General features: G+C 40.1%; 1 protein-coding gene across 1 annotated transcript; it reads right to left on the bottom strand.

The window, feature by feature from the left end:
* Positions 1-14,933: 14,933 nt before the first annotated feature.
* On the bottom strand, positions 14,934-122,958 carry CDH6 (cadherin 6). Its single transcript, XM_056333190.1, has 12 exons — positions 122,780-122,958; positions 70,119-70,475; positions 44,968-45,262; positions 43,330-43,449; positions 41,135-41,302; positions 39,442-39,629; positions 37,737-37,990; positions 31,827-31,963; positions 27,108-27,229; positions 26,184-26,301; positions 25,844-26,095; positions 14,934-22,218 (listed from the first exon to the last, which is right to left on the bottom strand). The coding sequence occupies exons 2-12, from the start codon at positions 70,344-70,346 to the stop codon at positions 21,728-21,730; spliced, it is 2,373 nt and encodes a 790-aa protein (XP_056189165.1). The 5' UTR covers positions 70,347-70,475; positions 122,780-122,958; the 3' UTR covers positions 14,934-21,727.
* Positions 122,959-125,020: the final 2,062 nt, after the last annotated feature.

Below are 125,020 nucleotides of genomic sequence, written 5' to 3'. Positions count from 1 at the left end.
CGTTAACCACTTGCAAACACATATTGAAAAATACGGGGTTTCATTGTAATGTAAATACAATTCTGTGCCATGTGCTTGGAATAATGATGGCTTTTTAAAAATGCATTAAAAGTGGAGTTTTATGCAAAGCCAGAGTGCAAATCTTAAGGATATGATACAGCAAATCAATACTTTTTCTTAGAAGTGAGGCAATAAACTTTTAATATCTTAAGATACAGAGGTGGGAAATAATCTAGCAAAGCTTTAATAGGCATCTAGATTTTAATTAGGAACATATTTGAATACATGTGTTTGGGGTAATTCATATATATATGTATTTATTTATTTATGAAACATCTGAAAAATTCACTCATTGCAACATGAAAATTTTTTACCAAGAAAAAAGGTCTCCTCTGTGTTATTGTTGGTTTCACAGGTATTTAAATATTGCTTGTATTGTAGTAGCATCCAGATTTATGCCAGCCACTATGAACACCAAATGAAAGGTGAGTCCCTGACCCAGAAAGAAATAGAAAGCAAACAACAAATTACTCAGTCACCAAACAGGTCAAGGGTAGAAATGAGAATAAAACCCGAATCTGTCAAATCCCAGCTAGGATTTATCCTCTCTTCATCCTGCATAGCATTTAGCTTTAGATATACTAGTTGTTTTATTTCTGCATTAATGTGGGCATTTTAAATTTCATGCCCAGCAGACTAGAATGCGGTTTTACGTAATTTCTTTCATACTGAAAGCTTGTAAAAGTAATTTTAAAAAGTGAAAGAAAAATCAAGTGGCTGGTGCTGCATGGTAGGAGTCTCTCTCTTCAGCCAGCATGTTCATGTTTGCCTGGCTTTGCTGTTGAGCTCCTGCTGTGGCAGCTCAGGCTCATAGCTCCAGGGTCTACCACTCGGCACATCACAACGGTGTGTGTGACAAGCGTCACTCGGGTTGTAACAATCCGCGTCGTTGTGCTGTGGCAGAGCTGGCATTGGCTCTGCTGTACACACACAGGACAAGGCAGGTCTCTGTTCTGGATGCACGGCCAAGCGTTAATGGCTGGGGTTTTTTTAAGTCCGATCATATCCTCAGTACATCCATTAGAGGTTAGTATGGCTCTAAGCACATATAATACACTTCCAGCATGGTTACAAAAGGAAGTAAGCACACAAACAGCTGTGCTGTCATTTGTGCAAAGTACTTGATTTTGAGGTTGCCTAAGCAATTTCCTTGGTTTCTATAAAATAAGTTGAGGAGACTCTGCCTTCCCATAATGGCCACAGATGGGCAGAGGGAGCTATGGGTTAAGGCCGCTAAAAGAGAAGAGCGGCCCCTCAGTCTCCTGCTGCCATGTGTACTTGCTCCTGCAGGAGGATTAGCAGCCGCCAGCCCCCATGGCAGTTACGGGAGGTGGAGGTAGGGCAAGAGCGCTCGCCATGTGCTGAGGCACAGCCCCCAGGCTGGGAGCGTTGGGTGCCGGTGCCGCGCCAAGCTAGCCGGCGTGCATCCAGTGTGTTTTCAGCTGGTAAGGAGGCGAGCGCAGGAATAAACATGGGGTTTAGCCCAGTCTTGACTGGCAGAAATCACTGAGATGGGAGTGAGGGCAGAAGGCAGAAGCAGCCCCTCTCTTCTCACAAATTGTCTTGTCACATGCTGTGGCTAATCTCTGACTGAAATAGTGTTTCCCGTGAGCCGGTGAGGAGGAAGACTAGAGGTCCAGAGGACAGTGCACGTGCAGAAGAGCTAAGTTCAATCAGCTGTTGCTTCCGTACTGTTCGGTAATGGCTTATCTCACAGCTTCTCGTGTCTTGAGGGGGTATTTGCCTGGTACCACACATTCATGCATTGTACAGACATACGTATGCATATGTGTGTGCGGAGTTAAACAGATAAGAATATGTGTGTGTGTGTGTGTAAAGAAGTTTGGGACTTTGCAAGTGTGGGAGTGAAGGCGGCCCAGAGAGACAGCTGCGTGACTCCTTTGGCTCCTAGGCAGGTCTGTCATTCCTGGCTATAGGATTGGTTTGTTTATACCGTTTAATGATACTGACCTTTGTGTTGAATAGGTTGGCCTGTTGAAAAGCTAGGATTTGTGGTCTTTTGGGACTTTAGTTGTTTGAAAGACAGGATAATTTTTACTACATCGGGTCCAAAGAGAACGACTTCTGATGACCCAGCTGCCCTTAACTCCTTTGCCCTTTACCTTTTGACAGACAAAGTGACTTCAGATTTAGTCACTTATTAAAGACTGTCTGAACTTGAAGAACATTCTGGTAATAAATAATGTCTTTTGGTAAAGGGAAATTGAAAGCTGTTTTGAAAATTCCTGGGTTTATTACGTATTGTATGTACTTTCTTGGGGGAAACTAACTCTGAATTTGTAGTGTGAATTTTTAGAAATTACTTACCTTGAAAGGTAGAAAAAAAGATACTAATTTGGATACACTGGAGGGAGTATTGCCTCAAACTGATTGTCTTCCACATGAGATCTTACACCAATGTTACTTTATCTGTCTCTGAAAGAGCAGCTTCTCTCTTACAGTGTAAGAAGTTGTCCCCAAATCTTATTTGATTTTAGACCCCCAGTCTGATTCCACAATCTGTTTTAGCTAAGTGAATCCCTCAGGATTCGTGCAGAAGGGTTGACACCTGAGCTGTTTTGCAGCAAATCAACAAATAGCCTCGCCTCATTTGTTCTTTAGTCCCTAGACTTGTAGTGGACCTGATCCTGCAATGCTTATGCCTAAGATTAGTTTTAAGCACATGACTGTTGAGTTGAGCATGTTAGAATTGGCAACTCACATTGTTTTGACTAGTGTGTTATCAGCACCACCAGCTTTGCAAGCTCTGCTTGTACATACAGCTCTCCTCTGCAAGCAGCAGGAGCGTGGTGGTGGTCGCAGTCCAGAGACACACAGGCTGCCCAGGTGACCCTGGGGTTTGGTTAATAGTCCCGTAAATACACACGCTCAAAATCCTGTCCTGTTTGCTTCCCCTCAGCTGTGTATTAGTTCTGCAGGGTGGAAAAATAAAGATTTTAGTACTTTCAGTGGTAAGTTAAGCAACACTCTTTCTGACTTCACACAGGAAAGGGTTCTGCTGAGTAAGAAAGTGCTAATTTCACATCGTTATTTTTCGCAGTAGAGCTACATTGTAAGTACCAAGCCCGAGAGGAACGAGAGCGTAGTCAAATTAATGAAAAATAGGTTATGATGATAAATTATTCAAGTGCATAAAATTACTTCGGCTTCAGATGATGCTGAAACTTAAGGGCCAGGTCCTTTTCTGGTTTAAAAAAGATTCAGCTTCATCACTTGCAGGGAAACAGTGGGAACTTATATAATTCAGTTGATAATCTGACTGATTGGCAGCATAAGCAATCATTTAAAACTTGGTGGCACATATTTCTTCTACTTTGGGTGAAACCATAAGGTGAATGTTTTAAATTCTGACATGGCATAGCCTTTCTTTTGAGATCTGTGGTGTGATTTGAAAGGAGATGAGATAAAAGCCGTGCCTCTCCAAAGGCACCTTTTCTCTGATGTTAAAGGAAACAATGTAAAAATATGCCCACTAAATAAATCATCAGGGACTTTCAGAATAGATCACATCCTTCTGTCTTAAAACTTGTAATACAACTCAAGATGTTCACCTTAACTCAGTTTCTTTTGTTCAGCAATTTTTCCGTACAAGTAGGCATATGTAGAGAAGGCAAGTCTGGAGGAGACACCCCATCAGAAGACGTTCCAGTGAACATAGATAAGAAGCTCCTTTTCTGGCACGGCACTTTCAGAAGTTTAATCCTCCTTGATCCCACTCACATTTCCAAGGAGGGGATAGTGAAGAAAAGACTAAAGGCTGTTGTTTTCCTGAAGGTGAATACCAGCAACCTGTGAACATACCTGCTCTGCAGAATAGCCTCTATTTCAATTACCTTAGCCAACATAGTGGAGGAAGCGTGCTGATTTGGCTTCTGCTAATCTAGGATGAATTTTCACTAACGTTTGTCTCCAGCTTGCTTGCATGTAAGCATGCAGAGTGGTGGAGGGAAGCATAGGCTGGCACAACAGGCTTTTAAGGACCATGTTTGAAATTAGAACTTGCAGCAAGTGTCAACTATGGAAAAATAAAATACCCCAAGCTCAAGAACACCTGGCAGTGTGCCGTACTAAACTCTTAAGGCTGAAACACATCCTACCAAATAGTAGACACTGAAGTCATAGCTATGGGTCCCTAGGCCCCTGCTGTGATAAGTCAAAAGAGAAATCAATGCCTCCAGAGACTAGTTCATGGCTTAGGCAGGATGAGTCACCCAGTCTTGCCTGAGAACTGAAGGGTGACACCTCTTTTATCTTTCTGATTAGTCTAATGCACATAGTTAGAGGAGTTGAATCTAGTCTTTAAACATTTGTGGCGTGTAGCTCTAATAAGATGTAAGTGCTGAAATTGAGCCAGCATGGCATAGCCTACTTAACACTTCACATGGCCATTGCTGTAAGGAGGATGCTTCTTTATCCCCAGATGACTCCTTCAACCATCGCCTTCAGTGCAAATGTGAGGAGTGACAGTTTTTCCAAAGTGAGAGTATTTTCAAATGTCAAGAAGCTTTATTTTTTAATGTGTTAAACCATATAAAATCCCCAGATAATATACCTCATAAATGAAATTAGTCTAATTAGTAGGAAGTAATGAGAGAGCATTTACAGAGGTTACATCCCAAGGTCCAGTCACTGCTATGGAAAACGTGAAGGAGGGGTAAAAACTGCAGTCTGCTTTGTTCCTCTAGCACTGGCATGCATAGCTGTTAATTAACACCAGCAAGGGCAAGTTTAGAATGGCAAAATGAGGAGAAAAATGTTAAGGGACTATGAACTTTGTCTTTGCTTTCTCTCCCTTTTGCCTCCTGTCATTGTCCCTGCGCTGGCGTGAGCTCCTTACTGCTACACCGCCCTGTCCTTGCATCTGTACTGGCTCCATCCAGCTTTCCCTGCATTACAGCCACACACTGGGAAGCTCAAGTTCAAGTGCTTTTTCCAGGAAAAGCTTAAGGGCTACTGGGACACTGCAGAAGTCCTTTTGGAATTGGTCATCAAGGTTATGTAGGTGCCCAACTCCTTTTTAACTGAGTGAGCTACCCACCTGCAAAAGCAGAAAATAGCACTTATATTATTGGAAATGTAAGTCAGTTCCAGGTCTTTGAGCACTTGCGTACAAAGTTATGGAGAGTTGTGTGAGGACTTAAACCAGACTGTTGAATTATCTGTGATAGCAGAAGTGGAAGCTATTGTACTGACTGCATGGTAAAGGATCCAAATGGCAAATTTATGTTCTGGGTTACTTAAGATTGAATAGAAGTATAAGGTCTCATTCAAAACTCATCTGTGTTGATAGGGTCCTTCCCTTTACTTTAATAAGTGTCTACATTGAGCTGAAAGCTGAACCTTGAAAAGAAACCTTTCAGAATGCGAGTAACTGAGACTTTGAAAGCATGGATTTACAGTTTGTCAAAATATCAAGGGCATACTGCTGATAAAACCACATCTATGCTGTGTACTAAATCATAATGCACTTAGTGAAACACAGATGTCTCTTGAAAGAAAAGACCCATTGAAAACCAGCTCCATGTTGAACAAGGGTCATCCATTTGCAGAGCTTTTAACAGTCGCCACTTCCACCTGAATGCCTACAGGCTTTCTTGGATCAAGAGAGAATTCAAAATGCTTGAGGCAAATGCAATTGAAGGAACATGCAGTCAAATCAGTGCTCATTGCAAAAGAAGCATCTGTATCTATATCCTGATTGAAGGAGCTGGATGGAAAGGGAACAAAATGATGAGCTGAGGAGATGTGGTGACTGAAGTATAACTGATGAGAAGCCAAATAAGATTTTAAAAAAAGAAAAGAACAGTACTGATGTCAGCTGTCATAAAAGAAAAAAAAATTATGAACAAGCAGGTGTAATGAGAAAACAGGTATGTTGCAAGCCATACAATTTGAACACTGTGCCAATCTGTAGTTGATCAGACCATTGTGGAGAAAAATCATAGACGGGGTACCAGGGGAGACTTTCTTCTTTGTTTCCTCTCAGAACTTAAATTTTACAGATCTGCTCTCTTCCCCATGTTATTCTTGGTCCATTGTTCTTAAATACATGGATTAATTGCACCTCAGCTACCTTTGAATTTTTCAGTAGCCTAATTACCTTTAGGTTTTTCCTCATGTTTAGCCTAAACTTTTCCTTCCTTTGTTTATGGACTTTACTTCTTTTTTCTGTTTTCTTCTAAGATGTGGCGTAATTTCCTTTCTTCGTTTATATGGTTGCTTTGAAGATGTTTACAGGCTATGCTCATTTTTCTGAGGTTTCTCTTTTCCCCTGTGTTTCTCTTTTCAGTTCCTTTCTTTTTTATTCTTTCACTCATTTTTATGCTCCCCATCTCTTTTATATTACCGGTACGGTTTTGCATTTTGACTAATTTTATGTGTGATCTTTTTCTCATGTGTTTAAGAGTAATAGTGAAGTAGCAGAACTGACCTGAAAATGCTGAGGAACATTTCCACAAAAATACTGCGTAATATTCTCTCTTTTATCACAGTATTTTGTGCTTTTAATGTCCGTCAGCAGCAAACTTATTGTATTGCTAAGCCAGCTGCTGCAGTTATGAAAAAGAAATAAATCTATAGCCCTCTTTTTTTTTTTTTTTAAGTAGGATTTTGTATTCCCATTTATTTAACTTCTTGTTGGTGCATATCTTATTTACAAACTGCCCAGACTTGCACGGGTTCTGCGTAATTTGTGGTAAATACCTGAATCTGGTGCGTGCATTTGAACAAGTAGCCAGTCTGTGCTCCGCAATGAAAACTCCAGAGTAGACTCGGCGTGCATGTCGTGTTTTGGATGTTTTCCATTTAAGAAAGGCCAGGCCAAATTTGCAGTTATATTTAAGCAGATAGACCTGCATGCAGATGTCTGATGGGATTTTTGGAAGTGATTAGGCAGGCCGAGTTCCTAATCCTTAATTTCCTGATTTTGCAGGTTTACCCATGAATACCTTCAGAAATCTGCTACCTCTTCTTGGTAAGTTTGCTGGGGAGAGAACTGCCACTTTCTCTGTGCAGCGCTGAAAGCAGCAGAGCTCTGCCCTTACCGGTAGTACCAACTTACCTCAGCAGTACCAACCTGAAAATGCCTAACAGCAGCAAAACAAAACCAGACTGATGTCGAGGGGCCATACAGCGGGAATTAATATGAAGTAGAAAGAGCCAAGCAAAAAGACACCATGGAATCAGTTAACCTGGTGATGAGAAAGTGAAGAAATAATGATCAAACACATCTTTCTTAGCAGTTCAAGATGAGGCATTGTCTTTCCATTCTTTGCAAACAGACTGATTAAAAATATCCACAAATAAACAAACAGGCTGGAAGTATATAAGGTGCAAGAATATACTTTTTGCAATCTCTGGCCCTGTATTTGTATACAAAGATTGCAGCTGTCCCTCTGTTAATCTGAGAATGCGTCTGCACTGGCATTGCAGTGCAAGGGAATGGGAATCTTCAGTCTGTCAGAAAAGGAAATGTGTATAGCAACCCACAGGCTCGAGAAGATGCAGCTCCTTTGCCCTGAACCCCCTATTGTCACTGGCTGCTGTCAAGTGGAGGGTTTGGTTTCAGTGTTGTGCAAAACCATAGGCAATCTCACACAATGCAAGTGAGAAAATGACAGCCCTCTGATGATGCAGCCGGTTTTCCTGATCAGCGTGATTGTATGAGAGCGCTGTACTTAGTTATATCGATTTGTCTCTGAGAGCTCTTTCTGCCACATAAATCTCATCAAAAATCTTTAAAGATCTTGCCCCAGAAGGCCACTATGTTTTCTTGCTCAGTAAAAAGAAGCAGAGCCAGGAATTAATTTCTCGAAGTTTTAACTAGAATGGTCCATTTATGAGGCAGGTCTGAATGCACCTCTATTTTACATTTTGAAACATTTAAAAACAGCACTGCACTTTATGATTAACCTGCACATCTAAGCAGTACTGCAAAGAGCTGTATCTGTCCCCTCACCTTTTTTTTTTTAGTTTGAGAGGCCTGAATGAAGAAAATAAAGTTTCTTTTAGATGGAAGAATTTGAAGGAACATTGTGTTTATTGTAACTCAAGCCTTAAGTACAATAGGCACCACATTATAACGATAATAGTTGTGCCATTCTAGTTAAAAAGACAGATAGTGCTCCCCTGATGAATTTTTTCTTTCAGAGTAACTAAAATTATTTTTAAAATAAATAAATATTGTAAATTAAGAATCAAGTCTTTCAACTCCGCCAGGGCCAAAGAAGCTCAAAATACAAATACATACTAATTCTCCATAGAATTATCAACAAATTTCAATCACAAAGTGTGTCTTTATGCCTGACAGACTCATTTCTTCTAGTATATATAGAAGTAAATAAGAGAAAACACAAGACATTTGACTTTTTTTTTTCCTTGACAAAAATACTTTTTTGAAAAAAGCGATTATTGAGTCTTTATTATCTGTAACGCAGAAAAAACCTGCTTGTGTAAACACACACATGTGTGTGAGTTTTAGGCTGTTCAGTTACAGAACAGCTTGTATGATGGAGCAATAAATGTTTCAGTAACATTCAATGTTTGGCAACATTATTATTTTTCCCTCTTTAATAGCCTGGTAAATTATTCCTTGGCTTGCTCTGTCACTCTGCACAGATGCAGCGGTCTATCCACATACTGTAAGAAGAGACTAGAGACCTCATTTTCTTCCCCTTTTTTTTTCTCTTCTAAACAAACTAACTCGAAGACCTTTTGCAACCAATATACGCCAAAGTGTCATTTATTCATTTAAATTGTGCAGCCCAGTGCAACTTAGCTTTGTTCTGCTGTGTGGTAATTATATTTAACTCCATAAAACCAGGACATGGCAAGCAACATCTGACTAGACAAGCATCCTTCTGCAGGTGCAAACCCATTAGCAGCGAAGGAGGGTATTGGAAATCAAACAGGCCATCCTTTTGTCATTTGCTGCAGAGGGATACACCAGTACTTTTGTATTGAGCCAATTTCAAGTGAATGAGCGCTGCAGCCATCCCCTCAAATGGAGCAACTTTTTGAATATGGCGTTAATTGTGCTAATGAACCCTGGCCTGGAGTATATTCATGTGCTTGAGAGCTCTCTCCAAAGCTGCTTTGCCTAAGTATTCTTATTCTGACTTTATGACAAATGACTTGATGTGGCTACAGCCAATGGATGAGAAGTCTAATGCAGTAAAGCAGCATTGGTTTTGAGGATTAGAACAGACAGCACCTAACAGTACATGTGATAATTTTGTCACAAGTATAAACTCTCATACCTGCAGCATATCAGCATGTCTTCACAAGTGTGAAAGTGTTTGTTTTTTTTTCAAATAGTACTTCAGACTGATTAGAGTTTCAATCCGTGTCCCAGACTTGAAGAAAATAAGACACCAATCTTGCCAGATTTATGCATATTTTTTCATTTTATGCACCGGTACCTTTAGTTTCAGTGAACTGACAGGCTGAATAATTTTATATATATATATATAAATTAAAGTCAGTTTTTGAGCCCCCATCAGGTTCTAGAAACCAGCTCCATATTTTTTGGAACAGTCTTTGTATTTCTGAGCTCCCTTTGACCAGCTCTTACGTGCCTGCGATATTAATGGTTTGGGTTTATGGGAGGTGTGTAAATGTGTCCACTAACCCTTTATGACAGTCCAAGTTATAGTTCTGTCAGGAACAACTTTTCTCCAGTTGACTCTCAGCACTTCTTTACATTTGCTGCAGTGTCAACCCCTTTTGTCCTTAAGTGAGACAAACACAGACAGACTCTTGTCTTTTCCACAGCTGGTGCTGAGGATGGAGGGGGAGGAAGAAAGCACTAGCTGGCCACTGTTTTAATTGGAAAAATTGCTTCTAAAACTACTTTCTGGGCCTTTCTTTCAGTGTTGGAGGAATGATATGTGTGTCTTCTTTTCCTGTACTCAACATGCCTCACACCAAATAAAAAATGTGCCTTATTTGCTAAGGAGCCTAAAAGAGTTCTGGTGGCCTCCAACTCACTGCTTGCTGTCCCAAAGAGATTGAGCAGTGGGAAGGTAGGCTAAGTGGAAAGTGTTTTACCTTGAGTAATCAAAATACCTTTTGGAGTTTGCATTTTCTCACTTCATTGAAGTACTAGCTCCAGCAATGACAGAAATAACTCATGTGCTGGCAGGACTGCACATACAGAAAAGGTCTTTTGGACTTTACCAACAAGTAAAAGGTATGTAGTGAGTGCCCAGAACCGTGTGCATCAGTGAAATGTGAATAGTCTATTCACACCTGTAGGTGTAAACCAGAGCGTGGGCTAAGTACCTGGCAGGATTTCAAAAGACAAGATGGATTAAGATGTTAAGACTGAGTAATCATTAGTGTAACAGCTTTATATGTATATAGTTACTAGATATTGTAAATGTTTATGAATGTGTGTAAGCTATCCAGAGGATAACAGAAAGAAGATGTGAGAACAAGAGCTGAATGAAATAAAAGTCTGCAGCTGAGCTTTGGTCCAGTTGGTCTAGAGGCTGGATACGCAGTAGGGGTGGCCAGAGCTGGCACAGAGCAAGCTCTGCTGGCATCAGGGACCTGGGCTTCCAGTGGAGAGGAATTGAGAGAGAGAGAAAGGAGACAGCTGAGAGGATTTGATGATGTCTCAGCTGACATGCAATGAGGAGGTTTTCTGGTTTCGCAAGGTAATTGTTAACGGGCAATAAAATGAAATGCTGAAGTCTCGGCACAATGTTTTATATATTATGATCTTCCTGCCAAAGATCTTTGTTCATGTGTAGTTGTTTTATTTCATAGTCCTCAGGAACAACATCTAAACTGAGTCTCTCTGTCCTCTGCTGTGCTTCATGCTGGTCATGAAACAGTTAACTTGTATTGTCTTTCAGGACTCCCATTTCACTCCTGCCAGAATCAATGATATAATTCTGACTGCTCAAGCTAGTGAGCCCATGGGCCAGATGGGTATTTGGTATCAAAACATTTGAAAGGCTCTTTCTGCAATAAAGAGCTATATGAAGTATTTGCTCTAAAGACAAGTACCTGTCTTCAGGGCATTTGTAATCAATATTATATTACAGGTTGATTAAAAACCGAGATATCAGAACAGTGAATCTCAAAGTGTAGTTTTGACTTTTCTTTGCTACTAAAAACAACTGTAAAAGTTGTATAGAAAAATATTGACAATACCAGAAAACAACAAAACCAAAAAACCAAAATACCATTGTAGTTACTATTTCTGAATGTGCAAACTTGGCAAGGGGGAAACACTCATAATTGGGTCAGTACCTGGTAGATGCTGCAGGTGAGCAGAATATAATAAACTTGCGGGCTAAATATTTTGCCCATCATGTGCTCTGTGCAGATAGTAGAATGTGTGGAATAATTTCTACACATAGCTCCTTAGACTAGTATCCAGTGTGCGCATAAAAGGTGGGTGCCTCTCAAAAAGTTGGTGGCATGCATGAGAAGCCAAATAGAAGAGCTGAAATCTATTGTCTTCACAGATAAGTCATAAGGGATGCCTGGTATGGGAAACTCTAGATTTAATGCATTTGACACTGTGACAGAAAATGGGTCAGTAAAAGAATGAAGGCTTTGTGAAGAGACATGGCTAAGCCAGCCATAATTTAGAGCAGTAACAGGTGGCTTGGCCCTCTTGTCACTGGATTCCTTTTAACCCTTTAGGCTTTCTGTCTTTGGCAATAGGTATTAGGTTCATGTCCATCTGAATATAAGTGATAAAGTCTGCGATTAGTGAGAGGAGGAGCCAGAGAAAACCTGGCTTTGGTTTTGCAAAGTAATTATTAATGGGCAATAAAATGAAATGCTGAATGTGTGTGTTTGGGGTTTTTTTTGGCATAGTGGGGTTTTTTGGCACAATATGGGGTTTTTTTATATTATAAGCCCAACTATAAATAAGTTGGGCCATCAAAATTCCCAGCAGTGGCAAAACAAAGGTGCACATAGCTCTGTTTTTTGGTTTTGAGGGAGAAAAGTATGTGAAATGAGTAACAGGGTGAAGAGCGCACCCTCTGCAAGCTGCCAGTAAGAAGACTTATGGGAATGCTGTGCCAGAGACTAAGCCAGTTAGACCCGCATGTTCTCCTTCTGTCCCTATACCAGCTTCCTCACCGTTTCACTTACCAGAGCTCTTTTATTCAGTCCTCTTGTCAATGTCTTGTTACCAGAGTTTAGGTTTGTTCTTTGGGGGCATTTTTGGCTTTATTTTATTTTATTAAAGGAGGTTTGAGAATTTGTTCTAATATGCTGGAGCTGTAATTGGTAAATGGGTTAAGCTTGCTTCTAATTAAGATAATTGACATGAAATACACAATTGCATCCTGACAGAGAAATAAGTTCCCTAGCTAAGTTGTAAAGACAGCAGCTTTGTCTGACAATGTAGGTAGAAGCAGATGTTTAGAAAAACATATGAAAGTAATCAGGAGGGGATTTATTCATTTGTTTATTAATTAAGATCATGCATGAGCAGCCAGCCAGCAAAGTTCCAGTAGAGGGTACAAGGAAAGCTGTATACAGGTCTTGGGGTTCAGGTGATTTTGCCCAGTTTGGGTTTTGTGGGGTTTTTGTGTGTGTGTGTGGGGAGTGGTTTATAAAGGAGGAAGAACCCCAAAGCTTTTTGGAAAATTCAGGTCAGTATGTCCCCCTGCGTACAGTCTTTCTGACTCTCTTCCCCTGATCCTGATAAGTTTTTTATCTTTTTATTAAATAAAGTAAGCTACATGATAAGGTCCTATCAGGCTACAGGTATCTCCATAATTAGTAAAAATATACATGGTTTTTTACATTCTATGGTTTGCCAAGGTTAAAAAATGCATAAAGAGTACTAGAGCAAGTCTGAAATAGTGAGTGACTGAGGGCTCTGACAATGCTCATGTTTGCTTTCTAATTTGTGGGGAATAAAGAAAGTGGAACTAGGTTTTCTGATTAGAGAGACAGAGATGCTATGCTTGGACATCTGATGTAGGCACAGGCAGCTGCTGAGAACCTGTTGGTGTGGTCAGTTTGGAGAAAAGAAAATGTAGGGGGTGGGTATTTGCTAGACAGCTGACTGTGCTAAAAACAGAGAAAGATGTACTAGTACTGGCAAGAAAGAGGAAAGGATTCAAAGGCTTTAGATAAGAATATGTACTATTTTAAAAAAATGTCTGTACCTTATCCAAAAAATTTGGGTTTCATTTACAGCATCAGAAGTAACATTATCTGCGATTAAAATTGGAAGGACTAACGCTGAATTCACTTGGCTGCTTGTGTGATTATTCCTGCAATTTTAATGCATTTATTAAAGCATCAGTTAAATGTATTGCTTTTTGCTTTGGTTCCCTTGTTTGAGCTGTCCTTGAAATTCAACAGACTGGTTAAATGCTTTAATGTCTTGTCTAGCTAACTTGTCTCTGTGATGACTTTGGTAGTTTTACTGAAAGATGAATATTGGGGGTTTTATGGTTTGTGAGTTGCTTGTTGGGGGGGAAGTTATTTTACATAGGTAAACCTGGTAAATTAATGTCTGAGAATCCAATATGTTTTCTGGCTGAAATGCTAGCCTTTGAGGTGTTCTTTGATATAGTAAATCCAATAAGAGGATAAGAAATGCGGCAGATTCTTCTTTCATGTAAATAAAAGTGGTAGAGTCCTTCTGCTTCTGGCACTCGGAGCCTCAGTACACATGGAGGGTTACAGAGCCTGGACCACCTCTCAGCAGGTGGACAGCCAGGATTCCTGCTGCTGCTTCTGTCTTTCGTTTAGAAGATGAAAAGCTCAAGCTGAGGTTTTGTGAAATCTTGTAGGGCTGCTCTAATGCAAGAAGTTAACAGAGCCAAGAGATGGGGTAACTGCAGCCCCTCTGTGGTGACACCTGCAAGGTGTGTGTCCTTACTGCAGGGTGGGGAGGGGAAGTAACTACGTCCTCCATGTACAGTGAAGTGCTGAGTTTCTGTGATTTGGTGTTGAGATAATAAGATTGTTAAACACTTATGTATTTATAGCCTTATGATCCACCATTGTCTAAAACACCTGATTTCTTAGGTTATTCATACAGATTTTTTCTTCTGAAGGTCTACCAAGGATTGCAGGTGGATGTTTAACCTAATTCCTTTCATCAGTTACAAAAGTTACACTGTTCTTTTACAAACCACACAATGTGTTTCAGTGTTAAACTGGTTGCTTTTTGTGGTTTATTCTAATGCTTTTCATGAAGTACAGCTTTGCTGTGACCTTTCCCACTCTTTTCTTTGTCTTTGTATTGAGGAAGAAATTTGACCATGATGGATTTTCTGGAGATTTAGACAGATCTTTTATTAAGGAAGTGCTAAAATGAATAATTTTCTCTGGAGGTTGTTCTCCTTATGTAGAAAAATAATGCAAATGACATTTTGCACTCTCCATAAGTGAACTGAGCCTTTAAGTCTTTTTTTTGGACCTCATATAATGAAAGGCAAATAACTGAACAGTGCTATTATAAATGATATGGTCTTTACATGCTTCAAGGAAGGTATTCCACATGATTCTTCAAGAAAGCTCCTGCTGAATTCCTGGGAAACCTTGGCTAGTCCAAATTTGGCTTGTGATTATAGACTAATATCCTCCCCATAGTAAGCATTACTAAATGATGCCTTCTGAAGTGATACCACTCTTCTGTGAGGCCTCGCTGATCACAGAGTAGTGATCCTACTGCTCTTACTGCACGTTGCAAGCCCGACACACAACCAATGGCATTTGAAAGACTGAGTCAGTTTAACCCTGTGTCTTAAAGTGATTGCAGAATCTTTTCAAAGGCTGATCTTTATGATAGTGTTATAAATACAAAACATAGAGAGAATTAGGAAAAAAAAAAGTTAGAAAAAACAATTTATTAAGTAGTATCATATAAATAACTTGTTACAAAAATCAATTTGCAAAAAGGCAAACTCACTGTCTGTGAGAAATTGTTGTTGAAATTGGTTTCTCATTATATCCTTAAATTTCATTTCTCCCTGCCCCCACCCCCAACAAAGAAGACAGTACAGTGAACAGGAGATGTAAGGGAAAGAGTGCGCGATTGCCATCTGACCACAACAGATTGCCCATCCACACTACAGAAGAGATAATCATTCCAGCATAGGTCCCTCTGCAACACAGGGAAGCTTCTAGGTGTAAATCTCTTGGGTGTCAAAAATTGTATCGCCTGCAATCGATCCTCTGTGCTGAGCCATGACCAGATCCATCCGATGCTGAGGCTCCCTTGGCACAACCAGGGGATGACATCGTGAGAGACTGTGTGGCTGGAGCATGCCAGCAAGTAAATCTTCCCAGGTGGTGGCATCAGTTTCAATTTATGTTTGGAAGTATTTTTAATTAAAAAAAAATCAATATTGAGAAGCATTTATTTTTAGGGTTTAAAAATCACAAATCGCAATAAGAGTTTGCCAGATTGATTTTGCTCAGTAACACAGTTAAGATGCACATAGCATTTATTGTAAGGCCTTTCTTTTAAGTTTAATTTTTCAAAGCAATGAAAGTAATCACAGAATTAAAACAGTACAGTGATTTTGAAGAGTTTTATGTGTCAAAATTCAGAACAATTTTGTGTTTGCAGTGTTGTTTCTTTGCTGTGTTCACCTGAATGATTAATAGTTCTATACATTTGTTTCTTTAATAAACACTAAAGTAATAGATCATAGAAAACTAAAAGCTCATAGAAAGTGTCTCCAGGTATATTTACATATATAGTGCAGTCTCATAGGAAAGGTCAAAAGCCCATGGGAGTGGAAAGGATTTCTCTATAGGCTGGACTTATGCCTTATCTGTTAAATCGACCTTGTGGAAGGAGAAATTTGAAGTTAGCAGCTCTTTTTTTTTTTTCCTTCCTTTTTTTTTTTTTTTTTTAAGAAAGCAAAAGACACATGCAGAAAAAAAAAAAGAGCAGGTTCTGTAAAAGCTCTTTGAAATTCAGTAACTCTATGCATAATATGATAGTTTTGTGGCTTCTAAGTGCCATGGGCCTGCTTTGCATATGACTGATTACCTAGCCCCCACCCCCATGCAATTCACTTTCTATCCTTTGAAAGTCCCAGTTCTCTAACTGTTGTACACCCTGTAATCCCAGCCATGGCTTTTAGATACCTCCTGCTGAATTTTATGAACTGTTTGGGTAAGTGTTTATTGTATGACAAATGCAGGTCTGAGCTGAAAAGTGTAATATTGCAAAGTGATGGGCAGGATCAAGATTGTTTCAGCTCTGTCTAAATAAAACTACTGAGAGGAGAGTCTGGCATTAAAACATTGCATTGGCTGCTGTGTTTTTTTCCCTCACTTCTGCAGCAATGCATGAAGCTGTAGACATTAAATATGATTTTGTTCCTCTTCTTTCAGTACAGAAACATTCTCTAAGAAAACAAGTCTTTCTGAAGACTAAACTGAAAATAAAAAATGTTGCATTTTTGACATTTATTAGAGGCAGCTGCTGTTTCACAGGTCTAGAAGGGTTGGAAAAAACCCCTGCCTTTCACAACTTACAACATCATTCACAGTCATTGGAAGTAGTGTAATGACTTAATTTGGTCAGCTCTCATTTGACAAGGGAGCTCTGACTGTCGTGTTAATTGAAACACAAATGGGCAGGGGATGGCAGCATCCAGCTGGGACAGTGGTCTTCTGAAACTACTTATAGCCAAAGGAACCATGGACAAATTTAAAACAGATGGCGACAGGAAGAGCTAACAATGTGGTGTTCAGAGTTACCTGTTCAGAATCGCTCTGTAATTCACCCTGCAGAAGGCCATCAAGATAGATCTGCTGCAGAAATTTAACACATTTTAGTAATAATCATGACAAAAGGACTTTCTTTCCTAGAAATCTGCATGGAAATGACCTGGGTTTAGTTTGCTTGCTCTGAAAAACGTGATTTCTGTCTTCCTAGTCATGCAAATCTCCCTCTGGCTGCTGTAGGAAACCTGGAAGTATTAGAAGTGACTGTGCAGCGTTGGCCCTGATCAACATGGAAAAGTCTGGTTTTCAAACATGGCCAACTTTCAATGTCCAGGATTTCCCTTTTTATTCATACTGTACATGTGCAGACAGACATTCCCAGAGCCATTTCTCCCTGCTCTACTTCTTTATGACCATTCTGCTTTTTATGGTACTGCAGATATTCAGTTAGTTGGGTTTTGTGTTTTTTTGTTGTTGTTTTGTTTTGTTTGTGTTTTCTTGTGACAGAGGAATGGAAATGTTGTGCCCTGTAATGTAGCCTGCTACTTCCAAAACTGAATCATTGTAAGGTTGCCTCTCCCATTCACATTTAACAGCTAGGAAATACCTGTCCATAAAATGCATTAAGACCTGACAACTAACAAAATAAAGAATGTCAGAAAAATATATCTGTTTCTTAGGATAAATTTAGAAAATAATAGTGTAGGTACAAGTGTAGTGTTGTTCTATGCAGAATCTTTCCCAGCAATTATTTTATCATAATAACTGGAAAACACAGACAACTTGTTTTTCTTATGGTTAGATATATCTCTGTCTAAGTCAGGTTTGGAAACAGATCCCAATCCTGTGGTACTGTCAGTGGAGCCCTGTGGAAACCCTTAAATTCTCTTGTTCAGAGCTCGCTGCAAATTTCTGCCTCAGCTCTTCCAAATGTTTGTCTACATAGCGAGTTGTCCTGGTGCAACTGCACTGGAGGCATCTGCTGCCATGTCTCCCCATACTGGTACTGCTGTTGGACAGAATTGATTTTAACCTGAAATAATCATTCTTCTGGAGTGAAAAAAAATAATCATTTTTCTAAAATAAAGTGGCCTGTTTTGGAACTGGGATGAAATAGCTGTACTAGAAGCTATTTCAAGTGTAGAGATGTTATTGTTTTGCAGTAGTAAGGCTGGAAAAATCTCTCATGTAAATAACGTCCTGGTTTAATGTTAACTCCACTGAATTCCTTGGTGTCTTTTAATAGATACCCTGCTGTTAGATCGGATGCTTTTCCAACTTTAAAGCCTACTGCATTGCTCATCTCTCTATCTGGCATAGCTAAACTTCCTAACAATATTTCTTTTTCTCAAATAGGTGTGGTTGTAAGAAAAGCAGGCTTAAAACAGCCCCACTTCAAAACCCATAGTCTAACATTTGTTTATCTATTCATGACAATTCTTGCATTGTGCGAAAGCATTGTTAAATACTGACTTCTATCATCTAGCACGCTGGCATGCAACAAAGTGCAAAGAAATACTACTGTAAAGTTTTGTATTCACTGCAATATGGCACTTTCAATATTTAATATGCAGTACTGATTTTATAAATTGCACTTTGCGGTACTGCCAAACAAGAAGAAAAGACAGAATTGAACACTTTTTGCTGTGAGAGATTTAAATCTGTCTAATTTTCAGGAAAAATAGAGCTTGCAACCTAGATGCATAAACAATAATTTGGATGCAAGTTTGCCTTGAATTTTCTTAGAAGAATCCATTCGCTATTCAGGCATCATATCTGTGGTGACATAACATAATTTTATATATAATATATTTACACAACAGGCACAAGTAGCCACTCTATTATTTACTGTGTCACTCAGTGGACAAGATAAAAACAACTTCCAATTAAAAGAAAAAAAAAAAAGGAAAAAAAAATCCCCAAACTTGTGCTTGGACTACTACTAGCAATCATTAAATCAGACAAAATCACTGTACAAATATAGGAAAGTAGTTACAAGGAGATAAGTGATCCTCCTGTCTTGTCATTCCACCCCAAGGAGCGGCTAACGCAAGCTGACCTGGGGGGTGGCCAGGACCTTTCAGGGTGCAAAGTCTGTTGGCGGTGGCTCCCTCTTCCCTGTGAGCTCGGGGTGGCTCGCAGGGCCCAAGGCATGTGTGGTTTGCAGCCACCTCTGCCATCCCCTCTGCACACAGATCTGTTTCCTCGGGGCTGAGGAGGGGAAGGGCCACTTCACTGGCTGGCTTTGGGCACCCAGCTGGGCTCGCTGAGCTTGAGGCGATTTGCCTGTGGCAGCCCCATGCAGTGAAGGGTGAGACACAGGCCAGTCTTAGGGAGCCGCTGGCGAGAGCCTCGCGAGGGGTACGCTGTCTCTGCCGGCTGTATGAGGAGAGCAGCCTCAAGTGAGGGGCCTGTGGCAGGTGGTGCTGAGCATCTGCTGCTCTCCACCTGTCTGAGACCCAGACGGTCCCTCCTGTGCTGCTACAGCCAGGATCTGTTGCCTCCTGGACACTCTGGTTTCAATGAAGCCATGAAGGGCAAGACTTTCAAAGACTTTTATCACTGTAAATTACTGAGGGGCCCTCAGGAGGGCACAGTAAGGGCCTAGTCGTGCCATTGCCGTTGTGCCAGGTGCAACAGCCTCAACTCCCCTCGACGATGGAGCTGGGCGCCTCACTGCTGGGCTGAAGCACTCTGAGAGGCCTCCATCAGGGAGACCAGGAGCTCTGCACCCTTTGAAACTCTGGGCTCCACTGCTCTGAAAACCCACCCAATCTATCATGCTGGGCACTGTGAGCCATCATGCCTTGCCCTAGAGCTGCAAATGTGCAGTGTCCTCCTCCGCATGGCACAGGGTCCTCCCCAGGTGCAGCCGGGCGCTGCAGCGTGGCTGGCTCACCCCCCGCGCCATCAGCCCATTCACCAAACCTGAAATTATGTCGTCGTGCTTGTAAAACTCTAATACTTACGAATCTTACTGCTCTCTTTATTTAACTCTCTAGGAGTAATGAATTCCAGGGATTAATTTTTAATCCCTTTTAATTTTCTGTTTATTAACTTTTTTCCCTTCTTTTTATTTTTAGAGTAAATCAGAGCTGTTGTTTGGTTTTCAAACTGATTCACTTAGGATGAGGGGGAGGGGGGAAATAGATCCATGCCTGTAATTCCAGTATTAAATACCGTTTCAAAATGAAATACATGAGATTAGTTATGTATGAGGTATATTAAAAATAAACTCCTTTCCTTGGCACAGTGCCATGGGCTGTGTCCCTACGTTGGGACACGGGGTAAGTTTTAGCTCCTGGAATTGGGTATGATCCGTGGCAGATCCTTAGGGTTTTCTCCAGATAGCCTCTCCTAGGAGGCTGGATTTGAAGAGCAGCAACTGCATGCATTTGACAAACCAACAGAAATACTGAGTGGTGTACAAGTTATAAAGAAAATAATTTTGGTCTGAGACTACGGTATCTTCCCCCACCCCTTAGCTTGGCAAAGCAGATAAACACACACACACAGACTTGTAATTAAAATTTTACCTTTTGGTGAAGTCTTTAACAAACCTGGCTGAGTAGTTTATTTTAAAAAATGAGTTATAGCTATAAAACCTAATTTTCAGGCCACTGGAATGACAATTGATTCTCGCTTACTTTGCATTCAGGGCTTGAATCTGGGAAGGAAAAAAAAAACCAACCCCAAAAAAAAGAAAACAACCACCCAAAAAGCATGAGAAATTACTTTCTCCAGCAGAATGCCAGCATTTTCCATTGCTAGAGCATTTTCCAAATGACTTATATAGTTTGACATCCTCATGAGGTAGGCATTATTTCCTCACTTTACAGATAGCAAAACTGGCCAGTCAGTGAGGAAGCCACCCTCGGCATCCAGGCAGGGAAGGTCAGGACAAAGAAAACACTGTTTCCTCCTTTGCAGTTGCTCCTGTTGCCCCAATGTGTGGCAGTCACCTTGGGGCTGCTACTAATCCCTTCCTTCGTGTGACAAGAGGCAGAAGTAGATGGATATGAAAAGCCTGACTCCCACCTCCCCAGTGCAGTGGCCACCACTGAACTGATGTGCAGGTGGAGGCTGACCGAAGATGTATGAAGAACAGTTATCTGCTCCTTCCTCTAAGTCATGATCTAATCTGGAGTTGGGTTAAATGACTTACCCTGTATCACAAGGCAGATCTGGGTTAGAACTGGGAAATCATCTAAGAATTAGGTATTGGAGCTGCTAACCACACACGCATGCACGCACACGTATCTCTCCAGCAATGGTGGGTCAGAAGAATATATACATAGTAGTCAATGAACTATATATATGTGTGTGTTAATATGATTCAGTGCACTGGGGGTAATGGCGAGTTCTAGAAAAACACTTAGGTTTAAAAAACCATTAGGCTTTTCTACCCTCCTCATGAGTAAAATGCATGTTTGATGTTTTTTCTCAACTTACTCTACTTGTATAATAAACCTTCATTCCATCACCACTACTTTTGACTATAATACATAGGGTAAACTAGGGTACCTCATTACATTGGGATGTGCAATACACAATCAACAGAGCAGTCATCTGAGCTGAATAGTCTGAATACAAGTAAAAAGAGCAAGTGAGCTTAAACAGTAATATACTCCAATTTACAATATAAGCAGAACAGGTAAAAATATTGCTCCCCATCTGATCTTTTTTCCCCCTCCACTACGGCTGTGCCTGTAAGATTGGCTTGGTAAACTGGATGCACTAAAAAATAAGAATTTTGCCCCTTGGAAGCTCATAAAATGATACTAGAAAAGGTTTTCTGATGGCTGATCCACACAGACTGCAGTCATTTTACAATTTAAATGGGTAGAACAGAGAACCCTTTCACACAGCTGTGGAAAAATAGAGATAAATAGCCACTTCACATATCTCAATGCTGTTTCCAAAAATGAGGAAGGGAAACAAAAAAGAAAAAAAAAAGAAAGGCAACATATTAAGAGTCTTTGTCACTGTCCATTGCGCCATACATATCTGCCAGCTTTTTAAACCGAGGCCCCCAGTCACTGAGGTAATCATAATCCTGATCTCCATCCGTAGTCACCGACTCCAAGGAGCTGAGGGACTCGGCCACGGAACCATTACCTTCATACGCGTAGGTTGCTAACGAGTCATACGGGGGTGCCGTTGGATCTGTATCATTTTCCTTTAACCTTTGGTTAATGAAATCTCTGACATCCGTGTTATCTCGTGCTGTTGCAGTCCGCCGTGGCATAAAAAGTGTTTCTGGCACAATGTCTCTGCGTAATTTGTTATCGTCTATGGCTTCGGGATTCCTCAGCGTGCCAATATCAAATGCCTGGGTGTCTTCCTCTCCGCCACCTTCATCATTATAACTGACAATGTTGTCTCTGATGTCTTCTTTGGAAATAATCAAAGGCTCTTTTTTCCGCTGCCGCCTCAGTGCTGCAAACAGCACCACTGTAACTGGAAACAAAAATAACAGGGGAAGAGAAAGGGAAAGGTTAATCCCTAACTCCATTAAACCCCCAAAGAAATGCTGTGCCTCTGCTTGAATTTGAAGTTTTAAAAGATGTTTTGCAAAACTGCAAATGTGCACGTCAGGTTTTCAGACTGTACTTGCTCTGCCTGTGAGTACCTTGGGAGATGAAATGACATGGATATACACTAGAAGAAAGGAGATGTCAAGCTTGTAAGAAGCCAAGTGAAGTGTCTTTTTGTCAGTAGGCACATTTTTACCCAGAGTCATACAGCAGTTCTGTTGCCTTGAGAACAGAACTAGTTTCATGAAAGCTGGGAAGGAAGAAACACTTTCTCCAAAATGAGTAGCAGATGTTATTTACCTTGAACCCCTGGGAAGAGACGCAACTTTACGCTGTGGACAAGGCTAGTATCTACTGGGCTACGATAAAAGGTTAGCAAAGCTGCATTTCAAGATAAGTAAATTAATTCTCCTCTGGAAAAATGCTTGGAACATGGAATGGATTTCCAGCCAGCACGAAGTCCAAGTTTTATTAACTTCCCTGGCATGTTTTTACAACGTACATCACCTTAAAAAACTACATGGCTTAAATCTTAGACTGATGAGATATGATGATGGTATATTTTTATTCTGCCAGAGGCATGAGACTTCTCAGATATTTAATGCCTTTCATTCTAAGATGTGTGTGTATATACATATATTTTTCATTTATTTGGAGGACAGGAACTCTTTCTAAGGCCCTGATCCAAATGGAAATATTTTTTTCTCAACATTGATCCCTGGTACTGTTGGAGAAGTGGGCACAGAGGGTGGGAGGGGATATGTTCAACACTATTTCCTTTAGAAGCTAATTTCAGATTTCTTAGCTGGATCCTACCTTAAGATGGTAAATGGCTGAATATTTACAAATGAACAGCAGCAAGAAGCAAGGATGTTTTACTACTATCATTGTTGCTTTGGTAATCTGAGGTCCACAGTGTCCAGTACTTCAGCTCTGCTGTGCAAACTCCAAGAAAAGACATGTCTTGCTGTCTTTACAGTTCTTTCATAGCAGAGCAAAGCAAATCAGAAAATGCCTAAACTCATTGATATAAGATGATAAGGTGGATCAAAATTATCTTTCATGTCAGATGTATTTATAAAATGATGTGTGAGTCAAAGCACAGTAACTATTAAAGATTTTTGTATTTTTTTCAGTCCCTTCCTCATTTGTATCCCTTTTAAGGGCAATGCCAAGGACTAAGGACATCCCCCAGACAAAATTTTAGCCCATTGAAACTTGTGTTTCTTAGCTTTGTTTGACAGAAAAAAAAGCTGATTATTTTTGTTTAAATGATGGGCTCCCCTGCAGGATTGCCTAGAGCAAGATGGTGTCTGTTCGTGTGCTCAAGCATGTTGTAGACGTCTTGTAATCTTTCTCTCCATTGACTATAGAGGGATCCAAGAAGACAGGACAAAGTAGGAAAATGTTGTAATTCCAGCTGTGTCTTTACTACAGGAATAGTCTAAGTAAGGGAGAACACCTGCTAATATGAGTTAAAAGGAAATAAGTGAGGTGGTGAAACTGAAGGAATTGGGAGGGCCGGTTCAGGTGGTGAAAGCTTCAAGCAAGTCACCCTAATGATGAGGATTTACTTACAATGTCATGTAAGGGTCCAAATCTGGGTGATGCTTCTTTGTGCTGCTGTGCAAAAATGCAGTAAGAGACAAGTCTCTTCCTTAAGAGCATAAGGCTCTGACACCACATGGGAGGACTGGGGAAAGATCCATGTGAGAGAACAGAGGTAGCTGGAGAGAATTTTGGAGAACTTGAAAAACACAGCATCAATTTTGAATAAGCTTCCAGAATAGCGACTTGTAGAATGATCTGAGAAAGCATAGGAATGTTTTTCACATTTTTACATTTACAATTTTTACATTGATGTGTCACTGAAGTACCTCATTAAAAAAAAGACGCTACACAGAATATTCAGGGACGAGATCTTGATAATTATGTCACATCTATGATACTTGGATTTTCTTATTTTGTGCTGAACTTGCAGACAAAAGCCCCCATTATAATTTATATGTTAAAGTACATCACCTTTATTTGCATGTCAGTGTTTAGCAGTATCTGAGGCCTCCTGATAAACCACTAGACTTGCTCAAACTGTAAATAAACCTAGGAATTTGTAGGCACTTTTTGTTGTTGCTAAACTTTAAGATGTGGTTCAGGTCTGCCCAGAGTATTGTTTTTCATTCTGTAGTCATTGCACATGCAAACCCTGCAACCATCTTGAAAACAAAAAATTATATAGCTGAGTTATTTGAAAATCTGCTTATGGTGCATGGTGGCATAAGCAGTAATTGACATAAAGTGCTGCTTAGCACACAGAATCAATTATTTTCGATTGATATAAACCAGGAAATCGTTTAATGTCAGATTGATATTAATGAGCACAGTTGTACTAACAAGTGCAAGACTACCTGCAGCATTAGATTTCTTTCTGGTAAAGAACTTGATACAAAGTAAGCTCAGCCCTTAGAGGCAATGATACCATGTTTTGAAAAATAAATTTAATGGCAAATTAAGAGTAGGATTGTTATTGTGGGAATCTTTTCTGAAAATGGGATAGTGCTTATTTGGGCAAGCCTTGACTATATTGTTAAAATCTAAGAATCACAATGTGGTCTTTGACTCACCACTGGAGAAGGAAATTTTCTTAATAGTAAGAATTAGGATGATTTGGCAGTGGTGAGGAGCAAATCCAAGGATGGGTATGGTAGAAAGAAGTGGTATCACTGAGGAAACATTTTCTCCTTTGCTTGAAACTACTGCCATAAAATTAGTCTGGCTTCCTTCTCTCCTAAAGGTGACTAAAAACATCTCCCTGAAAACTGCCTGTGTTGTATTGTACATTTCTGCCCAGATGAATAGACTATGGCTACTGACTGAGGGACCGATGGATCACCTGTTTGCTGTACGGTGGAATCTGAGTAAGAGGAATGTGAGAAATGTTTTATAAAAAAATAAATGTTGACCACCTGTAAGTGCTGTAGCCAGACATCTATTTGTACATTCTGCACACGCAGGATCCAACCTGTTCATATTCAGAGGTGGCTGAAAGGAAGGACCTGGCAGCTTTTGAGAGACAGCTTTATTAGCCACCCCATTTCAGCATCCTTTTCCAGCAGAACAGAAGCACGGACACTTCTTTCTCCTCAGTTTAGACACAGGAAGTTAGCTGTTTAAAACGAAGTTATCTGGTCTCCTTCTACAGTTAACAGAAAGAGACAGATTCTTGCAGAGGGTGCCTGGTCCACCTCAGATACCAATAAGGGGATGGGATGAATGTCTCTCTAGAGGTGCCTGTCTCTTTCCATTGACCCGAGGGTGGAGCCCAGCTGTCTTGTCTTCCTTGGACATCGCTAACTTTTAGATAACCAAGATTAGATAGGATGTTTTCTATACACTGTATCGGTAGGAGCCCTCAGAGGAGGAAATACAATAATATAAATGCAGGGCAAGACGAGGATGTCTTCATTTTGCTTTTGTCCTAGCCTTTGTATCATAACTTGCAGCAATGCAAAATAACCATGAAATGAACAAAATACCTCTGAGCTACTTACCAAGTAATATAATGATACAGAGAAGAATGGCAATAAGAGCCCCAGTGCTAAGACCAGTAGGGTGGATCAAGGCTTCTGCATTACAGGACAGCATCTTTCCTCGATGGTCACAAGCACATACTCGAATAGTCACTGTTTCAGTACTGCTCTGGATAGGGTAGTCATTGTCTGATATTACCACTGGCAAGAAATAGGTACTCATTTCATGCCGGTTATATCTGGTTTTTCGGGTGAAAATCCCTGCTGTGTTGTCTGCAAACACAAAGCACGCATTAAATTCTTCATCTGAAGACTGTAAGCAAGGATGAGATAATAAAGAAAAATCTTCCTAGAAATTCACCTCTGTTGTCTTGTAGTGTAAAGTTTGAGCTGCTGGCTGCCTCGGGAGCTAAGGAGAATGAAAACTGATGTCCACTGTAAGAGTCATCTTTATCAACAGCACTTAATGTTTGTATCAGCTGAAAGAATAAGAACAAAATTATCTTCAAAGTCAATGGACCTTACACTTATTTATATATCTAGGATTGTAAAGCAATCTTATTTTATTAATTTTTTTTTCCTCCTGCTTTAAGGCAGCTGATGCTGCTATGGAGAGCTTAAGAAAAGTGATCCATGTGCTGCTGATGCTGTTTAGGATGACCATGTTATTGTATTCCATATCATCAGCCAGTAACGTAATGAATTTAGAAGTTGGCAGGAAAATCATGCTGAATTCAAGAGCAAGCTTGGGTTGATGCAACTCCAGACAGGTAGGAAACCTCTGCATGTGACAAGCAATAGAGATGAAAGTTGAGACAGACCAAGCTGGCTGTGTATTTATCTACCCAGATCTCAAGTCACAGGAATGGTTTGGCTGAATCTTCCAAATTACCTGCTACTTTGAACCATTTAGTAATAGGACTGGTAGAGTGAGAGTTATCTGGCAGGAAATAATTATATCACAGACAGGACCTGTAAAAGTTACAGACCAGAAACTGTTTTTGAAGGATACAGTGGAGGTGCCTAAATAATGCAAAGAATCACAGAATGAAAATGAATCGGGGATAACAAGGTGCAGTACAGAAAACAACAGCCTAGAAGATACTGTCACATTGCTGCAAGAATGCCAAGTGTAATCAGATACTGTGCAGCCACTGTTTAGTTTAATTTTGCAAAACTGACAGTTTCATGCAATGCAAAGTACACCTCTTGATGAAGTGATGCAATAGTAGTAGCAAAACTCAGTTAATTTGGAATATTTTCTTAGCACAAGCAGAAAACACACCTGTTCTGCCTTTGCATTTTCACAGACGAAGGTCTCATAAAACATGGCAAACTCTGGAGCATTGTCATTTACATCCAAAACCTTAATGAACACTGGGACACGGCTGCTTTGTTTTGGGTTATCTGGAATGATAAAACCAGAAAGAATAGAGATTTTACTTAGCCCAGCTACTGACTTTATAGAAGAATAAAAATACAGACTTAGGGGCTCATTGTCTTAATTCTTCTCACTCACAACACTCTGCATATTCTGTTGATTTCTGGGGAATGCATGATAGGTAAATCCACAAAATTGTGCTGTGTTATCATTATTCCGATTCTGTGTAAACTATACAGTTAAGGTTGGGCAGGAGTCAAGGATTTACAAATTTTTTTGAACTGTGCAATAATGATTATGAAGGTATGTGTGAGATATATATATATATATGTAACATATATAATACTGGAGTTAAATCAAATCTATTTATTAGCCTAACTGATACAGTTTGGTGGCAAAAATTTTTCTAGAACATACTCCCTTCCTTAACTGTGAAGCAGAAAGACTGAAGAGTCATGAAGATGGGACTGAGTGGGGTTTTTTTCTCTCCACCTGTTATATATAATATTCTGCTCCCTATGAATCTTGTTGCAGTTCCTTAAGCTGCCATGATTTCCATTATGTTATATAAATATTAACTGTGGCTGTGATCACAGATATTTTCTAATCTGTTGTGAACTGATTTGGCTTCTTTTCTAAAACGTTAACTAAACTGTACCAGCTGAAGAACATAAGAACTATAAAGAATGTGCAGATCCCCATATATAATCACCTTTTTTTTTCCCTATAAGGACTGTATAGTGCCAAGAGATTGAACTTGACAGGAAAATTCCTGAGCATAAAATACTGATGAAAATAGTAGTCTTTCTAGATAAAAATGAAAACATTTGGGAAAGAACCACATTTTTTAGACTATTCCATTTCCTCTTGGACTATTGGTCCTGTTGGACCATTCCTTTTCCTATTGGGGGGAGACAGGCTTTAGTCATGAAGACAGAGAAAATAAGGAAGAAAGGCAACAGGTGGCAACCTTGCCTAGGAGCCATGAATGGTGAAATAGGCAAGATTCTGAGGCACAAGTCTATAACAACTATCGACTCTTAAAAGGTATCCGATCTGCCCCAAAATCAGTTTGTTATCACTAATCAAAAAGGAAACCAAGAGACATTGCCAGGACTTGACCTGTGTCCTTCATGCTCCATATCACACAAAGAATGATCTGGGCCACATCACCCAGACATACCCACCTCGGTGGGGCTGGGAATGTGAGAGAGTGAAATCTATGAGGGAATGAGTGTGATTGAAATTAGTTTCATTTAAAAAAAAAATACCTTCCCTCTCCCTTTCATGGGGTTCACAATGAGTCTGGCTACTTTAATTTCCTACCCATGTTAATATAGTTTATTAATGCGTTTTAACCTATGATTCAAATGAAAAAAAATGCAATTAAGTATAGCAGACCTAAGACTCTCTATGCTTCTACAAACATTCATTATAGTAGCTTGTTGAGTTAGGCTTTAATAAAAGTCCTATTACTGTGTTTATCATAGTTTTATAAATTCGAATATGCCTTCTCCAAAATTGGCACTGTATATTTGTATTAAAGAGCTCAGTCATTTGGACAAAATATTGTGCTTTAAAGCTCCACAGTACCATTGAAGTTAATATGATTCCATTAGGCATAAACCATTTTCTAATATGAACCATTGGGCTAAATTTATTCAATATATAAAATAACGGTTTATGTACAATATAGACTAGGCTGAATTCTATGCTAAAATACATCAATACAAATGTTGAATTTTTATAACAGGCAGAAATCAAAGGTACTTATTTGAAGTTGCAGGACTATTTTACAGGGGCATACCTTTCTAACAAATACTTTCAATATATTGACTAATGTGTTTCCTCTCCTCTCAAGGATTAGTTGTTTCCTTTCCTGCTTTTTGAACCATGAACTACATATTTTCATTTTACTTCTAGGTGCTTAAGATCATCACAATTTAAAATGATACTGTAATAAACAGAAGTTTCATAAAATCTGTATTCTCTAAGGACATGGGCCTTTTCTGTGATTTAATGGAAATCTAAGTTGAAATATATGTATACACCTCTAAGTCTTTTTTTGTTTTCTCTTTCAAATATAAAAACCCAAGTATTAATCAAATTATCCTTTCAATAATTTTTGTAAATTATTTGATTTATGTTAATTTGTTTGCATTATCCTTTAATTATCGCTGGACTCCATCTCCAAAATAAGCTCCACAGACTCAACAAACTGCTTAAATCTATTCATCCCTATAGCGGTATGTTTTCTGTTGAGCCAGCAAACAAACTATTAAAGATTTTTTTCTGAATACAGCCTCAAAGTCCAACCAACGTTTGATCTACCCTTAAGCATTAAGTAAAGGATACTTAAAAATACTATGGGAATTCTCTCTGGTAAATCAGCTGTAATTCTGCAGCTGTGAATCAGTAGCCCTATGTACTGAGTTTTATTGCCAGTTTGCCTTCTGACTATGGCGGATGTACTGACCGAGTGTGTCACCAGCTATTTGTTTGCAACATTCACAGCATGATTCTCCCGGCTGCTGAGCAACTGCAGCTCATACTGGTGAAAAAGAATAACACTTTAAAAATGGAGCTATTGACATATATTGGCAATTCTAGTCAATTAAAGGCAGAACAACTTCCATATTTTCCTTTTTTTTTTTTTTCCAGTTGTAAAATGTAATCGAGACCAGTCATCACTGAAAGGTGTTTCTCTTTAAGATGTCATCATTTTTTTAACTTTTTTTTAATCAAAGAGAGCACCCATCTATCTGAATCTACATTCTGCCTGTAACATGAATAGATATTTCTTTTAGGTTACTTCAGTGAAATATATCTGGAGGTCGATGCGATGGTATGCTACTGAGAGCAATCAGTGATTAGCTGGAATTTAGTGGAATGGGACTTGAGCTAGTCTTGCTAGAAATTACTGGTTTTAGCTAGGAATGTTAAGCAGTAGTGCTTTCCAGTCTAGTCTCTTGAGACTAAAATTAGTGAGATAGCCTGGATCAGACCAAGGCTTGTTTAAACAGTAGCTGTATTTCAACCAAGAAAATTGCCTTTGGAAGGCATTTACACCAGTTATGCCAAATTTGGTCTATGTTCAGTGAAACACAGCCTGGGAAGTAGGTTGTTGCAGCCTGGAAGGATTCAGACTAAAGAAGAATAATAATTAAGACAGAAGCCTGTGTCAGACACAAGAGGTTTAGCTGAGAGGGTTTGGCCCAGTAGAGAGTCTGTCCTTAGGGAAGGAGGCAAGGAAGTAATTGAGTATTTCATATAGGTGCTAAGTTGGTTTTCAGACAGCATACTGCTTTCTATACTGTATATTATTTCAGGTCTGCTAGGATCAATACAATTGTTCTTCCTAAATGTTCTTGCTATTCTTTCCTTTTTAGGTGTTTATTTTTCCCCTCCTCCTCTACCCAGGAGCTCAGTCTGCAACATACAACTCTCGACCTGAGATCACTCCTCCAAAGACTTAATAGAAACACAAACACATGACTAACAGTCAGCCAGAAGCAGTTTGGTATGCTGAAACCACATACCTAGCACTGAAAGATACAACTTTAAAGAAAGGGAGGAAACTATTCAGAAACATCATTCCTGTAGGCTCTAGCCCACCGCTCCTTTACATAACCCCACCTGCTTGCCTCAATAGGATCGTTTCACAACAATTTTCAGTTTTAAAAAGACCTACAGAATAAAGCTAGAGTCAAGTACTCCTTAATTACACCCTTCTCACCATTCAGCATCTGACTGAGCCATCTACACATACACACACCACAAGAAAGCTGAGCTTATATCGTCTCAGAATATGTTTAAAAAAAAAAAAAAAGCAGCCATTTAGCCTCCAAGCTGCACAAAGACTGTCATAGAACTGGTGTTTATATTAGATCTATCTACCATTCCACCATGCTTCGCAATCATATGTACTGTGACTCTGCAAAAGCAAATAGAATTGCATTCCCTAATATGCAAGCATGTCACATGCTTATAGTTAATGTAATAAATAAAGAGGATTGTTTATTAAGGCCACCTAGCATACATGTCCTTAGGTAGATCCCTGGAATTTCAGTTCCTAAAATCAACATGACTAGTAATATCACAAGATTCCTTCTTCTGAGCAATGCTAAACTGACAGACAGATTTGTAACTTTAGCTCCTATTTCAAAGGATATGAAAGAAGTTAAAAATGGAAATCCTTAAAACTGATTAAGATCTGGGCCCCTAACTCAGCTCAGCCACCTTAGTCTTATTTGAAAACATCCAGCCTGTGTTACATTCACTCTGACTGAATTCAGCCATGGAATGCAGTTTGGCTTTAAACCACCTTGCTTGCTGCATGCTAGAATTCTGCAACCATATTAAAAATTAAAAATGGCTATTACTGATTAGAAAACACAGGATTGTTACCTCTGCTCCCTGCTCAGCTAAGTTACCTCTTTATGAAGTGTGTTCCCAGTAAACACAACAGTGTGGACCACCTCTTGCAGAGTTACTGCTTCTTCATTAGTATTGAGTGGACTATCCATATAACGTGACATGTCTCCAGCCGTGCTTTCCACACACTCAGCTAGGAGGCTAAATTCATGACATGAGGGGCAGCAGTGCTATTTAGGTTCGACTTACTGATCTCTGCTGCTATTACTGTAATGTTGTGCCATAGCAGTGTTTCCCGGTCAAGGGGTTTTGAAGTAAATATGGAACCATTTCCTGAATTGATGTTGAATACTCTGTCCATATCAGTGTGTCGATCTACAGAGTACCTGCAAATACAGAGACAGGGGTTAGGAGAATGCTTTCCTTTTAATTTCTAATTCTTAAACCATTTTCTAAGACTAGACATCAAACAGCTAGCAAATGGGGTTGTCTTTTGTTTTCAGCGCAGGCTTCAGAGTCTTTATTTATTCACACAAAGAGCTAGTTCTGAGTTACTGGATAATGACATGTTGGAGGTTTGATTTAGAAGGTGGAGCATTGTCACTGAGTAAATGAATTACTGCAGAATTTACATACCTCTGAGAATCATCAAAGCTTTGTTTTTAGTGAGAAATGTTAAATCTGTGTCCTGAAAGATATGAAGTTTAGTTTAAGGCTGAGTTGGCTTTCCCTTTATAAAAAACCTCTTTTTATGGATATCTCAACTGTTCCAAATGATTTCTGATATAAAATCTGACAGCTGGGGTACATTTCTGCCTTTTACTTCCCAGCATTTAAAAAGACTGTCGTACCCCCCCCCCCCCTGCCCCCCGAAGTCAGCATGGAACAGAGAGTCATTATTCCGTGGTACATATCACATAAGGGTTTGCTGTAATTCATTAAAACTAACATGCTTAGCCCTGCTTGTTGGTACCTAGATGTGAAAATGAATGCTAACAAGCTCTGGAGGAGCTCAGAGTCTGAATATAGTTTCCAATTTTCAGTATGATCTTTGCTTTTTCTGCTGAGCTAAACCCAGCTTTAAAAGCATAACTATCCAGTTCACGGGAGAAGGTGATACCAACCTGATCCAAATGCTGTGACGTGGTTTCATCTCTCACAAAGAGAAAATTCTTGCACAAATTGCAGCGGTTTTGACGGAAATACATCCCTGGTATTGCTAAAGCAAGAATGCAGTTGCATTATTCTGCTCTTGTTTCAAGCCCATATGTGTCCTGATGTACAATCCAGGACAGAGCCTTAGGAAGCCCAGGGTGCTCCCTCGGTCTCCTTGCAGGTCATGACAATGGAGACAAGGCAGCTACTGCTGTCCCTTGTGTCCAGACAAGGAGAAAGATACGGCTGAGCTGGTATGCAGTCAGACAGAAACTGGGCCAGGACAATGACTACAGGATTGAGGGGAATGCAGAGGATGAAGAAAAAAATTCCACTCCCTGTTCTGCCCTAGGATAAGCTGTGTGACATGTCCCTTATTCTGAACAGATTTCCCAGTGCCTGTGCAGTGTCTCAACTTCTCAGAAAGATCTTGCATGGAAAGAGGAGGGAACAGAATAGTCCAGTTGAAACATGTGATTCTGACAAAGGTTTAAAATTACCTAACTTGATAATTATCTTGTAACTGCATTTTTTTTCTTCTTTGCAAGTAAAACAAATGGGATATAATATCCACAGCAAATTAGACTAGTCTTATTCTAAAATAAGAATTTTAGTGTAGCCTACCTTCCTAAACAAAACTATATCAAGTATTAATTATTTGCACTAGACTGGTTTTCTTTTTCCACATTAAATTCCCATGTCAACAGCCAAATGAGATTCAAAGGTACTTGCACAAAAAACTAACCTTTTTTAGTAGGACTTGCATAGGCAAACCTTGCTAGTTTTTCAGGAGTTGATTTAATTTTTATTCATTGCTGTGACTTACCTAAAAGTACTGCAATTTCAGCTGCAGGAAGTCAGCTGTGGTGTCACTAACCTAGTTCTTTTGTGCAGCATTGCAACATTACCATCAGCTTGAAAAGAGTATGTGAGAAGGTATGCAATAGGCAAGCGCTGACTGATGGGACAGCTGTGTTATTTTGTCCAAATCTAAACAGCACATGTGAATTTGTTTACTTAGCTGAAATGTTTAGTGGAAACAAGTTGCTACAAACCACTCTAACTCTCTTATATTTTGACAAAGTAAGTATTTGATATGGTAAACATTTCATTTCAACGTTCATTCATTCAGGCTTTTACATGATATTATGTTGGTATTTTGTGAATTCAATTATTTTTTTCAGATATTCTGTAGCTCTTTACCATATCTTTCAGCTGAAATACTTTGGTATTTCCATTTTGCAGTAAATCTAGATTTTGCATTTCTATTTGAAATGAAGTATCAGGATTTTCCATAGATTAGCTGTTCCAGCCAACTGTAATAGTATGTTTCAGGCTTATTCAGCAAGATATGTAAGTAAGCAACTGGCTTTAGGCATGAGTTGTCTGTTCATTGGGAGTTTTAATCTTCAATTATGCCTTCACTCATACTTCCTATTATAAATGGATTTAAAATATCTTACTGCCTTAGCACATTCTAATGCCTTGGCATATTGTAATCACTATGTTTACTTTGTAAGATTTTCTAAATTCAATCTGTGGTACAGTATCTGGAAGAAATGGAAAAAAATAAAATTGTTCTGGACTTTTTCTAAGGTTACCAGAGCTGTAACATTAAGGACTTCTTCAAGATATTGAGAATTTTAAAGTATAAGTCCCTGTAAAACCATATGTATATTCAGTCATTTGTACAGCGGAAAATTAAACTCACAAAAAAACAAAACGAACCAGATAAAAGCTTCTTAATGAAATGTTAATTTTATTTCTTCATATCCAAAAGAAAATACATACAAGGTCAATGCAATTAAAGTATATTCTAATTATACCATTAACCCTTGTCTAGAAGGATGATTTTAATAAGCTAGGCTGTCACTTCTGTTTCTCAGTTTCTTTTGATCAAGGACTGTTAATTATGTTAAATTGGTGGTGATTCTGACTTATGGATCATAACCTAGTGAGTATGAAGCAGACAACATCAAACTAATTTTTATATTTATTTAATGAAATTACTGGTGTGTATTTCTCTGATTTCAGGACTTCATCAGGAATTCAGGAATTCAGGAACTGACAAGCTAGGAAGTTAAAAGTATCTATGCAGATTCCAGTCTCTCCTTGTACATAACAGGAAGAAGGGGAGGGTGAAAGACAGAATCTAACACATGCAAATATGTTTTCAGTAAAAATACACAAACACAATTAAGCCTTACATTTGTTTGCAGATCATTTTCATCTGGGATACTTTAGTAAATCAAATCACAGCAGGGAGACAGTTCCAGTGACTGATGAACTTCATTATGCCTCTGAGGAGTTACTATAGCAAAAAAACTCAGCTAGCAATGTAAAAAGATCTGATGTACAATAGAGCAGTGCCAGTTGCAGCATTATTTTTTTTAAGTATGAAGCACTTCATAATATTTCTGTTTAGATCAAATACAATCAGGATGCAAACCTTCTTTTTATAACACAGCTGGAGAGTGGAGTGTTACTCAGGAATGTATTAAAGTTGCTAGGCTGGGATGCATATTCAAATACTGCCAAACATCTATTAGTGTATTTTTATATTTTCTCAATTTCATGGCCACAGTAAAGTTTATTTACAAGGTCTGGACTGATGAAATGTATGTAGCTCTACCATACACAGGTCATGAACGATTATGCAGTCTTACAATCAGGGCAGATGCCCACTTCATATTTTGCTATTGCTGCATTGTTCAGCTTGCTGTCTAATGTAACCACAAGTCAGGAAGATTTGTGGGTCAGGAAGGTAAGTGTGTGTGAATTTTTCATAATGCATTTTCATAATGATATTTTGAAGGTTTCCTTTAATGGAAGATCAAAGGGGCTTTCATCTAACAGAGTTAAGGCTCAGTTTGTTTAAAAAGAAGAAATCTTCACTCAAGTAGAGGAGAAAATGGAAGGTTTTCATTGTAATATCAAGTGTCTAAAGATTTTATTTTTAAGCGTCAAGAAAAATTGACAAGCAAGTGACAAGTCATATATATACAGTCTAATTGCATCTTCCCCGAAGCTCAGAGTGAAAATCGGATTTAGCATCTCTATTGCATGATGGAAAAAAAAAAAATCACCCTGTCAAAAAGATGCCAACTCAACCCATGCCCCTAAATTCTAGGCGATACCCAAGATATTAGCACCATAAAATTATATTTATTACGAGGTAACATCTCTCAGGCTACTGCTCTCTGCTGATTTCCTTCCCCTCTTACTGATTTTGATGTTTTTTCTTGCTGTGTTTATATCTATTACTCTAACCTCTTCCTCATTTTTCTTTTTCTTCTTCTTTCACCTTGCTGTTGCATGCTATTAAAGCATAAAGGAGACAAGTTTTCTGCTGCACTGCATCAGTTTTGTCACCTCTGCTAAATTTTGCTCAATTACTATCTGATATTTTAATATGCAAATTACCTATACTGTATTAAAGAACTGCTCTTCGAAAGATAGGTAAATTTTAGCACACACATTCAATTATCAGAAAAAAGCCAGTAGGTAGTACTCAACAATGAACAGCATAATCCCTATCCACAGTAAATCACTTTTAATTAGGAGCTGATGCTGGTGCAAAATGGAAATGGTTGTAGTTACCACCACAGGGAAGCAGGGAAGCACTCCCCTTACTCTCCAGTGTCATTAGATATAAAAAAAAGGCAGGTTCATATGAAGACTGCAAGGGGCCTGGGTGTCACCCCAACCAATTTTTCATCTTACTAGCATGCCCATGAAGACATGCTATAGAAGGTGTTCATTCTGTCCCAGGGCTTCACAAAGTCAGCAAAAAATTATGTTGCTCTTTAAGTTACTCTGCTCTGCTAGTCCAGAACTCCATATAATTGTTGCATGCCATCATATAAATGAAAGTAAGTCCTAGCAAGGATTAGTCTTGAACATGAATTCATATGCAGGTCATTGCATGTAAACAGAAGACAGAGAGGGTTTCTGACAGAAACATTTAAGATTTAGTTTCTTCATCTAGGAAATTAAGATGATAATATTTACCCCTCTCACAAGGTGAGCTGAGAGCTTAAAACTTACGCGTGACTCATAAACATTTTAAGATATCTTGAGGAAAGATAGTTGTTTGCAGAAGTGTAAATTATTGATGGATTGGATTTGTATTAGACCTGCATTATTTTATTTTGATCTTGAGACTACTATTGCATTTCCAAGGTGCTGAACCCAGAGACATGCTGAAAATTGACCTGAAATTAGTATTGCTGTTATTTTTCATTTCCTCCTCTTACTGCCTTGTCAGTAGCAATGAACTTTAATTAAAGCACACAACTATTTAAAAGGTCTATCATACTCTATCTAATATGACTTGAATACTCCAATATGTTTTCAGTTGTACTGAAATGGTGTACGTGTAAATTTACAAAAAAATGAAGGTTTAGGTTTAGTTACTCCAACCTTAACATTTCCTCCACTTCCTCTAAGAATAATTTATTGATTCATGGCAAGTGTACTTCATGAAGTCCATGAGACTGATTCTTATCTTACTAACCTTACACTGATACAAGTGAGATCAGAGTCTATGTATGCACATGATCTGCTTTTATGGTATTTCTACTTGCAGTTTAGAGGCGGTGAATGTGACCTCTGTCAAGCAGACCTGGACAGATGGGAAAAGAAAGGGCTGCTGAATCGCTCCCCTGTCATATAGCCAAGAGGATGAACCACACTGTAAAGGTGGAAGGCGAAGATGAACATCTTAGTGTTCTTTTGCAGTAAATTCTTCTAAGTTAGAAATAGCCACAAACATTAGTTGCTGAAGAGGATAGGGTGTAATTCAAGATGTAAGGGCCATGCAAACACAATCACACAGCTAGATACGCTCAAGTGTGAGAGATCATTTACCACCTAGCATACTCCCTATTTGAGCATACCTGAACAGTTTCATTGTTACAAGGGATATTTTTATGTGCTGACATGAAAAAAGAAAAATTAGAGCTATAAAAAATTTACTCACAAGATGAAACAGTCTATGCTTACTTGACAGGGTTCTTGGCAGCATCTGGATCCTGGGCAGTTACTGTTCCTACTACACTGTTTATTGGAACATCTTCTTTCACTTCCATGATGTATGCTGGTCTGCTGAACACAGGGGGTTCATCTACATCTTCCACCTGAATTCTGACTGTAGCTGAGTCCTTGAATGGCCCAAGGTAGAGGAATCGAGGGTCCACATGGGTGTTGGTAGCTTCCACTTTCAGAATATACAGGTTTTTATTTTCAAAGTCCAATGCCTGGGAAAAGAAAAAGAAAAAAGTCTGAGAGGTCTGTGGGGATTGCTGTGGCTTGTAGACAGATGAGTCAAATGAATGGGAGGATGTCACAGAGAGACCTGTGCTAGGTAACAGGAGCCTGATTTGAAATTAAAATGCCAGCACAAAAAAGAAAGTTAGGGTTCTATGCCACTGATGGCATGTTATAGGAAAAAAACCCCACTTTTTCAGGGAATTCTGTGCCTGCCTGGAACTCCTAAACACAAATTAATCTTTCTTTCTCAAATAGCCGTAACTCTTCATGCCTTTTATTCTGTCATTTTTGACATTTTGACATTTTGTTGTCTATTCCTTCGTGCTAAGCACCACACACTAAAGGGGGGAAGATTTTCTAGGAACTGCTTCTTTAAATATTGCCATTCCATCACTGAAATGAAACACTTTGACATCTAGTGTCTGGACATCCAGGACCACCCATTAAGGAAAAAAAATGGTTTTATGATAGGCTATGACTATATTACACTCTGTTAAAAGTATGAACAAGCAGCATTTAGTGACTCTGTTACAGTACTTAGAGAAATGTGGGGGGAGAGTAGTCACCCCATTTTTCCATTATGTTGTAGAAGATTCACAGCTTCTGTCAACAACAGACAGAAATGCAGACGGAGTTAGACTGATATCATAATCAGCCCCTGGAAGGCATCTCCTAAAAAACAAGTAATGACAGGTGTCATACTGATATCAACAAGCAAGTGCATGTTCGGAAAATCTACACAATGCCTATCTAGTGATGACTGAACTTGAACTGATGGAGGATGATATCTGTAACCTTATCAAGCTTGCCTGATAATGCACTGTAAAGAATATTTCTCAAAACTTCTGACAGCCAATGTGCAGCCTAGTAGATGATGTCTGCTGTGATCCAGCAAGGTGCTGTGATTATTATTTTTCTAAAGTAAAAGCATGCTGATGTATTTATTAATTACATTTTTACTAAATCAGAGTAAAGAAAAAAAATTGTCTATGTACTTTAATACATTATAGCTATAGAATTCAACACTTCCTGATACTGAAAAATAGGCATGTAATACTGATTATTTCTGTGGTCTTAACACAGCACCTTCTAGTAATTTAGCAAATCCTGTAAGCATCATAGGGAGAAAATCAGACAGATGGTGGTGTCTCCTTGAGTTATTCTGTGGATATGTTGTACAATTTTTTCTGAGTCCCGTCCCACTCCCTAAGTTATTTACTTTCTCAGATCCTTCAAAGTATGTGTATTGGTTTAGCAAAGGAGGGTATAAGAGGAAGTACCTCAATTAACTGTATAGAAATAAATTTACATAGGTCATGTAGAGATTCCTAATAGATAGCATTCAAATTAAGAAACAACACATGCTGCACTACAAATGGAAAACAAGTATAAGTAAACTTGTGACTGCTATTTCAGAGCATAACATTGTGTTGTGTACCTTTTTGACAGTTATAATTCCTTCCTGTGTGTCCTTGTCTGTGGTAATTCCAAACATGTCATATCCATCCCCCTCAGTGATGCTGTATTCAATCTCTGCATTTTCATCCACATCAGCATCATTAGCTTTTATCCTGCCGACTGGTGAATCAGGTGGCATAGATTCAGGAGCTCTAAATTGGTAGGTGCCTATAGCAGACAAAGAAGGAAATTTTGTCAGTCTTATGGTACTTTGGACACCATCTCTCAGCCCTCTGTCCATGCTGGGCATGCACAAATGAGTTAGCAAGTCACTGTGCCTTCAAGCCTTCCTGGGGCAACAGCCTTTAGCTTCTACCTTACTTTCGTGTGGATAAAAGTAACTTATTTTTCTATCTATTTTCAAGTATGAAGGATAAGCATTTTGTTTTCCTACAAATATGTGTCTTTAGCAGCATATTTCTAGACATTATCAGGGCCTCTGTTGGGCATATCAAAATTGTATATGAAAAATGTCTTGAGGCTAAAGGACAAATAGTAAGAACTGCCACAGGCCAATGCAGCTTAGTAACACTAAAACCAAATCCAGCCCAAATGCCTATTAATAATGTGCTACATTGAATTCTCCTCTGAAAAAAACTCTACTTGGGGTATGCTGGCATTATGAAGCTGTATCTTTGGCTTTTATACTGAAGACATTTATGTCCAGAGATGTATAATTAACTCATTGGGGGTAGAGTGCTGTATTTTCTCTTAAGTTGCTCTAATTTAAATGGAAACGCGTTGCCCACAGCTAAGAACAGACTTTGAACTTAAATGACAAGTTGCTTCCAATAACTTTCCCAGTGACTTAACCGCCAAAGCTTGCTGATTTGTCTGATAGTATCTGCAATTATTTTCTCTAACAGCTGCTTTTGACTTTGACACACACTGACACTGTGATATATACACATCACACACTGCAGTGGTTAGACAAAATAAAAAGAAGAAAAAAAGAGTGAGAAATAAGGAAGGAAAGAGAACAAGAGACAAAGAAGGAAAGAGGCAAGGAAGGAAGAGAGAGACAGAGAAGTGGATGAAAGATGAACTACTTATGGTCATGAATGGTCATTAATAGAAATTACTTTCCAACAGATCTTGCTCAACTGATTCCCTCAAATATCACACAGATATCTACCAAATGATCTGAAACAGGGGAAAGAAAATAGTCATAAATATCTGGTATATTTATGTACATGCCTTTGTTTCTGCATGCAAAGAATACAGGAAAAGCCACCGAGGCAAATGCTTCCTGGGTATAAATACTCATTTTGATAGAATTGCTCTTGGGATCATTTTACGCTTAAATAAATATGTTTCAAAGCTTAAATAGAACAGATATCTTAAAATGTAGTCAACCACAACATCTAATAGAAATGATAATGCACAAGAAAAGTTTATGTAAGTCGAAGCTATTTAATAGACAGGAAAAACAGAAGTTGTTTCTGTACATTAATTCACCTCTCAGACTGCCTACTGCAACTGTAGATTTGTTTCCCAGTTACTGCAATTAATCTGAACATGATGCCATTTCTTGATTCTGTGTTCTCTTTTTCTTTCTTAAGGGAAGTTTTATACTCACTAAGTACATGACAGCAGATATCTGAGTTAAAAAATAGACCAAATCAACTTTTGTCTGTTTTAAAGTAAAGACATAGAATGTAAATGTTCCATACTCTGGGGGAAGCGAGGTGGGTTGTCGTTTACATCGGTCAGTGTGATGTTCACAGTGGTGGTTCCTGATAATCCGCCCATCTGGCCTCCCATGTCCTTAGCCTGGATGACCACTTGGTATTGCTCCCTGTTTTCACGGTCCATGTTTAGCAAAGCAGTTTTAATAATGCCTGAAAATATGAAAATTAAAGAGGGGGAGTTCACAAGTAAGGTACTGACTTTGATGGTAATTCTTATTAAGAAAAACCCCACAGCCTAAAGAACAAAACAATCTCCGCGTAACAGGTAAACTTTGCCCAGTACAAATATTTACTTTTATAAGATGACTCATTAAATTATAGACTTGTCATATCATAGCTCAGGCTGCTGTCTATGTGACAGACAATATTAGTGGCATCCCAGAAAGATGTTCTACTTATTTGTGAGTGGTGTTATTTTACATAACTATTTATCCCCTTTCAGTTCCATGCTAAAGTCTCTCACTGAACTGCAAAAGGGCTCTTTGTTCATTATAATGTGCTCCATCTTTTCTCTCCTGTTCTGACAATATTTTTATTTTGACAGATGTGGTAAAAAAAAGAAGAAAGCTAACTTCAGCAAGACATCATTAAAGAGGCAGTACAACAACATTAAATGGGAGAAGAGAAATTAATTAAGAAAATTATGAGCATCCAAGCACGCCCAGGTAAATATATTTCTATTTATACATTGATTTGAATAATTATGCCAGTCACTTCCACCTTTAAAGGAACCAATATCAGTTATGAGGCCAACTCCTACTGAAATTCAGTCATTCAGATTTACCATGAAGCAAAATGTTTGCATTCTCACTGGGTCTCTTAAGGCTAAGAACTGACTCCTTTGTAGGCAAAAGGGGGAAAATCTGAGCACTGAAATCCATGGCAAAATTCACAGCAGCTTCAACAGACTTACTTCACTGTAGGAGTTTTGCAATTGATTTCCATGGCAGGAAGATCAAGCCTGTGGTTTACCTTGCTTCCCCTCTGTACCCCGCACAACCCTCTTGCTAAAAGATTACTGGTGAACTCCCAGCTACATTATCCTTATTATAACTCTAGATAAAGAGCACATAATGCACTGTCCAAGTCAGAATAAGTGCATCAGTGCAAAATCCTTGCTTTTATTATCTAATACCTTATGCTTGAAGGGAAGCTCCCTTTGATCTTGGCTCTCCCTCTTTTCACAATTATGTACCTTTTTTTGCCTCAGGTTTTTCTTTGAGATATCTAATCTGTCCCTCCTTTTCCCTGTCTGAGTGTCTAAGATTTATTTAAGAAACAATGCCAAAACCTGATTAATCATCTGGGATAATCCATTCCTTTCCTGTAAGGATGCTGAGGAGAACAAATTTCTCTAGCTTCCAGCAACCTATCACAGTGGATGTTCCCATTTAAGGAGTTTCTTGAGGTCCTTTGTTTCGTGTTGGATAATTTTGTTTGAAAACTTGGGAAGGGACTGTCTATGTAATCAGATAGTCAGTGGTACAGCAGATTCAGTCAGCCAGAATTCATGTTTTACACGCACAGCTTCCAAAGCTGTTATTCAGTCCATAAAAAAATCCAGTCACTGTGTATAATTTCAACATTTTCCAAAAACAGAACTCAGAAGTTTGGGATTCTATTTGTGATCTTCTAGTATAGCACAACAGCCAATTTTACCTCTTCTGTCATTATTCTTAATTAAGATTTCTTTCATAGAATTAGCATTAAAGTGATATGTTCCAGATGTACAGAAATTATAATTACTTCAAACAAGTTTTGAAGAAATAGGAGAAGAAAAACCCATGAACAAACCCTCAGTCTTAATTTAGCCATTGTGAAGATCTATGAAGATAAAGCACTTTTTTCCACATCCACCTGTTTCTCGTTTTCATATAAAAGCCAACATGTCTGGTTTAATTTCAGCATCCACAATAGTCTCTATACCCACTGCTTGTTAGAAATGACTGAAAACTGGTTCACATCCAGTACTAATTGTATTTATTAGACTTTACTGGTAAGATTAAAATAATGTAGGTGTCATGTTTACAGATGTATCGCTCTATTAAGTTTGTCAGATTTTGCACTGAGTAAGATGCAATCTCTTTGAAGTTTTTGCCTAGTATGTTCTAGCTTGGCTTAGCATGTCATTTTGAATTACAGACATTGTCACAGAATGACAGATAAGGTCCCCTAACCTGTCTCAGATTCGACAGAGAAATATGGTTGTCCCTGGAGAATACTGTAGACAACTTTAGCGCTGTTCCCATACGTAGGATCATCAGCATCAGTTGCGGTGACTTGCACAACAAAGGTACCTGCAATGATAAATGAAAGAAAATAAAAATCCACACTTTTTTTCATGGCCAAGACAGTTTATTATATAGAAAAAAAAATAGCTTAGGTTCAGGTCAAAAGGTTAGGTTTGTGGCAAAAAGTTAGAGATATTCTTATTTTGTAGAAGTTTCTCTGTTGATAAAGGACACGGATACAAAACCAAATAACAGTTGGCTTATTCTCAGTTCATTAAAAATCACATTTATCGATTAGATATGTAGATGCTTCATCATGTTTCTTACAAAGAAACCAGAAGTGCACCCTTCCTCAGATATTGAAGCCATTCAGAATTTTATCTAGGTCAAGGATATACTTTTGCAAATTTACTTATGCTTGTAAGGTATTTGCCCTAGGAATGTAAATCTGTTATTTCTTGTGTCTTCTAGAGAAACAAACGGTGTTAAATCCTAGGCAAAGTGTTAACAGACATAAAAAATGAGCTTAGGTTTTGGTATTTAAAACAGATTTGTGAATAAAATATTCACTTCACATATTAAAATGTGAATATTAGGTTCTCTCTTCTCTAGATGAGATTTCATCCATATGACAAGTCCCATGAATGAGAGGAGAGAGTATGCCCCAAAGTCTTTATTTTTATATTGCTTGAGCTTTATTTTAATCTCATTCTCGATCATGGTTAATTAATGCTTCTCTCCCTGGATATTAATTCAGATTAGAAGAGCGCTTCTTGCAGTTTAACCATCCATTGCTCTCTGACAAAGAAATCAAAATAACCTCCCTAAGAATCAGAGATAAAGAATCCAAACCTGTCAACTTCTCTGGAAAACATCCAATCTCAAAATCTTATTTCAAGGAAGTTGTTCTATTTTCTTTTATTGATTAATTCTTACAGCTTGATACATTTTAAATCAATATAAAGATTTCAATGAACTTCAATGGACTTTGGAGCTCTTTGTTTTTTGCATGAAAAGAGAAACATAGGTTACAGGAAGTTAATGGCATATCTCAGAATTAGTGATGAGTTGACTTGGGTGACAGTTTTCACTCCTGAAGTGTGTACAACCACTTCTGAACCTGTCCTTTTCTTTTTTTTTCTTTTTTCTTTTTTTTTTTACCTTCCTGAACCAAAGAAGGGTTGCTGAACAGATCTAGGGGTGGCATGGACATGCTTAGGTGACCATGGATTACCATATTATTACACTGCTACTAAATCACATTAACAAAGCATATTAAACTCTTTACAGGTGTCATGTAACACAGCTTAGCTCAGCTCACTTTCACTGTAGCTACATCAGATTGTATTTTATTTTTTGTAGTACAACAGAGAGGGTTTCACTTAGCTAACATCTCTGATTTCAGCAAACTGTTGTCCCTATTTTCCTGGAGTTAGTTGTGGTTTTTTAAATGGCTGAAGTACTTTTACTCTAGGCTCTAATAGCAGATGTCTGTATTCAATGCCTGTAAAGTTCGGGTTCTTCGTTAACTCCACAGAAAGAACCCAGACCAGACATTAAAATCAATTATTAGTTAGCACCTACCAACATCTGACATTTCGGGAATGCTGGCATTGTAAACATCCTTTGTAAACATTGGCTCATTGTCATTGATATCATGGATCTTAATGATGAACTCAGATTCTGGTTCCACTGGTCTTCCAGTCCTTCTGTTTATAGCCTGGGCACGGAGTATGTATACAGGCTTTTCTTCCCTGTCTAGTCTCTTTGTGGCCTGGATGTCACCAGTGTTTTCATTGATAATGAAGAGGTCTCCTGCTCCATCTCCAGAAAGGATGTACTTAAGTGATCCATCTCCTTTATCCTGGTCTGAATGCAGCTGGTGGTGAAATGGGAATTGAAACAAAAAAAAAAAGAAAAAGAAAGGAAAATCAATAATTGGGACACAGTTCTAGATACTTTAATTGACATCATGATACATGCTTTACTATTAGCAATAGCCACCCAAATCGCCGTACACTGCTTTTGGGAAATGATGATGATACCACAGTAGAAGCAGTAAACTGGTAGACTTGTATCTTGATGTTCAGAATTGAAATGGTCTGCAATATTATAAGAAATTGTCTGAGGAAACCCACAAACTGAAGTTGCAGATCGCTCTCCCAAGCGAAGCACACATCAAACAGATCTAGTGTCCTAGAACGCTAGTGGCTTAGGTGGAATCCTAAGAGTATGTAGGACAGTGAAATCCTGCAGTGGAAAAACAGTGGATTCAGGAATTTCAGTAAGCCAAGAATTAAAAAGTGGCCAGGTCAGCCAGTTCCTGAGTTTAAATTCTGGGTGCTGGGTTTCTATGCCCCATGGACATTATGTAATATATCACACAGTGCACAACACAAAAACATACTAAATACATAGAAGAATAGCAGATAAACACATGCATTCACAAATTTGGCAAATTAAGAGCAGAGACAGGCAGGCATACTAGACCATTACAGCACTGGCAGTGAAGAGGTCAGTTGCCTTATCCAAAGGGACATGGACCAAGATGAAACATGGTGGATGCAGGGGAAAGAAAAAATGATGGTAACTAGCATACAAAGCTTGAGCTGCCCAAACCATTATCTTTTTTTTCCCAGAGATATCCGTGTCTCTTGAAATGCTACTTAGCACACACACAAGGTATGACTGATTAAATCATACTCTCATGGCTGTTCTTTTGATAAAGGCTTATTTATCCCCCCTGGCCTTAAAATCAAGGCTAATCAACTACAATTTATTTTGTTGTTACTTTAGAGAAAATAAAAATTAAAAAAATGAAATAAAAAAAATAAAATGCTTTCTAAAGTCAGGGCATAGGTGATTAAATTCATAGGGAAAAAATGAATTTATTAGGTAGCAGATTCCTGGAAATTGTTGCTTTCATAGAAAAGACATGTTTCTGAGTCAGGAAAGTTGGATTTTCTCAACCAGTTCTTTGCTTCTCTTTTCCAACATAGAAGTTAAAAAAACCCAGAGAAACCTACTAGACTGTGTGGCAAAGTACTCAGCATTGCTGTATGGTATGCTTTGTAGAAGAGAAAGATTTGTAGGTTGGAAGAATGTAGAAATTTTCACATTGACATTACCAATACCTGGCTATGCCCCTACCATACTGGAAAGGCAGCTTCCAGCATGACCATATGGTCAATGTTTTGGGCTTCCTCCAACTTTCTCCCAGATCAGTGCTATGCTGATGACCTACTTGGTGGCACAGCGTCCCACTATGTGTGCTTATGCCTACGGTCCTCACAGAAGGCATGCTCCATGCAACAAGTCTGCCTTTAAAAGCAAAACTCTTTGTCACCACACATACCAGAAGTGTTCAATAATACAAAATATCATAACCGTAGCATGGTTAATTGTTAGCAGACGTGCTGAGGCACTCTTCTTAATTTTTCCTTCAGGGAGAAAATGGGCACTCTATGTAATTCCTGCACAGAGCCCTTTCTCTTGATAATAAGAATACAAATAAGTAGCTTGTATGCAGCATTTTTCATAAGCAGATTTCAAAACCCTTCACAAAAGTGTCAATATCATTTGCTCTGTTTTTTTTTAATAATAAAGCATAGAAACTTGAAGTTTCCCAGAAGGCTGGACTTAGAACCTGGAACAGAGCTTAGGTCTCCTGAGTCCCATTCAATTGGCCAATACACTTGGCCATAGGGCCCGAGGAATTATATGATTTACTAGATATAACCTCAGCTTCTGATGAGTATCTGTTAGACCTAAGAAGTCAAGACTATAAGTCTATTGTGGGAAGTAATTTCAATAGGTTTTTTGAGTATAATTTTCCTCAAAGGCAACCTGCAACAGAAAAGGCATGAAAAGAATGTTGTCTTTAAAACTGTCTATTTTTTATGACTCTTTCACACCAAATAATCAACTCTTGTTTGCCTTAAAAGCCTCTTTAACTTTGTCTGTATCATACTGGGACAGAAATATTCCTCGGTAACAGACTATCATTAATTCATATGAATAATGGAATAGTGCTGTTGTGAGACTTGTTATAGGCTGAACTCCCAATCTAATTTTTATCATAGTTTTAATTAAAACTGGTTTCAATGAACAAGTTAGCAAAAAAGGTCAAGCTAGAAAAGGTGTTGGAACCACTGGGAATTGTCTTCCACAATATTCTTTACCTAGCCCAGACCACCTAAAGAGCTAAAAATGGAAAGTCCTGTGATTTTTTTCAAGTCAATTGTTTCAGAAATTTCCACACCTCTTCTGCAAATAATCTACCTGTGAAAGATTGACTGTGACTTTGGTTATCAAGTCAAAGTATATCTTAGTGTAGTGACTCATCAATATAGAGAATGAGGTGTTCTTCACCAAAGGTTTAATCTCTAGCCCTTCAGCAAAAGTGCTAACTTTTGAAAATAAACTTTGACAAGATGTTTTTCAACTTCAGTACCTTCAGTTTTACAAATTTCCTAAGACATGACAGAACAAAGAAGTATTCAGTCGGCCAGGCTGTATGTGGATTATTTCCTGTGAGAGCAGGACCTGAGGGAGGTCACGTCATATGTACCAATGTATATTATGTACAGCTAAGGCTGGCTGAATGCCTACTCTTCAAACCCACAGCGAACTTACAGTGTGTCATCATGTGTGGCCTCAAGAACATGATTGTTCCCTTCTTTTTTGAAAATAATTGGTTTTATGTATTGGAAAAAACAAGCAGATCTCCAGAGAAGTTTCTCATAAATTGTAAATGTGTAACGTTCAGTTGTTAGGAAAATATACAAAAAACTTATTTATTATTTTAGATTACATTATCTGTCCTTGACTGTTTACTTGGTAGAAAAGTTTTGCCCAGGACAAGACAATCATCTGTTTTATCTTTTCTTAAGTGTCAGTTTATCTTGGAAGCAATATTTTGTCTGTGTGACCTATACGAAGGAGGAAATTGCTACTGTAACCAGGTTAAAAAAAAAATAAATTGGAAATAAAATTAAAGGAGAAAGAAGTGGTGCAAGCTGAGGTCAAAAGAAGAGCCTGGAGGGGAGATGCACTTAAAAATACAGTTGATGGTTTTGTAATATAAAACTTAACACTATTGTTAGGTTATGAAGATGAAATGAGTGGTAATAACCCTCCCTTTCCTTTTAAGCTGAAGTTATTTTTCACTCTCTAGACACCTCACTGCAAAGAAAGTTTGCTGTGATGAGATAGGTGTATAAATTATACTGCAGATGCTTTTAGCAGCACTGATCCTAGGCAATGCAAAATATTATAGTTTCACTCTAGTTTCACTCTGTGTGCTAACCTGTGTTGCAAGAGTGTCCATTATCTTCGGTGTAAAGTTGGTCAGATAAATGGGCCATGTCAGATAATCATGGGATAGAATAAAATGTTTGGGACGCAGTGCTCATGTCATCTGAGCTGTATCATATTAATATTCCTCAAGACAAAATTACTTCAGCCAAAGGTTTTTAGGACTCCACATAAAGGTAGATTTTTTATTTCCACAGGAACTCAGCATTACTCAATGGCATTCATTTCAATTGGTGACTGAACTGAGCAATACCCCAAGGGTAAGCTAAATTGTGAAGAAGTAAGTCTATGCAATAAAAAGTAAATGCATCAGCAATTGCACTGTATTAATATTATAGTAAATTGATTCATTCAGAATGTAATCTGAACACTTTTGTGAAATCATCCATCAATCACTGGCTAAGGCTGAGGATGAATGACAAATTATAGATTTTACTATGCCCTAGGCATACTTTTACTCATTTTACTTTAATACCACTGTTAAGTGAACCATCTGGTTTGCTTTTAATGACTTGCAGTCAGGTATAAACTGTCCAGCCTTTGTCTTTCTTCTGCCCCTCTCAAATGTCCTGTCTCCAAATGTTCAAATACATCTGCCTGAAAACAGGGAAGGCTTCACGCCTCCATCAAGAGGTGTTTAAAGTGCACACAGGACTGCAGCATTAGTTGCCTGTATTGGACATTCTGCGTATTGTCAAATTCATAATCATTTTAACAGGAGACTTGTTTTGTTTTTTGGGTTTCGTTGGTTGGTTGGTTGTTTTTTTCAAATTAGCCACAGTCTGAAGTAGCCTCTTCTCCAAAGTGTCTCTGGCAGAACCCTCTGAAAGCACCAAGGGCAGTAGCAACGGGGTATCTTCAGCACAACAAAAAGGAAAAGGCAAGTGAATGCTCTGCTCAAAGCACAGGTACTGTGAACATTTTTTTAATTATTATTGTTATTATTTCCAGAGTGAATATATTTACAGCTTTTGTGTTCATCTCCAATACACAGTATTGCTTCACTTTAAAACAACACTCCAGGAAAATTTTACCAGAGTTAAAAAATTGGGTTGGACCCATGCTACACACACAGGAATTACTTCAGCAAAGCATCTGAGAAGAATTTAAGTGCATCTTTCACGTGAATTTGCAGTAAGACTATAAGATGATGTGGCATGAAAACAGCAGATCCAATTGGCATTAAGTTGCACAATTCATTATTGCCCATCTCTGGTATTATAAAGTCACAAATCTACGCCAAAACATTGGCAGCACTTCCAAAAGAAGCAGCATGGGTGTGTTTGAAAAGAGGTGAGGGATAGCGGCTCCCTGGGTAGGTCACGCCAGGGCCTGGCAGCCAAGGCCTGTCCCACCGCCTCAGCCAGGAGCCAGGCAGCCAGGGGCACTGGGGCAGCCCCAGCCACAGGGCACCACCCTGGGGACAGGGACAGGCAAAGGCCAGGTCAGACATGAGCCCATAGGTGGGCCTGGCTTGGCAGGGCTGTGGGGAGCTGCAGATCAGCCCTGCTGCGGCATCCCTACAGCAGGGCCTGACAGCCCTGGAGGCTGACACGGGGTCCTGGGCCTTGGGCAGGGTTGGGGGAGCCCCAGGGGCCTGGCATGGGGTCCTGGGCCATGGAAAGATGTGGGGAACCCTGGCCTAGGCAGGGACAGTCAGGGTTGGCAGTGCCCCAGGGCCCCAGGGCCCTTTCCTAACCATGCTAAAATCACCTTAGTATGAAACTGTATGGAACAGCAGTGCCAAAACGGTAAAAAGCAAGTGAGATCCCATGTATTTTAACAGGTTAAAGCTAATCACTAACTTTTTTTTATTTGTTTAAGTGGAATACATCAGAGAGGAGCGGCTTTCTAGCACACGTATTTGTAATAAGGTTGTACTAAAAATGTACTTTTATAGTGGTGGTAATTAAATTCCAAATAATTGAAATTGTAGGAAGTAGATATTCTCCAGAATGAAATAACATCTCTCCTGTACCTCACTCTATAACACTGATTTAAACAGGACAGTTAATCTCATTTCTGAAGTAGCTTTAGATTATGCCAGAGAGCTGTAAATTGCAGTTTAGCTCCCGCTAATATCATATTGGTGGTTATGATGCCTGGCAGTTTGGTGGGTAAAATAGTTTTCCATTCATCCTACAGACCAAGTTCTCTTTCATATTGTGAATGTAACACCCTACTTGCTGAATTTCAGAGTGGTTACTGAACATCTGCAAAGATCAAACTCAATTGACCTTGGGATGTACACACTGAAAGATCAGCCTATAATTATCCAGAAATAAGCTGTCTGTTGCATCTTACTATTTGTTTGTATTTAGAAGATTCTGTATTTAGAAGCTATTCTGGGCTTGCTCTGTTCACCTTTTTTCTCCTGACACAATAATGAAATAGAGACCAATTATTAAAACAGTAAGCAAGCAGTTGGTAGGTAGCTAACAAAGAGAATCACAAGTTTACTCTTCGCAGTGTTCATAGCGCATGATTTCACTGCAAACTGAATAGGTCCAAACACCAGAGTCCTGTCTATGTAATGAACAAATTTAACCAAATGTATTGCTTGAGGTTACACAGTGCAATGCCAGAGCATTCAGAAAAAACTAAAGCACTCTAAATGAGACTGCTAATACTATAATATTAAGAATAATAACAATTTCGCACTCTTCCCTGTCTCTCCTGGTGCTCTATACCCCTATAGCATCACCAACCTCCTCAATTTATATCATAACACCATTAATATCACCAAATAATCAGCACCAAAGGTTTTGCTCCACTTGGTGACTCTGTGTTAAAGGGAAAATGGCATTGGTTTTGCACATTAGGTAATAAGTATTAATGTATATTTTGCTGAAGTTTAAGTATATTAAGCTTCTTGGTAATGTATAAAACTTACCACCAAACCATTGTATATGTGGTCCACATAAACACACACTATATCATGTATTATCAGATTAAATTCCTACACAAAGATTTCTTTTAAGCCATAAAAGAACCGTTCTTCTAAAAAGATATTCCACAGGATCCACAGGGAGATCCAGCATCACCAGAAATGACAGATCTCCAATGGACATGTGTGCCATGCTCTTATGGCCTCAATTATGCTAAGCTCTGGTTCCTTCCATGCTCCACATAATCTATCTGACTCAACCTAACGTAAAGCATCCTGCTCCCCCTCATATCACTTAGCCCACTGCATGCTACTGTAGGCCTCCTGCTCCTGCCCTTGCCTGCAAATCCTCTTGACTGCAAAATGCTGCTATTTCTTGTGTTCTGTACAAACTAGCTGGAGAAGAGACAGCATGGGCTGTGGTTGGTGGCAGTTCATATGTGTATTTATGGAAACAGCCAGCTGACCAAACAGTCAAGGCACAATGTAGATTTGTTTTATGCAGTTACTGGTTTTTTAAACTGCATATGAAATTAATGGTTATGACACCTTTATTACTCTGTAAAATTTAATTGAAAGCAGTTAATGAAATTAAGAATTATTTAGAGGACACCAACGGGCAGAAATAGAGACTAGACTGCTGAAGCTAGTTATCTGCTCAGGTCAGGTATCTGGAGGGTTATGTCAAGACTTAGGTACTTAAAACTTAGGGACTTATATTTTAAAAATGTATCTTAATTTTCTGGTAAAAATGGGAGGTTAGATGCTAAAAAAGAATTTGGAAGACAATGGGAGAAAGATGCTACAGTGCCTCCGACTCTCCTTGGCATTTATAGAAACAAGAAGAAATGATTCCTTCCCATTCTGATATAAAGCAATTTGAAGATTATATGAAGATTAATACTCTACAGCCTCAAAAGAGCTGGAGAGCTGGAGTTTGAAGTAAGATTCAAGCACTGTAATTTTCAAAGAAAATAACATAAAAAAATACATTTGACAAGGTTAAAAAAGAAATGCAAACAAACCCAGCCTTACTAGATCACAGCACCATGATTTAAATAGACAGGTTAGAGAGCTGAGCAGAGAAGAACCTATGAAGTTCAACAAAAGCAAGTGTGAGGTTCTGCCCCTGGGGAGGGACAGCTCCATGCACCAGCACAGGCTGGGGGCTGACCTGCTGGGAGGCAGCTCTGCAGAGAAGGACCTGGGAGTGCTGGAGGACAAGTTGCCCATGGGCCAGCAGTGTGCCCTGGTGGCCAAGAAGGCCAATGGGATCCTGGGAAGCATTAGGGGTAATGTGGCCAGCAGGTTGAAAGAGATGATCCTCCCCCTCGGCTTGGCCTTGATGAGGCCACATCTGGAGTGCTGTGTCCAGTGCTGGGCTCCCCAGTTCAAGGGAGACTGGGAACTACTGAAGAGGGGCCAGTGGAGGGCTGCGAAGATGACAAGGGGGCTGGAGCATCTCCCTGATGAGGAAAGGCTGGGAGAGCTGGGCCTGTTTAGCCTTGAGAAGACTGAGTGGGGACCTTATCAATGTCTACAAATATTTTAAGGGCAAATGTCAAGAGGATGGGGCCATGACCTTTTCAGTGGTGCCCAGTGACAGGGCAAGGGGCAACAGCCACAAACTGCAAGACAGGAACTTCCATCTCAATATGAGGAAGAACTTTTTTACTTTCAGAGTGACAGAGCAAGTAGAACAGGCTGCCAAGAGAGGCTGTGGGGTCTCCTTCTCTGGAGATATTAAATACCCACTTGGAAGCGATTCTGTGCAACCTGCTTTGTGTGAACCTGCTTTAGCAGGGGGTTGGAGTAGATGATCTTCACAGGTCCCTTCCAACCCTGATGATTCTGGGATTCTGTGAGTCCAGACATACAACTGTCAGCACTTCTACACAGGGGCTGTATTTAAACTGTTACAACAGGCACTTAAAAGATTGTGTGCTTAGATTCCCACTTTTTTGTCTCTCCTCACAAACCCAGGATCTGCTGTCCTAGAGCAATCGGCAGTCTTGAATGTTCATCACTTTCTTGACTGTACAGATATCATAATTTATAGAATATTTCAATTAGTTAATTATATATAAGTGATTAGTTTATTACAGTAAGTAGAGTTCCTATGCTATAGTTAATACAGTAAACCTGAATATGGCTCAGTGTGACTGATTCCCAAGTATTTGAGTTTCTTAATGTAGTTTTAATTTGCTTGGTTCCCACCATGCCTTGTGAAGATAAAGGTGCAACAGGTACACAGTTTCTATTTGAAGAAATTGCTTCTCTGGTGATTAGAAAGAACCTTGTTTCCTAGATTAGATGTGCTGGGTTTGGGCCAGCATTATTTTTCTGTTTTAAGAACTTCCTCCCACATATATAGATTCTTCCTCATGCAGCATTTATAGATAATAATTCCATATGCTCTCATTATTTTTCTTTGCTAGGCTACCAGCCTATATACAGTCTTTGCTTGCAAAATAGGCACTTCTGAGACCTCAGCTGGAATCCTGCTTATAGCCACAGTCGCTCATTTTCAAGTCAAGTGGATTCCAAAAAAAGCCAGTAAAGAAAAGGCCAGATATGAAGGGCTGATGATCCTAGCCATTTTTCTGTAATTAATTGCTGCATTTCAGTTGGCCTTTCTTCTGTGTGAATGGACATAGGTCTTTGAACAACAATGTTAATATTTTCATATCTGTATTAGAATTGAGTACAAACATTTACCATTTCCATTGCTATATCAAACTAGCTTCTTGCTGTCTAAACCACTTCCTGACTAAAACACTCAGGTTTTTCTCCTTCTCCTGCAGTTTCTAATTTATGACCATTCATTGTGTATTAGATTAATTTTTTTTTTAGTACCTCCTATTTCCTAAACATTGCATTTCTCTTCCTGATTCTATTCCTTTCATTTTTAAGATCACTCTTTTCTTCCTGTAGGATATTCCAATCAGCAATAAAGGATAAGATTCAGTACTGAAAACAAGAATGCAAACATTAAATCTGTAATAAATTAATGAAATAGAGCACTTAATAATTACTGAGGTTATACGAGGTTTCTGTATTTTGAGGTGTTGGTTTCTTTGGAGTTATTGCAATATATACTATGTCCTATTTGTATTGTGCTTACTTTTTTGGTCTATAAGACTTTGTATAGCAGAACCAGAAATACTCTAAACCCTGGCTCATTCAGCTGTGGAATCCTATTAACTTAATAATATATAACAGGCTGTGTTTTTATAGAAAGTTCCTATCTACAAGCTACTTTGTTTAAGGAAATCGTATCAGCCCTGATTGCATGGAATCAGGTAGATTAGAAGAAAACCTCAGTAAAAATTGAAAGAGTAATGTAAAAAAAAATTAAAGCATATAGGGATCCAATAGTTGGACTATTAAAATGTAAATAAAATGTTTTATTAAGACAGCCACCTCAGTGTATAACAGGCAAAGGGTTAAACAACAATACCCCTTAAGGGCCTCCTTCAACATAAGTACTATTTCTTAGCTCTAACCCTGCAGTTTTTACACACACACACACACCCTGATATTCAAGAAGGAAAAAAATGCTAGAATTGCACCCACTGAAAATGGGGACAAAAGCTAGATGTCAGATAGAAGTGTTCAGTAACTGCAGTATTATCTGCAAAAAAGATTGTCCTGATATCAAGAACTACCGGAGGAATAAAAAAGACATCTTGAAAAAAACACCAGGGTGATGCTATCTTTCTGTTTCTTGAGAGTATAAAAATGTCAGTGAACTTTCTCATTCATTCTCAAAAGTAGTGCCAATCTCTTCCCTGTAAATGAAGGACAGAAGAGAAGCTAAAACCAGTTTTGTGCTGCTGAACAACTTCAGAAAATACATGGACCAATAAGCACTAAGCATTTTTCAAGAGTCAGAAGCAACCAGGTACTGAAAAGGCAAACAGAATAAAAGATGGTGGCACCTGATTTCAAACCAACCAACCAACCACAACATAGAAAAGGCACTATAATAAGAACATAGGGCTCTGGAATGAAAAAAAAAAAAGAGAAAGGGCAATGGAATAAGAATTTTTCATTAGACCAGGGATGAGAGGCAAACTGCTCTCACTTTGGAGCCTCCAGGCTCACACCCCCCAGTCAGGCTGGAAGGCTCCTTTCATTCTCTTCTTGTGAGGGCTATATGTGAGGCCACATGGCCTGAGATAGACAGAGACAACAGTCTGGCTGATGTTACGATCCTTGGTTTCTGGAATAGGCTGCCCAAACTGTAGTCAGGAACCTGTTGTTCTAAATGTATGAAGCTAAGAATAAACATCCATTTGGTGACTCACATCTTTATTACACACCCTTCAAAATCACAAATGGTTTTTCTAACCTGAAATACAAACATGTGGCCACAGCTAATCAGCTTTGCAAGAAATCGATTGGAAAGTGTCAATGTTTTCAACATTGCCTAGGGCCTATGAACTTTTTTCCCTCCTGGGTTCCCCAACTGCTTCTGTTCTTCATTGTGATGAAACAGGGATGATGGCAGCATAGCTATCATCCCACTCTGCACTACCTCATATTTGAAAGGTCCCTTATTCTGTTGGCCCTTCTCTCTAGGGGCAACTTGTTATCAGATCTTATAAAGGTGTCATGTTCTCTTGAGCTGAGTGCTGGTAATACAGTTTTATTAGTTCCTCTTCCTGTTATCTCTAAGCACAATTAAGGCAGGAATTTACAGAGTTTGCATGTACAAAGACAAACAGGTCCTTACTTTATAAGGCATAAGGGACTGTGGTGTCCAGTCTGACTTCTACACATATAGGCCCTTGAATTTCATGTTCTTTTATCAAACTTGCTTTTCTTTTAATTACTCTATAACAGTAAGAAAGATAGCCAGTCTTCCTTTTAGGCTCTAAGGAACTCAAAACAATTTTGCCTCTGAGTTAATAACTGACTTCTCACTTAAAAAAAAAAAAAAAATCCTTTGTTGTAAACTGAATTTTCCCAGTTTTACTTACACCAGTTGGGTCTCATTATGCCTTGGTCTGAAAGATCAAAGAGCCCTCTCCAGCTAAACAGTAGTGATGGTAACAGAAGAGCATTGTACAGACTTCTACAATTACCCTCACAAAAGCACCGAGATCTGGTTGCTCTCTTAATGAAGGCCAAGGCAGTTTAAACACCTGGTTTATGCTTTTTGGTCCATCTGTTTCAGGATCTGGCATTTCTTTATCATACTGACAATCATCCCTTTTTGCCAATGTTTTTAAACTGTGTGGTAGCAACAGTAGCTGGTAGCCACAAAGATTTGATTTAGTTGAGGCATCAGCATTAACTTACCAAAACATATGAAAAACTCAGCCACCCCCAGACTTGTCATACCTTAGCTCATGTAGTAAGAAAACTCTCTTACATGAATAGCTGAGCTGAAGGTTAGGAGGGATAAAAAAATATTTTCTTACCTAGTGTATGCATTTCACTGATCAGGAATGAAAATTCAAGCCTGTAAATTCTTGAAAGCCATAAAGAGATGTACAAGTCATTTTGTTTTAGAAGATAGACTTTCTTATCACTGCAAATTTACCACCATAACTGAATAGTCAGTCGCTGGATTCAAGTGTGAGTCTTAAAGACGAATTTAGGAAATCAGTTTGAGGCATCACTGATGATTTTCTTGGTATAAAAAAAAAAATACAAACAAGTAGTGAAGCACATTTAAGTGTGTCTCTGACAAAACAGAAGATATGCAAAGGAAAGACAGGCTTGTAGCCGCAAACACAGGACTGACAGGTTTTAGCATTGTCTCTGTCACAGCTCTTGTCTGATCTTAGACAGATCACTATTTGATGCTTCTACATTCTCCCTGCAGTAAAATGTGGGCAGTTAACAATGTCCAGTTCTGTATGTAATGATTATAACATGATCTGAGAGCCTTGGGTGTAATTTGTTCTGTGTTGGTTTGTGGAAAGACTGAGAATTGTTCAGCTGGAGGAAAGATTAGCAATACTGTGGCTTTGCTACAGCCCGCTGAATTTAGAGGTTGGGGGAATAGCCTATTCCTAATCTAGCCACAACGCAAGGAAATTGAATTGCTCTCAGGTATTTGTTATTATCCACCAGCTGAAGGTTACTGTCATCACAGGCTGCCTAAGGGATGGGGTAGATGGGGGAGTTTCTGCACCCTGGGGCTAGCTATATTACTTCAAGTAACAGTTTGAGGTATCTTAAGACATACTCCGTGGTAAAGTGAAAAGGAATACACATGCGTTCATTTCCACCAGGTGAGCTGTGGGGTTAGGAAAATTAAGTGCCTAGCTTGTAATGATTTTCAGCAGGAATACACTGAGTCTCTAAAGGGATGCGTGTCTCCCTGGGAAATGTCTCCCCTAAACCTCCATTTTTCAGTAAGAATTGTGCATACAATTCAAGAGCAGCAACTTTCCTTATAGCTGTTTTTCAAGTCAGAGCAAAATAGTTTCAATATCCTGATATCTTTGTATCTGAAAGACAGGTGAAAAGGTACTTACAGCATCATTAATGTACCTGTACTTTTTAAGCTTACTAATTAATATATAAACTATGTCCCGTTTTCCTTTTTTGCAAGAAAAGATACTGAGCCAAAAGGTCCATATATATATATATATATAAAATCTTTTAAAAATTACACAGGAAAAAATAATCATATGAGGTTTTTTGTGCACCCAGCCATTTTACAGTGGAATACCTTTGTTCGTTTTATCTAAATATTTTTCAGTTAATTTGAAGATCTTCAACTGACTATAGTGGGACTTCTGTCCTGTACTGCATTACTCATTCAAAAGGAGAATTCGCATAGTAGTAGATGACAGCAGGTATTCTACTGACTTTAAGAGAACATTTTTATTTTTTTTCAGAAAAGAGTACATTCAACAAACATGCACTTATAAGTAAAAACTTGTTTTAATACATGTTCCTTAGTCTCTAAATTATGTGATATATAGTTAGTGAAATCAGTCTCTATTATATGCCCAGCTTTGATTGCCTTTGATTTTTTTAGGGAATTTACCCAGGGACGGTTATTTCCTCTTTATCAGTGGTCAGAATTATCCATTTCATCACCGAGAAAATGTTTTCTTTGGACTCACAGACTTTCAAAAATCCCTTAAAATTATATGGTAGGCAAATACAGCACCTTAATTAAGGTATATGAATAAGTACATTTCTAATTCATTGTAAACCTCTATTCTCCTGTGGGAGTAGGGGAAAATATGTCTTAAAGATGAACTAGGAAAAAAATAAAACAAAAAAACCCCTTGGCCTAATATACAGAAATGTTTTTTTCTGGAATATAGTTGAATAAAACATCAGGCTTCTTCAGCAAGTAACAGCTTCTGACTACTCCCTGATGGATGCGCTTGAAAGCAAATTCTCATCCTTTGCTTACTGACAAAGGTGACCCTTTGATATTCTGAGCACTTGACGCTGACAATCAAATCCTGAAATATGTGTATGAATTTTATATGCTACGTAAAAGTGTGTGTGGCAGGGAGGAAAGTAGGGGGATGGAAAAGGGAGGATATAGACAAACACTAATACAAATGAGAACCCATATTCAGATTTAAATGAAGACTTAACAAGAAGGAAATTAATTCATGTCCACAGGTTTAGTTGAGTCTTTAATCTATTTGCATGCCTGGATCATCTATTTTTACAGTTCAGAAGCTGGGGAAAGGAAAAATATCTCCATACTATCATGTTCCCCAACCTTATTTCTAAACAAGTTTGTGTTCTGTAAGCAGATAAGGATTTGTGAAAGACAGCAGGTACACAATCTAAGAGGCTGCACATTTAAATTTCAACAGGACAGTCTTGAGGAAGGTTGCTCAACAAGGAACCTTAGCTAAGGCTGCCATTAAGTAGATTTTTCTTTCAAATGAGGGTTCCTCAAAGTGTATGTGGAGGGAAGGCTTGCATGACTTGAATGCTGCAACAGAAGGATGTAGGTAGGCCCTTTAGAAAGGCCAGGCCAGGAAGGCAAGGAGGTGGATTAACACAAGATCAGCTCAAATAGATGGAGTTTTGCCTTGAAACAGGTGACAAATCAGTCAAGAACTTGTGAATAAGAGGACAGACCCACACAAGACATCATGGTAGGCATCTGCTACAGACTGCTTGTTCAAAGAGATGCAGTAGATGAAGCCTTCTTTAGACTGATGGAGGAAACCCTGTGATTGTAGGCCAGTACTCATGGGGGACTTTGATCATTCTGATGTTTGCTGGATAGGTAATATGTCTGTATGCAAACATATGACAATTTCTTGACCCAGGTGATTGATGAGTTGGCCAGAGGATGCATCATGTTGGACCCATTACTCATGAATAAAGAAAAAATGCTCAAGGGTATGAAAGTGCAATTTGCCCACAGGCCCCAAAGATCCTTGAGCCTAGCAGAAAATTCTGGTGGAGTGAAGCATTTTCCACAGCAGACAAAAACCAATAAATTAGGAGCCTTTCAAGTAAATTGGACAAACTCAGCAGGACAACATTGGCTGCATCTAGGGATGGTGATGAAATGTTTTGGTTTTTTTTTTTTCTATAATGTCTGAAAAGTCAAAGTCATTGGGGAAAGTTCTTAAATTCTGAAAATAGGGTAAGTCACAGCCATTCTAAAGTAAGGCATGAAGAAGGATCTGGGACCTAGGGACTCTCCAGCTATACCTCAGCTCCAGGCAAGGCCATAAAGCAAATCCACTTGGAAGCTAAATTCAAGTACACGAAGGAAAACAAGATGATTTGGAACAACCAACACAGATTTAAAAGTGGAAAATCATGCTTAACTAACCTGATTGCCTTCCATGATGGCATGGATTGCACTGTGGACAAGTAGAGAGTAGTGGATATATCATGACTTTAGCAAGGCCTTTGACATAGTCTCCCATAGTACCCTGAGAGACAAATCAGTGAGATATGGACTGGAAAAATGTCCAACAAGGTGGGTGGAATATTGTTTCGATAGTCAAGCTCAAAGGGTTGTGATCTGTGGTACGTCTGATCTGGTAGCTGATAACTAGTGAAGTTCTTCAGGGGTTGATACTGGGGGCCAATGTGGCTTAATACCTTTATTAATGGCTCAGATGATGGAATACATCCGCAGCAGTTTTGCAAATCATAAAAAGATGGAGTGAAGCACTTTCAATACTGAGAAGGTAGAGCTGCTACCTGGAGGGCCCTGAACATCCTGGAGAAATGGACTGATGGAAACCTCATAAAGTTCAGCACAGGCACATGCAAAGTCAAGAATAATCCTTTGCAGCACTACAGACTGGAGAGAAAACAGTTTTGCAGTGAAGTATCTGGGCATTCTGGTAGACAGGAAATTGAACATGAATCAGCAGTGTGTCCTTGCTGAGAAGAAATCCAGCCAGTTTGTTTTAGCAGAAATATAGCCTGTTGATTGAGGTTATTGATCATTCCCCTCCCTTCAGAGTTTGTGAGAATACAACTGCAGTACTGCATCTAGTATTGCCCTTCCTCTGTACAAGACACTAACATATTGCATTGAATTTACGGAAGGATCACCAAGAGGGTTAGGGGGGCTTGAGCATATGATATATGAGAAGAGGAGAGAAATGGTTTTGTTTAGAATTAAGAAGAGGAGGCTTGTTGTTTACGGTTATCAGGAGGGTGTAGAGAAGGCAGTGACAGGATGAGAGGAAATCGACACAAGTTGCAATGACGGAAATTTTTATTAGATACTAGGAGGGGGGAAAAAAAGAAGGAAAAAAAAGAAAGGAGAGATGGTTAAGTACTGAAAGAAGTGCCCAGAGAAGTTGTGGAATCTTCATCCCTGGAAATATACAGAACTTGACTAGACATTGACCTGAGCAACTTGCTCTAATTGGACCTGCTTTGAGGAGGGAGTTAGACCAGATAGACTCTAGGGGTTTCTTCCAGCCTTAAGTATTCTGTGATTCTATCTGGCAGGAGTAATATTCAGTCCCAGGCTTCAGGTAATTGTTCAGGATCCAAGATCGCCTGTCTAGGAATGTGGGTTCATTTTGACTGGAGAGCCTGGAATTCTTTTGGTGAGAATACTTGTGACTATGCTCTCCCAATGATAACATATCTAGTATTCATGAAAGAAGAAAATTCTCTCTGAAGCGCATATACTTGGTATGATCCTTTCAATCTAAATAATCAAAAAGATTTTTTTCATAAAGTAATTTCTGTAGGTAATTTTAGATATTTGATGTAGATATTTGGATGACGTGGCTTTACCAGGTGAATGGTGTAGATCCTGACAGGCTTTGTTACTTGGAAGTAGCATGAGAACCAAGCTCACACCAGTTTACAATCACCATGTATGCACACACAAGAGTTTTCATCCACAGGGCATTAACTGTTCGTCTACAACTGCCTTGTCAGTTGTTATTCTCTATGTGTACAGGACATTCTATGAAGAATTTTAGCAGTTGTAAGCAGCTTTAAGCAACTGACCTGAAATGTGTAAAACCAGAGAAAGAGCATGGAGTGGAAAGACATTATGAATGCTCTGACACCTCTGTTTGCATGCCCTTTAAATCCTTTGCTGGTGCCCCATCAGCTTGATTGCAAGGGCTGCTAGGTAGAAGGAAGCATGTCATAGAGCCAAAGGTACAGTTATATGGTTTAGTTCTGTCTTTCAGGGGCAATGTAACCTTCCATTAATAATAAGATGCTAAACACAATAGTTTTACAAATGACTTGACTTAACCAGATGTTGCCTTCCAACATGAAGATATAGTATGGACAAAGCTGAAAAACATGCTAAAGATGACTGAATGATCATTGCATGATCCTGTGTGGGGCAGTAAAACTTTATTTGTTGCAATAGACATCTAATGGTGAAATATTGTTTGATGTTTCACAAAGAGACAAGTAAGAAATAGTGCAGATAGATGATATTCTTATACAGAGAGGCCATTCCAGCTGATCTCTTCTGGAGCCCTGCTTTGTACAACACAGCATTTGCAAGTTGGGGATAGAAGGACTGCAGGCTTCAGTGAATGCTTTGACTCTAAGATAAACAACTCTGAAAAGAAAACAGTAGGAATTACAGTTCTAGCATAAACATTTGCTGATCTGTTTTTCCACTTTTCCTTTAACATACATTTTTAACTCCCAGCACACTCAGTGTTTTATTTCTTTACAACCTTTATTGTTGTGTCAGGGGTTTTTTTTGTGAAATTAGAATAGAAGAAAGGATTGATTTATTTTTTTTTCTCATTTCCTTCCAGAGGGTGATTCTTTCCTTTCCTTCATCTGCCACCTCAGACTTTCATGATAAGTACAAGCTTCACTGAATCCTGAAGTACTTGCAAGTGCATGCTGAGGTTTGTTTCACCCCATTAATGGTGAAAGCAAGCTACAGCCTGCATTAGCGCATATGGATCAACAGTAGGTATTCACATCACAACACATTTTCAGTTTGTGTTTTGAAATGCTACACTGACTGGCCACAGTTCTCAATCTGCTGCTGTCCCCCTGTGAACCTATGTTCACCAGTGAGGGAAATGGCAGCAAAAGAAAAGGAGTTTAAAACAATATGAGTTTCACTTAATAAAGAGTTTTCTCTAAGCTTTATGGTTTAATATTATTGGTAAGCTGACTGTAAACAACAAATGGTGGAGTAACATGGAGTAACAATGGTTCTTTGTCTTGAGCCTGAAAGAGGGAATTTTTTTTAAGCCGTTGCTATCCTGCAAGTTCTATATTCATGACACTGCAGCTTTATAGTGAAGACTTTACTGTGTTACACAAACAAATAAGAAAATGTAATCACAGCTTCAAAGACCAGTGATCTAAGTAACCCAAAATAAAGCATGAACTTCACCTGCAGTCTCTCCCTGGGTAGGAAGATTAATGTGTCCAGCTGTTTTTTTATAGCTAGAAGTCTAGGGGCACACAGTTCAGGAAGACATGCAGATTGCTAACAAGAGTAGGACAGGATGATCTGTGAAAAGACATGGCCCAAAAATGTAAGCAGTGGTATGAGCAGACCACTAGCATATAGAAAAAAAAAAGTTTAGTTCAGGGCACAAAAAAAGAAAAATAAGAATTAATAGAAATATTAGCTTGAGGGTCCCAGGATTTGCTTGCTTCTTTAGCTATAATGGGAAGAAGGGGAGGAGGTTATGTACCATTACACTGTAAGTACCATCATGTGCCATAATGTAGGAAAAGTGGTATGTTTGAAACAGATGGTTGTAAGGCTCTTATATTGTGTAATATATTTGGATACAAGGATAATGCCAAGTAGATTCACAATTACGATGATCGTAAACTTTAACCATGCTATATTTCCTGCCTTTTCATTTTTTGAATAACATTCTTGCCCATCCCACCCATTTCTCATTATCTCCTTTCTTAGCTCCCATATGATGGTTTAAAGTCTGCAAGCTGTTTCTGGATTGTCATCCTGGGCCTCTAACCTCTCAACTGTCCCTCATTTCAGAGTTATCTCTATTCCACAGAGACCGACAGTACAGAGAACTTCTATCAGTGCCAGTAAATCTTTCAAAGAGGAATATAAGACAAGTGTGTGTATGTGTGTGCAATTCAATATAGGAATGAAGGGCACTTGGGAAAGTCAAGTGGTGGAACATAAAATATGACTGATGGATGAGGAATAAAGGAAGTGCAGATGTGCCACAGCATTTGTTCTACCTTTTAAGAGAATGACAAGTATTCAGCCTATTGAAGCGGGAAGCTGGTGACCTAATCATTTAAACAGGGGAGGAGAGAAAGGGCTAAGAACTCTGATTTTTATTTTTTATTTTTAAATCTTGGTTTAGACATTTCGGACTTTTAGCTGTGTATAAGGTCATTTAACTTCCCTGTACATCAGTTTCCTTATGTGTAAAAGGCTGGTGGTAATGCTTCTTTCACCGCAGAGTTAAACATATGTTTGCAATTAACTAGTATTAGTACATGTAAAGGACCCTGTCACTTCCTTGTCAGGAGCAGGGGCAGGAGTGCCATAAATGGCCCACAAACACCCTATGCCCTGCTAAGAGACATGTTCCTCGCGGAGAGCAGTGCAGAGAGCTGTTAGTGCTCCCTGAGGACCACAGGACCCTCACACAGATGCTGCGCTGGAGGGAGCCTAAATCTGGAAAGGTGCAAAACTTTAGTCCTCCTCCTTCTGCCTGGGAAAGGGTATGGAGGTCCTCTGAGAGGCACAGCGTAGTCAAATTTCATTTACACATTTAGCTGTGGAAGAAGACCATTGAGGACAAGCCAGGGAGAGGGGTCCAGCCCAGAGCTTTGTGTACACTGTGGGTAGCGCTGCAACCCAGAGAGTACCTCAGATTGACTGATGCAACCTCGGGATTACTGATAGCTGTCTTTGGTTTTGCTATAACCCACTTCAAGCTCAGAAGTTGTTCAGAACTGAGAGGTCATTCAGAGACTTAAAGCCTAGCTCTTGGGCTGACAATTCTCTGGGAAGCAGAGTGCAGAATCCAGACCTGTAGGAAGGGTATTCTGAGAGTCAAAACAAGTTGAAAACTGTTTTGAGTAGACTCCCTGAATAAATAGAAGTCACAAGTGGAACTTTGAATTTCAGGCCTTGTAAAGATAACAAATAGTCACTGTGTTTGGAATCAGAAACTGAAGGTATCAAGTCTATATTGTAATGCAAGTTAAAAGATAAACAAAACAAATACTGAGCAAATGTTTGCATAGAACTCCATAAAGAATGTTAAAAGTGCAGATGGGAAGAGTCATTTTAGTCTGACTTTTCACATTTTGCTTTTTTTGGGGAAAAAAGTTTTGATGGTAAGTACAGAATGTTAGCGTACTAAAGATCTGAGAGAAAGTGAAGCTTTCTCTTGCTAGTTATCAGATCATCCAATCAAAGTATAATACCTTTTAACTATTAATGTGATCCATTACTGCCTCAAATGCTGAAAATGCATGACAATAATTTTCCTTGTTTAAATAGCCCCTCGTATGCACTCACAACCAGATATTTTGTCTCAGTATGTGACTTGGTCCCACTACTTGCAGTGGTTTGGAAAGATTCTACCTTTTGTTTGATTTGCTTCTGGTGACATACACTGCAAGGAACGGTTTTGCTTGCCTTCAGAATAGCTGTAGCCAGAAGTAAAATCAGGCAACAGAAAGGAAACCAGTACTGAAACTATACTGTGATACCATTTAGTTCGTCATCTCCTCCTCCAAAGCAGGATCAATGGTACCTTATACCATTATTGACAGAGGGGAATTTATCTTTCCCAGTGGTTCTTTCAACACCAAACAAAGGATTCTGGTTTTGCCTACAGTAATGCCATATCCTTTCTGCTTTGCCAAGCCACATAGCAGCAGGACTTTGACTTTATCTTCCTTGAAAAATGGAGTTGTCAGCAGATGATGATTGTTTATAATAGGTTGTACAGGTAGTAACATCAGATAGCTTCCAGGCAAGCATACTGCTTGAACTGTGTGAACATCAATAAGACCACCAAAAATGAAAAGTATGTCTGGAAGTTTCCTTTTAGGGCCAGACAGAGAGTGTGTGACAAAACCATTCCACAGTTCTGCCTGTTGTCAGGAAAGCAAGTTGCTTCTTTCCACTGCAGGCTGCCAGAAGCTGTTTCTGGGTTAACGAGTAAGATTTAAGACTTGTTCAGATCTTCCTTTAGTCTAAAAGAAAGTGGCATCCTATCCCTTTATGTTAACAGTAATTTGTAGGTGTGTGCTCTAACAAGACCACTCAGTGACGCCAGTACATAGATTTTATGTAGCCAATGGGACAGCCATGCAAAGATATCAAGTGCATACAAACAGTAACTATACCTTTGAGTATATTCTTGGAAAAGGCAGATTTTTTTCACTCTTTTGCCCAGGACTGTCTGAAGACCTCTAGGGAGTGTAGCACATATTCCTACATACAGCTACACTACCACTCCATTGTTTACCTGTGATTTAGAGATGCATTCACCCCCACCCTTTAAAATTGTGCTAAGCAGCCACAGGTACAACTAGGTCTCTTTTAAAACCTGACTCAAATGTTGCAAATTTTTGCTAGGTAGTAATGCAGGGCACTTCTCTATTTTGATGCTCATGTAATCCTTTTATTTTATTTTGGGACTGAGTCCCTGCCAAGTGCCATAATTTCTGAACCAGAAGAAAAGATATCTTCAGGTTAAAATGTCACTGTGCCCATCAATCACACTTCAATGAATAGCTGTAGTTCACAAGTTATTCAGCAGTGAAATGAATAATTCCACTCTAGAAGTTTTCTGCAAGTTTCTTATATTATTATGCTTGAGACTAACCAAGACTGGACGTGTGAATTTCTACTCTTTTTAAAAGGCTTTATTTCATGAATATACAGGAATGAAATTCAGGAATACAAGAACTTAATAATAAAATGATGGATCTGGTGTCAAAGCCATAGCATACAATAAACTGGTATTGATAACACTGGGAGCTTCTCGTTGGCAGCCACATATTCTTGTCCAGTGTGATACAGAAGCATATTTGGGCTGACAGTAAAGTGTGTGGCATACAAAACTAGGGAGCACTTTTTAATATCTGACTACCCATGGGTACCAAAAAAGGGCTACCTTGTTTTGTGTGTGCTTAGGCAATTATCTCCTTAAAGATGGAAAACATTTGCATTCATTGGATATGGAGTATAGAGGGTACAGAGCACAGTAGTGCTCTGGTCCATGACTTGGATGATGCTTCAGTGTTGTGTCAGTACTGCCTTGAGCTCTATCTTCAGACAGATTACCTTCTTCATTTATCTCAAATCTGAATATATTCCCACTTTTCTTCCCCTTCTCTCTAAGACTGTTATGGTATAAATGTGGTTTCCTGTAGTATAAACAGTTACAGGATTTTGCAACTGTAATTCAGGAAGTTTATAGAAATACCACTGTTAGACTCTTTCACAACAGACTTCTTGTATCTCAGATTTTGATATAGATGTTTGAATTAAACAGATTTTAACAAATGAGAAGAAAAAAGTAAACCCAACCTGAGTAAAAGATTCTTTTTCTTGTCGCTTATATGGAGTAATTTTTTAATAATTATGATGTTAATGCCCACCAGCTTTAAGCACTAAACAAAAAAACCCAGAAGATCCAGGTCTGACTGCTTACACAGTAAGTTGTAAGCACAGCTGCCCTTTACATACATATATTGCTATTGTTTTAAAAGATTTTCTTGTTCACATTCCTTTATGATAGAAGAGAATAAAAAGACTATAACCAAATATTCTTACCACTTTCGGTTCATATTTAAGGTTAACATTTAGTTCTCTGAGAAAAAATATGTTTCATAAATATGTTCATTATCCTCATTTGCCCACACCAATCAAGTTTAATTGCTCAGTTAAATTGTCTGGTTACCTCAATTTGGAGACATTCAGCTGTTTCTATAATTTATCCTCACACCAACACTCAACTTTGTCTAATAATAAATGGCTGCTCTTCCATGCCTCCTGGCTAATTGTTCAATTACAAGGGTGTGAGCAGTTCTGGCATTTGAAAGACATGTGAAAGGCCACTTGTGAACAGCCCAGCAACACAGAATCAATGACATTTATACGTTATGTGTTGTTTCTACGCTTTGTAATAGGAAGTGTATTAAAGTACCAATAGTAGAACAACTTTTAAAAATAACATCCACATTTCTTTCTCTTCAATGACTCCAGTTTAAACTTTTTTTGTTTTCTGGTCCAACTAGACCATTTTTTAACTGTTTCTCAGCAAACTCATCCTACAGGAATATTCCCTGCCGCATCAGTCCCTCTGAAGCCAATAGCTTCTGCTCTAACTCTGCAGTGGGGAGAATGGGGACTTAGGGCTGAGCAGGTCTAATGTAAAAATTCACAGTGAAAATTACAGGCTGTAAGACTCACCTTAGGACCACATACTTTATATACGGAGAAGGGATCCCCATTACTCTCACACTCCCAGAATAAACTGTGAAAAAGGAGAGTGCATGGAGAACTGCTGTCTTTCAATTTGTAGTTGTTTTTTGTTTTTTCCTTGACTCCATATTTCTTACACACACTCACCCCCCTTCACTGTCTCATCTTCTGTTCCTATTTGTCCTCTCTTTAGCTAAACTTTTTCTCCCAGGTCCTATCCTCTACTCCCATTTGATGTCACTTTACCCTCCTCTATCTGGATTCCTCTTCTGATTTCCTCTCCTTCCACCTCCATCTTTCTAGCTCTTCCCTCTTACTCTCTTCTGGCTTTTTTATTACCTTCTTATCTTCCTTCTCTACTTCCCCTTTCTGAGGACTCTCTGCCTTTGGCTTTTTCCTGTAGATTGGGCTCAATGGTACCCTTCATGAATACTGATTATCCTGGTCAGAGCTCTAAGAGTACTACACCATCTGAGTAGCTCTTCATTTGAATCATGCCTTGCAGCCATCCTAGCAGGAGAGAGGTGTCACATCCAGCTTTGACTGACAGTTGATTGGCAGGCAAGAAAAGCAGCCACCATCTCTCATGGGAATTCTCAGAGACTTTCAGAGGGAGATAAAATGTCAAACCACTGTGACCTGCAGCCTTTGCTAAGAGGCTTGAGAGATCAAACTAGATTAGGCATAATCCTATTTCAGTTTGGAAAACTAAGCTGTATTGTTTCTGCTTCGAATGTCATCATCAATAGCACAATTTCTGAATTCTGCAAGAGAAACTCCTATAGACTCTGGTACCATGGGCAGTATAGATTCTCTCTAGACTTACCACAGTGCATTAGCTCTGCAATTTGCATATTTACCTACATGGGGGTCTGCTGCTCAGGGAGGTGGATATTCTCAGAGTTAAGCTGTTATTTTTTTATTATTGTTGTGGTTCTTATTATGACTACTATTGTTATTATTATTTCTATTTATTTATTTATTTATTTATTTACAGACCCTTTTCTGTCAGCAGGCTTTGAGCTTAGAAATGCTCAGTTGCCTGTTGCTTCTTAGTGTATAAGCACAGTGTGCTTCAACTCTTTGTAATAGCATGGCTCATGATATTAAGGTCATGCCATAGAGTCCTCGGTGGCACCACAAAACCTTGTCAGAAAATGGCTGCAACATTGTTGTGTGCAGTGGGGGATAAAACGGGAAATTATGACCTTTTTCTGGGTAAAAAGAACCCTCACCAAAATACCAGCACTGTGATTCCCAGATACCTCAGATCAAAACCTCTTCTGGTTTATACAGTTTGACTCTAGGAAAGTTAATGTGCATGAGGGAAAATGCATATTACATTTTAAAGCTAAAAATCTGGCCTAGACAACTCTGTAATTAAGCTGCATTATTTCCAAGCAAAAATGAAAAGAAAAATCTTTAATATAATTCTGCATGATTGGCTATGGCACTTGCTGGTTAAATGAGGAACTTCCTGTTGTTGATTATAATTTGAAGCTGAAGTGCACTAACCTTTCCACTGAATTACTCCTCAGCAGAAGCTCAGCAGACAGGAAGGTGAACTAAACGTTGTAGCAGGAGTTGTTCTTACCTACTTGCTATTGCTGGCTTTCCAGTGCTTCTAAAATCAAAACATAGATATGTATGAAAGAATCTTACCTTGCCAACATATTGGTAGTCAGTTCCTGTGTATTCCTCCAATAAAAAGAACTGATTCCACATCCAGCTCCTTTTGGAACGATGGGGGTCTTGTCTGCTGCTTCCAGACAATACCAAAATCTTTTCCTTTTCTGCAAAGCCACTAGTCCTTCCGGATAATGAAGTTAAGAAACTTTGGTGGGGCTGACCAGCCCAAAATAGCAGCCAGAAGCAATGGTAAGTTCTCATCACGGCAACACAAGAAAAATCTAAATAACCACTTTTTGTCTTGTCCTCAAACTAACCTACTTTACTGCACTGAATCCAATCTCATGCCGTCTTCCTTCTTCAAATAGTCTTTGCAGTCTCAAAGGATCTCTGAAAAGAAAAACAACAAATTTTTGAGCTTTTTCAAAGGTACTTAACATTCATGACTACAGTAAACAAGTCCAAAAAAAGTAGAAGAGTAATAGCGATTGTTGAAAATCTGGACTGTTTCTGGTTCAAAATGTTGCACGTGGTCCTTCAAATAATCTGGGGGGATCTATATTGAATAGGAGGAAGGAGTTGCGATATTTGGGGTTTTTTGGGGGTCCCCCCCCCTTAACTCAATTTACTTCCATTCATCAACTAAGGCAAACCAGGCATTTCTCTTTTTTTACTGCCCGAACTTTGGGACGTAACTGCTCAGTTTCTGACTGGGGATCTTGATGAGGTTATCTTATTACATCGAAGAAGGGCTAGCAAGAGTACACCTGTCTTCCCAGGAAGTATTCTGTCACTATAGTTATGGGCTGAAGAGCCTGGACTTAGAGAACTCCAGGATTTCCCCCTCACATTTAAGGAGTTTTGCCTTTGGCTTCATTTAGGTGGGGACAAGTAAACAGGTTAGTGAAATAAATGTGCATATTTGTCAATATCTCCCACATACTAGACCTGTTTGATACTGTGTAGGAACTTCAGTGGACATTTTGGTTTTCTCAGTTACCTACTGCCAGAGTTTTGTACCAAGTTTTGGAACTTTAAATACCAAGTTATATATGTAAATGCTTTAATTAGTAACTTCTAAAATAATAATAATAAAAAAATCAGCTATTTCATTGCTATCTGTGGGTTCTTACTAGGTACTGCTTCCTAGTATATAGTATATATTAATAATATCATTATTAATACTAAATATCTGTGCACCTACAAGATAATTATGAAAATGATCCCTATCTCTGAAGATTGCATGGGTTTCATCATGAAAAAAGCTACACAAAAAGCACCACAGTGTAGTGAAGCCAGTTCTGTTTTTTAAAAAACATTGAAAGCTTCTCTTCGGGAAGAAGAAATGGTACTATGAGTCTCAGGTAATCAGTCAGGCAAAATGCCTAATGAACAGCTTCGGAATGTTTTATAATGTGAAGAAATCAGAATTAGTTGACAGAAACAGTCCACAACATATATGTTTCATAAAGACTTTGTTAATTTTTTAGTCCAAACAGATCCATACTTTTAGAGAAGGATAATTTCATTAAATTTCATTCGGTTTTGCATAGATTCTTTTAAGTTAAGTTTGTTCCCCCCTCCATATTCTGTTCAGAAAACAATAATTCTGAACCAGCTTAAAATTCAATGCAGCAGTTCTGAATCTTTGTAAATACTGTGGAATGACAGTCTCACTATACCAAATTTAAAAGAGGAATTTATTTTTTTTCTAAGCATTTTACACAGCACTGCTTGGATCATATTCTATATCAAAGGTCTTTTTTTTCCCTATATTATGTGTGTTTGGTTTTTTTGAAGGTGTAAATCGGGCAGAATTTAGCTTTTGAGCTACACTGATGGAGTTAAAGCATTTAAAATTCCTCAGATTTGCCACTCTTCTGGTTCTCATTGTTCTTAATAATGAATTACATGAAATAACCTCAAGTCTCTTACGGTTCCTCTTAGAAAATACCACTTAGCTTTTAGATGGGGAGTAGGTAATGGAACAGGGCTGTTCAAACAATATTGTTTTACTGCTTCACAAGGTAAAATACTGTAAAAAGGTAACTTCTGGATGAGGAGTCAGTTTTTTTAGCGTTAAGAGGAAGAAGAGAAAAGGTACAATTAATTCTGAAGCAGTGTAGTTTTCTCCAGAGAAGAGAGAAGGTTTGTAGTTAGCTCTCGTTACTGCCAGTGAACTTCCCGTAGGCAAAACCAACTCTGTCCTGCAGGTCGTGGAAGCTGTGTCCACATAAACTTTGAGCATTGTGAGATAGACAGAGGCACACATACCTGTAACCGTACACACACACACGCACACAGATCCAACAGCAACAACTGACCTGCTGCCCACCACAAGGTGACCTTCATAGAGCAGGAACAGAAACAGAGTGACTAAGCTTTAAAATTTTTTTCAACAATCGCTTTTAGTGCGATTCATGGAGCAGGGGCAAATAAGTGCACAGGTCGCTAAAGGGGAACATGGACAGATTCAGGCTCCGGAGACCTGAAGTGGCTTTAATTCTCTCCCAGTTTATACTCTCTTAACCACCTGCTGTACCCTTCTGACGTGCGAAAGGTCTTGTCCTTTACCACTCTGCTAACATCCACTCCTCTAACCCCCAGCTCTGAGTGGAGTCTGTTCTAGTGGGCATTTCCCTGGTGTGATGTGAAAGAGGAGATTATATCTCACGCAATATTTTTGACTTCCATTTTCCTGCCAGGTTGCTTTGCAGGGAGGTTGGTGCCTGCCCAGGTGAGTTAATCAGTGCCCTGGCAAGCTGCCATTTAACAGCACACCCCTCGTGATCTGTGCTTGGCGTGCAGATGTGAAAAGATGGATGAGACAGCAGCTCTGGCTGTGCCCACACGGCTCGCCTTATCAGGGAGACAGGGTCTGAGGTAGGGACTGCAGCATAGGAGAAAACCTATTTTTTGCTATTAGTGCAGTCTGCATGGATTGCTGAGGCATAAGCGAGTGAAAATCATCACTTGACAGGCTCCCCCAGTGCTCATCTCGTTATCCCTATGGCCACATCGCACAGTGGGGCTCCGTACCTCTGGTCCTGCACTTAATGTTTCCTAAGCAGTGCTACCCAGAGCAGCATCAACTACACAGGATTTGTACCAACCTTAAAGAATCGGTCCTTCAAGTGCCAATTGCCAGGAAACAATTATTCCTGGGGGGAATTTTCTGCACTTGAAGTCAGCTATATTTCACAGGTCTGATGTCATGGGAGAGGTTTATAGTGGCTCGTGCTGAAATATAGCTCACGAGAATGATATCATAGCTGTGAAATACAGCCTTTTACTCTCCTCTGCAGAGATGTGTCGAAAATGCTGAAATAAGGGCATGATCCCATAATGTCCTTCTTGACTGGGAAGTCTTCTGAAGCAGCAGATCAGCTAAGCCCCAGCAGCTTCCCTGTGAGTGGCAAGAGAGGAGGCACACCTTTACAGACCTTGGCTTAAGCATGCAATTGGGTAAGTACCAAATGACATGCAGGGTGTCTTTGCCCTCTAGGTGCTGATAACTGTTTTATGGGTCATAGTGATAAATTCAGTTGAGTGAATAAAAAGCACAGAAGCACTATACTCTAAGCGGAGCCTTTAGCAAAGAGTGAGATCCTGTGGCTCTTAAATGCCATTCTGTGCTCCAGTCCCTGTGTCTCATGCTCCAGAGAGGTCTCTGCAAAAAAAAAAATAAATAGTTTTTCTTGTGCAATCTCCTTTCTTTATTTTGAAGACAAGCCATTCACCAGGGATATTTTATTTTCTTCAAATGTAGATGTGCAAATATAACTGATGGGACCTTGGGATCGTGGCTAAAATGTCTTTGTTTTCTTTACATCATGTAAAGATGAGCAGTAAGACAAAAGGGCTGCTTTAAGTATGGTGTTCTCTCGACCATCAGCCCAGTCAGCTTGTTGCGGAACTCATCATGTTCAACTGTCAAGAATGAAAAACAATTTTACTGTACACCAGACTCAGACAACTGGCTTAGCTCTGTCAGCTCAAATATATAGCAAATCTGGGGGGCTTATGGGAGAAGAAGGAATCTGCATAGCCAAGCATTAAAAGAATCACAGTCTAACTTTAGGTATGATGATTGTTAATATAAAAACACTGTTACTTGCAGTCACAGAACTGTCTTTGGTGTGACAAGCTGCAGATTTAAAGTTTATGTTCATGCCTCTTTGAAGGATCAAACCCTCAAACAATTGCTTAATCAGTATAAACATCAACTTACTTCAAAATCATTTCCCCTAGGTGATGATATTCTTAGTCAACCTTTCTATTCACCTTCTCCCACAGTATCTCATTAATGTAGGTAATGTCTTGATGACACCAGTGTGAGAATTCAGTGCAAATTCACACCCTTTCAGAGAAATACTTAATTATTTCAGCTATAAATCAAAGAGAAAATGTGTCCATTGGAGTTGCTCCTACAAATCAGGGAGCTCTGCCCTGGACATGCCTTTCTGGCACAGTGACAGGCATCAGGTGCAAATTCTTGACACCAGGAACCCCAAAGATGTTCCACCTTCACTCCCACTCAGCCCTGTGGGTTGTGCTGCGCTTCCCAGCTGCTGGTTAAATAAATCAGACTAGCAAAGAGCATTCCCGTGAGAGGTAACAGCGAGGAGAGGGAAAACACTTTTTCTTCATTCTTTTCTGTTCAGCCCCATAGTATCCCCTCCTCAATAAACTCTCAAAAGAATATGTTTTATAAAGTGTCCTAGATTCTGGACTTGAAAATTTCTTTTCAGATTCCATGCATTTAATTATTCTTCTGTATGTATTTATAAATCCTGGATGTTATGGGCTGCTGATTATTAGATTTTAGATAGCCTCTAAATATGCCAACAACCATCACTGTCTCTAAAGTTTCTGACATAACCTTTATTTAAACAGAAGTGCTGATATTTTTTTCTCTTTTTTTCTTTTTTTCTCTTTTATTCACTAGTCATCTAGGTGCAGTTTCATTGTTTGAGGGTTGGGTACAAACCTTCATACATTAGGAATTAAGGTCCATTAGTACAATGGAATGAATATTAATTGTATTTTCAGGAATTGATAATGCATTGTTATTCTCACACAGACCCTGAGTAAGGAGCTGAAAGTTAGTAAGTGATGTGGTATAGTAATTTAGGAAACTAAGCATGGGAAATGTTGTAGGTTTAGGTGGATTTTGTTTGCGTTTTTCTTTTTTCTCATTTATGCAACACAACTAAACTGCATCCATCGTCACAGACACCATTTAGATTCTTGGGTAAAAATGCACAAAGACAGAATAGAGCCTGCTCTTTCATTCTAGCAGATGACACTGTGAATCCAGCAGCGTATGTGCCTTCACTGCCCCCAAATCAGGTCTGATTTATGGTTGGTGGTGGATAGATGCAGACCAGTTCCTGGCTTCTTTAATAGTCATATTATATGAAGTACATACAACACTTTTGGAAGAAAAGGAGGATTTTGCTCTGGTAGCTTTAAATTATATTTAATTTTGTAGAAGATGTGGAGATGCACTAAAAATATTCTGATATCATACCTTTCGGATGCATACTCAGCCAGTACCGATTTGAGTTTGCCAGGCAAACTGACCCTGTTTAAATCCCAACCAATTCTACAGAGCAAATGGCCCACCACAGAAACTGGATTGCAGGTTTCAGCTTCAGTTTCCCTGTGCAGGACAACCAGTTGCTAGTCCTCTGGCAAGAACATGCAGTGAGAGATACTCTCCATACTCACACAGTCCTGCTGGAAGAACCTTCCCCTGGCTTAAGCATCAGGTGCAAGTATTTAACCCATCAAGCCTGACAGAGAGGAGGAAGACATCAACACTTAATTGTCAAAGCCTGAGGAATGAAAGATGGGGAAAGCATTAATGGGGGAGAAGAATAATGGCCAAATCCCGTGTTTGCTGTGCAAAGTGGGATAGTCTGTAGTATGGAATGAGGCATGTTAGGTGAGGATCTGGTGATCATTTGCTTGTATTTTACCTTGTTGCAAAGCCATGCCCAAGAAGCAATGTCTAAGTCTCTAAGGAAATTTGAATGACCCAGGGAAGCCAGGACCCTAGGCTGTCCTTGTGGCTGTCCTTGCAAATGTAAAGTATGTGGTTCTGCTACCCTGCAGGCAAGACTGCAAGGAAAGGATTAAGGCTGTATGGGAAATCTGCAGAAAAATTATTCTCATCGGGGGGGTGGGGGAAAGGTTAAAGTAGCAATAGTTGTACAAAGAAAAGACAGTATTCCAGCTAACTTCAAAAAAACGGAGGCTTCCAGATTTATCACATTAACTTCTTTTCAGTGTCATATTCTTACATTTTAATATATCATATTGATACATTTTCATACATAGCAAAGAATTCCTTACTAGATTTTCAGTAATAGCTAAGTTTCATGTGCTCAGAAGCTGTAACACTGCAGACTTGTCCATAATTGACTTGGACTTAAAAAGCAGTTGTTGAGTTTGAGCTTACTTTACAATTACATCTCTCTTATGACCAGTCAGATCTGGAAGTCTCCATCTAATAATTTTCTCAAATGTGAATTAGCTTTTACAGCTCTGAAATCCAAATGCTTTTTTTCCTTCATTGTCCATGAGGCATTCCTTTGTAAATAATCATCAACAGAAAAAAAAATATCAATTTTTCAGTGTGAAGATAGCTGAGGAAATTTTAATCTTCTGATGTTCACCTTTTTTTTTTTCCTATCTTTGTTATATAAACCCATATACTCTAGCGATCATTCCTGTAAATACACCTCTGAAATAATAAAACTGAACAGAGCCAAGAGAGAATTCAAACTGAAAGATTTGTGGTTTTAAACTAGAGGCACTTTCTGAAGACGTGAAGTACACAATGTAATTGCAGCCATCAGTGGTTGATTATAGTGTCTTTCAAAGTAATTTTTTTATTCAATTCTCTCAGCATGAAAAAAGGTCCAGAACTATAAAAATAACTAAATGCAGAAGAAATGTTAAGATAACTACCACCTCTATCCTGCACTAGGATCTATTAATGTGGCACTTTTGAACAATGCAACTGCTTTAATGCTGGTGGACCTGAACGCACACAAACACCAGCCTTCACAAAAGCACACCCTGACAAAAGAGAGAAAGTGAGAAGTACATCTTCATCTTTAGTTCATGACTGGTGGTGGCAAAAGACGACTGTATGACTTTATGAAGTAGCTGGTGACTGGATTGATGATGATGTTTGTCTGCTCTCAGATATTTTGATTTTTTTTTTCACCTGGCATTTGAAAAGAGCCTTAGTGTCATCCTTTTCCAGAGATGCCCACTCTAAGTCTGTATTTAGCCACACTGTGAGCGTGTCTTTTGTCCACTGTGCATAAACAGCCTCAACACAAAAGATCGAAGCACAGTAAGGAAATCGTGTTTCCATTGTATGGTTGCATAAAGTGACTTTTCTGTGGTCATTCAACGTTACCTGTGCAGGGCTGGAGCGTGGACTTAGATTTCCTGAGGCATACAGCAGCATTTTAATCACAAGGTTATTCTTCTTCCTTTCTGATGGTGTGCCAGTCCAAGCCATAATATCTGTGCTTTAACCACCACGTGCACCTTTGCTGCACAGACTGGCTGGATGTAGGCGTATGCTGGAGAGTGTGTGGACGCTGTAGTTGAAACACCTGGAAAAGGATCTGATGTCCCCTGGGTGTGCAGGCAAGAGCAGTAACTGCTGCAAGAGCAGCAACATTATGTAGGTGTCACAGACTAGTCACCTCTGCAAGCAGCTATATGGAGGAGGAAGGACGGACCCAGCTCCAGCTGATCCTATCCTCTTTGTGGTGCTTCTGTGTGGCATTAAGAGGAAGCAGTAGCTGGTCTTGCAAAAGGCTTCTTGCCACTTCTGCCTTTTGCAGGTGATGGGACAAGTCTCCACAATATTTTATTGTCCCCCTGCAGCCAGAAGCATTCCCCTAATGCTTCGTTACAACCAACAACAGGGGACGGGTATGTGACTAGCAGCTAATACTAATGCTGTAAATCATATTAAGTTTTTCTTGATGGAGAGAAGACTAAAACAGCTAAGCAATTTAGTAGTAAAAAACATTTAGTAGGAGAACAAATAGGTAGCACTCCTACTGCTATGCATATCTGATACATGGGTCTTTTATTCCTGAATGATATCTTAATGGCAGAGAGTAGCAGATGTACATGGAATCATAGCCAAAGGATTTTCAGCAGTACCAAAAGTATCCCTGAACGCATGAAAATTGTTGCAGCACTTGATGGAACTCTCTAGTGTTGTCATCCTGTTGTGAAAGTTACTGTTGTTTTCAGACATGCAATAAGCTGCTATCAAGCTTGCAGTTGTTTTTATAAAGTTGGGATTTTCCCTAACCCTATTTATCTATCTATTTATTTATTTATTTTAGAATAGAGAACTATCAGGTTCTTCAAAGCAGGAGTGTCATCAAAAAGGAATTCAGACTACGTTATTCAACAAAATTTGATGTCTGAAAAGGAGCCTAGTCTCCCTACCCAGTTAACAGAAAGTGAAAGACTCTTGGGTGACTCGAAGTGCCTAAGTTAAAGCATTTTGTCACTCCACTAAAAAAGCTACATCGTTTGAATGCATCTTCTTCTATTTCTTTTTAGGCACTGGTACTTGAAAGTCTCCTAGACAGACTCTTAGAAATGATCAGTGACATTGTAGGCTTTTCATTGTAAAGCAAAAATGGAGCTGTTTTAAATAAGACTCCATTCTGAGAAAGGCATGAGATGCCACCACCCAAAAATCTCTAGTAAGGGAACTATTCCAAATCTTTAGGCACATTAAAAAAACATCTGGTCAGCTTCTCCCTGAAAACTGTTTCTTGTATTGTAGAAGAGATATCCTGTTTCACTTTTTCTATGCGCACTCAGCCTACCATTTATCAGGCATCTATCTCCACGCCATGAGAGGAAAATTATCCACAAGCTCCCATAAATGAGACAGAACCATAGACAACAGATCCTGTCTTTGCTGATCAGCAATTACTTAAAGCCAAGGTGTCAGCCATACTCTCCAAACACAAGAGAAAAAGTCTGGGCTTGCAGCTGCTTTAGTGGCCTTGCAGTTCTCCCTCAAGCATTGCAGTGTGATAATGAAGGCAGAGGCTATACTGCCACACGCATAGCCAGGAATAAAAGAAAGGAGGAGGTAAGGTTTCTTTTTCAATAGGCACCAGCATATCTTCCTATCAAAGACTAACTATTTTTGATGTAGTAATGAAGCAGTTCAATAACAGACACAAGTAAAAGAAAATTCTTTGACAGGAATGTCCTGGTTGTGCTTTGGGCAGTGTATACTGTTGTCAAACATGATATTAATTGCTAAAATCCTGATTTATTTCCTACAGAAGAAACTCACAGACTGAGATAATGGGATTATAGCAACTGGTACAACTAAGGGCTAACAGGTAGGTGGAGTTCACCTGATTCTAATTTAGGCATATTAGAGTTTATGCACTTCTATATGTGCAAAAGAGTTTGTTCTTTTCTACTTTTTGCATTTTGGCTATTTACAACTGTCTGTAACTTCACATTTCTTGGATAGCCACAATCCTACATGTGATTGCTACTATCCTTTTTGTTTGCCTCTTTTTAGTGACCCTAATCTCTTCTGCCTGCCTTTTGCAGTTCCCCCTTACAGCAACTTTCCTTGCTACCCCCACATTTTCAGCGTGCCCCATTTCATCTGTGGGAGAGCAAAGCAGTTGTCTGTCTTAAGCAGTTTTCCATTCACCAGCTGCTGTTTGCTTCATTCTCTCTGCTAGAGGTTCAGTGCTCACCATATTTTTCTTTACTTCTTGACAGAAAAGTGTGATAATTTCCCACTATGAAGCTAGGTGAACCATAGGGACATATGGTACTGGACCTGGGGAAGATAGAAATAGCTGAACTTTGGCTTTGTATTTGATTGTCAAGGGCCTTCTTATTTCTTATAGACTTTCATGGTCATTTACCAGTGTGAAATGGATGCAGAGTGGTACCAAATCAGAAACGCCTGCAATGCTCGGCTTATTGTGGGCAAGTGAACTGCATTTGTGCAAATATGCTCCAACAGAAGCAATCAACTGGAAAATAGAGAGATGCCCATTAAGACTCATTTCATTACGAGAGTGCTATTAAAAGAACTGTAGATTAGTAGGTCACATCTTTTCTTTGATGAAAGAGTTTATTATTTCTTTGATCGTGACAGTAACTGGCTACACTAAAATGCTATAGCTTCTTTAAAAGCCTCTTAATGTTACCTCTATTAACTGCACAGCTTAAGCTGTAGCAGAAGAGCTAATGCAGATCTGCTGGCCTCCCTTCTCAGATCTCTTGATCCTACTTGGGATCCTATTAAGGGTCTAGGAGATCTTCTCAAGCAGGGCTATAATGAATGACAGCAGGTGGAAATATCCATGGCAAGTCCTCCTGGGCTACCCTCATTGCTAGCTAAAAAAAAAAAAAAAAAAAAAAAAGATGCAGCAGTGTAAGGGACTATTTCTGCTACTAGGATACTAGGACTGGTTAATGACTATTAAAATAGGAATAAGGCACGTTTGAGGTTCATCCAGGGTGAATAAATACCACGCCATGATGGCAGGGATGTTCTAGAAATCTGGCTAGTGGGACATTCTTGTCCAGGCAAGATGATTTATTTGTTGTACCACTGCATGCCAGAATCATCTACACTCTGCCTGTGACTTCAGGTGAGGCAATAAACTTTACCACTTCAGTGTGTATTTCCAGCCACTTGATGACTCATTACTTAACTGAGGTTTTGTGAACAGTGAGTGATGTTTCTGAAACTCTTGAAGTTTCTTGAATAGGAAACATGCATACTTGCTTTTCAAATCACTAATCTGAGAGGTGGTTTTCTTCTTTGAAAAGGGCCTTTTAATATGTTTTTGCTAGTAATTTTATGTTTCTCAGAATATGAAAATGTATAAAAGAATAATGTTACTTGTGACTGAATAGCTTCTGAAGTATTTAATAATGCCACTTATGTCACTAGTTCTTTGAAAACTTTAATGAGTTGTTTAATTAGGAATATTGAGGGAATTTGAATCACACAATTATTTTTTTTTCTCTCTTAGTTCACACAGCTCTGCATACATACACTGTGAACATCAAATAATACAAGTGACTAACCCCTTTGCTTGTATTATTAAAGCATACTCCTGCAGGCATTAAAAACTGTAGGAAGGTTCCTTTCAGTGCTATGTATCACATCCCTGTAAACATGTTGCTGCTTAGGAGTAAAAAAAAATCTGGAAAGATTCCAATCTGCTTAAGACAATTGGTGTTAAAAGTATGGTTAAATTCTTTGCAATTATAAGTAGAATCTCTTTGGGATATAAGAAGAGTTTATAATTTTTTGGAAGTGAGGTATCTAATGGAATTACTGAAATCTTCCCCACGTGTAATGGAGACGTGAATGTGGTGCTTTATTTTAAAATCTGTTCCAGACAGACTCTTTGTCATCATTTTCCATGGAAGGTAGCGGGAGTCACACTGCAACTCTTAACTATATTGTTAATGCTGAATAACTATGTGATCATCATACACAGCAAATTGGGGATTAGAAGCTTCTAGGACAGCTCTGCTATTATGTTTTAGACAACTGAAGGAGCTAATCCTAAAAATACAAAATGTCTGATGTAAGTGGTTGTTCTAGGTCCAGGATTCAGTGGGACGTTGCTCTGTGCAAGCCTCTGAAGACGGCAAAATTGGCCTCCTTTGTTCAGTGGAGTTTTGGTTTTGATTCTGAATTAATTCCACGGAGCTGCCGGGATTGATAACCAAGATGAAAAACACTGGATAAGTAGTTTGGGAGGAGCAGAATTAAAAGAAAGTATTTCTGCATAATTTGTGCTTTCATGTCTGTAAACAGATGTCTCTGTTTAAAAAAAAAAAAGACAAAGAGATACTAATCTGGACAAGAGAGACTTCCTTCTTATTTCAGAAAATCCGTTTCATTTGAAAGATATTCCCCTGAGCAGTTAATGCTCAAGAAAAGCATTTCTAGTAAGAAACGAAGCTTGAGCAGCCGAGGTGTCAATACAGTCTCTGACACTGCTCCCCATCAGAAAGGGATAAATCTGCTATTCTTCCATTAGGGGAAAGACTAGTCCATATGTCTTAAGTATTTTCTTGAGGCAAAACTAAACTTCTCTGATGCTTTTACAGAAAGTGGTAAACAGAAACAACCAGCCTCAGTCTTGTTGAAACTGATGAGATTTTTGTGTCATAAAAGCCAGCATGTCACTCTTAATTCTTTTTTAAATGTTTCTTCGTTCTACTATTGCTTCTTTCAATTGTTGCTATTCTTTTTATTGACAAAAATTCTGTTAGCCTGATTTTAATGACTACAGCTGAAGACACTGGAGCTTAAATACTACATGAAGTGACCAAATGTTTACTGACTGTATCTAGAGAAATCCATGCTTTTGCAAAAGAGGACGCATTTAATTAAATCTCAGAGATTCCAAAAATTGCACTTATTTGCATTTTAATGCAAATCTATCCTAAATATTACACTGTACCACTATCCTAAATATTATGTGCCCTTCTACTGCACTGTGACTGTTGTCAGCTTAGGTTACTTCCTTCTGGAGAGATAAAAACCACCTTCCTGTCAAGGTCACTTAGCTTTGATCCTAAAGTCCTCCCACTTTCTGCTTTCCTGTTTCCTTCTCACCTCTAATTATGGGCAAACTGATGTAAGCTGAAAATTGTCAAACTGCCCTGAAGGTAAACATGACTGTTTATTCACCTGTCTAAGGTACCCATGTAGTCTCAATTACCAAGGAGTTTGATCACTTAATTATCTTTATTATATTTAACCTCAAAATAATTTTGTGAGAATTGTAAAGCTACCATTCCTGAATGTGGAAACAGAGTGAATGTAAAGACCAGACCTTCAAAGGTATTTAGAAACCTAACTCTTACTGCAATAGGGTCAATGGCATTTAAGCCTCTTATCCCATGTTGTTTTTGCATTAGTTCAAAAACAAAACACAAAATGGAGACCAAAAAATCTGACAAATTATTACAAACTGAACATGGATACACTCATAAATACATACACATGTGTACGCTTCTTTTTAATCTGTAAGATTTCATGTATTTCTACTCAAAGTCTTAATAACTTTGTTTTTAATGATTTTTTCTTAAATAAGCTGCAGGACATTTACAGTTTTATGACATTTCTCATGTGCTGGTTGAAGACAAGTTTTAAAACAAACCAAAATTACACCAGCAGTTTATTAGCTCCATCTACACATTATCTGATTGTCTTGTAATGAAATGTTGTTTCTTCAGTTACATAACCAATCCATAATTTATCTGGTTTAAGACAGAAATTAGATTCTCTTTCCAATTTAAAGTCCTTGCAGCTTAGCAACAATGCAGGTGTTAGGTACATGCAGGTAATATGAAGGAAAGTCTGCCCTGGAGCTGTCTGCCTCCCCTTCCTCCCCATAATCTCTAACCAATACCCCTTTCTTCTGATTTACTGCAGGTTATTTTACACTGTAGGTTGTAAGAGGACTTATTTTCAAGTATGGGCGCTTTTAAAGCAGTAGGGATTATCCAAGGTTCAGGCTGTCTATGAAAAAATACGGTATTTCATTAAATGGGAAATCTAAGATATATCATTTTAGATTTTCGTTCCTTTCTGTTTATAAATGCCTGAAGTTTGTCAGAAGTGTGATACATTGTCACTTTGTTCCATATTCCAAGTGTTGAGCTTACATGTGTATATATAAATATATATAAAAATATATAAATTTATGTCTGCACCTGTGTGCTGTACACTACTACCTGTACTAGTAATGGCTATAGTAATGCTACTATTGGTGGAACTGAACTTTGGTTTCAGTGCTGAATGGCTAAAGCATTTCCTTGACGTTAGTGTCCAGAACAGGACGGAGGCTGTTTTCATGTTGAAAACCACATGAAACCACAAGCTGCTGTTTCTTGAAATGCAAGTGTGACTCTGTCAGATGTGAACAGAGCCGAGCAACTTCAGCTGGAAAGAAAACTGTAGGTGTTTCAGGGAACAACATCTAACATTTGACTGTAACTGGAAAAAGATCAGGTAAGCAGAGTTTTACTGACAAAAACATTGACGTAATTGGTATGTGTGAGAGCACGTATGTGTCAGCAGCACCACTGTGAACACAGCTTTTGTAGCCCTGCACCTTAGGAAATAAGATGTTGCCATTGCTACTGAAAAAGTGCTTATTTTATTTTATCTTAACCAGGCCACTTCAGGCCTTGTATGGTCCCGAGCTTACACTAGCTTGTTTTAGCTGAACCAGCAATTGCCAAACAGTGGCTAATGTCCAACTTATTTTTTGTTATTTAGCTTAACACTGTGAATTTCATGGGTTTAGCCCGAAGAAATTAAATCATGTATGTTGTTCCAACAACCCCTAAGTGGATATTCTGTTACTAAAATTGGGCACCAATTAAAAAAAGGGATAGCAACAGACTATGAAAACTCCAAGCAGACCCAGGACCAAAGATGAGGAAAATAACCATCAACAGCATACTCCTCCCAGTGAGGAACTTGGGACACTAATTATTTGCTGTTGCTACTCATAAGCAAGGTGAGCATGGCATGACAAAAAAGAGGTAGATACCAGGAAGCTGGTGACTAACAACCTGGACTGTACTGATAATAGAATTAGCAATAATTAGTTAACACGGACTACAAATGTTAGCATCATAGTAACTGGACTTTGTTTCATTTTGATTTTACTGTTGAAACATTAATCAGACTAACAATAAACTCTAATTATTGGCTCTGCAAATAAGGTGTGTTCCCCTGTGCCCATAATGAGATTTTGACTGTAACACTCTTTGTCAGATGGGCAATTTTTATGCAGCAGAAGTGTGGAAAACGGGAAAATAATGAGAAGTAGTAGCAAGGAGAAAGAGAAGGAGTGGCAGCAGAGAGGCTCCAAGCTTGGCAGTGCTTCAGAGCTGGGACACAGCTGGTTATCCAGCTGGAGCCTGGGACATAGCCAGATGAGGAAAACTGAGGGCACGCGCCCCAGATGTACCTTTTCACTGCATTTATATTGAGCTCATGCCAGTGGCACTCTGGCATATTGACCCGCATCACAGGGGTCAGGTATTTAGGGATCTGAGTGGGTGTCCCTCCCCCGTGCTGTCTACTTGGAGCAGCATCAAAGGCAGGGGACTGTGTGCAGTCACAAGGGCAGTGATCACTCTGTTGCTCGCAGCATCAATTCTGCTCTTGGAGCAGCCCCCTATTCTCAGCAGTTTTGCACTGCAGGGACAAGCCCCATGCCAAAACAGACAGCATCAATTCATTAGTCAAGGCTGACTGAAATTCAGATCCGCATCTCAGAGGTGCAGTCTCTAATTTGGAGGCCTGAGGGAAACACAGATGAGGGTGACTTTAAGCACCCTTGCCTTCTGGCATGCTCTGGGGCCTGAAGTGGATCCTGACAAAGCCTAAGCAGTCCCGGAGAACTCTGTAGTCACTACAGCAGCCTGTTCTTTGTTGCTTAGTCTCTGCTTCCTCAAATCTCTGCATCTAGAAGCTGCAGTCCTAGACCATCCTGGATATGCTCCCTGTGCTGATAATATACGTGAGCAGAGTCACTGGAGTTCTGTTCCTGTGCAAATTATGAAATCTGGGGGAACATGTCCTTCCTGGTGGCGTCTGGGGCCTTTAAGGCTCCTTTAACAGCTCCTTAAACAGACCCTTTAGTAAACACAGGAATGTGGGAGAGTGATGGATAGCTCCTTATTCATATCCAATTGCAATGTATGGCTTGACACATGAGTTGGCTTTCTCAATCCTAAAAAAAGAAAAAACCAACATGCCTCACTGCTCTTGAAAGCTAAACAGGGAAAGAGAGCATTTCACTTCAGTGGAGTTGCATACCCATTGAACTGACGGTGGGGAAAGGGCTGGGACACAGTTCCTGTGGGGGCTCCCAGTTAAAAGGCACTTGAGCCACGAATCCTGAATAAGCATATGAAGGAAAATTAGTTGTCTTCAAGGAAAAATAGCCATGTCTGGCCTTCCTTGCCATTCCTTCTCAAATGGGGGAGTACAATATATCATCCCTGCCTAAAGTGTGCATTTTGAGTTAAGCCTAACATTTGGATTTATTAATAGTACAACTTTCCTCCTCCATTCCCCCCACCAGGATAAGAATTCAATCTTTTTTCCCAGGAGCTCCATTTTTCTGTGTACTTATGAACAGGCAAGGTTTGCAGAAGGTGACTCATTACAGAAAATGTATGGCTTCTTAATGTCAATCTGTTTCTACATTTGCTGGAGGACCCTGTAGTAATATGGATGAATACTTGCTGTAAATTGGTAACAAAATATGAAGTCCTAGAATGTATACGCTAGCATGAAACACAAGGGAAAAAGAATCCCCATTCCATTTAAAATTAGCAAAGTTGCTTCAAAATTGAGAGATTTCCCTTTGAGTTCCAAAGTAATTTATATGGTGGATATTTTTATTACAGCTGTTTGACAGGTGGGATGGGAAAGAGACAGATCATTGATGAATGTGTTTTTTCTGACGTGGGGGGATGTAAGCACAGCTTGAGGCTGGGGGAGAAAGGAAGATTAGTTTTCAGTTGGTCTATTGTGCAAAACTTTGACAAACGTCTATATTGTGGAATCTACACTTCTTAAATGCCTGTCTTTTTCTTTCCCTAGATACATGTGAATCTAATGGCCACTGTTCTAGGTGTGGCAGGAAGGATGTTAAAATGCAAAACTGCAGGAAGAAAATTAGAAGTAGAATGGGTCACCATTTTACTTCTGAACATTTCAGAGCCTGGGAGGGATGGGAAAGGAGTAGCAGACAACTTTGACTCAGTCAAACAGAATTTTCCTTTGGGTTTAAAAGGGAGTACATTCTGTCATTACATCTCTTTCAGCCACTGTGAGGAGATAGTATTCCGTGAGCACTCTCAGCATCTAACCCTGTTCCTCGTACTTTTGGCTGGGTAACATCAACCTTGTGGCTGTGGGTTCTCTTCTTCCTTTTGCCTGCAGCTGACCTTGTTTTAGTCATGATAAGCTTTTGGTTTTTTGGTTTTGGGTTGGTTTTTTTTTTTATTTTTTTTTCTGAATTGCTTCTAATTGCACTTTAAGATTTATTTTCATCCTCATAGTAGAAGGGCAAAATCTATAAATTCTATTTTAGACAAGGAAAAAAGCTCTGAACAGTTTTTAAAACTGTTTTTCTTATTTGCTGTTATTTATAGGCATGATCTCCAACCCCATGCCCCAGCTCACCTCTGTACCAAACCACATTAAGACTTAATGAGAAAATCTTTAGAGTGAGATCACAACAAATAAATAGCTGTTTACCCATGAGTCCTTTCTATTGTTTCTCTCTTTTTTGTGTATGTTGTAGTATTTCTGTGGCTTGATAGGATCAAAGTACTCTGGTTTTCATATTCCCATAGCTGGTCACAGGCTATATGAACATTTTTCAAATTCAACCTTCCACCCAGGATATGTACTAGCTCTCAAGGAGGCATAAAGGAAACATCCCAATCCAATGACTGCTGCAGATGTATTCAATAAAAGAAGAGCTGTAACTACACAAATTACCTTTGCTAAGCTGCAGGGTGCTGCAGAACTCCTGGAATGAATTTCTCCCTGCCACACTTTTCATTCTCTCTGCTGGTTGTGAATGAATACAAATTAAGAAGAAATCCCTGAAAGAGGTTATAGGCCTATACAAATATCTTACAAGAGAACTGGGCTGCTCATGCAGCTTATTTTTTACATTGCAGAAAGTTCTTTGGAAGAAGGAATGCTACTTCTTTAGAAACCTGCATGAGTAGGGCAGGAAGGTGAGATGTTCAGCACAGCTGATTGGCAATTTCATTACAAGTCTTGCAATAATTGATATTTTAATTAAAGCCCCAGCTCCTGGAGACAGGTGATTGTTAGAGAATCCCCATTTTCATTTAGGAAAGCATGTTTCTAGTCTGATGTTTGCAAAATAGTATTTTTAAATACAACCTGTGTCCTATCCATCCCAGAGCTGGTATGCAATGAAAGCCAATCTGTACTTACAACGCGTTTTCATCATTTGAGACAAAATACCTCCTGAGCAGAAAGCCAAACCAATATATGTTAGGTCCAGGCCCCAGACTTTCATATGTAGCATGGTTAATTCTGGATGTTCAAATTCAAGATCTGAAACATGCTGAGACAGAACAGGAGATGGAAGAGGCCACAGCAGTCTGTCACAGGGAGGAGATTGGAGAGATCGTGCAAAATACCTGTTGGGACCAGGAGGAACAGAATATTTGTAGCAAACACTATCTGCTAGCTGCATCCCCAGGAGGAGCAAAAGCATTCACTCTGCCAGGGAATGAAAAGCTAACAGAGAAAAATCATTGTGTTACTTTCTACTGAGGAAAACAGTTTCTTACAGAGATTGATTTACTTCACCTTTTGGCTTCAAAATTTCATTAAAAAGTGTATTCAAAACTGTATGATAAAACCTGGGCCCTGGTTTCAGTCTATAGACAACCCAGACACTCTCCAGACCTCTATACATGTTTAAGGCTCAGCCCAATTCTTTCAGCAGTGGCATCCTCAGCTCTGTAGCATTTTAAGAAACCCGGCTGCTGCTTCTCCTCTGGCAGAGGTGCAGAGAGGAACTGGTTGTATTTTGGCTTTGTAGGTATAAAAGCAGGATTTTACCTGTTCTTCTGTACTTACAGGTCTGTTTCTCACAGCAACTACTTTGTAGAGTCCCTTCTGCTGCAGAACCCCAGGAAATGAGACCAAGAATTTACACAAGAGATATGCTGCCATAGCTTTTTTGCTGTTTGTGAATTTGCTATGCACAATCAATTTCAAAATGCTATAAAAAGAGCCAACATGAAAGAAATTCAAAACCCTTAGTGAAGTGTTGCTTTTAAAAATAACATTTTGGCTTCAGGCCAGCCGTGCTGAGAACAAATAGAAGAAAAATTCTCTTAAAATATTTAACATTACACAGTGGATTATAGTGGATTACAAATAATCAAACATGTCTGTTTATTTTAAAAAAGACATTCATGTCAAGTGCAGTTCTGTAGCTTTCATGTTTGTTTGTTACTACTCAATAATATTTTAGTAAAAGCCTCTTACTGGCCAGAAAATAATACTTTATTCTTTTTTGGGTTTTGCCTTTTTCTTATATCTACTTAAATTCAGGGGATTTCTTGCATGGACTTCAGGAAGAGTAGGGTAGAATCCATTTCCAGTTATCAAATGGTACCTTCTTCTTCCTTCCCTATCTCATGAAACATGTCACTTTACACATGCGAGGATGTTCATGGAGTGGCCTAGTTTGTTGCACTGAATCATTGGTGTGAATATAACCAGTTTTACTTATAATCTGCTCTGACATTAGCTGTCAGCATAGGTAATTTAAGGTCTTTTTTCTCCCAAATGTGGCTGATGTAGTCTCCACTCACATAATTGGCAGAGTTTTGAGAACAAGCTTTATTACTTTGTCCTCTTTTAAAAGGATGATTACATCAGAAAGGAAAAAAAAAAAAAAGATGGGAGAAAGGAATGGACTAAGATTGTTTATTAGGTTATTATATGGGATTTTTAATGCATTAGTGACATTTGAAGTTGTGGGTTCAGAACTGCGAAAGCAACTTTCAAATTATGGAAGTAATATTTGTCCAACCAAAAAGTCAGTAGGATCAATTCAGGAACAGTCAACAGGATCAATTCTCCCGTCCTGTCTCCTGGACAGAGAACTTGGGCTCTGAAGCTCAGTATTCAGAGTCTTTGAACCTTTTCTCAGCTGCCAGCTGACCCTGGCAGTGCCAGAATTCCCCAGGCACTTGTGCTTCTGCCATCAAATCCCTCCAGGTGCATGCACTTCTGCTATTGAGAAAGGGCACAATTATGCAAATCTGATGCAGGCAGGCAATGTGGCAGCTAACACTTGGCATGATTCACAAGCTAGACCCTCCTTTCCCTATTTCCCCTCAGGAGACTCAGCTGGGACATGAAAATGTGTCCATCAAATTGGGACAACATTCAAGCCCATTTCCCACATCCAGCCACTCTGCTCTGCTGGGTCTCTCTGAGCTGGATCCTCTTGAATTTATGTTGTGCTAAGGCTGAGTAACATACTCTAGTATTCATAGCACCCAGGCTGTCCATCTGACTGCCCTAACCACCACATCTAAGCCTCCTCTCCAGCCTTTCTTTGGCCCAGTAGCAAAAGGAAAGTTTTGGCTCAAGTTCTTTCTTCTGTCTGACTGCTTTCCCTAGTCGTGCCTAAATGGATAGAGCATAAACTGCACTGCAGGTCTACTGTACACAACAAAACGGGCTTAGATGGGGGAGCGAGGTCTTATCCACATGTTGTCTTTCAGCTGCAGCTGTGTTGGCTTAAGAGCCTTTTTGTCACCAGACACTCATCTGCACACCTTCCCAGGAGAGAAGCTTGTTAGCTGTACTATGCCTCAGCCTGCTTCAGTCAAAATAAGCTCATTGTAGCTTGCAGATCTCTAGCGAACCTACACAATCCTCACACAAAGGAGGTAGGGAGGGCTCCTAGGAGTGGGTCTATGTGAAAATCTCTGGCAAAGTGGCTTGCAGGTGGAGGAGGGAAGCACAGCCAGGAGAGAATGTGGGAACAAGATTTCAGCCACATTGTAAAATGGGGGCTGATGCAGCTTCTATGCAGAATACATGAAGGGAATGAATTGTGTCTGAAGCCCTGCGCTTTGCTTACTTGTATTGCCTGGTCTGCAAGATGCCAATTTAGCTATTAAGGTCTAATAATAAAATGGAGAGCTCAATTATAAATGATGAAATGTTGCATTAGAGGTTAATAGAATGGTCTGATAAACAAATCAATTGTATTTCATCTCCCTGTTGCCAAATTACTGATTTGTCAGATGTAGGCTTACACCCTTCCCTACTCCCTTTCTATGCATTTTTGTTTGTAACGCAGCTGCTTTGTATGTTATCTGTCTCCTCTTTGAAGATAACAAAGTATAACTAAGACTTAGCTACATTTCTTTAGCTAAAATATCCCCTGTTCTTCTATTCCTCAAACCACATCTCTTACTTCAGTCATGCAGAAATGAATGAAATGGGAATGAGACTTGGGGGATTTAATTGCAGTGCCAAAAGGCACGGAGAGCCCTGGGGATTTGGTACCCTCTTTTAGCTGTATGATGTTGACACCAGGGAAATTGGAGATGAATGTATCTGATAGAACAGAGCTTGCACATTATCTCCATAAAAATCCCCACTGTTTCCAGTTTCACTGAATACTGTACACTTAGGCACTTCTGCCAGAGTTGAAAAGCACTTTATAGGCACTGAGTGGAGCCTTGCAACACATCTTTATGCTAAGTGCTATCTTTACTTAAAAGATTGAAGGGGAAAGGAGGAGAGGGAAGGGAAGCCAAGAGGGATTTAGTGCCGAGGGCCTTACAAAAATACTTGCACAAGTTAACTTAATGGGAATTAGGCACCCAGCTGACTTCTGTGCATCCTGCAAAGGCATCTAACTCCCATGGATGAACTCCCTTGGGGACATTTGCAAGTCTCTTGAAGCAACATTAAATCTTTGCAAATCTCATACAGAAGAGGGTGTCAAGCCTGAGCCAACTGTGATTAGGGCTAAATGTTTCTACCTCTCATTGCAGTAAATGGGACTTGGGGCTATAGAAGAGGTCAGCCTGTACAACTCTAAGGGGATGACAATGAGCCCGAATAATCCAGGAGCCTGCCAGACTAGTCCACTAGTCAGCCAAGTGTGCTCAGGTATGAAAGGCTCTACATGCTCTGGCTGTGTGTTCAGGATCAGCATTTAACTGGTACTGAGGGTGGTTCTGGGCAGCCCCCAAAAGGCTAACACCTGTATGGTGACTTGCATATGCTACTCTTTAATGGAGCAGGAAATAAAAGCTAGATCAGTTTATATCAGCCATGGAGACAATGCTTCTTCTTGCTGTAGTTAGTGGCAGGGTAGGGAAGGAGCTGCTGAGGCAGTAAAGGCTACAAGGAAGCAATCCACTCCCGCTGAAGTTTTGAGATATCTGGTGGTCCCTTTGTGGCAGAGTTCAGAAATACTCAGCATTTGCAATGGTACATTTTCTTCTACATCTGATCCTCTGATCTCTATTATTACACCCAGCCTCTACAAGCCTTTTGAATTGGATGATATGTTTTAAAATCTCACTGTCTTTTCAAAAATTGGACATGTCCCTCCCCCAAAAAATCTCAGCAAGACAACAGACAAATCCACACTTACAGGCAAAAAGTACAGAAACTCAAAAAGTACACAGACAACACAGAACAAGGTAGGAATTCAATTATGGGTAGCATACAGCACTCCCTGAGCACAACTATAACGTTAGTTCAGTATAGATGAGACACTGTCAGAGCTTTTGAAACTTCATGTGTTTTACAGTGTGCTGCAAAACTAGCAGGCTTGGCCCCAGTGCTTCTCTGATCACGAAGCAAAGAGAAAACCAGTAGCAGAATGAGAGCTATGTCTGCTGATACAGTGAATGCTATATAACCTGCTGGAGCAATCCTGATACAGGGCTGCATGTAAAACTGTGTGTCTTTGCTCAAGTGTGAATATAGGTATTGCTCCCCTTTGTTTACATGGATGCTTTTGTTTCTTGGGTTTATACAAGCTTGTTTTAAAGGCTGGCACATCTCATCTTTGAAGCTGTGAATCCCTCAAATTCCATCCAAGCACACTGCCAGCAGTTCACAGCTGTACATAGCAAGAGCAAGTGAATAAACCAGGTGTGACTGGAAGGAAAGCAATGCTGCTTTGCTCTTGTGTGAGCTTTCTCTTTAGTCCTGCGAAGGACCAAATTTAGCTGAGCACTTTAATTTCAAACTGTATGTTTTTACTGAAGGCTGCTAGTGGACCTAAAGATAAAGATGTACTTGAATGCTTTGCTGAACTGAGGCCTAAGAGGCAGAGCATAACAGGGAAAATGTTGATCATAATCTAAGAAATGATGGGCTGGCATCATGCTGATAGCAGTACTCTTTCAGTGCACATAAAACCAGTAGGGATTACAGGTGAGGAACGGATTTCTGCATCTTACCTCTCACTCATTGGAATAAATTGTTTTATGTTTCCAGCAAGTTTATTTAACTTACTAGTTTCAAATAGGCATTTTGTGTTTCAGCCAGGTACAGAAGAAAGGGAACAAACTCTTCTGATTGTTCTGCAACTTCAGGGCAGCCTGTTTTTCTCCAGTGACACATCTGTAAATGTGGTGAAAGGCTCCATGTGGGAAGAAGCTTTGCACTGAGACTTTCCGTTTGCCAAATGACAAAGAACATTTTGTATTACAATGAGTTGGCAGACCAGGAGCAAGGTGACTCTGTTTTATCATCTACGCTGGAAACCACTACGCATTGCCATTCCCAAAGTACAATAGCATTTCTGAAACTGGGAAAAGCAAACAATGGTCTGGTAACATAAATGTCTTGCCTGAGTTAACAATTTCCCTTGCAGGGAAAGAGAAGGAAGAGGAGAATTTGAATTTGAATATGCCCCCCTACACACACATGCATATATACCTCCTGCCAAAAGATGCATCTGGTTCTATAAAAATCACAGATCCTCTTGCATGAATGCAATCTGAAGTCATAGGTTTGCATAAGAACGAAATCCTCAGCCAGAGGGCTGTGAAGTATCTGTCAGCTTGTCAGCTGGATACATACAGAGCAAGCTATTTACAGCTGATGCTGCTACTTCGAAGACAGGAACTTGGTTATCTTTTTACTTCTGTGCACCTGTGGCCTATCTTGCTTATTTCATAATGCTTCTGCTTGGTTTTACCTCACCTTGTTTGAGCTAAGGCCAACTTCAAAGTAAGTGGCTAAAGCTTGAGTGCTCTAACCCTTGTGCGTGGCAAACCTTTACTCAGGGACAGGGACACTGAGGCAGCACAGTGCCAAGGTGCTGTCTTGTGGGCTGGGGAGGCAGGGCCATACGTGGAAGGAGAGCCCAGTGCATGTCAGGGAGAGAAGCAGTCAACAAAAATAAAGGGAAAAAAGGTAAGGGGACTGCATCTGACCCATCAGATCTGCAGGGAGGTAGCTTGGGAAGGGTCTGCTTTTATGAAGGAAGCAACTGCTACACAACAAGAGCTATATGAGAAAATATTAGGTGAGATTCACCAGAACTTCCCACCTTTGTCTCAGGTGATGTGTACGCTGCTTTAATTTCTGGTTCAAGCAAACTACAGGCTTTGAACAAAAATTCAGCCAAAACAATCCAGGTTAAGCAAACAGACTTTCAGAAAATCATAGTGCATGGTTGACCACATCATTGTACAAATAACCATTCGTAACAGAGGGCAATGACACCCCCAACTCTACCCTTTTAAAAAATAAAAGGAAGCAAATAAACTATGCTTTTGGTCCCAATGTCTTTAGATCAGCTACAGGTCTCCATAAACTATAAGCAAGTTACTCAGAGAAGATATTGCAATGCCTGTAATGCTGGTGCTGTCAGAATCTTTTCCTAGATGCAGGTGCTGGCCAGGAAACTTGAAATTAAACCCCACTGTGATGTTCGTTTTCCTATTCCACGGAATCAAATGGGGTAGTGGTTCACTGCTGACACCTTCTCAAAGTGTGGTCTGTGACAGGGATCTTGGAAACAGGTCTGTGAGGCGAGCTCTCCCATTCCTGCTCTGAAGCGCTCTAGCAGATTAAAAACAGTGGGATGGAGAAGGAGGGGTTGCTGAGCAGTTAATGGCACTAGAATGGAGAGATTGCATGTTGCGATGAACATTGCCATAGTTTGTGACCTTGCCTGGTGCATGCAGTGCTGATTATACCAAAGGATCAAGCAGATGTGAAGGAAAATTGAGTTTCATCTCCTCCCAGCTATCACAGGCCTTCTTTGGTAAGTGGAGGATTATGATACTTTAGGAAAATAATGTATATATCTGTGTGTGGCTGCAATAATGATGGATTTTTTTCCCCAGCCAAAGTAACTGTGATTGATGCAGCTGGCTGCAACCTATAACAAACACTAAAGTTAATTGGAGCCAAGGGCACAGCAGTCCTTAAGTAGCATTATTCTGTGGTGCACTCATGTGCTGTCATTAATTTTCCTATTTGTTTGACTTTACAAAAATACATAGGAAAAAAATCTGAAAAGAACAGAAGAAAGAGCTCAATTATACCTCTTACAAGGTAGCACTGAGGATGGGGAGGAGCTGAATCACCCAAGTGCTTGATGACATTACGCTTTTGTACAGCATAACACCTCCAGGTAACTAGAGAGCATACTGTGCAGTGGCATTTGCTACATCCGTGCTCTTCTGTCTCTTCTAGCTGGTGCATTAAAAGATTGGGCATCATAACACTTCCAGGCCACAGCTATTTTATTACAGCAGAGTTCATCCTGAGTCAGAATTTGAACTCCTGAAGCACTGAAAAAAATATATGGGATGTAGGACTAGAGCCATCATGCTGTGTGAGAATGAACACATGGTAGATCTGGCCTGGTGTTTTTTTCCTCTGAAGGTGGCCAGCATCTGGTGGATTGTCAGCAGCTAGAGGAATCATCAAAGATCCCAGCAATAGGCTGATACAGGGATAATCTCCTCTCCATGTGGGGATCCTAATCTGCTAGAGCTAGAGACTGCTTGGAACTCTGAAAATCTGAGGTATTATGGACTTCACAAAAGCAGTTGTGGGGATCCCGAGGCGTTCTCATTCAGTGTCTGCTGTTTGTGTCCATACACGTGTCCCATTCCCTTTTAGATATTAGTGAAGTTGGTTTTAGCAGGATTACGTGTTGCAGTGGTTCCTGCAGTATATATTCCTGTTACATTGGGGGGGGGGGGGGGGGGGCGCGAATAAAAATCTCCTGTCATATGTATTTATACAGTTAGGGATGGGGCCAGAAAGCTTAGAGTTGTGGGGTGCACTGCAAAGTAGCCATAAGAGTGGAAGGTAGCAGGAATTACAAAAGTGACGTGAATGGGAACTGATAAAACACAGATAGCTGACAAAAGATGTTTGTCTCCGCTGATCCCACAGTGTTGCACAGATATGCAAGACAAGTCAAGCCCATACAACATGTGAAACATTATATACCTGTCAGAATACTCCAAACACAAACCTACCAGATTGCTTCCTCCCCTCCAACAAACAATGCAGCATAAAACCTTTTGCTTTATTATCGAAGTCAAGTCAGAAATGATTCATATTCTTACATAAAATAGATTTTTACAAGGTTTTGTTTGAATGAATGGTGACTGTCAGTATATGGCTACATTAAGATGTGTATAAGGAGAGCTTTCAGTGTAATGTAGTATCAAGGACATAAACTACATCCAGTTCACTGAGAAAATTAGGTCCCTGTGATCCAGCTGACGTGACACCCTGACTTCTAATACCTTTGCAAGATTTCAGGGCAAACAATAACATGCCAGCTGCAAAATCTACTGACCTATTAATTCCATGATAATGGCCAAATTATGATGTTTGGCCATCAAAAATAAATATGGACACCAAGAAAAATGACAAATGTCTCTGTACTGCCTACGAGTAACTCTCTATGTGTACTTTTTCACACTTGCACCCTTACAACATATTCCAAGCACATGAGGGAGAGGAGGAAATGGGAGCGGGGGCAGGATTTCTACATGTTGCAGATACTGTTAACAACTTTTTTTTAGTCTTTCCCTAAGACCTTCTGGTTGTTGTATTTCATACATGAGAAAATTTCAAGATCCTTCCCTTGTTATCACTTATTCTAACAGCTATGTGTCCCCTGATGAGCCTGTTTTCTTGGACATATTCTTATCAGTGCTCTTAAACATGTATTTTGATATGGCTCTTTTGGCTCAAGTGCAGGAGAAACCAGTATGCAGACATACTGGCACATAAGGACATAAACTTCTACAGACTTTTGCAAACAGCCAGACCTCTGAAGAAGAGGAATTATTATTGATGTTGAACTACTCCTTTCTTGTGAAATGTGAAGCCCTACCATTGTGTCCAGCAATTGCAGAGGAGTCTATTGGGTGAGCAATAACATGTCATTGTCAATCTAACTAATAAGCAATGGAAAAGCTGGCGAGTAAAATTCAAGCTCCTAAAAATAATTTCTGAATATATTTCACATTCTTAGTTTTAATTATTCATTAAAAGAAACCAGAATGACTGACAAGATCACAATCCTTTTTCACGGGGCCCTAAAAAGTAATCAAAATATTAACTCTGTCCATGGTGGGGGTTTTTAGTGGAAATGCAGCAAGAAAGTAGGAAAGGCACAGGTACGATTTGAGGCAATGCATTCCTTAGTCATTACTGTCATATGTTACAAGATATATAAAAGAGTAGAATAGTGTTCACATGTCATGCGAGCCTGTATTTCATATGGGGATATATTGACAGGGACATAAGACTTGGGGCAGTACGTTACCACAGTGAGCAAGGTCTTGCTTTTGGCCAGTATCAAACAGAACTATTTTATCATGCATTTTTCAGCTCATCAGTATGATGTTACATGATCCAGCAGAAACCATATGGTACGAACTCCTACACAGTTGCAAAGCACTCAGGCTTTAAAATGAGTGCAACAAATCTTTTTGCCAATCCTTTGTACTTCTAGAAAGGATTACAAAGTTAGCATTGCACAAAAGCAGCACAGGGGAACCTGACTCATTCCAGGCTGTGGCTTAAGAGCAGCTTGGGGAGCAAAGGTAAGGTTGAAGGTGGCTTTAAGCCATCCCTTCATACTACTAGCCCTCTGTCAGTTTCTGCCAGATCATAACCTTGATCTCTTCCTTTCCCTTATTGCAATGTTTTACCGTTTTTAAGCTGCTTCTGCACCTTGTACCTCAGGTCTCAGGTGGGTTAAAAGATGTAGTGAAGGGTGAAGTGTGCTGTGCACTCCTGCAAACCAGATGCCTATTATGTGGAGACTTGTGATTATGGGAGAGCTGGACTCAGTGTCCCAAATGATTCCTTCTGTGCTATGTTCCCCGGAAATTCAGCAATATTTAGAGTAGCCTGAAGGCTATTTTAAGTTGCACCAGCTGCTAAACACAGCAGGGATTCAACGGGGTGATAAAGGACATTTTAGACCAAGTCCTGACTAACAGTCTCTGCAGGGAGCGTAACACAAAAACTGCTAGGAAAGCTCTGCTCAGTCTGAGAATTCACCTATTTTTGGATAAGCCTTCCAGGGCTCAGTGAGGGTAGATTTATACCAGAGCAATGGTGACAATCTGCACTAATGCAAACAGGCTGTGACTGTGGAAAGGGAATAAAAATAGCAGAATTATTTAAGTCCAAAGATTGATATTTGAGACCTAGCTGGCTAGAGGCTGCGGTTTTTGGTATTTCAGTTTTCATTCATTAAACCAATAACCCATTTTCAGTCCCTGTTAATGCAACTCAATTGCATGAGTGCTTTATCACGCCATTAAAGGAACCACCTTATAGAAACAGATGGGCAAAATTGTGTCCATATTACTGCACTGTGACTCTGATCACAGGCATAACGTACTAGGCATGATATAACGCTCTTTCAGTACTCTCACTGGATCTAGTAAAAAGCAAAGAAAGGATGGGATGTTCAAGGGAAAATCTCTAAGCTCAAGCTCTGTGCTTTCATATGCGAAGCCAGGATTTTGAAATGACACTAGCTAGGTATAAATTGAAGCTGCCAGAAGAAGCAGTGTGTCCAGATAAAAGCATGCTGCCTTGTTATATGCATCCAAAGAAGGAAACCGAGAAACTTGAGGGAAGAGTTGATGCTATCAGCTCTTCTGACTTCTTGTGCTTGCTATCTCAGTGAATTTTTGTGCTTGCCAAAACCAAATATTCATCCCTCATGGCCTGCATGTTGCTGAAGTGATGGAAAGGGGCCAAAAACACCCTCTCGCTCCTCATGGAGGGCTCAGGCTGACCCGATACATAGGCTCTGGAGCTGACTCAGGCAAGAGCTGTAGTCAGATGACGCAGGTGTCTCTGCAGGGCTCAGACCAAAAGGCCAGTCACAGCACCTCAGCTGTAAGTCTTTGCCCCCATACCTAAACACAGAGACATCTACACCAGTGCAGTCCTCAGCCGCTCAGACTGGTTTGAGTAAGCCCAGGCGATTTAGCGCTGAATATTGCACTCTATCAATGCTAACTGCTGGTAGCGGCATGGCGACATATGGCTGGTGGCAAAAAAAATGTAAACCATTTCCACAGCGCCATTCTGTCCATGGCCAAACGCCTCCTCCTGCGAATGCTCAGTGGAAGGACAGGGTATTTTTAGCCCCCCACTCCCTGCCTGTGCTTACAGCCCTTGCTAGGTTTGCCCTGTGTGTCTGGCAGAGCGACACAGCCCTCCTTCATGGAGTGTCCCCTCCTTCTGTCAAAGGACACGGCCTCGAAGTCCCGCCGGGTCACACCAAAGGCCTGTGGTGCCGGCCCCCGGCGTGGCTCCCGGCTGGAACAGGCCACAACCCACACGGATGACTCCTCAGGCCACCAGCCTCCGGCTACACTGTTCCCTAGAGGAATTTGTTCCCCCTTCTTCATTGCTCTCGGAGAAAACCGTGCAGAATGAGACTCCGTAGAAACAGCGGGAAAAAGAAGGTTGCTTGGGTGGGGCTTTTTAGTAATTGAAAACGGTGCTGCAGTGTCAATTTTAACGACATATGTTTGCATTTGATGGCAGGGCAGAATTTCTGCTCGACCTGTGCAAAATTCCCAGGAGGTGCACGGAAGCCCGCCCCATCTCCGCTTCCCTGCCCCGCTTCCCGGCCCCGCTTCCCCGCTTCCCGGCCGCGCTTCCCCGCTTCCCCGCCCCCTTCCCCGCTTCCCGGCCCCGGCGCCGGCCGCCGCGTGGGGGAGCTCCAGGCCTGCGGACAGCCGCCGGCCCGAGACTAAACTTGCCCTCACACCCGGTCAACTGACATTTAAAAAAAAAAAAAAAAAAATTAAATCAGTGCTTCGATGGGGTATGTAGATCGGCAAATAATTTAAGGACAGAAGGGAAAGGCCTTGTAGTTTTTTTGAAAAAAATTCTCCTTCACCAATACCCATTTTAAAACACACAATGCTGCTCCTCTCACTGTTTCCTAGGAAAGTATTTAACTGTGACCAGAAAAGGGTTTTTCTGAGCAATTTAAATAGCTCAGCTGGAAGCACAGAAATTAGCATGCAGTGAAATATTTATGGCAGCTTAATACAGTTTAAGATCGTTATTTTCTCTGCCATAAGACACCAGGACCAATTAACTATTTCCAATTAAGTAGCCTAAAACTATCATGCGGCAAGAACTAGCGACCAAATGGTTATGACTGGACTGCGGAATGACGAGAGATTGTGAATGTCAGGTAAATAATTTTCTGATACCAAAACATAATACTACTACAGCATGATAAGGCAACAATTGGATGAAAGAACGAGAAGGGAGAATCATGCTCAGAACTGACATTATTAAATACTTTTCTCTTCAAATATCATCCGTTAAGCGTGAAGCCTTTTATTTGTCTAAATGTGCATCATATTGCACTGCACAGTTCTTCTGCACTAAGGTCTAGTGGAACACATTCCTCTCTATTCTTCTGCCAAACTGCAAACTTCAGTCTTTTTTTGGTGAGATTTGTATACAGAACAAAGTTAAACATATACAATAAAAGACATGTATTTCATTTTGTCTTTGAATGATGCAAAAATCATCTAATCAGGATGTCACCAGGCTGTGGTTATGTGTAGTTTATAACTCTGGATTTTTTTTATTTTTTTTTTTTTTATAATCTTTAATGTTTTTGGAATCTGAACAGTTGACTTTGGAGTTGGCAGTTTCTATCTCATTGTCTGAACAGGGAAGAGAGTTAAAATTTCTCTGAAGCGGATGAGGTAATGTTTACAGACTCATAACCAGGCTGCTGCTTGCGCTGTTGTTTGGTCTTCAAGGTTGGGTTAACAGTCTGACTGCCATGGTGACTCTCTGGAAACCTAGAAATGCAGAACAGCACTTGAGCAACTGAAAAAGACAGCAACCTAGCATTAGATTACAGGATACTTCGTAGCAAGGCAAAAATTTTGGAAGGAATCCTGCAATCCCAGAGGTTGTGTTTATTTTCACATGGATGATTTATGATGACAATTTTCTCACACTTTGTAATGACACCTCAGGTAAACTGTCTTGCTCACAACACAGAGCTTGGCCACAACGGGGAGAAAATGTGCACCGTAGCCTCACAGGTAGAGCCTGACAAAAAATTTAAGATGCTCTGATACTTTTGGGTGCTAAAAAAGCAAACTCTGAGCGAGTTTCTGAATGACAAATGTTTTCCTGTGAGCCCAAGATGAATATAAACATCAGCAGTTATTTTTCAACTGCTATTTTTCAGAGTTCAGCCAACTTTTGAGTTCTGTTGGAATAGTATCTTAAAGAGACCTAAAAAAGCATGTGTTTAAGCTACATTGTAATGATGATCTTCCTTAAGATCACTGCCATGTGGTGATTAGATCTTCCTTCAATCTCTGAATGATAAGCAGGTGACTACACATGTAGTCATGTATCTAAAAATATATCTGTGCATAAGTATTTGCAGGACTGGGCTCATCTGTCTAACCTGCAACCACCAAAGCTAATTTTACTTTTAGCTTAAATTTCTTTTGAATTCATAGCTGTCCTTTGTTCAATACCCCGATAGCTTTGCCTTGCTATTATAAAAGAAGCAGTGACTTTTAATTGCAATTCAGTGTCAAAATTTTCCCAAACTCCAGAGTTGAAAGAGATTTGCGCTGATCTTGCATCCATGTTTCACAGTGCTCGGGAGCTCTCTCACACATGCTCCCATTCCGGTCCCAATCTGGGATAAAGTGCTGCGCAGCACTTGCTGCCTGCCGTCCTACAGAGCCACGCTCTTTGTTTGCAGCACTTGTAAGGGTATGCCTACAGGGCTGTGCAGGAGTGCGATGAGGAAAGCACCCAGCCCTGCCACACCAGCACCACAGTGCACCTCGCCTCATCCATCCCGCTGGACTCATCCATCTGGTTGACGGGCAGCGGCAACTAGCTAACAGGACACAGCACAGGGCTGGTACCACTCAGCGGCTGTTGTGGGATCTCTGCCTGCTGCCGGATTCAGCCCTTGCACGGATACCAGCGAGCTCTGGGACCTGCAGCATAGCACCAAACCCTCCATAAAGATGTTCTTATCACTTCGGTATCAAAATCAACAGTACCGCTATCAAACACTGCTTGGAAGAGACATCTGCTATTTAAATGTGTTACAGTGTATGAAAGAAACTGAAACATAAAACCCAAACACTTCCCTTTTTCCTAATATAATCAGTATTTTTAAGTAGTTTATCTGCTTATTAATGGGAAGGTTTTAAAACATTTTGCTTGAGCTGACATTCTCTAATTATAATATTCACACTGCTGAATATGCAGTCACACCAGCAAAAGCTCCATTGTGAAAGAATGCACAGATTTAATCTGTTTCTTTCTCTCAATTTTTCTGACTTGGTTGTATTTAATCCATTCATCATTATTTTTTTGTTTGCTTCTCACATTTCTTCTTAAATATGTGGGGGTTTGCCTCAACTCTGTTGTTGCACTTGAAAACACCAGGATTAGCATGCAGATGTTTTTTTGATCAGAGATTTTTTTTTAAATCATTCTCATTTTCCACAGTCTATTTGGATGGCTGGGGATTTTTTGTTTCTTTTTGACCCTATCTTTTGGGGGTTTTTTTGTTTTGTTTTGTTTTTTTTCTTTCAAATGCATTATCCCAGCCTTCTGAATGTAAACACCTTCTGTTTGATATTGTTTTCTTAAAACAGCATTTTAGAAAATGAACTATTTCTTCCAGTTAAATAGATCATGGTCTGTGCTAACTATGCCAATAATCTAGTATCTTCTGTGTTTTTAGTGCTTTGCTAACCAGGAAAGCTGAGGTCAAAACGATACAGTTTCAGGAAGGTTTGGGGGAAACAAACAAAAAAAAATAAGTTTTCAGCATGTCTGTTATCTGTTGTAAAATTGTGCTGTAATACCTTTAAAAATTGCTTTTAGAATTTGTCTGTTATAGGATTTACTGAACAGAGAATAGGTGGATGAGAAAAGTAATCATACTCCTTGCCAATAAAAAAGGACCAACTTTTTTTTATTTATTTATAAAGAATAATGACCTCTTTAAATGAGCACCCATTGGAATTTTGGCTATCTTGTTATCTGCAGGCTAATGTTCACAGGAGTTGAATTACACTTAATTTTTAGAAAGCTGAGAGGAGGAAAAGGGTGTTCAGCAGCTTAGCCTAGGGAAACTGCCATCAAATGCCACTTAAGCAATGACCAGCAGAAAGAATACAACCCGAGTTTCACTATCCATGAAACTGGCAACATCCACTTTCACTAAATCTGTATTATAAACACTGAAGAGGTCCAGAAATGTCTTCTCTCTTGCATTAGAACAAGTAATCAATGGATTTTACAGGGCTGGTACTTCAGTATAAATTTTTAATGTCAAGAAACTAAAGTTGGCCAGGAGGTGGGTACTCTTCCATAACCCTGAACATTGCCAGTAACTAGGGTATCCACCACTGCCATTTAGTGGCTGTATATTTTTTTAAGAACTTCTATTCCTGAAGCACCCGTGGAGAGGGAAGTTCACCTATGCACCGTTTGTTACAAAAAAAAGCAAAACTGCCATCAGTGATGTGTGATGGGTGAGCCCAGAAATGCCATGAACTTCACATTTTTTGGAGCTTGGCCAAATCAACAGAACGTGCTGCTCGTTTCCAAAGTTCATTTAATGCCTAAAAATTTGCTGGTTGATAGTTCCCTCTCATCCAGAATGACCCGGTCGTTCCCTGGCGGGCAACATCAATTGTATCCCCATGTCCTGGCACCCCCGAGGGGCAGCTCCGGGGCAGCCCCCGGAGCCTGGCGGGAGGTCAGTTCAGCAGACAAAGCACAACCCTGCAATTTAGCTGCCTCTTAGGGAGCATCTGACACCACCTCTTCCATGCAGCACACTTAACTCCTGAAAAGGGTTATCTGCTGAAGTTAATAAACAAGAGGCCGTGGAAATGTGAATTATCCCTTGAAAGTTTTTCTACAAATAAGGCAAATGAGAAAATCCATGGATAATGCTTTTTCCTTTTCTTTATTGTTAGACACCTCATAAAAAACGGGGCATGTTTTTGAGTAAGTTTTTAAAACAAGCTATCTTTTCTCCCACAAAATAAAGAAGATTATCTATTACCTGCAGCTATGATTGGGTTAATATTACAATTTGCTCAAGTAATTATTTTTTTGTGACATCACATACTTCAAGGAAAAACACAAGATGACTCTGCTACAGCAGTATGAGCAGAGCAGCAAAGAGGGGATGTTTTTTTTCTCTCTTGCTCTGCATTATGTAACTGAAAATGCTTTAGGGGTTAGTCAGCTTTCCTTAAACCCGTGGCAGTTAAAAGGTGTTTTACCAGCCCTTCTTTGGTGTCCTATCACGAACACGCAAAGGCAAAAGTTCCTATAGCCCTGCAGCCCCTTTGCACAGGTACAGCCGAAGCAAAAGCAATGCAGGCAAAGTATAAATGTCTCCTGGAAAGAAGAGTAGGTGTTTGTGCAGAAGTCTAGATGTGTGCATATCTCCAGTGAAGGACCTGGGTGCATGAGGTTACAGAAGGATTACCCTAAAGCTGCCTCCTTCTATTTTGTAATCTAGTGATTTCCTATCCCAGCACAGCAGTTTATCGCAGCAAGGACACAACTTAGCATCTCCCTGAACATACCATTATTACTGAACACATCGTAATTAGTTCCTACTTGCAAAGCACTTGGACACAGAGGAACATGAGTGTGTTAAGTGTTACAGCCATCAGCAATCACCTTCACTTGATACATTTCCATTTTATTTAGCCACTTGTGATGAAGGCATATGCGTGTCTTGTCCAGACTGTACCTGGGCGAGCCAGTGAGACCACAGGAACAGAGAGATGGAGTCCTGAAACCTGCCTTGCTCCAGAGAGCTGAGAGATAAGATTGCCCGTAATGTAATAAGCTATTAGTTAGAAAGAAAGTAATAAATTATTGCAATTAAATTAACTGTATTGCCAACTCCAAGTCTCCAAATAAATCATAAGTTGGACTGACCTAAAAGATTAGGGTTTTTTATATTTTTCCCCCTTGATAGACTTCACGTTTTCAAGGCTTTTTTTATGTACAAAATCTAGGAATTTTACTTTTCAGTGCTAATTAAAATCCCTGTATAACAACATTTTTACCTTAACAGGTCAGCACTTTAAGTAAAATGAATGCTAAGAGTGGGCAACAAAGAATCACATCAGCAGTGAATTTCAAGATGAAATAAACACCACCAAAACCCTAAAATATAAGGGCCTGATTCATTGCTACTAGTCACATAAGCTGAGAATAATTTCACTAAAATCTAAACCTCTCAAACTCACAGAATTCCACTGAAAATGTTTCCAGGATCTCTGGTGGAGAGGGAAGACCAATAATCCAATGCAAATAAGAGCACATGTAGGTCCTGTCCTTTGACCAGACAGTCTAAATGACAGAAAACAGGATCATGTCCTCAGCTATTACAATTTTAATTTGTTTGTGCTTTGCTTTTCCCTTGGAAGAATACTGATGAATGTGCATGCCTTTCTGATGAATTGAAACTTAAGGCTGAGCTTTAGGTGTGACTAAGATTTAAGTGGAAGGCAAAAGGTGTCTGCATGTGATGAATATGCATATACATCTATCTGTGTGAGGGCAAAATCTGTTTATTTACAAATGCATGTCGTATGGTCTCTTTTTGCATGCTTGCGCTTCTAGTAAGGGGCATATCTACAAAGCATGGATACTCAGAGAATGTTCAAACCCCAGTGTCCCAGTCTGCAAGCTCCTATTCAAGTGAGTCACCACTGGCTTCGTGAAATAATTTTTCCATTGTAAATTTGCAAATTATCTGCTCTGGGGTATAAAGACCTTAAGAGGCAGTGATAAAATGCACTTTACAAAAAAAATTTGAACTCAGCACGAGTAGGGATTACTCATGAAAGGCAGGGCACTGACACTTAAACCTAGAGTTATCCAATTCCTTTTTAAAAACTAGTCTCCAATGGGTGACTGCAAATCTGCAAGCAAATCCACTCATCTACCCTTTCCTGTTGCCCCTCCATGGCAGGAGATACTGCAAGTCAAAGTTTTAAGATTTAAAAATGTGGCCTAAATGTATCAGGTATATTCACTGCAGGTCTTTCACTGCATGACTAGAGTGTGAGAAAAGTGAATTCCACCCTGAGATAGGAGACTTCCCTGTCTGTAGTTGTCCTGTCTCTGCAGATATGAGAAAACACAGGATATGGGCTCTTTGAGTAACTCGGGGCCCCAAAAATACAGGAATCCTTCCCGTGCCTGCCTCCACTGCAAATCAGCTACCTTGGAATGAGGGTTTGGGTTTTTTTTTTTCATCTCTGTACTGATGCAATGTTTCTGTAGTGTAGACACTGGCAGCTGCAGAGGCTGAAGGCTTTTATTTGTCCACAGAACAGATAAGGGATAAACAGCAGCAATGAGAGTTTCTTCAGCCCATCTTGCCAAGGAGCCAACAGCTCATTTTCTAGTGCTGTCCTCTGTGTCACTTCTGCTACTGCTTCACTCAACAGATGATGTTGATACATCTGTTGATGATACATGCAGATATTAATACAACCTACCGCTACTTATTTTTTTCTGTATGAAAGGGAATGGAAATACTCATTTTGCTTCCTGAAGAGCCATTAGGTGGTACTAATGGTGCTTTCGACTACTGGCATCTGTTCTAGCTAGGGTCTGAGTAGGGGCCTTGAAGGCAGAGGGCTTTCAAAAACCCCTCTGCTTACCAATCCCCTGACGAATACCAGCTATGTTGGTACCAACGTACCAAAAGATGTGCAATACCAGCCAGCAAGCCAGGTACTCTCAACAGCAGAGTAATGGTTTATTGAAAGAGACAAGAGTGTGAGGGTGAGCCATGAAGTAAAGATGCGAAATTCCTCTTGTGAGGCCTTTTAAACCCTCTTACTGAACTACCTTGCCCAAGTAGCGCTAGTTTACTGTTTTTGTAGTGTGTTCTGTTCTATTCCCGGATAGCTCTCCCCCAGAGGCATTTACCAATCTACCGTATTGTGAGTCGCTCTTTCTTTTTGAAAATAGAATTTTAGAAGTAAAATACAATCATATTCTTTATAAATTCTCACCATTCTACATTTCTTTCCTTGACAGTCCTGTATTTTTTCCAGTGCCAATGGCCTGAATAGTAAATATGTAGCACAAGCCAGGCTGTCACACACTACTCATCCTGAGCAGGAGTTGGGTTAAAATGCTCACTCCTTTGTCAAAAAGAATTGGGGTTGTTCTTGTAATCTTTTAAGGTTGTGAGGTTTTTGTTTGTTTTTCTGACAGAGGAGAAATTCCACAGACAACCAAAATACTCTTTCTGGTGTGGGATCATTCCACATCCTTTTTCCTCTTTGCTTATGGCTTTTAAAGAGATCATTTCTGCAGGAGCTAGGGTTCAGCTTCCTATTTTTGGCACAGTGTCCATGCTTCTGAGTTTGCATGAGAAGGGTTAGAACTGAGAAAGCAAAGCTGAGTGTTCATATTACAAGGTATGCGAGTTGTGACTAGAGCCAAGCAGCCAGAGGTGCAGAAGGCATGCAATGTGTGGGCATACACACTGTTCTGCCCAGCAGACAACAACCAGAAGGCTGCCTCTGTGAATACATACTCCTTCCCTTTGGCATCCTTTCAGTCAGGCAGAACCAATGCATAGCCCAAATGCTCCAAAGCATCCTCTGCTTTGCAGTCACAGAGGCTCATTCACCAGCTGGTAAAGGTGATGACAGTTCCTTAAAGTTACTATTTGCACATGGATTTACTCCAATTAAGGACTTGGCCCAGATTCCCTTTTTTTTTTTTTTTCTCTCCTTGTTTTAATGCATTAGCAGATGGCAAACATGCACTGAGTACAGACAAACTACTGGCTTTTGAGGGCAATGGCTGCTTGCAATGCTAATGTGGGGGTTTATGTTTATGCAAGCTAACCTGGAGGGACACATTTCAGAGCTGGGTTGAAGCAGCAGAAAGACTTGAGCTGGAAAGCGCAGAGCTGGGTACCAGTAACCCATTTAAAACTGGGGTATGTGGATGCAGGGCTGGGTGTCTGCTGATTCTGCAAAGATTCATGAAATAAGGCAGGAGCAGATATTAAGAGATAACAACTTTATGCTTTTCACTCATTCTGTCTTGTTAAGATGAGGCCACTTGCACAACATGAACCTCATTTCAGTCTCCAAACACCTTCATTGTGTCAAGGTATTTGACTTTATAGTTTGGGTTCAGGCCAGCTGACACTCCACTGCAAGCTGACATCCACATGTTCTCCTGGAAACGATGTCCACATGAGAAAATTTTAGTGCACTGGTGTGTCGTGGAATTTGATTAGTAATCAGTATCCAAAAGCAGAGGTTGAGAGATGTGTACAAACCAGGTAGATTTTTTTTTTTTTCATCTAGCAGTTCTTCTGATGCATACATCATGTCCTTATCTGCAAACTGTGCCATTCTGTTGCAGACTCATGTGGAACAAAGCCAACACCTCCCACCAAACTCTGTTATCTTTGCTGCAGAAAGCAACTTGCGATTACCATAAAATACCTATTGACCAAGGCTGAACAGCTTATATATAACTAGGCGCTAGTTAGTGCATAGTTCAAACTGTGCAGTTACAGAATAGGATAAAATGAAAAACAAAGCAAAGAAGAGGCCATGTTCCTGGCAACGGTCCTACCCACAAATACAGTGGAACTGTGGAAATGTGTGACACCAAGGGCAGAATTTATCCTGAAGACCACTGAAGGCACATATCACTGTCTCCAGGGACCTCCAGGAGCTCCCAGCAAACGTTCTGTACCTCACTTTTTATTCCCTAGTTCTTTCTCTTACTTTCTTCAAAGAATTGTGGTATCCTTATGTTAGACCTAATAACTTGTTGTTCCTCCACATAAGATATTGTGTGCTACGGACAGACCTACATGGTTGATTTTTTTTTTTTTTTCATTTCTGATTTATTTAAGGAAACCCAGAAGCCATAATTGTGATTGCAATTTACATTGACCATACCTGAAAATCTTGTACACAGAAGACTAGAATCATTCCAGTGGCAGCACAATGAATCAGAATACAGTAGGCATTCAGCTATTTTTTTTTTTTAATAGGTGTACTTTAATTGGACAAAAGCATAGCTGACATGTTTAACTTACATATCTATTACAGGGTAGAAGTCAGTTAATCACTCTCTTCTAATATGATTTCCTGCGAAGTTAGCCACATTTTGGTTAAATAATCCTGCAGTCAAGACTGATTTCTCTGAACACACTTGCCAGCTGGGACTCTATTAGGTTAGAGCCCCATTTCATGCAATTAGGACCTATGGGCACTAATTTAATACAAATAAATAACAATATGTTGCTGTAGAATAGTTTCAATAAATAATTCATCACACAGATTAAGTATGAACTATTTGCTTACACTGTTGTTTGCTGTGTCACTGGCCACAGAAGTCCCATGATATCATTCCTGCTCTCTGGCTACATGGCTGAGGATTTTTTAATGGGGAAGGGAGAAGAAAGCGGGGGGAGCTGACTGCTCTCAGTTCCTGGGCAAGCCCACTGTTGATAATTTATTCATGCATTTTCTTCTGCTCGCTTGGTCCAGTTTTTCAGCTCATGCTTACCATTACAGCTCCCTGGAAGTCAATGGAATAATATTAATTTGTCCTCTTTTGGCTGAGAATGTGACGAGATAAAATTTCAGTCTGAACTGAAGAATAAGTTAGAAACCTTGAAATGTTGCTAATCCCAAATCTATAGGCCTTATTCCTCGCAGGTACTGCTCAGTCCCTGATTCATCACAATCTTTTGAGCATTTTCTTAAATCCCACTGACAGTAATGGCCCACAGGCACATGAATGCAAGTGCCACAAGAAAATATTCTGATCGCAGTTCTCAGAGTACTTCTAACAGCAGATCCTTGAAATATGAATGCAGCCCTAAAACTAAAATTGAGTTTATCATGTCCTGAAAAGCTAGGAAGATGAGCCTTCCTCTGAATATGTTAATGTTTGGTTTTGCTTTGAAGAACCAGCAGCGTTCAGATTATGGCTCTAGTATTTTAAAACTTAAAGCCCTTGAGTCCAAGACAAAAACTAAGGTATTGATTAAAAGAAAAGCCATGGAGATGTTGAGAGTTCAAATAAAGCACTGAAGATGCTTAAATATCAGCATTTCTTTTGAGCCTTTTACTGTCTTACTGACTAGAGAAGCTCAAGAAGACAAACAGCATCTCCCTTGCTGCGAGCCAGTGGAGCTCATAGCCCCTAACTGACAATCTCTTCCCTTATCTCTACAGGCTATGACCACCACATCCAGCCCTTGGTGAAATGAGTGTTAAATCCACTGAAGAGTATCAGAAATGGAAATACACAGGGGAAAAAAAAAAGAAAATATGGTTTACACTTCTCTAAAGCTGTTGAATTTGGAGAAGACAAAGTCAAGGAGGGGCATTAGGTCAATTTGAAAATTGGTAACAGAACAGACCACTGTTATTATTTTACATTTAAATGTAAAAAAAAATATTAACAAAAATAAAAAATAGCTTTGCCAGAAGTGAGTTAAATTCCACTCTGTTCCACTAATTTCCATGTCTTTGGCCTGGTGTTATACTCAGAAAAGTGAGCAAAGTTAGGCCAGCAGATCTGCTGTTATCTGCTCCCCACCCCCTTGCCACCTGGTAGCACTCTCCTTCCTGGGCTGCCTCTGCAATAGCGTAAAAGCAACAACTCCCGCTGTTGCTTCCTAGAATATAGCAGCAGGATCAACCCCCTGCCTCCTCTCCTACTAGAGACTGCCCAGCAGTAACCTAATAAGCAGGGCTGGGAGACTTATAGAAAAGCATCACTGATACATAGATGTGACTACTTGTACAAAGTAAATGTCAAAAAGGAAAATTCCTCTCTGGGAAGGTACATCAGGCAAGCCCTGGTCATGTACATTTCGATTTCATTTTCTAAAGTAATGTTAGCTGCACAGCCTTCGGTTCCTGGACCTGCAGATCTCAGCCTGACTCTGCCAAGTGCTGATCACCATCCATCCCAATGGACTTCAGGGACAGTGAAAAGCAACTGAGCCCTGCAAGAGACAAAAGCCATCGTTTTGCAGGATCAAGCCCACTGCATGACACAAGAGGCCAGTTTTCCCTCTGATGCATGTAAGGGGACGAGGTACTAAAACATCAGTACAACAAACTGGTGCCTGCAATGTTCACATAAGCAATGTTTCAGAGCCAGCAACAGTAATAATAAAAATAATAGACAATGAAAATATAAACCTGGGTATGGTTTCTCTTAGATGCAAATTAAGATTTAAATATAAAAATGATAAGCTGCTGCTAATCCTTCTTAGGAAGTCATAAATTGTTAATCAGACCTTAGGCGGTGTTGTTTAATACCAACTTTAATAAAATAGCTGCCTGAAGCAGAAAGACAGTTGGGATCCTGACTCTAAAACTTTGGTAGCCTCATCCACATTTTTGTAGCCTGAGGCTCTTACACTACCATTGATACCAACTCCTTTGAAATATGCTCATTTTTTAGGCTGCTAAATTATTAAACACCTTATTAGTAGAAAGATTAGATGTGAGAAAAGTCATCTCTGTATGACGGGAAATGGATTGGAAGAGGAAGGAAAAGTTGAGGGAATATTTACATAAAAGATACAGCTCTGTTGTTGATATACAGAGGTAATCCATAATCCATAATTCATTTAAGAAATGAACCCATCAAATTACATCACAATGCATGACAAATTGCTACTGTTGAGCTTTCCTATAATAAATTACATAGAATCCTTCCTGTCAAGAGCAAAACTTGTTTGAGGCTAAGAAAGCAATGTCACTATAAGGTTATTTTCCCTGTTGTTCTACAGCATTTGTCTATCAGACACAATGTCCCACATTTCCATCATATACTTTGATGTGGGATAGCAAAAGCTCCCTTGTATGGGGTAACCACAAAGTCTTCCAAATTAAAACTGCTTTGAAAATTGCAAGAAAAGGGGAAAGGAAGAAAAACGAGAAATGTTTCTTCTTTATTACTCCTTAATAATATTTATCAGTCAGGTGAGCAGATCTGTAGACTAAAAAAAATAAGCAGCAGTCATTTCCTAAAGTGCAACACCTTTCCACTCTATGTCCAGAGCAGCTTGTTAGCATGCTAATTGTTAGTTTAATATGCAATACAGAGCACACTTACTACTTTGAAGTGCTTATTCATGATGTCATGGATATTACTGTATATTTCTTAATTACACAACAGGACAATCTTTCCCCTCTTCAACCTACAGTTTCTGCTGCTCTGATTGGTTTCTGTAACTAGCCAGAATAATCATTTTGCCACACAGAAGCAGATAAGGAAAAAAAAAGTAAACAATTTTAAAAGCCATTTTAATTTAATAACAAATTGGGAGCTGTACTTTGTGTTAAATTAGCACTGCAAGCCTCATATCAATTCAAGGCAAGGCTCCTTGTTCGTTACTGCTTAATTAATCAGTCCTGTTTCCATCTAAATGAAAAGTTTTCTCTCTCTCCCCTATCATCTCTAATATCTCATTTCAGGCAGCACATCAAGTTAATCTTGCTTACATTAGCAACTTATTTCTAATGGCTCAGCTCAGTTATTTACAATAATTCATCTATCCCAGCTTGCAGCTGAATCTTACTTGGTCTCTTTGCTCTGTTCGGGCAGTTGGAGTCAAGGGTGAAACAGCAAGTGCAAAGCAAGCTCATCCAGCCCTGTGCCGCACCCTGTGAGGACAAAGACCTACTTCCAACACACTGATGTCTACTGAACTTTTGGCTTCCTGGCATATCTTGTCTTCCCAGAGGCAACATTGTGCTTAGGGACATAGTTTAGTGTTGGACTTGGCAGTGTTAGATTAACAGTTGGACTCAATCTTAAAGGTCTTTTCCAACCTTAGATGATTCTATGATTCTAACATCCACAAAGCTAGGCAAAGGATTGTTACCCTATGAAACAACAGATGAAAATGAAACAGTTCAATGGAAGAAGACAAGTGTGTAAGGGAAGGAGACCATAGGAAGCTGTATGATGCCTGAAAACATAGAATCACAGAATGGTTTGGGTTGGAAGGGACCTTAAAGATCATCTAGTTCCAACCCCCCTGCCATGGGCAGGGACACCTTCCACTAGACCAGGCTGCTCAAAGCCCCATCCAGCCTGGCTCTGAACACTTCCAGGGATGGGGCAGCCACAGCTTCTCTGGGCAGCCTGCTCCAGTGGCTCACCTCCCTCACAGTAAAGAATTTCTTCCTAATACCTGATCTAAATCTTCCCTCTTTTAGTTTAAAACCATTAGCCTTTGTCCCATCGCTACAGGCCCTACCAAAAAGTCTGTCCCCACCTTTCTCATAAGCCCCCTTTAGGTCCTCATTACCCTTTATACAGCACATCCCATAAATAAAGCTGGGATAACCATGAGTCCCGCACTGCATTCAGTAGTGTATATTAAATATATATATATATATATATATATATACATAAGCCTTCAGCCACGTTATCTTTGAAGGAAGTTAAGAACGGGACTTGAAGCACCAGCTGGCTTATTATCTCCTATTTGTGCTCACCCCACCATTCCTAGAGCTGGAAACTGCTGCCACTGCCATAATCTAGTACTTTCTTTCATGTAGTAGCCAAGCACACTAAGTTTGGGACTTAAGAAAAGACCTCTGGTCATTTCGATTGCACCAACCTGGCCCCAGTCAAACACTTACTGAAGCAGTGATTACTGGTAGCTATCTAGTCTATGTGCTCACCTTTGCTAAGTTCACCCAGAACTAAGTGTTCTGGCTGCCTCCTGAGGCTGGGATGCCTGCCCATGTCAGGATGACTGTTGCTAACCTCCTCCCTGCCAGCACCACTGCTCCAGCAGTTCCACCCCACAGTGACCCACAGCCTCTGAGATGTAATAGATACTTGCTCAAGTCAGGGCTCGAAACTAAATCTGCACCTGAGGTGCCTGCATCACAGGAAGGCTGGCTTTAATGCCAGTTTGACCAAATATAAATACCTCTGTAATAAACACAAAGTATATGTAATATTAAATGAGCAATTCCAAGAGGACAAAACCTGTTTGTTCCTGAGTAACCCCAGTACTTACTTCTGCATCCAGGATTCAGGATGGTATTGCAACAGGAAACAAGGATGTACAGTGTATTTTAACCTCCTAGATTTGTGGCAACCAGCTTCTGACCTCTCATTTGCCAGCCTGGTTGAAATTACAACCTGTTGCTAAGGAAAACTGTCATACCTTAAAGTAACTGTGGTATCAAGTATCTTTGAGTCATCTGACAAATGAAATACAGTAGATTAATGAGGAGCTGCTTCAGAAATCCCGCAAAAGGCACCCTAACATGTTACAATATGTTAATACATTTAATTTAATAACAATATAAATTCTGTACTGAGAAAAGTGGCAGCCTGTTTTTGTGTTGTTTTGTTGGGTTTTTTCCAAGAAGAAGAGAAATCCTTTCTGCAAATCAGAGTGCACATTTCTGTTTCTGATGGGAAACGCTGCACTGAAAAGCACTGAATTTCAAAGCTGCTTGAGATTAGATTGTCTGCAGAATTGTGCTGATGGCTGTAAATATTAATAACTAAGATACACTGGGCCAGCTTTTTCCCTCAGATGCTTATGCGCTGCTTCCTCTTAAGTGCAGATGACCTGAAGACACAGGCACCAGAAGGAAGAATCTGAGCTAAGAACTGGCTTTAGAGATTTAATGCACAGCGACACTCGCACAAAGGAAAGATGCTCCTGCTATATTCCAGCAGACCCAGCCAGCCAGTGACAATCTCAGTCCAGTCCTCTGCATCCCCACTGCAACTGTCCCCAGCTGCTAATGGGAGCAGGACAGCAGAGAATCCACTTCCATGCTGTGTAAATGAGCTAGGGGCTTCAGTGGGAAATGATGATTATTCCTTTTTTTCATTCCCACTTTTCCTAGTCTACTATTTAGGGAGACCAAGTATACAAATTTTTGGAGGTCATAGTTTGGTCACCATGGAAATAATTGCAAAGTTGTAAACCATTACAAGATCCTGACATCTTGATCCAGGAAGGCACTTAAGTATTCAAACAGTCTTGTGGACTTCAGTGCAGTTTATTGGTATATTTAAAAGTAAACTGCTCTGGGACCAGGTACGATAAGGCAGAGAGAGAGAAGAACACTGCTTTGTTTATAGCAGAAATAACTTGGTAATTTATCAGCAGTGAGAAGGGAAATACCATAGCAGGGCATTCATATTATTTAAACTTAAATGGAGTTTAGATGAAATACAGAGTTTTATAAAACTGGTTGGCACACCACGAATTGCTTAAAGGGATGTGGCTGGTGGACTTAAAAAGTTGTTTCTGCATCTTTTTCCCTTTCAGCAGTGACAGCTAAATTGAGTACCAATTTCACAAAAGGAATTTGCTCCCTGAAAGGGATTCTAACTCTATATATTCCTGCTCTGTGATCTGCCAGAGCACTCTTCGCACTGAAAATGAGGAAACAGGCCCTCTTGAATTCTTGTAGTGGCCATCAGTTTGTGAGGCCAGTTCCAAAAGCATTAGGGCACAGTAGGTGGCACGCAGCTCAGAACCTGGTACTACTTGGATCTAAGCCTGTCATATAACTTGTAAATTTAATAAGTCTTTTTAATGTGTCTTTTTCTACTATCTCTGTTTATTTATACCAGGATCAATACCCATTGCAGGGGTATTGGTGTAAGTCATGTTCTCATTCAAGAAACAAAACAGTGGTGCTTTGAAATTAATTCATACAGGAATGGACGAGAACAAGAGCGTGGTGTGACCTCTGGCTGCCCTAAATGATGGGCAGCAGCGTGAAGAAAAGGCAGCCTTTTATGAGACTTTTTTTTTATCCCCTTCTCTCCCACAGGCGTAAGTAGGTGGGAATAGACATGGCAGGGAATGGTAAAGAACCTCTTTGGGCAGTCCAACTGGGCCAACGCAGAGAGGAAGGTCATTGCCACCTTGCTTGGGGACAGCTCAGATTCCTTTCTCCTGGGAATAAGATATTCAGTCTTGTCCCAGATGGCTCCGGAGCTACCCAGCCTCCCCATTCCCCTCCACGCAGAATGTGGCTCAACAAACAAGCAAAAAGCATCCAGAAAATCCTTTGGGCAAAGAGTGTCAAAGTGACTGCAAGAAGTCCTTGAGAAAAATAATTGGCTTGCTTTTGGATGAAAAAAGAGACCCAAATCTGATTTTTTTTCCCCCATCCGTTCTTTGATCAGCTCCAACAACACAAGTGAGCAGCGGAGAGGCAGGAGGGTTGACTGCAAGCTGTACTTGCTGTAAGATCCTGGTTCAGCATCCCTGCTGTGCTACGGCCTCCTTGTGTGACCTTGGGCAAGTCACTCACCTCCGTTGTGATTCGCTTCCCCCTGCTGTAAAACAAGGCCAATTATACAGGCCAGTCTCACAGGGGGGGGGATGCGGTGAAGACATATTTTTTAGACATTGTGGAATACTTGAACAGCTTTTGAGTGAAGGTCTCATGTCAATCAGCTATGCCTTGTTCCTTACTTGAAGCAGGGCTCCCAAATGTCCACAGTGCACCTCACTCACAATGATAGTGGGGGTTTTTTTGTGGGGTTTTGTGTGGTTGTATTTTATTTTTTTTTCGCAGGATACTATAAGCTATTTCATTTTCTTTTTGTCCATGAAGATGCTTTTGTCAAATAATGATTGCCAAACTAATGACACCCTAAAGTTACAAACTACCAGGTACTCAAAGAGAATCAATTCAGCGAGGAGACAGATTTCACCTGAATGCTTAGGGCAAAACTAGAAGCAACCGTGCTTTTAATTATTCTTGTTAATGTGTGGGAACTGGGGGAAATGAGGGAGGAAGACACATGGATATCCTTCACCCAAGGGAAAGCCCTCTCACTTAGAGAACGCCAGTACAGAGGCTGTCCCCCATGCTGCACGGTGTCGGTGCCCCAGCTGGGACCCACAGGCACACGTGGTTCTCTCACCACCCCGCTGCCTCACACACGGGACAGGTCTGTATGCCATGACCTCCAAGAACACAAAGAGGAGTTACCGTCAGAGGCAAGTATTTCCTTTGAGTTTGGCTTTACCCTTCACACCAAAGCGGAGCTACACACTAATGATCGTGTTGATTAAGCAGCCTTTGTGCTTATAGGAGCTATTAACTGACAACTGAAATGCAGCAGTTAGGGAGCAGGCCCTCACACCCAGGCAAGCATGCACCTGCAGTACCTGGGGAAACCCAACTAGTGCTTCATTTCTGTGCTAATTTTCAATTCCTGCTGACCCTTCTCCCAGGTCCTCCTGCCCTGGCTCTGTGATTAGATGAGAAAGTGGGAATGCTGGAAGGATACACTACCTATTATCTCGCAGGCAGCTGTAAACATTACAGCAAGATAATGGAATTAGTTTAGCTGAGAGGAATTAAGGTACCCAGATAGTACAGGGCCGATCTCATTCATAAAGTGCTCTCTTCTGTGGGAAGAGCTGAGGGGTTATGACGGGTATTTATGTTGCAAACCAAATCTAATAGTCACATTCTGGCTAGAACTAAGCACTTTCTGACTATATATAAATACATATGTATATCCTGACAAGAAATGCTAATTAATCCATAAAGCATTTGCCCGCAATGCCAGAATAAAGCCATTATTGAACAGGTTACTTAAAACATAGCAAGGTTGGCACTGTTCCTGAATGTGACCAGATGGAAATGTATATGCTCTTTTGTCTGTGTGCCTGGCAAAGAGAAAAGAGCATGGAGAGGGTGTCTTGTGGCTGGGTGTGAAGAAAGACAATGTGGTATCAGTGTAATCTTGGATGTTTCAGCACAGTTCTATTAAGTGCTCTGGCATTGTCACAGTTAAGCAATCACTTCTTCTCTTAAAACTCCTTTTCAGAGGTCCAACACCATAACTCATGAAGGACACCATGCCAGACGTGCCTTTTCCATCCTGGCAGGGCTCGCAGGCTCCCCTCACCAGAAAGACGCAGTTATCCTTCCTCATCAGCATTGCTCATCGCCACTGCTAAGGGGGTTGCAGCTGCAGGAAAAACTGTCTTTTCTGCTTTGGTTTGAAAGGAAAATACTCGAGGAGTGAGCAGCTCCACAAGACTGGTTGTGTCAATCAGTAACATTAATTCACAGCACTCTAAACAGTCCTGAACTACAGTTATCCTACTTTCTTCGGTTGGCAACCTGCCACACCTTAAGTACAGGAGATGGTCACGGGTGCAAGGAGGGATAATGCTGCCTGAAATGGGGAGGGAAAGCCGCTGATGGGTGATCAGGGTTAGGACACACAGCAGTGCCCTGGAGAAGCTTAGGAACCCAAGGCTGGATGGACTCCCAACAGATATCAGCCAATCACTGAGGAAGAATGAGAGAAAAGCTCTTCGGCTGAGATTTACAGCAAGAAAAACCCAAATGGATGTGAAAAGAAGTAGTCAAAAGTTTAAAAATGCTTTTATCCAGGACTTTCTGCACCTAGTTCCACTGCAGTGTCGCTCACAACACAGAGCGAATGACTTTTTTCTGCTGATATTTTGCATTAATTATGCATCCTGCAAGAGTGTTTTTAAAGCTCAGACAGGGACTAATAATCTCCCCGGTACCTTTTGTTAGGCAATACAGATAACAGCTGGGTTTAATCACTCTAAACATTCCCTCAACATCTCATCTCTCCCCATCCCAAATGAAACAAGGCAGGATGTTGTAACATCTCCCTCCTCACAGAGCCCAGTTTCTCCAGTCTCCTTGGAAAGAGCTGCCATGACTAAGCAAGCAGCATGAGCAAACCAGCTAGCACTGGATTTTTATTTCAGCCAGACCACATTTAAACTTGAGAACTGTGTTTATACTGCAAAAGTTAAATCCTGCATAGAGTCAGCAGAAGAGATTTGGTTCAGTGGCACACAAAGCTGTTCACTTCATGGGCAGGACAGGGGATTCACTTTAAAGGTTTATGTTGAAAAGGTCCTAAATTTGGCCCCATATGGCAGTCAGGATAATCACAACTAAGTTTATCAGTCCTGTTTCTGAGAGTTGTGAACCTGAGTAATTATTCGGAAAAAAGCAGCAAACCCCAAACAATGCAAAGCCTTGGAAAAAATGGGAAGTTACTGCAGCTAACCAGGTCTTTAAGGGGTTAATGAAGAAGTCTCCCTAACAACCAGCTTCCAAGGTACAGCCCCTCTAATGGCATTTCCCACATGCTTATGATAATCAAAAGATACTGAAAACCGACTCTACTTTATTCTGGTATAATTGCAGCTGAGCCACTAGAGGAACTGCAACCATTACGCAAGATGAGGCACCATCACAGTGGGGCCTGCTGTTTCCAACGGAGTCTACCCACTTGTTTTTATAGATTTCAGCTACCTTTCATTTTAGTAATTAGCCACCATTTCCAAGGAGATCCATAAGCAATTTCCTGCCCATCTTGAGCCATAATGCTACAAGATTGCACTAGAAAGGGAAGGTAGTTTAAAAGAAGTCAACAAAGGGCAGACAGCATGCTAAAAAGTTCAGTTAAGCAAGAGATGGAGACCACCATTTCATGTACTAACAGATAAATCTCGTTGCCCTCTAGATGTGCTTGACCACTACATAGCACACAGGCATCCACTGGAAACCCCAATACCGATTCCTTCCAAACCCCAAAACACTGTAGGATTCTATTAACAAGCAGCAGATTGGTGTGCTGAAACCTTCAGTCAAAGAAAAAATGACGTAGCAGACCCGAGGGGATAGTGTAGTGGAGAGAGGATCCTGGCCCAAGGAACCCAGTGTGCCCTTGAGTAGAGGATTGCTCGTAGAGAGAAGATGCTCTGGCAGGATCTCAGCTGGTGAGAGCACAGGCATATTCACAACTTCTATCAAGTTTGCATTAGTTTTGACATCTTCAGCAGAAAGGAGGGGAAAAAAAAACCCCACAACATTTAATGTGTGTGTTTTGCTTTCAAGGAAGTCTCTCAACTAAATATTATTGAAACAGCAGATGGCAAAATGCAAACTTTATGAAAGGGAAGGCTGCCGTGAACGGCAGGTTACTGTTTTTATGGGAGAGCTGTACAAAGCAGGGAGGGAGGGAGGGAAGAATTAGAAGTTAAGACGCATATTCCTAGCTGAACAACTTGGTTTGAAAATTATGACCATGTCTATAAATGTAATCTTTGGAGTGCGGGCATGGAGGTATGCAAGAACTGGTGTGAAAACTAAAATACCTAGAGGGACTATTAATTCCCTATGGGGACCCCAGTTCCTTAAATGGCTGCAAAGGATAATTGCAGAGGACTACAACAGGACTGAATCAATGCCATTTCCCCTGGGGGAAAAAAAATAAAATATGTATTGCTGCCTCTGATTACGTTATTCTGAAAAGACTGGCTGCTTTCCCCCTCCCTCCCCCAGCTCAAAAGTCAACTGCAAGCCACTAGAAATATGTCCAGAAAGATTATGGTGCAGCTGAAAGCCAGAAGCATATGAGATTATATATTTACTGGTGCTGTGTCAGATAACATCTGAGGAGAGGAAAAAGGGATTCAGCCCTGCAGTCTTTATTAGCATGTTTGGGCTGTTTAAAGGAGCTATCCAATTGTGTCATTGCTGCCAGGCCTTTAAAACTGTATATATCCATGATAAAGAAATCTACTTGATCTTGATCATAAGCCTCCAAGCCCTCCCTGACTCTCCTGTGACATGCAAACTTACTGTCTTTAAACAGGAATTAGAAAAAAAGAAATGAATAGGGATGCACCATTACCCATAGCATTATATTGCTCAGGAACAGATGTTAATCAATTTTATAGAATGCTTTAAGTAATATGCAAGCACTTTTGCACAGAACTGACTGCATAATAGAGATTTCAGCCCAGCAAATACATGAGATAAGCCATTATCTTGACTGGGAGAGTTATGTTTATTTTGATTAAAACCAAAGAGGTCTGCATGTTCAAGCAATTTTATTCCCTTGGAATTATGTTGTTTTCAGGGTGCTATTACATATGGTCCTATGAAAAAAGGGAACAGAAATAACCTTGCTCTTGTTTGTAGTGTTCTCCTTGCGCATATGTTCATGCACACAGCTCATGAAGTACACATGTAGGATGCATGTACCATGTAGGATGTATGTACCATCATCGCAGATTCCTGAACAGAAACAACTGTATTTATTCTCTATTCCAGCTGTACTAGAAAAATCATAAGTTTGGAGAAAGGACTGACCTTACACTCTGTAAGTAATTTTTGCTACACAATCTCCCATGCAGTGCGAACAGAACTTCAAAATCCCACACCATACACAAATACAAGGAAAAATGTGCCCCATCTTCCTGATTTGTATAAAAGTAGCAGCTGTGCCATCGCGCTGGGAGTAATTTCGGTCATTAAAGTTCTTGATCCTTGAATGTCATCAGGAGTTACTTAGGTGACCATCCACTTGCACTTACAAAGTACTGCATTTAACTCTCCGTAAAATATGGATTTTATTGCAGCAGTGACAAGACTTCTTTCCACTGCCATTGACCTCTACTGTTATTGCTTATCTCTTGACTCAACCTTTTGAGTAAGAATACATATATATAGTATACATACTGTGTATTTGATTCCCTGTTTAGGTGTTTGCATTTAGGTGTCATATACACGTGAATATCTAAGTAGTTCAATCTATCTGACATACAAACTATGTTAGCAGCTCCTTAGAAACATTTACAACATAACCGAATTCAGCACTTTCTTTCCGCAATTATCCAACTTCTCTCCTGTAAAACGCCTTCACGCCTACCCCCTTTTCTTCCACCACCTCCATCACTCCCCAACCCATTCTTTTATCAAATAAAAGATTTCACATTTGTCAATTCCTGCAGCGTCCCCAGATCTGCCCCCTCTGCCCCCTTTTTCCGCTGAGGAAGCGCCTCATTTCAACTGTGCTCTACATGCAGCTCGGCACTTCGCCTCGGATTTTGCTCATGATCCGAAGGGGTTTGTCCTGTATCCGTTTCACAGCAACTAGGCAGCGTGAAGACCCCGAGACAGATTTTATTACTATTATTTTCTAGTTATTCATCACGCTTCTCCTTTTGTTGTTGTTATTATTATTATTCCCTTCCAAACACACACGACCCTCACCTCGCTCTCTCACCACCTCCCCTCGACCGAAGTGTCTCGCTGGCGGTAACAATTCCCAGGAAAACGCCGCATCCTTTCGCCTGACTGAAAATGACAGCAAACGTGGTCCCCACACGCCCCTGAGCCGGCGGGCACGGCGCGGAGCCGCAGGGGGGGCACCCCGGCGTGGCGGTGGGATGCGGAGCCCTCCGCAAGCCAACTTCGCAAAATAAGTGCTTGCCCCCCTCCCCCTCCCCGCCCCCCCCCTCCCTTAATTAGCATTCCCAGTAAGCCCGGCAAAAAGAAGTTAAAAAAAAAAAGGAAGGAGGCAGGAGCCTGGTGACAGTTGAAACTTGTTCCCAAAGAAGCGCAAAGCCGCATCTCCTTACCGGCACGCAGGGACGGCGGGGCCGAGCCTGGCCCGGGTCGGCGCGGCGGCAGCGCAGCTCCTGCCCCTCGGCCCGCCGCTCAGCCCGCCCGCCGCGCACTGGGGCTCCCGCTCGGGCAGCAGCACTTTTTAACTCCCGCATGCAGCAGCCCGAGCCGAGGGGGCTCTCCAGCTGATTGGTTTCCATTCACTGCTCCTGATTAATAAAAAAAAAAAAAAAAAAGGGGGGGGGGGGGGGGAAGGGAAGGAGGGGGGAGCCAAACTCCTCCCTCCCTGCTCGCCTCCCCGGCAGGCGCTCACACGCACACTCACACACACCCGGGCACACGCACACGCGCTCCTGGCGCCGGCGCTGCGGCTGCTGGAGCCGCCGGAGCTGCCGCACTGGGGACGGGGAGGTGCGGGGCGGGCGCGGGGCGGGCGCGGAGCGGTGCGGGCTCCGGCGGGCGGGCAGGGATCTGCAAGTGAATGCGGTGGGAGGGCAGAGGGGGAGGGCTGGGCGGCGGAGCCCCCCTTCCCCACGGCGGCCGCGCCGTGCTTGAGGTGGAGAGCAGCCAGCTTCTTCCCAAGCGTTTGGTGGTGATAGTAAAAGCGGGGTGTGTGTGTGTGGGGGGGGGGGGGGGGGGGGGGGTGGTAAAGAGGAGGGAGAGACATGCTCCTCTGGTGAACTGCATGTTTGTGCTGTGCGGCTTTTCTCAGGCTTCTCATCCTCGGAACCCTTTTTTAAGTCCTTCTCTTGACACCAGAGATGCTCGACTGGTCTTTTCCCACACTTCCCGGGAAGTTCCTGGAATTGGTGAATCAAAAAATTCGGTGATTTATTAAAGGAGATGATACTTGGTGGGGATGATCACATGTGGCTGTGGCTGTGTGAATGGGAAGCAGCGGAGGAGGATTTTCCAGGTGCCTGGCCTTGCTCGCCCCCCCCTCCCCCTCCTTCCCAGGGGCTCCCCACTCGCGAGGTTATGACTAACCTTAATGCAGAATGAACTGAAATTTCGGCTTTTGCCGTGGGGCTCGTGGAGCCCCTCTGCACACATGCATGTTGTACAGCCCCCTTCCCTAAGTCTAGCCTGAAATAAGGCTTTAGGTGTTTTAATCTCAATATTAAACGGCAGGATGAAAATTGCCTGCCAGTTTATTATTTACCCAAGAGTCCACTCCAATTCAGCTGCGCAGTGTCCCTTTAAGATTCATGGCAAATGTTGCAAGGAGCGAAGCTTTCTACCATTCCTCTCACATCTCCAGTCTTAAGTTTGACCTTTATAATGTATTTTTTTTTCCCACTAGTCAATCTTAAGTGATTCCCCCCACCCCCCCTTTTTCTTGTCTTCCCTTTCTCCTACCCACCTCTCCCAATTTCTCGTTGCTGATGCCTTAAGAATGGGTCTGTTCTGGCTCTAAGCCACCTTTGTGTCTGCCTGTTTCTGGACCGTTTCAAGGCTTTTAGTATAATTTAAATACTCTTAGCACCAGAAGTTCAGGTAACAGTCCTGCTGCTTGTTCTGTAATTTCTACAGTACTGCAGCACCACCTCCACAGCATAGCTGTTATCCCTGAAACTGGTACTCAGCGTAGCTTTTATCCCTGAAACTGGTACTGGGCTCCTTAAGGAAGCCTTCAAGTTATTCCCTACAGTCACGGTGTTGACAGAGTACTTCTTCAGCACAACATTGGGCTTTTAAGGACTCTGTATGATACCTGCAAAAGCCAAAGCAGTGTAAAGAGGCTGGATTCTTCTTTCTAAATGTTTGTGAGCTCTGCTTAGGCATATCACCCAGAAAAGCCACTTAGGTACAACTGCTATTGTCCAGCCAGCTTTGTCTTCCCACACAGCTGAGTTTTTCCTGTCTGCAGATCATTCTGATTGCTCTTCCTTGAACTTCTAGTTCCTTATTTTATTTAGTTATTTATTTATATTTTTTTTGGCAATGACAGGTCAGGAGCTCAGTGAGTGTTTGCAGAGCATTCCCACGAGAGCCTTCTGGACACAGTTTATCTCTCCTTTATGACAGACCACATTTGAAGGCTTTCTTTTTCCCTGCCATATTGTATTGTCAATGTCTGATTCACTGCTCACTCTGACCCTGAGGTCTCCTTGGGCATTATTCATTCCTGGATGTGTTGCATTCTGGTTAGCTTTAATAAACTGCTTATTTTTTCTTTTTTTTTTTTTTTTTTCCCATTAATTCCCTAGACAGGACAAGGTTATTTATGTCCAAGATGGACTTCTATATTTTTG

The sequence above is a fragment of the Falco biarmicus genome, chromosome 3 (assembly GCF_023638135.1).
Source record: "Falco biarmicus isolate bFalBia1 chromosome 3, bFalBia1.pri, whole genome shotgun sequence".
NCBI lineage: Eukaryota > Metazoa > Chordata > Aves > Falconiformes > Falconidae > Falco > Falco biarmicus.
The sequence above is the reverse complement of the archived record's forward strand: the minus strand, read 5'-3'. Positions and strand labels throughout refer to the sequence as shown.

Coding starts and splice junctions, on each gene's coding strand:
- CDH6 (XM_056333190.1), bottom strand. CDS start 70,346: ATGAGAACTTACCATTGCTTCTGGCTGCTATTTTGGGCTGGTCAGCCC. Junction 45,263..70,118: donor ACTACCAATATGTTGGCAAG/GTAAGATTCTTT, acceptor TTTCACCACCAG/CTGCATTCAGACCAGGATAA. Junction 37,991..39,441: donor GAATTATAACTGTCAAAAAG/GTACACAACACA, acceptor TTCTTTTCCCAG/GCATTGGACTTTGAAAATAA.